The sequence below is a fragment of the Strix aluco genome, chromosome 3, assembly GCF_031877795.1.
Source record: "Strix aluco isolate bStrAlu1 chromosome 3, bStrAlu1.hap1, whole genome shotgun sequence".
Classification (NCBI taxonomy): domain Eukaryota; kingdom Metazoa; phylum Chordata; class Aves; order Strigiformes; family Strigidae; genus Strix; species Strix aluco.
The window spans coordinates 109,889,106-110,033,284 of NC_133933.1; the positions used below are offsets into that span (position 1 = coordinate 109,889,106).

The 144,179-nt window shown below is 38.3% G+C and overlaps 1 protein-coding gene across 1 annotated transcript; it reads right to left on the bottom strand.

Moving 5' to 3' along the window:
• Positions 1-321: 321 nt before the first annotated feature.
• Positions 322-84,946, bottom strand: DLGAP2 (DLG associated protein 2). Its single transcript, XM_074820797.1, has 10 exons — positions 83,930-84,946; positions 67,895-68,106; positions 53,437-53,584; positions 49,614-49,833; positions 30,368-30,717; positions 17,859-17,944; positions 16,166-16,581; positions 7,741-7,832; positions 3,157-3,309; positions 322-831 (listed from the first exon to the last, which is right to left on the bottom strand). Exons 1-10 carry the CDS (start codon positions 84,929-84,931, stop codon positions 613-615), a joined length of 2,898 nt encoding a protein of 965 aa, XP_074676898.1. The 5' UTR covers positions 84,932-84,946; the 3' UTR covers positions 322-612.
• Between the last annotated feature and the right edge of the window lie 59,233 nt (positions 84,947-144,179).

Here is a 144,179-nt window from a genome sequence, read left to right on the forward strand (position 1 = left end):
TAGTGGCTGGATATCCCTGTTCATCTCCAGAAACTTGACATGACATGAGAGGCCTAATGTTATTTTGCAGTAACAAAGATGAGAAGAGTGGCAGAGCACATGGGTAAATATGTTAGCTGGGTTCTAGGAAAAGAAACTGGAGGTCAGAGAGATAAATGGGTTCTTTCTTTCCTGCTCTTTACATTTGTAGCACCTTCTACTTGGATTAGCTAATGCCTCTAGTGAATGGTGAGATGCACCCATTTATAGTTTGTTATTCTTATCCCTAATTATCACACATTTTATAAAAATATAAATAACAAAAAAGTAAGCTGGGTTCCATCTCAAGAGGTGTTTCTTGTTGTCCTCTGAGAATATATTGGATAAGTCAGGTCTCGACAAGCCCTATCCATTGTAGCTGATTGTAAGTCAGACAATAAATACAAAAAGAAGTCGTTCTTGCGGTGAGCTCAGCAAATTCTGAGGAAATCAAAAGCATTCCACTGTGCTTATGGCACAAAGAACACAACAGCAAGGGCATATTTAGTGGAGAGAATGAGACAAAAATTACCAGGTAAGTGACAAACTGTACAAGCATTTTGTTTAAAAAAGGAACTCTGCAGCATTCTGTCTTTAAAGCCGGGTTTGAGCCTCTGGTATATATATCTCGATGCTGTCTGCACGCTCTGTGGCTGAATTCTGCCGGAAAGAGGCTGCTCTCTTGGCAGCCATTAGCCGTCTTCTAGCTTCTTGTCGCTGTCTGTCGGGTAGGTCCAGAGATTTTTCTCTTGTGATAGGGAATTTTCCTTTTGGGGGCTTCTTTGGTACAGGAGGAGGAACCTTTCTTTCTTCCTGCAATAGGGTATTAAAACTGAGGGTGAACTGTGTGTGGAAGGTACCATTAGCAGAGCATGCAAATCGAAGACATGAAATGCAAAATACTGGTTACATACATCAAGCATGCTCAATTTGTGCTCTCCAGTCAGCTGACTAATGGATTACATGAACAGCTATCCACACTAGGGACACTGACAAAACCCTGTTGTTCCAGCAACCATTACAAATTCTGTAGTCCTATGCCTTAAAAAAGTCTACGCTTCCTTCTACTGTCCTTGCAGGTATCCTGCACATGCAAGCTGCGTACCTCACTTTCATATTAATTTGTTTAATTTTAGTTGACACATTATTACATTCATTATAAACAGGAACACACACTGGCTCTCCAATAAGAATTCAGCGCATCTGTGTAGTCTGATCAAGTGAAAAGACTGTCTAAGATTAGCAGGACAGGATTTTTAATTAAATTAATCGTACCGACTTTAGCCTCAGCTGGATATGAGATAGCAGCTGTGTATATATGTCTATTAGTTTAGTCTCCTCCATGAAATGCTAAATGGAAACATGCAAGCACCAGCCAGAGAGAGAACATAGGGCTAATTGTTCCGCTTGCCAGCCTGGACCATTTTAAAGAAAATTATATTGAAGAATTATCAAATTATAAAGTGAGAGTCAGTAGATTTTTGTACCAAAGTAGCTGTAAATTGCTCTCCAGGTTTTAAATCAAGAATTGTTTTGAAGTATGAAATTGATATTTTACTCCATTTAGAGTCTGTGAAATAACATATAAGGGCCTTAAAAAGATAATGTAGAATCATGGAATCATACAACAGTGTAGGTTGGAAGGGGCCTCTGGAGGTGATCTTGTACAACCACCATTCAAAGCTCACTTGAAATTAGATGAAACTTTGAAGTTAAAGCAGGTTTTTCAACATCATATTTAATACTGGACTGAATCTCCCCAAAGACAGAGACTCCACAACTTCATATTAATAGTATTATGATCAGTCTTTCTGATTTCTCACTTCGGAAAGTAATAGTAATAGTCCAGAGTATGGGCTGTTCCTTATGGAGAACACAGTTAATTTGATGCACAGCAGGATTCAAATAATATAAAAATTGAATTGATGCACCTATGGTTTACAGACTTTTAATTGTTTGGTCTTTTTTTAAAAAACAAATTCTGAGTCTACTACCAAAATGCATTAGCCAAGACTAAATAACTAAGGTTATTTAAGAACATAGTTCTACGTTCTCAATTCAACAGGAACAGTGCAGCAGCCTAAGCTGCTGTTCCCCATGACAACCAGCTCTTCCAGTCTTTATTTTCTCTATTTCCTGTTTTCAGCCAGGAACATAAGGGCTCCATTCCTGTTGTCCCATCTTTTTTTTTTTTTTTTTAACTTTTAGTTATTTCTCTCTTAGGAACATCACTGTTGCTGTCACTATAATAATTTCTTACTTCCAGTTGTCACTAGTAAGCAAGAGTTGCAAACTCACCATCCACCAACCAGTTGGCTGAAAATTAAAATCCAAGAGGAGCATGAAGAAATGAAAGAGTTGTCAAAATGCCTCCTAATTCCTCCCAAACCAAACAAGTATTCACCTGAGGCCAACAGTACTGACTCACACCAAATGCTGTCTTCATCTGACTGATACAATAATCAGCAAGGACAGTGAGGTAATTAAAGTGAGGGATGGAGCTCTATCAATGGGAAAGGCAGTTTTAGAATTACACTGCTTTTGTGGGCAATTTGCCACCTTTGGTTTGTAAGCATCGTGGCTGGGGTGCCTCCCAGGTGGTGGACTTGCAGGGCAGAGGTGCAGGCAGTTTGCCAGAAGTACTCTTTGTCCCCCAGACTTTTGTGGGCCAAGCTTTAGTCTGACCTGCACTATGATTCGCCACATGCTTTTATCTCACTCTTGTTCTAGTATCAGTTGTGTTGTGTGGGCAGGATTAAACACTGTAGTGCTCAGGTTTGAGCTGCCCCAAATGTAGCAGAGTGCTGAGTTTACCTTGACTGAATTCATGGGCTCAGTCTGAATTAATCAGAACATATTTCAGTTCTAGCCTCTAGAATGTGAATCCAAATAATTTGAACAAAAGTGTTTCAGAGTGGACTAACTTAGCAAAATCCATTTTATTTGTTATACAATTCAGCTCAACATTGTTAAAAAGAAAAAACACACATCTGATGAAGATTTCTGCGTATAAATTGGGCCATGCCAATTAGATACTTTCTAGGGTTAGAAACCTATCGAGTTTCACTATTGTATTTAACACAAGGCGACTGCAGGACTACAACGGGGAGTAAATGGTATTGTCCATGGTCTGCTTACCTTCCTTTCAGGTGATTCTATTATTTTCCATTCATTGAGTTTCAACTGGTGCAGTTCATCAAACTTCATGCTGACGTCTTCAATTGAGAGCTGCAATAAGTCCCAGAAACCTGCTAGGTCCTGGGAAGTTGGTCTCGGCATGGCACTCGGGTCCTGTCATGAACAAAGGAGAGAATATGAATAGACTAGGAGGCTTTAAATAACGTGCTTTGAGGTGGGAAAGGCAGCACGCCAGATTACATTGCTGCAGTGCTGCTAAGGCTATGCGTGCTTTACAGCTGGGAGCTGTGACTGGAAAGTTTTGCCTCCTACACAACCCAAACATGAATGAGTTGGATGTCATACGCGAGCCTTCCTGAATCTGTGTGGCATGAGAAGTTCCTTAGCATCACATGCTGTGCTGACCTGCATTTCTATAAAGAAACAAACAGCCTCTGCCTGATGTTATTAAAGGGAAGGAGAATATAGTTCATATTCTAGCCAGCTTGAAGTCTTTATGGTTAATAATTACATTCACGATAGCTGATTAGAAGGCAAAACAACATCACTAATATGTTGTCAACTTATGCTGAATTTGATGTTTACGTTGTTTTGCATTTTCAAATGTATACATAAGGTATACACTTTTGATGGGGATAGTAGGATTTTGTTCTCCAGGGAGTCGAATCACACTCAGAAACTAGGAAAGCACTACTCCCAGGTACTCAATTAAGTGGTGCTATGTGCACAGGACTTAATGGAGCAAACATTGGTGGTACCAATTATTAAGATGACCCTCCATTTGACTATTCATCTGATGTCAGTGCTGGATACAACTTACGTTAGAAGGTGGTATGCAGACTCTTAACCCTATACTCTATGAGCATTGGTACTAGTTCAAGAAGACAGCTTTGTCACCGCAATGAAACTGGGCTTAATTGGTAAACAACTCTGTGAAGATGATGGAGAAAGGTCTCTTCCCTTCCAGGGCAGGAGGAAGCCATTAAAATGGTCTACAGAATGGAGCTGGAAGAGGTGTAGTCAAAACCAGGCCAAAGGGACTCTGGATCTCCCCCTTCCTTGGCAAAAGCTGTAATGACTAGTTTACTATGTTAGAAACACTGGTATTGTTTCTGAAGAAAGGCTTTGTGCCCCATTTTTACAAATCTAGTGGACAAAGGCATTTTAGATATTAAACACATCCCCACATAGTTGCCTAAAATCTGGGACATAAGTCAGCATTTCTATTTAATTCGTCCCTTGAATTGCACATTTCTAGGGGTCTTAAACTAGGAATTGCTACTCAAACTTGGGTTTGCAGATGCCACTATGGGAGCTGAATGTGAGAGCTGGGCATGACAACATGCAGTGTCACCCATACCTAAACCCCTTTGGGAATCTGGACCAAGAACCAGCCTAAAAGTCTATCCACTTGGAAGTTTTCTTCACTAGAAGAAAGTCTCCTTTTCATAGGGAGCTTTGGGGACTTAACAGAACCGGCCGTATAGATTATAACAGACTTCTGGGAATCATGATACAAGCCCAGATTAGTGTTCACTGAAAACTACTTGACCAGGTAGATCCCAATTTATTTCAAACCAATTTATGTCAGTGGTATTAGTTACTCTACAGAGATCAAAATCTCAGGCTTCAGGAACCAACTCCTTGTGTGAAATTTGTCAGGACAGTCCCAGAGCAATATATCTTATATTGCAATCTCTTCTCTCCAGCCTGGTCTCCTCAGTCCCTCTCCCCAGTTTCTCTGGGGAGAAGAGAAACTGTTCCCTCTAAACAGCCATAAATTGATGCTACTCATTGAAATGCCACTGCCCACTGAATCAAGGCTAATTGCTCTTCTGTACCTTTGTGCACCCCATCGGTCATCGTGTTTGGGAAGATGGCAGCCTTCAGTGCGGCTGCTTTCAGCGGAGTGTGCGGTGCATTGGCTGGACACAAGAGGGCTGCCTCCCGCTGCTATCACTTACAGATCCATAGTCCACAAATAAATGTTGGCACAAAGGATTGCTATTAGACCTAAGTTTTGAAAAGATTGGCTTAAACCTGTTTCTTCTCAGAAGCTGCTCATTTATTTGTATCTTATTTGGAATTCAGCTCTGCAGGCCTCCTGAAGGAAGCCTTAAAACATGCAAAAAGTACCTAGTCGGTGTTTGAGCTGCTCTGTTTTTGCCTGCAACCATGACATACTGAGCGATCATCTCACAAGCTGAGTAGGATCTATGCTGACTAGAGAGTATGGAGGAGGACACTTCAAAGAAAAAACAGGGTGTTGCAAGAGATAATGTGAATAATGCAGAAGGAAGTAGTTATTAATCAGTGATGGCTTTTTTCTAGCAGTTAGTGGGAACGGTACACTGTAGGAGATAGCCAGCCAGATTCTTAAAAAAAACTTCATTGAAGCTTATATTTTCATGAATTTATCCTAAGTGAGAGTCTTTGATAAGAGATCTCAACCCAGAGTATAATCAAATGTGTCCCTTAAAGTTCCCCCAACCCTTTAGAAAAGTCCATAGGAGATAGGTGAATTTCCTAGTTAAATTTCAGTTTAAGTATATTGCTCTTCCAAAACCCTTGCTGCATTTTGAATTGGCAGAAGTAAATGCCATTGTTCTTTGTCCTACATTTATGCTTATTGCTGTTGAACACTGTTAGAAAAACTGCCATGTGGTAGCCCTGTAAGTGCTATATGTTTTTGAGTGGGGGAACGCACTAACTGGCTGCTATCTGGCAGCATTCCCATGGGGCACCAAGATGCTGCCTTAAGAGCATATGGAAAGCCTGCTGTGGATATGCACTAAGTGACTATTTAGCAACAAACGCTATCGTTAGGCATAGGAAGAAAAGCCTCAAAACATGAATGAGGTAAAAGTCCAGTTCTGCAGTTGCTGCTTTCTGCAGAGTCCATTGCTGATTTAATGAAGCTGAAGAATATTCAGAGCCTAAGTCTTCAGGGTGGGATAAAGCTGCTGTTATGAAGTTCAAAGGTTTATTCTCCAAATAAGGAGAGAAATAAAATCTTGACAGTTTTTTTGGTCATGGTGTCTGCAAAGCTGCAGATTTCTCCTTGTGCTCCTATTGCTTTTGCAGTAATGAATTGTTCACACTTCCAAACAGCTGACGGCTGTGCTGAGCAGGAGCTGTGCTTGTTATTACAGTAATGCTCTCAAGCACAAGTGCTGGACCCGCTTGAGGATAAATGAAGTGGCTCTCCAAATCTTAGTTTGCATAGCTTAATCAATCAGGTAATGGAGAGCACTTTCAAATTTGCAGTGAGAAACTTTTAGACATTGATGATTTCCTCCTTTCACTACGAAACAAATGACTAGATAGGGAGTACACATGATGTATTTTATACTACAAATGTGGTCATCTCCTGCTTGCCTGACTTTGCATATTTCCTCTGTCATTCTGTAACAGCTATTAAAATTCTTGTTTTGACAGAGTCTTTGAAGTGGATAATTGGATTCTTTCCTAATGAGGACCATGTATCTTAGCATTTTCTATCAGAAGGTAGGACATTTTTGGCATGACTTTCTCAGTAATATTTGATTGCAGTTTCAGAAATTCTGGATGTTTAACTTTATGGATGGAAAGTAGCAAGTAGGTCTCTGCAGAATTAATGGCTTGCCTTAAAAACTTATGTGGCAAATACTAAAAAATAAAGAAATGTATCTAACCAGACATATAGGTCATGTCTGCTGTCATGCATGCAACCGAATTCATCACTTTTGATATATGAGGTGTAAGGGCAGTCGAAAGGTGAAAGTTACACTTGATTTTCGAGTGAGCCAAAGAAAGGTGTTCTACCACTAACTGTAGCTACAAGAATTATGTTCTTCTGTTGATTAGTACCATCTTGCCACAGCGTTTGTATCACTGATGGCTGCTGTCATATTAATGAAGATAACATTTAGAATTGAATTAGTCTATAATGAACTTCCAGAACAATAGCAGTAACTCTCATAGGTAATATATTGCATCTGTTCCTTTAGCCCTAGGACATCTTATATATAATTGGCAATGCAAATTATGAAACTCAATTTTAGGAACATTATGTATATTTCCATTTCCAAGAGCAGTCCTATTTTCAGGTAGGTAGAAAGCTGGATCACGTATTCTCCACTATTCTGCTATTTTACTATTCTCCACTTACTGTAATGTAAAAAATTTCTCCTTTCTTACCAGAAATATAGTTACTATTTTAGGGTATTACAAAAATAAGCCATAATATTATGTCTCAGAAAACTTGCATTTGTTCCCTTCTCGTTTTTTTTCTTTAATAAAGACAGAAAAAGAAGACAAAACACAGCCAGACTGAAATCACTGAAATTACATGTTTGCTTTGACAAAAAAATGTACTAACGCCATACTTAAGGATTAAGTTAAAAAGAAAAAGGAGCAGTAAGACAAAATGTGAGACTCAAAAATGACATTTCAGAATGCTACTCTTTGGGTACACTACACTTGTTTTTGTTGTTGCCTTTGAAGTAAAAATATTAAATTCTAAAATTTAAAGTTATGTTTTGTGGAATATCTATGGATCAATAGCCTCAACCTCTTCAGGAATGACCAGATATGGTGACTTACCAGATTTTGCTGACAAAGCCAATAAAATTGCTGGAATTTCTGAGACATGAGGAGCTGAGCGCTTCCAACAGCACTTCGGATCTTACCTAGGACTAAACATACAGACATGTTATTACCAATAGATGTCTTTCGGCAGTAAATGCAAAATTGAGCTCAAAAAATATGTAGCTGAAATTACTGTTTATTTTATAAGGGAAGTAAATATTTGGTTTTATTTCTTGTGATTATATACATAAAATATTTTTGAAAAAGATCGGGATATAGGAAAGCTCTGTGGCATCTTACCCTCTAGCAATAACAAATGATATATTAATAACTCAGAACAGCTAAGACTGTATTTGCCTAAGGAAGTAGAAAAAAAGAAAAGATCACAAACAGCTTCCTGAAGTGGACATACATACCTATGTTTTTGAGAACAATCTTAAATTTCAAACTAGATGATACTCCCCCCCCTCCCCCTTCACATTTGCTCATGTAAATTGAAAATTGTTGAAATAGCCTTGCCCCAAGAACCAGTTAGATGCCTGTTCCCTCTGATGTCAATGGGAGCTCTGCATGTACCTCACGTAGTATCTTCTGGTTCTGCAATTACAGATGACCACTCACTTGTGTGGATGATCCCTGGGTGAGCACTCTTTATCCTGCCTCTTCTGCGGTTAAGGTTAATACATTAAACTATAACATAAGATACTCCTACCATAAGGATGAGATCCTCAGAGGAATCATGTCTCTGAGACATGTCTTATCTCCCCATTAGGAGTTATAGGTTGCCTAACCAGGAAAATACAGAAAGTCCTAAGCACAGGAGCTTCAGACAAAGTGGGGCACAAGCGGGTGCTCCAGGACTTTGCTGAATTGTGATCAGCCCACATGTTTTATCGGGCTTTCCCCACTGTCAGTGCACTTGCCATTTACAGTGTGTATAAGCACTAGGGAAAGGGACCAAATTCATTTTACTTGACTTTGCTTCCAAGACTCATCTCTAAATCAAAATTTCTGCGTGCTCTATAATCAGTAATCTGAGCTCTTCAGCTCAGCCATGTTAAGCACTTATTTTTAGATGAACTGAATCTCTTCCTGGAGATGCCTATTTCTTTCTGTTGACAAATGCCTAAGGGGACTGGCTTATCCCTAGGAAACTAACTCCTGGACTCCCACATTTGCTGGGATAAATACCATACTTTGGTAGGTAGCAATACACTTTCCTACACCTCCTTCCTACACATCCTTTCTTACACTTCCTTTCCTCCACATCCATTTCTATGCTGAAAAAGCAACTCTTTAAAAAGCATTATAAGCTGCAGAAAATTGGTTTTATCCAAAGAACTTCCAGGTCTTTAAATAATGTTTATGGTAAAGATAGAGAGAGGTAGGGGCAGGGGTGAGACAGGAATGACTCTGACATTTTGAAATTAATTCTGAAGAAACAAAATTGATAATTCAAACAGGGTGCAGAGGGTGGAATTAAGCCACAATAGTACAGCAGAACTGATCTGCAGCCTGTGATATAGAAAACATTAAACTCTGGCAGGGCTTAATACTTTGTTGCTATTTAGAATAAGTATAGGAAGGGACTGAATGGCATGTGAAAACAGAATTATTTTGGTAGTAGGTATTACATTTTAATTCTGTTTTCTCCAGACAAGTGAAACATCTGCTTAACCACAAGTAGCAGCAAGAGATAATTTGGAAGTTTTAGACTCCAGTTCTGTGGAAGCTTACAAACTCTGTAACTTTAAAAGCATGCGTTAATATGTAGAGCTGTAGTTCTCAAACTCTATTCCATTTTCTGTTAGACAAACAGTACAGCTGCGCCACAACACTAAATTAAACAGCAATATGCATAATTCATCAGTCCTGTGTGGCACTCATTTGTGAAAGGGTTAAGTAGTTCAGGGCTGCATGAGTAATTCACTGGGGTTTTGTTTTTGTTTTGTTGGCCAAATGAAATAAAACATTTTAATTGGTTTGGGGTTTTTGATCACCAAACCCCTCACTTTCCTCTGTGGACTTATTGGCATATGGATAGTAATGTTTTGGGTGTTAAAACCTGAACAATCATACAAAAACCTAAATAAAAAAGAAATGTTTCATTTAATCTGAAACAAATTGCTTTAATTTGGTTTTCAGCATTTTTAATAAAGGCAAAGACTTAAGTGACAAACAGCCTGGTATCCTCCTTTTCCCTCAGTGCTCTGTAGCTCAGGACATAAGACAAACTCCCAGCATGGGGTCAGAGTCTTTTCTTTGCCAGGATAGGGAATTGTGCTGTAGCAGGTCCCTCACATCGCCTGTTCAATGCTATGTTCAACTATTCACTGGGCAGAAAGAGAATGAGGATGATTCTTTAGGCTGATGATCATAGTACCTGTCTCATAGTAAGTAAAGTTCAGTTTTAGTTTCCTCTGCTGAATTTTAGAGTTCATAGCTCAAATACATAGGCTGAGTAAGAGGCACTGGCTTTAGCCCTACTGCAGAAATGTAGATCTTGACAGACTATACATGACTGATATTTTCTAGTGAACCTCACAGTTACCCCAACCCTCATATTAAATAAACATTTGTTTTATCTTTGTTATCCTGAAGGATCATGTCAACAAGCATTGGTGATTTAAAGCCCAGTCAGACCAGACAAGACTTCAGCACTGGCAACACAGCATTTTGGTGTGATATACACATCCGTTGGGGGTGTAAGAAAGACAGTGGTTCTGGGCTACTTGCATGTGTCACTGAGTCACAGTGGTGAATACACATGTATAATTACAGCCCTACCATTTACTAAAGTTCTAACTCTATTTCTGTTTCAACAAGTAAATCAGACATAATAAAACATAGAAGTTTAAATCTCTCATATTCATGCTACTCTGCTGTGCTGTAATTAAATTAAAGTATTAAAACACTTCAACTCTTAATCTTTAGCACAATATTAATAGACAGCCAAAGCCTTGTTATTAATTTCATGCATTGGGGAATTATTCTGATGAGTGCAGATTGATTATCTCCATGAAAGAATGATGAATGTTAGAGACTGGAGAGATCGAGATGTTTGGTGATGCCTAGAAGATTTTGCTTGTAAATAAATGATGATAAAATCTACCAACACACATAAATATATGTAATTTCTTATAATTCATATACCTCCCTTCATTAAGATAATGTTATATTTACTTGAATATCACGAAAGAGTCACACAACCTTAATTCTGCTCCCTGAAGTGTATGAAGCACTCCATTTTTGTTGTGTGATCCTGTATGGCTTCTACTCTGACGACATACAAAACTCTGACCATGACTGCAGTAGGAGCAGAGTCAGGATTTATACCCTGAATAGAGATTGTGTAAATTGCCTGTGTACAACATGCATAATTAACACAATGGTGTCTTTTCCCCTGCAATAAACATATTACAAAATTGCAAGTAATATATATGTGTTGTATTGCTTGAGAAATGCTACAAAGTCTTGTAATTAAAAACGGTTTCATAGCACAAATATAGAGGGAGGAAAGTTAGATCTATATTGATGAAACAAAGGTTATAGTCAGATGCTGAAACTCTATTCTTGTCAGGTTAAAAGTTTTGCTCAGTTGTGCCACTATTGCATCAGCAGTGAGAAACTACTAACAATAAATCTGGTATTAATTACTGTTTATTTAAAAGATGCATATTAATTGAAATATTCATTCAATTTGATTGTTACTTTTTTTTTTTCTATATTTGTAAATAAATTGCTATACAAACAATCTGCGAAAATATGCCTGGAAAAAATATTGAAACTGGCATTTAGTTCATCCTCCTAACTCAAAGCAGGACATGATATTTGTCTAATCTCTAAACCTACAATTAGTAATCTTCAGAAATATATGTCTTTTTCACTATCAACTCAGCAGGTAGGTGTAATAATAAATGTATAATGTTCAGAGTGAGATGACATTTTAGGACAACACAGCTACCAGTTGGTAGTGCTCTGAATGGTAGACAGGGCAATGGGATCTTTGTGCACCAAGTGGGACTCACGGCAAATTTGCTTTTTACCTCAATGGAGCTGAGTTCAAAGAGGAGAAAATTTGAGCAGAACAATACAAATTCCAGGAGGAATTCTTAGATTCCACACTATGGGACTGTATTTTATTGACTTTAAAGACTGTTTCAGGGCAGTTAAGACATTCTGTAGTCATTCACAACACTCCAAATGTAAATTACAATATTTCCTGAAGGATAGGTTTGTGAAAAGCATTAGGAAATTATGTCAGTAATTTCTCTTTGGATAAAGGATAACCCATATTTGGTCAAACACCTAAAAAAGCTTTTATGGATGATTAATTGTTGAATATACTAAAATAAATTGGTTGCATTTTTTTTTTTCCCCAAAGTATGGGAGATTTAACTCTATGTTTTCTGTTACTATTCGGCCATGTTAGTAAAACCCTTGCAGTACTGTGGAAATATCAGCCAGAGGATTAGCAAGGAAAAATCCAACATCCATGGAATGAAGGGGTAGGGGAAGAGAAAAGTGATATTTTGAGCTCTCACTCTCTAATACCTTTTTTTTCATTAGAGAGCACTTTACTATGTAGCTATGCCAGCAGACCTCCTAACCACAATGCAGAAGATACCAGCAAAACAACCATCTGCTGGCATAGCTTATACTACAGCTAATTTTTTTGCACCTGTCTTAGGACTTCTATATGAGAGTAAACTCTTTGTGGCTGTTCTCCATTCGACTTGTGTATTGAAATATTTCAGTGGCCAAACATGTAGCATTCAGAAGCCCGGGATGTCTTCTGCTTCCCTCTGCCAGTCCTTGCCTACAAGCTGTGGGCAGGGACTGTGGCTCCCCACTGGGCTCGCCTACTCTCCCCCTCCCTGTGCCAGTCTCTCTGCTCCCATCACAGAGCTCACGGGCAGCACAGTCCTGGCCCTCCTAGTTTTCAATAGCTTTGTGACAACTGAGAGTGTTTTTCTTGTCATCACCTACACACCAGTCACAGCCAAACACAATTTTCAGGGTGTAAAACTGAAACTCCAGTCAGCACCCTTGAGAAACACATATTTTTGTTTGAAGGCACCCTGCTAGTGCAAATGATCAGATGACTTAACCTGGGAACAGTTACAGCCACATATATATATATATCTATATATGTTATAATAAACACTAAGAACACAGATAACTGCCCCCACAAACCATATGAACTTTACAGAGACTCCAAAACACAACTGATGGCAACTGACCAAATAAACAAATTCTGTGAAAAGAAAGAGAGGTTATTTTTGCTGCAATGATTATCTTCTCCTTTTCTAAGACCTGGTGAGTGAGGTTCTTAAAACAACATTATGGGAGAAAAGCTACGGTGAAAGAAAAAATCAATACAGCAATCAGACAGCAGTCTGTGATCTCAGGGCTATTGTGTAAATGCAGAAAATGAAGTTGTTTTCTAAAATGCAGTTCTATTTTAACTCTTCCCATGATTAAAACTAAATAGAAATGATCTGATAAAGACAGCCTTCTCCTATGAGATGCAAAGCTATATTTGGTCTTCAGGTACAATTAATATACCCAGGCTGAAAATGAATGATTCAACATTAACAATGACAGTTTGAATGTGCAAACTTTGCTGCAAAGTGTTTTGGGAATAGTAGCTCCTGCTCGAAGATGGAAAAACATATTTAGTTGCTTCTGGCTCCCCCATTTGCATGTATTTTCTTCAGGGAACTGCTAAATGCTTAAATATGTCAAGACACATTTCATATTGGGATATCATTAAACTTCAATACTTGTGGATACATACTTTTCAACCTCCATAGCTCAAACTGGGGATACAAAATATGTCAAAGACTCAACAGGAAAAAAATTATTCACACTAAAATTTTAAAATGCTATGAAGCTCATTCCCTCGGTGAAAGTAATTATTTGAGAAGTTCCTTTTACTTGATGTAAGCTATATTAGGTGAAGGGATACCATTTCAAATATAATGTAATTTGGAAATTATTTGAGGAAAATCTCTTGAAATGAGTCACACAAAATGAAAAATCAGAAGTCTGGGTGATACTTTTGACAATCAGCTGAAGACAAACATCTGATTTTGCATATGTATAGACCTATTCTATAATAATTTCTCTAACCTATTATGGAGGTCAAAATGTTCCCCCAAACACAAGTAATTAACCCATTTTGGTTGGTTTAAAAAGGGGATTTCAAGGGTCTGTTTTAGTTGTGTTTTAGTAACTCTATATCAGAGAATTGCTCTTTTTCTCTTACAGAGTAGAGTCACTCTGCAAACAGGGTAACATAAAATCCTGATATTCCATTTCATTTTCAGACTGAAATGTTCTAGGTTAAAGGGGTGTCACTAACTCCAAATATTAGTAAAAAAGGCTGAAGTCCAATTTGTTTTTATGTCCTCTGTACAATTTACTGAAAACTATCTTCCTAATTGCCATTTCCCCATTCAGCAAGGTGTTTCAGAGTATTTCTGGGGTGCAAGAGCATAGCTTCACATGGTGGGAGGGAGGCTGGTTCTGCACCTAGGAACAGATAGGCAGCTAAAATCAGCTCCTCCAAGTTTTCCTAACATAGTACACAGCTTCATATTCCAGAGAATAACACTGCTAATTCCCTATCTGTGTTTCTGAGTGAAGAAGGAGTACTGACGTGAGAGTGTTTCCACTGTTTATTTCATGTGGCTGCAGATTTGATTAGGGCTGTGCATGAGGAAGAGCTTGCAGAGAGAGGAGGTGGGAAAAGTCCACCCCTTGCCTGCAAAGTCCTCACTAGCCTCCTAGGGGAAGAGAGGGGCTAACTGCGTGTGTGTTTCTCCCCTTTGCTCCCTAATAATTTTACTCTTTCTAAGGAGATTAAAGTCTTGCTCTTTGAACTTCTGGTTCAGATTGTAAGCACTCATGTCCCCACATCTGTAACAGGCAACCTTGGAAGCAGGTGCTTTGGGATACTCAATGATGGCAGAGAAATGTCAGTATTCACCGGTGCAAAGATTTGGAGAACTGAAAAATAAGATGTATACAGTAAAATGAAGTATTAAAAAAATAACCATTAAGAAAGAAGGCTTGGAAATCCTCACACAGGCTAAGCAAAGCAAAATATTTTATTATTCGTACTTTAACAGCCCCTAGGAGAGTATTAAAGTCTTCACAGTATCAATGCAAAGGGAAAATTCTCAGCTCAGCTCTGCCATGATGAAAATAAGGACAAAAACCTACACTCCAGAAAGCACTGGAGGCTGAAGGAAGAAAAACAGCCTTATGCTCTCCCCCACCTCAAATCCTATGTTGTTACTTGGCAGACTTGTGCACAATAAAGTGAAGAAATATGACTGTAAAATAAAAAATGATGAGGTAAAAATGTAGACATCCTTTCTTTTGAAGAGGTCAGCTCAAGAAATAGAAATTGCCCTTTAGTTACCATGCAGGCCTAGCCCAAGACCTGAGGGTAGATCATAGCAAGAGCTCAGTGAGGGGGAAAGAAGATGATCAGAAAAGAGTTTTTGGAGGCGATGGTGAGATTCGTGAGAGTGCAGGAAAAGATGCTAGTAAAAAAACTCAGCATGAACTAATTTGTGATCTGAGAAAATCTCAGCTGAGACGATAATTCAGATTGCAGGGATTGAAATATTTCTAAAACTGAGCCTGAAGAACAAGGATAATTGACCTCAGAGGGAATCACGGGGAGCTGGCTACTGCGTGTTAGGACCACTTTGATATATTACTATCATTAGTGCTGTCTTGGATCTTGTTCCAAAATAGTCTACATTATTTTTCACTTTATCCCATCACTCCTTTCAAGGTGTCCACAAGATGTGAGAGAATAATAACGATTCTTGACAAAATTATAATAAGAAAATGCAGCTGAACTATCTAATAGTGCGTATGCCTGTGTAACTGCAGAAGTGCTTTAACTACTGTTCTTGCCTACTCCTTTCTGTTCTTCCAACAGACCCCTTATGATAGGCAGAAGTGCCTGTAAAGGAATGAAAACATTTTAAAAGTGACTATTCATCAATAAGAGGCAAATTCTCAGATTTCAGGAAAATAGCAAAAAATGTTCACGTAGGACCACCTTGTGTGCTCTGGCAAAGGGTCAAGCACTGGAGCCATAGAAGTGAGTGGGAAGACTGTGTCAGAGTTGGAGCTGTGGATGGAGCTATTGCACCATTTGAGCCGTTTCTAATACCAGACTTTGAACATGTGCCTGACTCTACAGTTGGGTCCTCAACTACTTCTACAAAACTTTACTCCGGAAAACTGGAGGTTGCACAGTCAGTTGCAGGACAGGGGTCTTCCATCTAATGGTTCTGTATAGTATCTTTGTTACTACAAAATGAGTAAGGATAAACTACAGACCACAACTTTATCCTAACCAATTTCTTATTTTAGCAGACATCTATAAGAAAAGATACTGAAATGTTCTTACTTTCTTCAGAAAGATCATTTTCTTCTGCTTCTCTTTCCATTTCTTTACACCATCCTTCCATTCTCTTAGTTTCAGTATGTAGCAACTTCATAAACCAAGATCCGTCCCGTCGACAAGGAGACATTCGACCAGTCTCTACTGTCTCAATGGCTGGCTCTAGCCAGGGTTCTGGTGGTGGAAGGTTTGAGGTGTCAACTGGGGTCCTATAATCTTCTCTGTAACTGAACAGTCCCTGTGTCCGTACAGTTCTCACTGCGCTGTATTGGGTGGGCGTGCTGGGCTCTGAGTGCTGCTGGAACGATGAACCAAACTGAAGTCCCTTGTCCTCCATGGTGATATGTCCTGGAAAACCCTCCAGTTCCAGGTCAGCCTGGACAGCTGCTGTTACACTGTTTGAGCGCTTGAATCGACCGTGTCTTGGTGAAGAGGGAAGAAAGAAAAGAGACTAAGACATATAAATACATATGTGATTATACAGAGGCACAGAATAATGTTTCAGTGAATGGATTTTGGCTTTCTCCTTGGACTTTATGTTAAATATTTTTTCTTTGTGCGTGACACACTAAAATAAGACAATGAGTAAAAACAGAGAGGAAAACCAAAATGCATAGTGGCATCATTGATCTGTGCAAAGATACAAAAGAAAATAATTTAAATTATCACTGGAAGCATATATTGATTTATTGTGATACTACAAAATACCATGTATCATTACTAAATGAACTGGAACTAACTAGCAGAACCACAAGGTTACATCTCCTGATAGAAGTCTGTAAAGTACATGTATAAAAAGAATTTAAATATTAAGAATTGTAATTAGACAAAATCTGAAAATTTCCTAAGTTAGGACTGTTGAGAATCCTCTAATAAAAGAAAAATAATAGCGGCAGGTTTAAGACTGTGGTATTTTTTGCTTGCCTCATAGGACAGCTATTAAATGTTGATTTTCTATTGTGATATGCCACCGAATAATGACATTTTAGAAAAGCTTTATGTTAAAAAGTTAGATAGAGAAGCAAACATTATTTGTGAAATCTTTTCACATCTGAGACTAAGAAGCAAACATTATTTGTGAAATCTTTTCACATCTGAGACTATTGTTTCAAATTACTTCTAGTCAATGATGGTAAAAGGTAATTAGCAGTCAGATACTGTCTGACAGCTGCCATGAAATGAGATAATGGTCCCAGTCCAGTACTTAACAGGCAGTGCCTGCCAGGGATAAACTGTGGGTTAGTACATGGGCCAGCAGTTTTACAAAGCTAGAGAAGGACTGAACAAGCATAAAAGCTGATTCTAGTTTAGGATAAAGGTACCATGGGTTACATCCTAACTGTTATATCACTCTGTGTGGATTGGGAAAGCCTGGATCAGTGTGAGGGGTCCTATCAAAGGAAGAGTATTCTAATATACAACTTTTTGAATTTGTTATGCCAACATATTATATTAATCCAGTACTTTAATTTAAAACTTTTACTACCTTCCCTCCAATTAAAAACTGGAAAGTTAACTAAATATTAAGCAACTGCTAAATAATCTCTAAAAATTTTACCGAATGACCAGCTTGCCTATAAGAAATTTGGCTTTGTGAATTATTTAGGGGCAGCACTTGCCAGATGTTTGTTATTGACTCTGTTTACAAATGTGTGTTGTGTTATAAAAGACTACAGATTTTTGTACATTCTTGAATTACCGTTTTTCATCTTCTACTTGTACTCCAACAGAGTGGTATTCCCGTAGGCCTCTGCTTTCAGTATCTGAATCAGTTGCTGTTTCCACCTAATTCAACACAAAAGATACATCTGCAGAGTGAGGACCAACAACTCAGCCCTATTTCTACCTGCACTTGTTCAAAATTAATTATATATTTCCTCTCTTAATGCTAAGAAACACCTAGAACAGTAAAATAAATTAAATAGGTATTCAGCCTGGTATAATAGTTTTGGTGCTGTGTTTTATAAAGCTTTGCAAGAGTACTTCTCTTCTTCTATGTAATTCCCTATTTCAAACCTAAGCAGATGCAATTACTCAGTTCAGCGGAAGCAGGGACTAAGCTTGGTCTGGAAGAGCTTTTTCTTAGAACGAGGAATCCAAATGATAGACTCTTTTTATATTATTATAAAACAGTCTCATTACAGTCCTTGATTTACAAAACAAAATAAAATCTCAAGTAGCCTGATAAATTTGCAAGTGATAAAAAGAAATGCTGCAATGAAATTTTATTGACAACTGCGTTGACAAATACAGAACCATTTAAATGACGTGAAGGATACAGCAGAATGCCATATCTTACCTTTTTTAATAACATGGTCCTGAAAATGCTATATCAAGCAACTAATTTATGCACTTTTTATAGTATTCCCATCTGAAATACACTTACTGAGATATATTCAGAGTAGAGTTTTCTTCATAACTGAGACCACATTACTTTTGCAAGTTTCTGTGGGATTTTATATAACACTCCCCACCACCATACCGCCCCCAAGTCTTTGACATAGACATAACGAGCGCTGCAGTATGCAAATTATACTGAATCGAGGGAGAGACAGGAAAAAAGAAAAAAAATAGAACTGACTTTTCATTTTGAATGACACTTTCATAAATAAAACAAAAATCAGCAACCAGTTTTTCAATTTGCATACTCCATGCATGAATTCAAAGAGTATATCTTATGATGAAGACAAGGTAACTTTTCCCTTTGCAGCAGTCACAGGCACCTCTGGAAGGAGCCCAATGGCCTTTGCAGCTGTATCTCAGCTGCAGAGTCCCAATCCCACCAGGTTTCTGGAAGGGGGAAGGAGGGTGGAAAGTGAATGTACATGTGGACTACTTGAAGAAGCCAGTTGCTGGTAACTTCTCATTCCATCTTCAAACTGTAGCTCCATGTACATTTGCATGGAAGGGAATTCCAGCCAATAATCAGTACACATTCATATTTACCTGGGTGTGGGTACTGAAGATGTTCTTGAAAACAACTAGTGCAGAAACCCTTTAGTAAATGTTAACAGCATGTTAATAACTGTACAGTGTAGTGTCAGGCACAGGTTTGCCAAAAGCTCAGTGTGGAAACTGTCAGGGAAAGACATATTTACCATCCATACCATTTATTCTGCATGAGGTCTAGGAGAAAGCGTGCGCTGCTGTCTGTTTCCACCTTGGCAATGCATGGAAGCTGTGTATGTTAACTTAGACAGGCAAAACATTGAGAGAACTAAGGTATCATATTTGGTAACAGTCTCCAGGATTTGGTGTTATCAATATAAAAAGAAAGATCCCTCTTGATGTTGACAGTGAAAAAAACCCTCAACCACAGAGGTAGGCATATTGGGGAAGAAAAAACAACACAAGAACCAACCAAAAAACAGGCAAGCTGGTTTCCTAGTTAAGGTGAGTCTTGGCTGCAACATGGTTGAGAAGCTTAAGTTGTACTTGGAGGGTCACCCTCTGCCGAAAGAACACTGCTATAAGTAGAACAGCCATAAGATCCAGTTTCTTAGCACAAGAGAGATCTGTCAGGATAGACACCATTATTTATAGCATAGAAGGGTTCAAAACAGTCTTAAATAATAAGTTCAAGTCTAATTGAGGGACTAGGCACTCACTTAACTCTTTCAGGGAATGTGAGAAAAGCTGCATATAAAACATCTTCATTAGTGACAGGTGAGCAGAAATGAATTAACTGGGCTAAGAATGAGATACTCATCTAGCTTGCTGAGGGGCAGTGGAGAGGGAAATTACACTTGCAGCCTTGACTACAGTGATGAGACCTCTGTCAAATATGCATAGACATGTTTTGAAGAATGAAGTCAACTTATTCTCAAAGGGACAGAAGACGGTAGGTAGTGAAGAAGAGCAGATAACACGAAATGTTTAGACTGTGGCTTTTGGGTACACCTGTATGAGTGCTAGCAGGAAGATGATGTCTAAGGTGGGGAAAAATTTTCTGGAGGAAGTTTTTTGATGTAGAAATCCATAGCAACATCTGGAGCAGTCAGGAAATCTCAACTGTTGTTAAGAGCTATGGTATTGGGCTTCATCCCCAAAGCAATCAGACTCAGTCTGAGTTAAAAGACATAATTTAGGAACTTGGTGAGTTTAAACTACAATAAATAATGTCATCAAAGGGCACATCTTCAATCAAGGATTTAGTCTCCTTCTGGAGATAAGAAGACTGGAAGATCTTTTTAAAGTTGCAGAGACCATGGCCTTCCAAGCCATATCTGATGCATCATGTAACACCTGTGAAAAAGCCAGAGAAATTATCTTGATCTCAGATGGAGTCACTATAAAGCACTTATTGGAGGAAGAGAGTGACAAAGGAGACTGTAATTTCTGTTATTAAAGAACAGTAAGTGCTTGGCAGTTTGAAAGGTGACACTGGAGGAATGCTTAAGACCATGATCTCAAAATCAAGATTTCTTCCTATGTTGAGAAGGTGCAGTGGTTATTAAAGTAGGTGGTAGTGATAGAGGAAATCTGATCTCCTGAGCATTTCCAGTCTATTGTCTTTGTAGTGAACAGGCAGAAGACAGGCAATTACCAAGGAATATTAGTGGATTTCATTATGGTCTTACAGATTTAACAAAGATAGTCAGATATCTGGTAGTGTTGATGTCAGGTTATGGGAACATTCAGTTTCATTCATTCTTCAGGAGGATGCATGAAAGTCTGAGCACTGTTTCCTAAATCATAGAAACAAACTTCTGACTGACAGAAGGCAGAGGATGAATCTTCTGCAAAATGAACACAGTGGAAGGTAACTATTTGAGCAGGCTCTAACTTCACAGCGTCCCAGTGATGAGGGTAATACCTCTCAGGGCAGTGACAGAGGGAACAGGGACTTCCTTTTATACCTCCTGCCTCAGAAGTTTGAAGTATAATCGATAAAACTGCCAACCTGGACATTTTGGACAATAAGTAGTAAGGGTGATTTTGAGCCTGCATCTCTCTCCTTATAGAAGCAGGACAAAATGTCAAAGTGCTATGACCAGTTAGTCAAAGGTTGGAGAAGAGACTGGGTCTTTGTGCACAGCCTCACGTGGCAATGCTTCTGACAAGGTCTAGTGGCAGTGTAAAGGAGAATCACAGTATAACTGATTGTGAATGGCAATCCCAAGGCATGGAAAAAGGCATTGACCCTGTCGGGGTTCTTAAGGCTTCTTTACACCAGGTAAGATGCTGATGGTATGATGAAGTCAGTATACCTGGATTGCTTTGGACCACAGCTAGGACTATGTTGGATGGCCAACATGGCTTCACTAAGGGCAAATCGTATCTGACAAATTTGGTGGTCTTCTGTGACAGAGTTACAGATAAGGGAAGGGTGACTGACTTCATCTACCTGGACTTGTGGAAAGCATTTGATACTGTCCCACATGACATCCTTGTCTCTAAAACAGAAAGACATGGATTTGATGGATGGACCACTCAGAGGATAAGGAATTGGCTGTATTGTTGCACTCAAAGAGTGCAACTCAATGTCTGAGTGGAGACCAGGAATGAGTGGTGTCCCTCAGGAGTCCACACTGGGACCAGTATTATTTAGCATCTTTCTTGGGGACATGGACAGTGGGACAGTGGGATTGAGTACACCCTCAGCAAGTTTGCAGATGACACTAAGCTGAGTGGTGTGGTAAGGGATGCCATCCAGAGGGATTCTCACAGGCTAGAGAGGTGGGCCTGTGCAAACCTCATGAAGTTCAACAAGGTCAAGTGCAAGGTCCTGCACATGGGTCAGGGCAATCCTAAGCACAAATGGCAATGAGTGGATTGAGAGCAGCCCTGTGGAGAAGGATCTGGGGATATTGGTGGATGGAAAACTGAATATGAGCCAGCAATTTGCACTCACAGCCCAGAAAACCAATCGGACCTGGGGCTGCATCAAGAGAACTGTGGCCAGCAGGTCAAGGGAGGGGATTCTCTGCCTTTATTCTGCTCTCATGAGACCCCACCTGCAGTACTGTGTTCAGCTCTGGGGCCCCCAATATAAGAAGGACATGGACCTGTTGGAGAGGGTCTAGAGGAGGCCATGAAGATGATCAGGGGCTGGAGCACCTCCCTTATGAGGACAGGCTGAGAGAGTTGGGGTTGTTCAGCCTGGAGAAGAGAAGGGTCTGGGGAGACTTTGTAGCAGCCTTCTAGTACATAAAGGGGGCCTACAGGAAAGATGGAGAAGGACTCTTTATCAGGGAGGGAAGTGATAGCGCAAGGAGTAACTGTTTTAAACTGAAAGAGGGTAGATTCAGGTTAGATACTAGGAAGAAATTCTTTACTGTGAGGATGGTGAGACACTGGAAAAGGTATTCCAGAGAAGTTGTGGATGCCCCCTCCCTGGAAGTGTCCCAGGCCAGGTTGGACGGGGCTTTGAGCAACCCGATCTAGTGGAAGGTGTCCCTGCCCATGGCAGGAGGGTTGGAACTAGATGATCTTTAAGGATGCTTCCAACCAAAACCATTCTATGATTCTATTCTATTCTTTGATTCTGTTGGACTGGGTCCAAGGAAAGGACCAACATCATTACTTCCATTTGTGGGATTGTTGATCAAGATCCTTGAAATTGTTTGGATGAACCACAGCTCCAGATGATGGTGTCAGTGTTGCAGGCTCAGGCTTCACAGCATTACAAGCCTGAAGGTTTGACAAGGGAAAAGAGGTTTGTGGGTGGCCAGGCTGAAGAAGCTGAACAGATGGGAACACAGGGTTCGTCAGGGCCTCCTGCTCACTCACATGACTCAGCATGGAGGGACAGACAATGTGTGCCAGACCAGACCTAAGCTGAAGCCAGACAAAAGAAACCAAGCTGACATCTCCCCATGTGTCAGTCTTTGTCTTCAGTTCCTTCTAAAGCGCTGCACTTCCTTCATAGACTGATATCCTGAGGATGACCATTTCTACATCCTATGCTCCTTGGGACCCACTGAATGAGTCCTGAGGGATGAAGTGGAGCCCAGGTTCCTGGACATGGAAATAGGCTTAGGAAGGTCGATGGTATCATCCTTGTGGGGCTAGCATACAGCTAGTAACACTGAAGAGGTGAGCAATGGTTAATGGACAGAGACTTTTGCCTTCCATGAGGATGTCTCTGCAGCTCAGACGTAGTGCTGTTGGAAACATGATGGTCTAAAGATATAAACAAGGGAAGGTCCCTACAGAGAACATCAATTTGGCCAATTGATGTTGCTGGAACAAAGCAGGCAGACTGGCAACACACAATTTTCTTCTGTATTGCATATCAAAAGCATATCTGTTTTTGCCAGCTACATTGTTTGGTTTAGTAACAGATAGCATGTCTTCTTTTGAACTCTGCTTCTGATGTGTGGAGGCATATTTCCCTTTTATATTTTAGATGGGCTGGTATTTTCCATTGATACAACAGAGCGAGAAAAAGTCTTTTTCATCTTCCTGTTTTCAAGTGCTTTCTTATTGGTATTTCACCTAGAAGTATATTCTGAATAATTTGCCCAATATACAATTGACACCTAGAATTTACAGACATAAATGAAGTAATCTGCTCTAAAATTTTATTCAAAACAAAATTATCAGAAAAATGATGGCTCAGGTATCAAAATAAAAATGACATTAGTTACCTCTAAATATAAACTCTTGCCAAATTATCCTTCCCTCCAGCTTGCCAAGGCTGACACTGACTAAATGACCTGATGATTGCTTTCATATTTTAATGCTTTCATTTCCTCACTGTGCCTTGTAACAGCAGGAGAATGCCAAATTTTTTGTGTGTGTGCGCAATGTAGGATTGCAAATATTGTAACAACCAACAAAAAAAATACATCTGGGAAATGGAGGTAAGTGCCAACACAAGTAAAATTGGGAAACAACAAAATAATTTGCACTTACAAAGAAACAAATGAACAAATAAATTGCATTTCTGAATGACAGATATTATAAAGACTCCTGCTAGAAGACAGCAGGAAACTCTTTAGGTTTAATCAGATTGGCCAGGCTAGATTCAAATGAGCAGAGGAGAAAAAGTAATGCATTTGGTTTGATTGTGTGGCTCCTGAAACTCAAATAAGTCTTAATAAATCTGTTGTTATTCTCCACGATTCATTTATGTTTTAATATTTGCATGGGTTCTAAAAGCCTTAATATTTGCAAACTGGCCCACAATCTCAGTAAAGCAAAATAATGTGACAAATTATGTCTATCTGGTTATGAGGGAATCTCACACAGAAGAGGAAAAAAGAAAATAGCCAGACACTGATCAAAAGCAGAAGAAAGGAGTAGATCTAATATAGCATGTCATCTTCCTCTCTCCTTGCAAATGAAGAACTAAAACTTCTTTAAAAATTTGGCACTTTATGCCATGAAAAATGTTGTCTAATGGGCTTACAGTATGCCCATGAGGCTTATAATATTAATAGTAAATGTAATGGAGCATTTTGAGATTATGTCTATCTTATTTGTCTTACCTTTCACAAAGGCATTACACTCTCCTCCATGTTTTTTTGCTGCCAATACAAGGAGCAGACAATACTATGAATCCTCTGTGATCAGTCACTGATGACTGATCCAGCTCAAATTTGAAAACTAAGTATCAGATACTGGCACTGGCTTGGTAATAAATGATCCACAAGTAAGTTATACTAACATAAAATTATTTGAATAGATGCAAATCATTAATGCAAATAACTTGCTTGTTATAATCAATCTTGGTTTGTTTATAGGCACTCATTCTAGAAAAAGATGCATGAACAGACTAAATTATTCTCTCAAAGTATTTAGTAAGCTTTTTTAGCTGATAATTATAACTACTTAAAAGGAACCTTTATTTCTCTGTTAAAGTATTATTCTGCTCTTAGACAGGAGCACTGAAATGTGACTGTGTTCAGTTTTGGGCCCTGCTATACAAAAAAGGTGTGGGCAGGCTGTTCAGGGTCCAGAGAAGGGCCACAGAGATGATCAAGGGACTGAGAAGCCTGTCGTATGAGGAAAGGCTGAGAGAACAGGGTTTATTCAGCCTTGAGAAGAGAAGGCTTAGGGGAAACCTCTTCACCATGTTCCAGTATTTAAAGGGTGGCTACAAAGAAGATGGAGACTCCCTTTTTACAAGGAGTCACAGGGAAAAGAGGAGTAATGGGTACAAGTTACTCCTGGGGAAATTCCGACTGAACACAAGAGGAAAATTTTTCACAATAACAATCAGCCATTGGAATAATCTCCCCAGGAAGTGGTGGATTCCCCAACATTGGACACTGTTAAGATTCAGCTGGACGGGGTGCTGGGCCACCTTGTCTAGACCATGCTTTTGCCAGAAAGCTTGGACCAGATGATCCCTGGGGTCCCTTCCAACCTGGTATTCTATGATTCTGTGATAACATTATGGTGTCCTAAAAATTCCAGTCTAACCTTCTATACATACTGTCTCTAAGGGAAACAGAACCTGGTGTCTTTTGGTTCTCTCTCATAAGCATCAGTAATAAGAGCCCTTCAGGCCACATTATCTCTCCCCATGCAACTTCACTGCCCTCAGTGCGTTTTCACTGCTGTAACCAATTTGTTCTATAATTAGAATTTAATAAACAATCTCTGATGATGCACAGGAAGGGAAATAATTCACCTTACCTCTCTTGCGTAGGCTTCTCAGTGATAACAAGAATGAAAAAAGGGAAGAAAACACTACATTTGACACTAGATCAGGAACATGTAATTGTGAATGCAGATAACCATTCTTAGGTACAGGGAGATCTCATTTGTATGCAGTGAGTAGGAAAAATACTTCAAATAAAACTACAGTACTAACTACTACTGCTTTCCTTAACTGACAGAATACTTTTATCAGCCAAAAACCATACACTCCTTCAAGATAATTTTTAGAAACCCACCAAAATAAACCTACACTTTCATGCTTGAGTTTCCAGCAGAACATCTGGACTACTCAAATATGTTGTGTGGCACAGTAAATGCTAATTACCACAAGAATATCCTACAATGGGTTGAAAACTTCTGCTGTTTTTTTAAGAAAGCACTTTTTGCTAAAAATGCATGCTAGAGTTTAGAAACAGGATTTGTGTTAAGTTACTATGAAATAGTAACAACAAGATAAGCTGTGGTTGCTCATAACTTTTTTGGTGCATTTAATGCTAAGTGGCAAATTGTTCTGAACCAACAAATATTCTGCAAGGCAGCAGTCTGTGTCTTCCCCACTTTGAATGTTTCATTATGTTAGATGGCACTTAAGAAAATGAGAAACAGTAATTTGTGAAAAGAGTAAAAAATTAGATGGCTTTAAAATAATCATAGCTTTGTTTTAACTACAATTCCAACTGCTAAGCTTTTTGATAACTGAGGATGCCAAAATGCAACTACTAGCTAAGTCTGTGAATTCTAACTCATCTCTCTCTATATATATATCTATATGTGTGTATATATATATATATGTATAGGTCAATTCCAACTCTAAAGGCCAGGTTATAGTGTCTGTACCATGGAGTTGTTATCAAAACTTTTACTGACTTCTACAGGCCAAGTAAGTATGCCATGTGGGTGCAAAATGCTTTGCCTTAAAGGGAAATTCCAGTTTGAGACTGCAGAGCTTTTTGAAAAAAAGTTTTTACCACACAATGTTAATAATTTCACTAAATACATATATAAATATTGTGCAGAAGATCCTCTTTTGACACAAAAAATTAGGCAGGCGAGTTATTGCACTAATCCTCCTGAATACAACTTCTGATTTACAAGAACGATTTGTTTAATGAAGATTCTGGAGATTAAAAAAAAACCCTAGATATTTTGAAGCATGGTCTCCTGATGATAAATGAAGATGACAGAATCCATTCTCTATGCTACAATTAGTGCTCATCTCCAAAAATACCATCATGAATCAGCCTCCACACTTAGAAGATTTGTTTCCATCTCATCTACTTCCGGGGTTTCTGTTCTTTTGAGAAGCCTTGATGTCTTTTAAATAAAGAAGAAACAAAGGACTGCATGTTTTGAAATACTTGAAATAAATAAGGAACAATTTCTTGACATATTTTCTCATATATTTTGCAATCTAAATGCTTTTAATATAAAATGATTTATAACTAGAGCAGTTTTTGAATGTTAATCATTAGCATATATACAAGGTTGTGCAAAAGAGCAAGTAAAATCCCTGAAAATATATTAGCAATAACTTTGTTCTTGACTTAGTGGTTATTTTACTCTAGACAATCTCTATGCTCCATTTGAATTCCAATACTTTCGTTAGTCTTCTGCTGTCATGATAGAAGACAGATATGAAGACTATAGCTACTAGTATTACTAGAGTTTTGTTCTTTTTTCTGTATATATATTCTTAAGAATGCTGACTAGATTTTTAATCCCAGAAGCAGTATTTTGCAATTCATTTGAATTCAGGAATCAACATTTTTTTCCAGTGCCTACTGACACGTCTGACAATTTTCCTCTTGATTTAGGTATGGCAGTGAAGAAAAAACAAAACCCAACAGCTATTTTCAGGAAAAGCTTTGTTTCTGAGGCTTTTTTTGTTCAAAATCCCCATCTGGGATACGGTTAACATACCATGAGATGGCTTACCATGTCTGTGCTGTTCTCTGTCCCTGCAGATGGGGTGCTACTGATCTTCATAGTAAGTCCAATGCTCCCCTAGGAGCTTGGACTCCCTGTACATGTGAATACCAATCTTACGGCACATGCCTAGTATGGCAGGACTTTTTAAAAGGACTTCTCTTCATTACATGTACACCACACAAATCATCTATACCTAAGACATGGGAGCCCTAGGCTGGGTCCACATGCAGAGGCATTGCTGGTCATTCTTTATCTTTGCACCTCTCTGATCCTGTATGAAGCTCCATTGGCAAGCATTCTAACACCAATGTGTTAAAGGAATGAAGCATTAAAAAATGCACAAATTAACCATCCTGATAGCAAATTAATTAATGCAAATAAATGCAAATCCAATGCATTACCCTGGCATGGCATGCTAATGAGAAAACAAGTCATTTAGTCAATCAAGGAAATATGCAAATAAAAACCATCGGTTTTTAAGGTGCTTTGATGCAGAAGTCTAAAAGAAATTAAATATTTCAACTGTATTTTGGGGGCATAAATTATTATTTATGTAGTTTGTAATAAGAATATTTTACCCTGTGTTTTTATTCCTTACAAACCTGGCAACAGACATACAACAAAATGCATTTTCTGCTTAGAAATGCTGCAGAAAGGTATTTTTCACACTAATGTGAAGTTTGAAACTTACTGCTGAAAAAAACCCAGACAACTATAATGTATTCTCAGGATACTGTGTTGAGGGTAATTTTGCAATTTTAACATTATCTAATGCCAAATGGTACAACCAAGCAGTTTGTACTTCCCAAAAGATAACAAACAGCTCATCCTTCTGAGACTCGCTGTTGCAAACAATATTTGCCTTTTTCAGTGTGTGCACCTGAGGACCAGTATTATGGGCCAAGCGTCAGAGGATAAGTTGCTACAGAAGATCTGCTGCCTCCATGGAAATCATTGCCCAGATGTTTTTTGCGGATTATAAGCATGTATTATTAAACACCACATACCAAGAAGGGTCAGAGCCCCGTGAAAAGTACTGGTCATCACCTGCAGTAAGAAACAGGATCAAGTGATGTAATCAAAGTTTCAGGATTAATTGCTGAAATACCAGGACTGACTGAAGCAAGACACCAACATTGTTAAATACCACTGTGCACAGCTGCTGTAAAGAAGAGATAAGAACAACACTAGATACTATTCCTTTCTGAAGAGTAAGTTTCAGGTTAGGGACTAGAAGGTACCAAAAATGACTTACTGCTTGTTTAAGATTTTCACTGTTATCTGCTAAGGCTCTTTTTTAGGATAATTTGTAAAACATTTGAAAAGTAGCCATCTGAATATTTTACTATTGTTGTTAAATTGCATCTAAAGAAGCAGAAGCCAATACTTTTATGTTGAGAAATGGATAAGCAACTTGCTGGCAGTCTAATACGTTGTGAAACAGCAAAATTATACCACACTAAGATGTTAAACAGTGAAGTTCAATCAATAGCTATGACATGCTTAACCCAAATACTTTTCTCTGATTGTGTTTGGACATTAATGGATGTGGAATTACTACTTTATAAAGAAAATAATATACTTCCTAGTAGATGGACAGTCACTCACTGGGCTTTGTTACATGGACTATTACCTGCTCAAGATCTATGTTGCTGTCTCCACAATACCTGTAACTATGCCAAAATACATGGCATTTTCTCTATAGCTGATCTGGCAAAAATAGAGATTTTTAAGCACAGAAGTGAGCCTAGTGATGTAAAAGGGAATATTCACATACTTAAAATTGTATATGTTTCTAAGTAACAGCAGAACAGACGCCTAAATTTTCCTCTACTCCTGTGTCTCAAAGGACTTTGCATTCTGTGCAAGTTCAACTTTCTGATTTTTATTACTACTTGGTACTTCCTCAAGATCTAAACCAATGACCATTGCTATCTATAGGGTTTTCCATTTAGTAGAAGAAATAGCGTTCAGAATTTGCATTTGGAATCATCTTATTTCATTCACCTGAAACAACACAACGTAACTGAGGTTTCCATAGCCTGACAGACATTTTGCCAGGTGAAATAAATATTCCATTTGGTGTACAAATGGAGGAAGGCTGAAAGACTGTGCTTATTAATGTTCTTTCATTACTTGCCATCTATAATTATGCTGTATCTACACCAGCACATTTCTTTATCTTCCTTGGTACCTTCTCCCCAGCACAACTGAAATTAAGGGTGGAGTGGGCTCTTTTTAGGTAGAATAACTTGAAGATCCAGCAGCATCACACATTTTCCAAGGTCAGAAGAGAAAGATAATGGAAAAAATACAGTCAAGCATTTTAAAGCTGGTGTAATTCTATAAAAAGGACTGTGAATTCATGGAGGGCAGGAGATGAACATGCTGTTCACCTGTAGCTCTGCAGTATAATTTTCATATCAAGTGTTAATGACAGGGAACCTCCCTAGAGATTTATTCATTCATTTTCTTCCAGGTACAGCATATTAGTTGAAGACTTTTCTGCACAGCCACATTGCCATGATGTGAATTACAATTAACGCTAAGCAGCCAGGGGTTGTTTGTTAGATTATTAGAGCCAGTGAAGCTGAATGAGTCATTCTATGCTATTTACAGAAAGAAGGCAAGCAATTCATCACAGAACAGATGTTAATGATAGGCTACCTGGATCCCTATAGAGGAACGTCGACTCTTAAGAAACTCCTCTGCTTTTGTCACTAAAATGGCCTTGTCACTGGTTCGTATCGAGGCGCTCTGGCTCTCAGAGGCATGGCGCTGCGCAGCCGCAGTTTCCAAGGCGAGATTCATGGCCTTGTTACTGTCCAAACTGTCGGTGGAGTTGTACATCCCTCGCCCATCCTGTGGCCATGGGGAAATCCTCTGAGTCCGGCTGTCGTGATACGCATCCTGGGTGGATTCTGTGCTGCTCTGTGCTGTGACTGAGATCAGTGGCTTGGAAGTGGTACGAGGGGGTACCGGTGGCGGTGTTTTTTTGTAACTTGTGTAAGTTACAGCTATGGAAAGAATTAAAAAAAAAAAAAAACCAAAACCAAAAAAAACCCCAAAAAAACAAAGAAGAAAAAGGAAAAGAAAAAACAAGATTAATCTGATGGAAACTTCACGACAGAAATCACCTTAACATTAAGATTATGCTACTTAAAAATGAAGACAGTGCAACATAGCACTCTTTGTGAACCTCATTATTAGTTGAAAGTGTCTCAGAGTCAGATGAATATCCCCAGCACCATTTTATTTCAACCAGGAAGCAAGGGGTGGAAACTGGAGTCCCAGATTACAGTGAAGATGAAAGAGAGTTAGTGAGGATTTGTGTGTGTTAAGACTTGTGCTGGGTAGGTACACACTGGGGCTTCTAAGGTCATTTCTGCTGTACTCGGTATTGATACAGTATATTAAGAAAGTAGCAACAACATACTGGAACAAAATATTATTCAGAAACTTCTACATTACAGTATGCCACACTTTAAAAATACTTGCAGTTGTACTGACTGGAATTAGGCAAGATTGTTTACTTACAGAAGAAGCATATGATTTAAAAATATCCACAATATGGTGAATAAAAGGAAATCCCAGGCATGCAAAAAATGTTACAATATGTGCAAAGCTACTAGACACTTGGACAACAAGCAAAAGCTACAAGTAATACCAAGTGAGTTTTGTCTATTATTCTGCAGTAAGCCTTAAATCCTTAGAACATACATCGAAGAGGGATATACCTAAATACAGAGAATATGGAAATATAGACATCAAAAAGGGTCTGAAACACTGGGAGAACTGGTTATGCATAAGCAGAACTAAGACTTTTATTCTGATGAGCAGAGCAGGTCTGAGGCTGGTTTAACATAGATGCTGTCTTGCAGCAAAAGGCTCAATAAAACATCCAAGAAAGCTCTACAGATGCAGAATTGTGCCAATACTGTTTCCTTACAAAATTTTAGAGATTTCATAGAGATAGATATTTAGTCATTAATATCACACAGCTGAATTTTCTAATTGCCTAAGCCCACTATACTTATTTGTTACTAATAAGATCATTTATGTTATGGAACAGTTTTTTCCCCAAAGCACATATAATCATAATTCATAAAATCTGCAACTGATACAAAAATGCATCATGATATAGCTTTCCCTATTCCTGTACAGGAAAATCAAGTCCAATTCATTTCTTGTATAATTTCAGGAAGATAAAGAAAATTATTATGTTTACCCATATCAATAATGCTGAAGTAGCATAATGTAACATGCAGAGACCAGGACAATGAATGACTTAAGTTTTGCCTTTTTCTGTTGTTAAATGTATTGGACATTGCAACAGTGACTCAGAAAACCTTGGGATTGGGGTTACTTGAGTCCAAAAAGGATTCTACAAGAGTTCCTCTTCCCATTATACAAATATGGGCCGATGAGCAATGCATCAGAAAGAGTGCCTCTCTTGTCATGATTTTTGATATGAAGCTATGTTGTAGCTCTCTGGAGAAAAGAGACCAGTTTAGGAATTTGATAATACCTGGGACTGCTGAGCCTGTATCACCAGGTTAGCCTGTGGGAAAAGTGAGACTAGAGAAGACTGCTTTTAAATTTTCTTTCTTGATAATCATAAATAAAAGGGTGATCATAAATAAAAGAGCACCAGGCAGAGCTAGGAATTGAAAACCTTCATTTGAAGCACGTTTTGAATTACTACTGACACTGCTCAGTTCTGGTACAGATTTAGAGAGTCTTGCTCTGAGCTAAATTGCTCTAACAGAGTGAAACACGTGAAAACATGCTCTTCAGATTCTGAGACTGTGTGCTTTTTTTGAAGTGCTGTCTTTTTGTCTTATCACCAATCTTATCTCCTGTCAGTTTTGTAACCAGCAGTTAAGAAGAAAGAAAAAACCAATATTTTTCAGATGCTTTAGGGAATACAGAAAGTTCATGAAAGAAGGGAGAGGCTGTAAAGCTTGGAAATTTAGACAGTGTCCTATGAGCTCAAGCAGTGGCTCTAAGGGATGTCCACTAAGAGAGCTGCCATAATACTGCTCCCCCACCTTCCCCCTGCAAACGTAGATGCAAGTGATCAAAGTGCTGGGAAACATTAGAAATAGAGACAATGGGGTGAACTAGGGTGAATGAAATCCATAACAGGAAGATATTTTTACCTATAACATAAGACAGGTCATCACTGTTATAACTAATTTACTGTCTTTAACTGTCTGTCTTCATGCAAATAATGAATAATGAAACATGGCAAATGTGATAGTGAAACATCACAAGCAAGTATGTCCCTACTACTCAGGCAGCAGATCACTTCTCCGTCTAATGCATATAAATGTTAAACTTCTGTTGCAACCCTTCATAGCTAACTTAATCTTCATTTACATTTCTAAAAAAGAAAAATTCTCCTTGTAGCAAAACCAAAATAGTCACTTGCTTTTTCTTTTTCTTTTTTTCCCCTAGGATTGAATATTTTATTCTGGAAATTTCTGATTGTTTTGGTGGAGTGACATGTCTTGAAGCCACTAAGTATTACAGTTACTGCAGTATTCTGGCAAGCATTTGATCACGAACACTAAACGGGAATTTAAAAACCCACAGATGTTCAATAAGGAGAAGAAATCAGGAGAAAGACTGAAAGTTTGTGAGAAACTGGCAACATATTTACAGTGGAATATGGCATGAAGAAATACGATTAATTTCTAAGGTACAGTCACAGAGATCAAATATTGAGCAGAAAAAAAAATCCATCTCTACACAGTTAATGAATACGTATTTGGAACAACAGTTTGAGAGCCACAGAGATCTGGGACTAGTTGGAGACTGTAACAAAGTCAGGTAAGAGGATGGAAGTGTGAATTTGCGAGGCAAATCTTGACACCAAATTCTATTTGCTTTAATCACTCAAGCAGTTCTAGTGAAGTAAATGGGATAGCTTAGATGAATAATGTGAGCAAGACTTGTCTTAGATAAACTTGGTATGTGTTGCTGATTTAAGAGATGACTACATAATAGATTAGGGGCTTGTTAAAGGGGAAAAGTAACCCTGTAATCCATAGTTTACTGTTCATGCTTTGTCTTAAGTCTCTAATAAATAAGTACTGGCTTAAGGTCTGATGCATGAAATTTTATGTCACTTTCAAGTTTTTTTTCTGTTAGTTGTTATGTCTATGAATGTTCCTGTTATCATCAGTATTGATGATAGGGCCAGTTCTTGGTCTAGCAGTCGTACATACCACATATTATATATGGGAGGAAACGTTTCCTTTTCCTAACAGAAAATTAACTTCCTTTTCGTTTATCATCCCCTTCTTATGCTGATGGACAGGAGCTCCTGACAGCTTTGCATCATTTGCTACTTTGCAAATTTTCTTGGCCTTAGTGGTCATTATTTCAAAGTAAGCAACATAAACCTCCTCAGCGCTGCTTCATGCCTTCCCCATTTTTTGGTCCACCATTCTACAAACTCCAGAGCTGTGGTGGGTTTTGCCATCTCTGCAGGGAGGGCTGGTGGTGGGCAGTGCAGCCCCTGGGCACCAAGCGCTGGCCAAAGAAAGTGCCTGAGTAACTGCATCCAGAGCACTGGTGTTGAAAGCTGAACTGGGAAAAAGGAGACTGGGATGGAGGATCCTTGTCTTCAGCCACAGCAGGACAGGCTGGGTGTCAGAGCCAGCACAACAGCTGGGGGCAAAGCACAGAGTGAGGACAGCGGGGTGCAAAAGCAGAGTGCCAGGAGGGCAGAGCTCTTGCAGTGCAACTTTAGACTGATCTAAAATGTGGACTTCAGCAGAAGCAGAGACATGCTTTGTGTTTTGACATATAAAATATCAATCCTGGATAATCTTCTGTTGTTTCTGTGGCTCACAGAAGATGACCAAAGATTTCTGATTTCTTTAGTTTTCTGAGTAGTTTTAGTGTGCATGTGCTGGGCAGTCCTGATATTTCTCTCACCAATTCTGCTGCTGAGAAGTGAGGCTCAGGCAAAGTAAACGCAACAGCCTTCTGCCATGCTGTTAATCAATTTGTAAAATCTATAGCTGCTCTTAAATGCAAAGAAAAGTAGATGGCACAAGAGGTAAATATATAATTTTAATTTTTAAACTAAACACAGAAGGAATTATGAAAAAGAAACTAAGATTTTCCTTTCAGTTGTATTCAAAGGCTATCTCAACATAGAAGAATTTATTTTTTGTCTTTCTTAATAAAGTGGGAAAAATATTTTTTTTGAGCTCATAAGATGCAGTCTATCTCCATCTTTTAGCTTATGATCATCAACCAAAAATGATAAAAATGGTAAAAAACTGTTCTAATTCTAAACTATTATGGGTATTTCAGACTTCCATTTGAATCAAAGTATTAACTGTTCAGGTACTTGCCTCGCCTCAACATAAACATGAGCAATTGGTTCCACTGTATTTTCCTTTAAGGAAGGACATTCTTAGAGAAATGGATTGAAAACACAAAAATGGCTTCTGTGCTGTTTCATAGTGGGCTAGACTAAACAATGATGAAAACCAGGTATAAATTGTTTAGGAGAAAGGATCAGGTAGCAATGCATTAATTTGTCACTCAGGCAGGAAAACGTTTAACACATCAATTTGTTTTTGTAAGGATCATTGCCTTTATATAAAGACTGTAGTGTACATTTACACCAACTCCAGTTATCTTCTCCTAGCACATACATGACTTACATTTGATACCTTAACTACCAGATGACCCTCACATATACAAAATTGCCTATCAGTGCTGAATTTGGCACAGAGATGGCTACAAGTGACCTGTTTTGTAAACAGCATTAATTTCTCCTATGTGCTTTGTGATCCCAGCCGGGAAGCACCGGTCAGAACCAGAGCATCAGGCATTATGGCAATACTGCAGAGTAACCAGGAAGACAATCCCAGCACTGGAGAACTGACAATTTGATGGTTTGGACACATACAAGAGAAATCCAAGGAAAGCTTCCTAATAATTCATAAGTAACAGGGTTTTTTTATTGAATTGATGTAACTGGAAGCAGAATATCCCTCTTAATCTACGCTGAATTTCATTAAACTTGCTTAAGGTTACTGTTGCTACAGCCATAGAAATAAGTCAGTCACTCTGCCCATATTTCAGTGCCAACACAGTTTGTACTAGAAATAAAATTACTAAAATAATTCAATTTAGATATAACTTCAGGTTATCCTTAGAGATTCACAGACACAAGGCAGGAGGAGAGACATGATATATTTGATGAAATATCAGTGGCCGTAGGTGACATACAGAACACCTTTCAAAAGACAGCCTTTTAATAAATCACTGCTATTGGTCCATTTGCAAGATAGAGTCACCTGAGGGGTTTTTACAAATCAATATAACCACTAAGCACTTAGTCAAAATAACATTATTTAGGCTGAGATCACAAAGTTAAATGGATGATGAATTTACATGAAAGCACCATCAATTAAAGGAAACGGTTGTCCCTTATGACACACGGCAGAAATAAACTGGATTTTCTGTTTTGTAAGGAGGTTTATTCTGAAGGAGGATAATTACTCTGCAGGGAGTATGGATCTGCCCTGGAGGCAGAGCTCCCAGGGGCATATTGCTGCAGGCAGACAGGGCTTCTCTGGGGAACCACAGCACAGAGAGAAACACTGTGCAGACACCCAGGCTGATGCTAGATCTTCTGCTTTGCACAGAGAAGGTGAATGCTAACCGTGAAACCATTTCAGAAGAGGAAAAAGAGACCTTCTCATAAAGAAAGGCCACATTTAAATCTAATCCTGTATGAAAAGGGTGCTCAGTTATTGGTATAGTCTGTTGACCATCATGAATACTGTTCTAGCCAAAGGTTTTTACAGTACCAGCTAACATGGCTGTCCTTGAAATGCACTTCACTATGCTCCATTATGGCCATCAGGACCTCTAAGCTACTCTTAAAATAAAAATGTTTGTGTGGATACATAACAGTTACTTCTCAAAACAAAGAATGATGAACATTAAGAGACTGTTAAGAAATCAAAGGAAAAAAAAAATCTCAGCTATTAAAAGAGTTTATTTCCCACAAAAAAAATGAAGTCTTTGATGATTTTTCTACCAAGCCATGGATGTCAAAAATAAGAATACAAGTCCTTATTTAAAAGAGAAGATGTTGGGACACATCTTTTTATATATGTGTCTTGCCAACTTCCATTATACACTGTTCTCCAATGTCAAACATAATTAAAAGGAGACTGTAGTGTCAAACAGGCCAGTTTAATTTTTATGAAGCAATTAGGCTTTTCCTAAAGTCAAATTCTGAAATGTTAGAAAGGGGTTTCATTCTTGGATCAGTAATACCTTTAAAGTTGAGTCATAACAAGATGATTTAGAAATGCTTAGTTTTGACACATGTAGCCTCTGGTTACTTAATTAATAAAAAGTAATCATCTAGAATGAGAGGAAAATGTTAAGGTAAATTACTCTGTTTCAATCCAAGTCTGACGTTTTTGATGTGTGCCATCAGTGGTCACCTCAAAGACCTACACAGGTGATTTGGGGGTCTACTTTCTCTTTTCAATGCTGGAGCAGTATGTGCTCAGGCTTTGCACAGAAAAAAAAAAAAAAAGTTTTGCTCCATTACCTGACCCTAGGCAGTGCTAACTGAATATAAATGCAAGTCTTTCAAAGTACTTCTCAAACACACCCACTTTGCACTTAAATTGAAACATCGGCTGTATGTGAATGCAGGACAGGTGGGGAAGACACATCACACCCTCATACAGTCCAGGGTTCTCCAGTCCTTTTCTTTGCAGCTCCCTGGGTAGGTTTACACCTTTGCTTGCTGTTCTGCTAGTGAAAGGTCCTATCATTTCTGAGGGCTTTCCATGTTCAAGAGTCTCTCCATTTGTGAGGTAATGAGAGCGTTTTTTTGAACTGTAAGGATATTCAAACCTTGCAAAAATAGTCATTAAAACTTACCAATGTCATACTGTTTTAAATTATTTAATTTTAATCGAATCTTGGATGGATTTCTCTCAAATATAATCAGAAAGATACTTTGGTTATTAACCTATCTTCCTGCTTCTTCCCTTTTCTCATTCAGCCCTTTACAATGAATCCTAGCAAGTAAAGAGACCAGGTAGTTTCTCAGTAGAGTGTCGTTCTGAGCTTGGATATCAGTGAAAAGAACCCTGTTTCTTGCTTTCCAGATTAAGTAGTAAAAAACAGTGATATATTCACAGTGATACTTTTGTGAGATATTTTCTTGGAAAGACTGCTTACACCCAGATGAGTTTTATCAGAACAGTTTATATGATGAGCTGCATTTTATTTAAACTAAATAACCCAAAGCATTGTCTGGATGGTAGGTATCTATAACTTCCTAACCTTTTTTCCATGATGGGTCATTTTACATGTATTATGTTTAGGTAAACCTGGATATTTCTTACACCCTAAAGTCAGATATTAATTGAGATGGTCTCATGTTGCCATAGTCCATGGGGGCAAAATGCTGCACTTATCCTATGCCAGTTTTTTAACTAGGGTCTTTTAGTAACAATGAATTATATCATACCTTCAAGACAGTATTTGAGAACTATATATGTCACCTCACATTAGTCACTTAAAAAACAGTCATCCAAGTCTAAGTTAGTTGTCTGATCTCTTTTAGCATTACTGGGAGAAAAATAAGTAATTCTGGGGCAACTCTCATCCATCTTAGATGCTTATTTTACCCAGAAATGAATCATTCTATGTAGGTGCCTACTTTTCTCCATCAACCATAAAGGGAACCAAGGACAACCAGCTCAGATCAGGACATCTAATTTTGAAATGCTTGAAGGGGTGAGATAAACTCTAGCCAAAAGCTCTGTCCCTGTGACAGCACTGGTAGAACTCTGGTATGCACTGGGACATAACCTCCCCTGTCTTCTGTAACCTGTGTTCATTGGAAAGGTGGGAGCTTCATCTCCTCTGCTCCACATCCCCTGTGAGCTGTCTGTTAAAGCAAGCCTGCGTGGAATTTGCCTGCATTCATGACTGAATCTTAATTTCCTGCTTCTTGATCCCTTCCGCTGCAGCTACTACATAGAAGCTAGTAATAGCTTGGCCCAAGGTTCCTTTGTAGCTCCACAGAGGTATTAAAAGCAAACCTTCTGTATTTCTGTAGTTTTAAATTGATTACAGTTTTAGGCACTGGACTAGAACGTGCTGTTAATCCCACTGAAGTTGTTGATATTGAAGTCAGTGGAATCAGACCAATTCACACGAACTCAGTATCTGGAACATTATCATAACATTACTGACATAAGCAAGATTTGTGCTTCTTATATATGACTTTTTAAAGAGTTTTTTAAAATAGCATGTCACTGAGACACTGCTGTCATATGAATCCCATATAAAATGCTATTTTTTAAGCAGCATCTGTTTTTGACATCTCTCTGCTAAACAGAATATATATAGCACTTGTGAAAAAAGACTGAAATCATTAACATGACACATAACCTCAATCAGAATTTAATGGGGTAAGGCAAAATTACTGGATGAGTTGTGTTTTTTTTCAAAGATCTGTGTGTGCATCAGGTTAGACTCAATATTCAGAGTAGATCCTTTTAGGCTTAAGTTTTGTACATCTATCTGATTTTGTACAGGAAATTAACAATTAAGTGGAAATGTGACCATTAAATTTGAAAAAAGCTGGAGTCTAAGTACACACTACAGTCTCCCAGGAGGAGAACAGTCTAAAAGGAATTACTGTAATCAAGTCATTCAGTGCATAAGTTGTTACCTCCATACTGAGGAAACTTAAGTCTGTAGGCAGCCCATGTTACATAAACGATAAAATCTGTTTTGACAGTGTAATTAATGTTAGTCTCAAAACAGAAATGCAAATCAAACAAGACATCAAGATCAGAAACTGTAAGGCTTTGCCAAAGTTAAAAGAGATGTGGGCAACACAAACCTCATGGATTGCTGATGGACTAGTTACAAAGGGTTCTATTTTAGATCAGTTAATTAGCAAGAAATTATAGCCAGCATCCTGTAGATGGCAAGGCAAAGTGCGGACAGCTGGTTTGCTCTTTTAAACAGTTCCTATGTGCCTCTAAAATACTGAAGTTGCATTAAAAAACACCATCTCAGTTTTTCAGTTGCAGGAAGGAAACATGTACCTTCAACTATATTTCATTTACAGAATGTATGTCCAGCTATTCAGGAATACAGATTGCATTTGTCACGTCATCAAAACAGTAAGAGACAAAGAGAAAAAAGAGCTCCAAAAGCTAAGAGTCATTCTTACTGGGCTACTCTTTTCACATTGAAAAAAAAAAAAGGAATTTTGAAAACATTTTTCAATAGAATCAAACCAATATTGCTGTACTTCTGTACTTAAAAAAAGAAATCTCTTCTTGACTTCCCACATACCCTTATCACTCAAGTCAAATAATTTCCATTAGCCTCCTAAACCCACTTACAGACATATTATGGAGGTTTATCATTGGTTTTATTTCTATATTTTCTGTTCTCATTTTTGCAGTAACTACGTGCAGCTTGTGATTTTCTTTAACTTACAGTAAGGAATTCCAAACTGAATAGCACAAGAAAAGTTTGCTCAGTAAATCTTAAGGAAGCGTTGCACAATGGAATCATTTTAACAGTGTATTATGACAATGGTCCTACATTAAAGAATTTAAATGATTGCAAGATATTTTAATTGAAGATAATTTAATGCCTTTAAATCTTTCTTTTAATCCACAGAGAGTGACAAGTCTGGACACAATCTCAGAGTGAACTTTTGAGATTGGCAACAATACAGGCAATAGTCAAAGCAAGAAATCACTTTACCCAAGATGCAGATGGAGTCAGTGTCAAAACCAGTGCTCAGAAAGCTACTTGCAGGCTGCTGGCCCTGTATTTAGGTGCAGCAAATGATGCTGCTGGTTTTTGAGCTCTCAACCCTCTAAATCAGTGAGAGCATGGGTCTCTCAGTTATCCTTGTTTTCAGTGGGACCAGGATTTAATCTTTGGTTTCAGCCTATAATGCAATTTGAATAGCCCTGACTTTTACCTCAGATCTATAAAAGTTAGCTAACTATACTATGCTATCATTGTAGACTACTTTTACAGGCAACAGAGAGAAATAGGGACATCCAGAGGACAACTTCTTTCATAACAGATACCAATCCTAAAGGAGATAAATCACATTCCATTGACTGTAATAGGATGTTAATGTGACTGCCTTTGACAGCCACATTTTAGATATGTGTATTAGATGAGATGAATTTTTATGATTGAAATGTTTATGGTTTTTTTGATTGGGGGAAGGAGACAAAGAGCGTAAATATATGTATTTTTCTGGACACAGAACTATTCCAAAAGGTAAAGAAATGCATATAAAAATCATGACTCTGATATGTCCTTGATATTCTGTCCTCAGCCTCAGAAAGCCAAGTGGTGGGTTACTCACTTCAAACTCAATACCTTCCCTAACCTTGTTTGGATGTCTTCTAGTTGCCCTTGAGTAGTAATGAGCTGATTGGATTGCTCTGATATTTGTGGATTCCAGTGTGTATATTTTAAATGACTATATTTGACTATATTAACTGAGATTAAACCTTGGCCTTACAGTGAGTACAGAGTTTGTTGGTAAGTATCGGGCTCTATTAGGTGAGTGTGAGACACCTCAGTGTAGGTAGGGGTTTGTTGACTATTGTTGCACAATAGGTTCCATACACTGTATTCAGTCTGAGTCAAACTCACCTAAACATAGGTATCTAAGACCTTTTTAGAGGTACTAGGCTTTCTTGCCTAGCCTACAGCTGCTTGTCCAGAAGGATGCAATTCTCTCACAGATCCCATGTGGATGTCTCAAATGTCTCAAACAGTACCAGCCAATTGTCTTTGAACTAATCTGAATTTATTGCATGGGAACATAGACAACTAGTTTGCACAACAGCATCTATGTTTAGATGACTTGATCTGGACGCAATCCCCACACCATTCAACTAAACTGTCTGGCCAAAGGCTAATTCTGTCTGGTCACGCCCTAGAAATGTCACCAATTTTAGTATCTTTATTTTCTCTGATCCTCTGAAAAAATTCTTTCAAGTACATTTTAAGTATCAGGTTTACCAGTTGCCTTTCTAGGGTAGACCTGAGTCTGAATAAAATTCCTGACACAGAAATGGAGACTTCGGTACAAGCTTATGTTGATGAAACTCCATTTCAGGGAAGTGAAAATAGAGGATGGGAGTTGCTGAGAAGCCAGCAGAGATGTGCAAGCATCCCAAGAGGTTTTTTTTTTATATTAACAAAACAGAATTTGCCAGAAATAAAACTAAAGGTAACTATAAAAGTTTTTCTCCTACTTCTGTGCCTCTCCACTGAAATACAGATACTGTTTTATTTAGTGAAGAACCTGCTTTGTCTCTACCTTCAGATTCTTGTGTTATTGGGAAGGATTTGGGTAGCAGCTGCCCGCTAGCATTCTCTTCTCCTGGAAAAGGCAATTTTGCAGGTTAGACATAACATCCTTCAGGAGAATTACATTTGTAAGTGGCGAGCATTAATAAAAATGTCCTCACTGTGAGGCAGAACAGTAGCGAAAGCACCTGAACTTGCCTCCCTAAATGCCTGATAATACATTTTTGGAAATAGCTTTACTAGCCAATGGACATTCTAGAAGCGGAAGGGTCCCTATGGCAGCAAGACCTGACGTGCTGTAAAGGAATTTATTGTCATTTTGAAGTGCAGCTCTCTTTCTTCACACATACTCTCCTGGTCCCTGTGCCTCTGCTGGGACCCACAGGAATTCCCCTGTGGCTGCACACACAGTTTTCTGGGAGAATTTTCTTATTGTAAAGAAGTTTGAGCAGAACACAGCTCACATCCCTGTTGTGCCGAAAACGTAACAAAGTTAAGGGCTAATTTGTCAACAAGCAAAATTGGGTCAACTTCAAGAGAGTTATGCTTAGTCACATTAACTAAGCCCTGATGGATGAAATATTACACACGAACTAATAAAAACTAGTGTCAGAATGCAATCAAAATGATGTCTGTACACCCAGCACAGCAAGCATTGTAATTCCAGTGCATGTGTCACCATTATGGCTCGTGACATATATGCCTTTAACAAAATCCAGGATTGAATACATGCAGAGCTTCTGAGAAGACTCCTTAGAGGTTTTTTTATTCACAGAGGAACACAGAAGGAGAAGCACAGACAGGAGAGGGGTCGTATCTTCTTTTTTACTAAAGGTACAAGGAAGCATGATGAACTGGTGCTTCCAGGCTCACCCACCCAAGTGCAAGCTTCCCCCAGTTGCACAGACCCACCTGAGGACAAAACACTCTGGCAACCTCAAGCTAAATAGCTGTGCTGAGAATTACTTCTGCCACTGTTAGCTTCTATCATGTCAGGAAGACTTCAGACACTGAGCAGTGAATCACCTTCCTTGCATGATTTTTTCTTATACATTCTTTTTTTTTTTTTTTTTTTTCCCCACTGTATGATATCATACAGAAAACAGAGCTGAGAAAACTCTGTGAAAACTGATCCCACAGAACAGCTTTGAAGCCAAGTTCTGCCAGGGGAGGGAACAGGGGTGTCCTTTTTAATAAAGAAAGAACCAGCTGTCAGGTAAACCTAATAGGTTACGGAGGAATTATGTTAAGCACAGAACAGGAGGAGCAAGGGAGAAACACTCATTACACATTTTTTAAACTAACCATAGATGGAAGGCTGTGACTTCACTTTTTATCTTTGCCTCTGCAGATCATGTATACCAAGGAGAATGAAAATTATGAAAAGCTCCTGGCTACTGCTCCAACTGTTTTCATGCCTCATCAGCCTGAAGAGGCCAGGCAACCAAGCAGTCCTTGATTAGCACAGTCTTACTCCATCTCAGGGAATCCCAGACTTATGAACAGTTGCAATGGCCCTTTGGCCATCCTCTGTTCAACTCCTTGAACTGAAGGGTTTGTGTCACCTTCATCCCAGTGACTCCCTGGGCCACTTCCACCATGTAGAGCTGCTATTAAACAGCAGTGTCAGCATAGCAGCAGAGCTTCAATATATTTAAAAGAATTAAAGACTAATTATTCCCCCCAGATACACCCAGAGCAATGAAAATGATGTGTGCGTATCCAAGTGTAGAACTGGCTTCGTCATTTGTTAGTATAAGATTAATTCTCACAGTATAGGCACACAAGTTGGCACAGCATCAAAGTATTAATTCAGGATCCCCAAGTGCTCCCACAGATAGATGGTATGTTTCCTGCAGAGAGTTAGAGTGCCAGATAATTCCATGGAGCCCCAACAGTAATTAAGCAAAGTCAATAGGCAAATTATAATTGAGAAAACAGCCTTCTATATCTTATTTGGATTTAAGGTTTTGTGGTTTTAAACATACCTGTTGTGGATACCGGTGCTAGCTATTATTTAGCAATGGGTACCAGTAAAAACCTCTAAGACCCAGCATTTATTTCTATAGAGAGAACAGAAATTGTGGAGATGTCATTTCATGCATATGTTTTCCCCCATTAGGCTTGGTTTTCCTAGCCATAATGTGTTGGATTAAGAAGATCCAAGCAGCGACTTGGATGAAGTATCTCATTCTTGAGGAAATAAAAGAAAATCATGCATTTATTGATCTTTTAGGAACTGAGGAGTGTGTTTTTCCAATTTTTATATTTATATACATTAATAAAATCCCCTCTGAGACTTTTCCAGGATGAACAGTCCCAGCTCTCTTATCCTTTCTTCATGCCACAGATGCTTGAGACCCTCTGTTTTCTTAGCGACCCTTCACTGAACTCCACTAGCTCCACATGTAGTAGTATGACAGCTTTTGCCCGCCCTTGGTATCCTCATATCTTTAAAAAAACCCAGAAAACCAAAAAGAATAAATACTGTCATTAGTGTTGAGATAGCAACAAGAGAATCAGTCCTTTTTGGGTCTGCAGGGGTATTTGTGCTATGGAACTTCTTGATGAAATACCGTATCCTCATGTCTTTATGTTTGTAGGTACATGACCATGCAATCTATTTACTGGCAATGAGAGATTTGTGGCTAAATATCAAACATGTGGTCTAAAAATTCAACCTACGTAGCCACTTATTTAAAAATTGGAAAGCTGAAAATAGCTTTAAGTCAGGAGAAAGGAAACCTGCAATTCCTCAGGCATCTGAGTAATCGTATGAGCTGTAATTGAAAACTCCCTCATGCAATGTGACCTTGTTTGAATTAATTGGTTTTGGAATTAGTGCTCAATAGTTCAGTAAATGTGGAATTCTCTGAAGTTTACTCATTGCCAAGCAGAGGCTACTGGCTGAGAAAAGTAAAATGGACAAAAGACAGTTCCCTACTTCTCATATTTTCCAGTGGACTCTTTAGTAAACATGAATTTAGTAGAGCTACCTACTATGAATTAGATCAAAGGAAGAGCATATACAACTGATCTGACAGGTTTGCATTATGCCACATTTTCTAGAAAAATGAAGTCATAGTAGTGCACTGGACAATTAAGGCTAGTAACTATACCCCGTGAAATCAGCAGTGCTTTATGCTAAGTTTCTCTCAAGATCGTCTGGAAATCCCTGAAGTGGGAGAAGTGATCTTGGACTACACTTAACATAGGACAGAAATCCAGGTGTCTTTATGTACCGTGACCCAATTCCCATTGTGCTGAAGTCCATAACTAGGTGTATCTTTTCTGTCATTAATTAATTCATCAAAAAATACAGTTCTAGCAAAAAAAACTTGAGTTAGAGGAAAATATGAACTAGTTTTAAGAAACTGAAAATGATGGTCCCTTTTATTCATCAGCCTAAAAGCTGAAGAACTTAATTGAGGCCAGTCACTCAGTGCTTGTTGCTGGAGAAGGATTTTGTACCTCTGACTGGAGTGTTTCAGTTCCTCCTTATAGGATATTTAGTCTTTACTGCTTTAGCTGTTTCAATTTGCCTATAAAAGCAATATTCACTGAGCAGATATCCCACCTGATGGGTGAGTGTCCTGAGCAGCGGGCTAGAGCGGCTGTGTCTCTCTCAATAAAGGTGAAAGGGTTTTATGCAATCTCTATGTACAATGTAATGCCATCAGAAGAAACTGAGTGTGCCCCCCGCCATCTGAACAGATGATAAACTGGTGTTCAGGTTATCCTGGATGGCCAAATGTGCAAATACCAAATTACTCTCTGTCTCAGAGAACAGACTTTAACATGTTCTTCTGCTTCATAACAGACCATCCTAACTGCTATCTCCAGTACCATTGCAATACAGTAAATATTTCTGCATTCACAGTAAACCCAAACAACAGCAGCAGGAAAAAAAACCGTGAGAAAACATCCTGAAATATTCTATAATAAGTTAGTCTATGAAGTAAGTCATATACAGGAGTCTCTCTACATATAGGACATGTAACAAAAATAAGTTGACCTTCTCAGGCAAAGAGGAAACAAGGGAGAGAGTGATTAATATCTTCCAGACCTCCTTGGTTATGTTTTCATAGTACAATCCAGTGTTGTACCAGGGTATTTGAGTTACTTTTCAGTAAAACAACTTGGGTATTGCAGGAGGGATATTACTGTGGCACTGCTCCCAGCCTAATGCACCTTGTTTCCCAACAGCCAGGGCTCTGTGCACTGAGCTGCTGGTGACACAACTCCAGTGATACCTCAGGTAGCTCACGTACCTCCCCGCAGCACTCTGCTACGCTACCCAGATGTTACCAGGAAGGAGCCTTCGAAGCTGACAGCTTAGCATATATATGTGCAGATATAGTTAATCAATAGGGAACCAAGCTGGTACAACACGGAAAAGTGACCCAGGTTTTATGAACTCTTCCTGAGAAGTGAAGCATTGCTTGCAAGAGTAGCAAAGACGTAAGGCAGTAGTAGTTAGAATGACTACTGCACTCTGTGACTTCCCATTCAGGAAATTATATGTTGTCAGTGATGGAGGGACAAGGTGGGAGGCGGCAGCAGCTGGAGCTGTATTTTCTCAGCTGTGCATCTGACAGCTGCGACTGGATACAGTTCAGAGACAGAAAGCATATGCTGTCATTCAGGGCTTTTAACAAGAATATTTTTTACGGGGTTCATTATCTCTTTACAAAATGAAACAGGATGGCTAGAAATGCCCTAACCACAATGAAATATGGGTCACACGGAGTCCAGGTCTAGCTTACAGAGAGACAGCAATGCTGGCTGCCTCCTCTGCACTGTCACTTGTCTCATTCATTTACACCTGGGGCAACAGGCAGTGCCCTATGTCTTGTCACACAGCCTCCATCAGAGGTGAAGAAGACTGGTTCCACAAATTAAACTATGTGGGTCCGTGAAAAAGTTATGTGTTAATTAGTACCATAGATATTACCATTGGGCTTTCTCTATAAAGTTGTATGCATTTAAGAAGAGCTAGTTACTGATCATTCTTTTTCCATCTATTAGAAAACCCTGCTAACAGAGTCCATTAATATTGTCCCACATAATATTTACTATAGTTACAACCTTCCTACCTTCTGAAAGCTGTTAATGCATCTAGGAACATTTTAAGAAACTGCATGTTGTAAATATATATTCCACACTTTTGTAATTGAATTAATAGATCAAATATTACATTTTTTATTTTAGATTTACATTTTTAGTTACATGAATTAATTTTTAGCTAAGCCTGTGTGTTATGATTTAATTGCTTTACAACATCGATAAGAGGCAATCATGACCTATATCACTAAAATTTCAAGTAATAATTAAATTGCAATGCCTGTTAATTTTCTAAGAAATTGCCTTAGTTTCTTTGCCAAGAAGAGTTTGTTACATTAGAAGCAAAAAAGGAATTAATGTAATGTAATTTTCCTAAGAATTCAAAAGACTGAATTGGAACTGAAGGCTGATGTGAAACGTCGACCTTTTTGACATTTATTTGAATGAAGTCCATAAAAACGTCAAATATCTGCCAACACCATTTTCGCATTTCAGGCAACAGCTTCTACGATTTTCAGAGAGGGCTAGAGAAGTAAGACTTTTTTTTTTTTTTCTCAATTATAGTAATGATAGGAAATGAAGCACCTCCCTCCAAAGTGACAGGGTCTGAAGAGAGAAATATGGAAGAGTTACCCCTAGGGTTTTAAAAAGGAGAACTTATTTGGCAACTGAAATTTTCAGTTAATAGTTAATCACATAATCCTTATTCTTGTTGTAAATCAGATAAATATTTCTAATTTTAATATTTATCTTATATAGAAGCTAAGGACAAACTTGCTCAGTGGTACAGGGATAATATTTTGAATACAGAACCACACTCAGAACTGTATACAGTCCATAGGCTTGGAAAGAGTTTTGGTTCAGGAAAACATCTCAAATAATCTTTTTTCTCCATGAAGTCAATATCACCTCACCACAACAAAGCAGTAAGATTATATATTTGAATAAGAAAATCTATTTGATAAATAATTTCTGAGGTGAGGGAGAAGCCATGTGTGAAAGAAAGGTTTTCAAACCCACAGTATTTAACCAGCAGACTGCTAATCAATGCAAAACATTTTTCATAAGTATGAAAACACTGGGATGCAAACATATTTACTCCCTAATCTGGTTATTTTCTCAAACATATTCTATTATTCAGCTTTGTTGCTCTAGAGAAAATAAATTCCTTTCAGTGAGAATTTTGGGCTTATCTAGCATATAAACTCAAGACAGCTTAGGTTAAAACCAATAAACTTGGTAACCAAAGTAATTCTGAAAGTATTCCAATTCAGTACCTGGAGTCAGATACCAAAGTAGACATTTAGTTGTTTCTTTTGCCATGGAAGGTTTCTTCATAACACTCATACAGTACTATATGACAAAGATGAAAATTAGTCTCTGCGGTAGCAATAAAATCTTATTTTATATTATGATAGCACCTCTATTAAACATAGGACAGAAACATCCCTAGAGGTGGCATTGCAAACCAGTTTCTGGTTTTACACAAAGTTATATATAGTAGTTAAAATACTATGCTTAAGATAAAATAAAATTTTGTGCTACTTCTGGAATGCAAATTCATCTTATTCAACCTCAGCTTACTTCATTTCTAAGCTCCCACTGTTCTGTTATACAACAGATGTGTCAAGCAAATAACTAAAAAAGTATTTTTGCATGATACATTCTGAGCTCTGCGTTTTTATATGGGTGGCCTGCACTTCAATTTGATAGTACATGGCAAGGACAATATCATAATTAGGAACTGAAATTAACATATTTGGAATCATGAAAGTGAATTTGGATCACTTAACAAAGAATATGTATTTGTTATCGATTTCATTTTAGTTATTTAACTTCTATCTGTGCAATCTTTTCTCTATACTAAAAACTAATATTCTAAAATGAATAAAGCCATAATCTTTGCTAAGTGATTAATAAGAGAAAAGAAAGTTGCCAGAAGAATGTTGAAAGATCCTAAATGTGAATGGTATAACAATGCATGCTAATGGTTACTGATGGGTAATAGCAGATGTGTGAAGCTTGCCATAATGTTTATGATTCAGATTCAAATATTTAAAATCTTGCTTCTCTTTTTCTTTTTCTACTTTAAGGACCTAAATTAAAATCAGTGCAGCTGATCTTGTTTAGAAGATCAGTTACCTGATAAATAAGAATACCTAAATGTCTAACAATATCTAAATTATACCATTTACACTTGCATTTTTATATTTGTGCCTGGATAACTGTATGTATGGGAAATGGGGGTCAAAAATCCAGGTCCATTATATTATGCTTGCAGGATTCTCCCTAGAAGGAGCTTATTCCAAGCTGTAGCCACAATGGGACAGTATTGCAAACCTAAGAATACTGGTATCAAATATTATCACTACACAGGGAAATTGTTTCCAGTGTCAAACGTCCTTTTACAAAACAAGATGACATATTTTTACATACAGAACAATGGAAGGGTCAGTGTAGATTTGCTTACCTGTGGTTGACCTGATAGTTGAGGTGATGTTGGAAGATGCCATCGCAGGTATACATTCATCATCTTGGGAATAGCCTGCCTGAATGGCACGCAAGTAACTGTGGCTTCTTGTTCGGAAACATCCAGGGAGGTCAAGGGCATCCATTGCCTGAGCTTCAACTTCACTAAACACTGATTCACACACCGATTCAAATTGCCCATTAACCTCTGCTTCACTCATCTGAATAAACAACAACAATGCATTTGATTTTTGACTTGCTTTTTTGTGATCATCACGGCCTCAACATCTCAAATGGACACCTGTACATTGATGAAGAACTGTTTTAGCAAATAGTTAAAATGTAGTAATCCCTTCTGATCACATTCACATTTTTAAACTTACATCAGCTGTTTATATGTATATAGTAAGTATATTACACATGCCATACAATTAATTTTACATTTAATGTCTTTTGGCATATTCAGAGGATTGTAAATACATGATTTAATGGTAACTAACAAGATCACTCTGCATTGATAGAAATCCATGTTCTGCCAGGATAGGAGAACAGAAATAATCTATACTAATATTAGCCCTCGAAAGGTAAGGGTGGATTGCCTGGGTTCCTAACTTGTCAGCAAAGTCCACTTATGTGGACATTTAGCTGTGTGTCAGGTTGTTATCTTCCTCTCACTATAAAGGGGCTCAAGCAAGTATCTCATACTTGAAGATATGTAAGTTCAGAGGAGGTGACGCTTCTGAAAGGTTTGAGAAATATTACATCAAGAGTTGTGTCCCATGAAGCATGTGAAAGGATCTTTGAAATAATAGAGTGAAAAGTGGTCAGATGAGAAAGTAATCTTGGACCACCTTTAGCTGAGAAGGGCCCTAAACCAAACTCATTTCCTGGTTAATTGGGTCAGCCATTCAACTACTGTGGAAAAACAAGATGCAGCCACTACTGCTGTCTTTTCTTCAGCAGCATTATTTTAAGTCTGATACTTCTGCCATGAGGTGTGCTGAGAAGCCCTGCCTGTCAGAGCACCCTAGATGTGCCTACCTGTGTCACCTCCAAGGATGTCCCTTTGGGGGATTTCAGCACCACCCTCCAGCTTCCTGCAGGGTTTGAGCAGTAGCCAGCATCTACCTGCTGACCCTGCCCTGCAGGTTGGGCATGATGTAAAACTGTACATTTTTAGGTAGGTTTCATAATAAACAGGGTTTAGTCAGGCTGGTCAGGCTTAGGGAACCTCTCGGTAGGGAACTGTGTATTCCAGTTTTGAAGATGAGTGCCTGAATTCTACCTACATCATTTTTAACAGGTTCTCTGAAGTCAGCCCTACCTGTAAATGTACCTGAATAATTCAAAATTATGTTTATCCAAAATCACATAGGAAGTTGACACTGGACAGACAAATGCATGGCCTCCTGTTATGTACTCCTGATGATAATTTTTTTAAAAAGAGAGTGCTAGAAATCAGAAACAGTATAAATACCAAGTTAAATTTGTTGCGTCACTAAACAGCATGTCCAGTTGATATTACTTTTTCTATACAGCTGCTAAGTGCATTTTTCTTTCTTACTGTTTCTAGTACATTATTCATTATGGAAACATAATGAGTGCAAATGTTTCAAATGTTTTAGGATTTTGATTAAGTAAATGGAATTTTCATATGGAACTTCTAATTATAATAACCGATATTTAAATTTCATATAAGACATTTTTTCTACTAAATCTCTTCTGAAAGGAATTACATTACGCTTCACAAAATTTGCTTCTAATAAAGTTAAGTAGACTAATGCAATCTGGAAAATATTTTTAAAAAATCTCACTCTGAAATATTTTGCGTACATCATTGATCAGGAAATTTATGGTAATGTAGTCCATAAACACTTTAAATCCTAACCACTTCTTTTAAACTAAGGTCACTGCCAATAGAAGAATAAAAGTTTTAAAACTTAAATTTAAAATATAAACCATGGAACCCAGCATCTTTCTTCACCCTTCGTCAAGAGTGAAAAAGGAAGGATCTCACAAAAAAAAAAAGGTATTAAAAATACCACGAATCATACAAACTGCTATTATGTAGATGGGACGAGAAGATGATGGTTTCATCGAAAAAGAACAGGAAACAGCAAAGGTTCAAAACTTGTTATTTTAATACATTTACTTTGTGTAGTATCAATTAAATGCATTTACTACTGGTCTGGAAACAGCTGGACTGTGTGGTAGGAAGCATGTGGTTGACACAAAATGAACACAGGTTAGTGAATACTGGAAAAGAAAGTAAGGAACTATATCCAGCAGGTTTAGTTAATCTGGCCAATTGAGCAATCTACCTGTACGTGAAATCTCTTGTGGACATCTTTCCAGGTAATGCACATTTGAATGAAGAATTTTAACCACTGCTGAAACCAATTAGTCATTATGGACAGCTCAGTGAACACCTCTGTGCACAAGTATGGTCAAAGAGGCAGAATAGTTCTATATTATAGCATTGTTAGGTGACAGCCAACAGCACTTGCTTTGAATGCAGAATCTAATTCTTGTGAAACTTTCTCAGAACCAGAGTGTAATAAAAATAGAAAATAACCAAACCAGGATAATGAACACCAAGGCATGAGAATGATGAGGACAGGTTTTACAAGGGAGCTATGAAAAATAATGAAAGGTTTGGAAAATGACTGACTGTCTGTTTCTAATTCTGATGTGTGCTATACAAGATTATACTTAGGTTTATCCCACGTAAATTAAGGAATTTGACTGAAGGGCATTAGTCAGGTGACTGGTGCCTTCTAACTCTCTACAGTCAGTGGAGACTGACAAGTATTTCCAGAAGGCTCTAAGCCCACTTGGGATGTGCATTGTCCTGGAAGAAACTCTTTCACTCCATTAACTACAGAGGAAGCTTTAGTTGTTGCCTCAGTTAAAAGCCTCAAGTTAGATGAGTTGAATCCAGGCCTGAATAGCCATGCAATGCAAATTGAATGTGGATGAATATAAAATTTCTTAAAAAAGATTTTTTTCACTAACCATTGTGCATAATTAGCTACTATACCCTTAGGTGCCTCACTAAATGGTCAAAGAAAAATAAAGTAACACATGTCTGAGAAGAGGTCAGGGCCCACCTGTCATGAAGCAACAGAGGGAAGAAATGTCAGGATCAATGAACATTAGAAACATTAGAAAAATTAGAAAATTTTATGTAAGTCCTCTGCTAAACAGAACATGTGCATACTTCATAAGGCTGCTTGCACTTCAGGCCTGATTCAGGTCTCACTAACATGAATTAGTACTAACTAAGCAACATAAAAACATCAGGGTGGAAAAACGTCTCTTTTCAGAAGTCCCCGTACATAGAATAATTGATGGGACTTATTCTCTCACCCAAGAAGAGTGAGAGATTGAGTTTAGAGATGAATCACTGCTCCTTTGGAGCATAATTATTTCAATCTATATCTTAATCTGACAACCCACATTTAGTGAAATCAGAGTAGATATTTTCAGAGGATGAGTATTGTAGGAGTGTGCCCCTTATGCTCAGTCTGAATCTTCTTAACATTTAAATATTTAATATAGATGAAAAATGAAAATACCAGTATTTATATTTTTAATGAAAAATAAATGGAAAATATTATGCGTGACAGTGTTCCTTTGTTTCTAGCAGTCAGTATTTTTCTTGAAATTTTGAACAAGGATTACATTCCTTAGAACTGAATTACTTTGACAATTCACATCCTCAGTTTGATATTAATTAAAAAAAACCCCTAAAACCATTCACTAGTAACAACTCTCGCATCTGTGATTAACCTATAAGAAAAGTTATAACAAGAATTTCCCACCTGACTAACACAGCTGGCCTGACTGAGCGTGCTCACTGCTCTCATATAGCTCTGATTCCTTGAGCGAAACTTTGGGGAATTGTAGTTTGCAGAGGGATCCAGGTTGTGACCCCCAGGCACGTCACTTGCAGTTTGAAGGTAGCTCTGACTACAAAGGAAAGAGGAAGAAAAAAGGAAAGGGTGTAAAACTACAGATGGAATCAATTAGGACACTAAAACCAGTAATTTTTATGAGACTCACAAATCCATTCCCCAGGGTCCAGATGTCTCTCTGTATAAAGTATCATAGATCTGTTGTAGTCACATGCCTTATCACAAGCAGAGAATCTGTCTGCAGTTCTGCTACCTAGATGATATGAAATTTTAAGTCTTTACTGTATTTAAACATCATCAACCCTCCTGGCTATTAATGTTGAACTTTACTAAAAGAGAATGTCTAGGTCAACAGGAACAAGAATCAGAGCTAAAGCACAAACCAAAGTAACTAAAAATCTTTCTTCATAGATAAAATCTGCTACTTGTCATCTGGTTTTCATCAGGGTGTTAGGCATCAAGAGACCTTTTATCTTCAAAGGATTGGTATATTTTTACAAAAGATCAAAATATCCCATGTTCAGCTAAAAAAATAGATTAATAAGGTACTCAGAGCAACTGCACAAAGCTCTAGAAATGTTTTTTTTACAGCACTTCTCCCAGTTTGGAGGACTGGGACCTTAACACCACACTGAGCCCCTTACAGTATGCTTTCACTACAAGAGTATATTAGTCTTCATGTTTTATGTTAAATATATTGATTATCTATCATTCCAGGAAAATAAATAAGCCTAAGAACAATACTTTGTTTAAAATACAAAATTTAAAAAAAAAAAAAAAAAAAATTAGTTGCAAACAAGGTTTACCAGAGCTCTCAGAACCTCTAAAAATCAGATTTTAGAAGTCATGTGACACTTATCCCTAGACATCAGTGCATAAATTAATATTTCAGAAAATGTTTTGTTTCAGGTAGTAAACAGGCAGTTCTTATAGTCATTCCTTAAAGGTAGCTATAACAAAAATGTAGTTTCTGGAAACAATAGATTTGTGCCAGTTGAACATCTGTCAATATTGGCAATACAGTTATTTCAAACTGAGCTGGCAGAGTTACTCAGCCCAGCTGTGGCTGTCACACATGCCCAGGCTGTTGGGAATTTCCCTGTGAAGGGGGAAGCTTCCTTTCTGGAAGGACCAGACCACTCAGTGGATGAGAAAGCCACAGGTTCAACTTCTGGTGCAAAATAAGGCACAAACCAGGATCTTCTTTCTTAGTCTGTATTTATCAAAGATTGAGTGTCACCATAGGTTGGTGCTTGAGGAAGGATCCAGCCTTCCTCACTAAGTGGATGCAACCTGAGTTTGGGCTGGATGCAATCCCTGAGGAGCACTTGGGAAGGAATCTCAGACCTTTTATAGTGGCTCTGATTAGAGCAGCAAATAGTGTTGAGGTCCATCTCCCTGGGTGTCCATGTCGTTTGATGTTGGACATGTGATGACCCAGGGTCCCTTCACAATCACCAGCTGCAAGAGCAGATGAGATTTATGGATCCACTCAACCTTATACTTGGGAGATCTGTTCCCAAGCACTTCCACATGTTCTCCCTGACTTGGCCATCTCAGAGTCAACATAGACATAGCTTTGCTTCCTCAGAGCATCTGCCAATGGCTGGGTTATCTGCTCCTCTAAGGCAGGCTGCCACCTTCTTCTTCAATAAAAAAGGACAAGCTTTGTTTTCATCTTGGTGAAAGACAGGCATTTTTTTGAGTTCTTAAGAAATTTCCCCAGAGAAAAAACATTTTTTCTTCCTGCCTTTATTCAGTGCCTTCTATGGAATACATCTGTAACCTCACAGCAGAGGTAAACTATGTAGAAACTATGCTATAGCTGCTAAAACCAAAATTAAAATGTATGAGATTGATGTAGGCATGTGATCTGAGGTTAATTAAGTCATTACAAAGTGATTTGCAGATTAAGATAGCTGTCTGATAGTGAGTCTAATTTGGTTTTAGATGATGAAAACAAGAACTGTAGCAGCATTTTTTTGTTCCCATAGGTATGAAGACAAATAGATTAGGTAAAGGGGTGTAGAACCTCCCTATCTATATTTAGTTGCTGGATGTAACTAAACCTCCTTTCTTCTATAGGCAGCAGGCTGATAACTGTTACCTGCTTTGTGTCATTCTGATTCTTTGCATATGCTTTACTAAATCTGTCTGGTATTGTTAATTTGGTATTTTTCAAAAGAGTTAGATGAGTCCCATCTGGACCTTCTACTTGTCATCAGGTGGCAAAATCTGGGATTCTGAGTTCAGAAACGGTTTGTGAAAGAGACATTTGAGGTTTCTTCATTAAAACATGGGCCACATTAAGAAAAGATAGAAGCAATAGAATTAAATTATAAATTATAAATTATTTTATAAACTACTTAAGAATTAATTAATTAAAACTGGCTCCTAATAACTGTCTCTTTTGCTAAGTAATGCTCAACAACCTAGTATTTCATTATGCACACAGTGGTTCCCTGTGAGGTATTGCTATCATTAAATATAATCAACAATTTCTAGAGCAATAATTTCTTAGGGAAAGAAGTCCAGTATTCCCTGGTACTGCTAAGCAGCTGAGTTTTGATAGACAAATTTGGACATTACCTGATAGTTAAATAATCTTTCATTTATCAGAGGAGAGCAATTGATTCATAAGACTGTAGCAAAATAAAAGAAATGTTACATATATTAGGCTGTAAAATCAATTTCACATCCATTTGATTAATACTTGGAAATTTTTCTGATAAAAAGAAATGATTAGTTTTCATTTCTAAGATATACATTCAAAGTTATCTTCTAGGATAAATGTGTCAATGGGTGGTAAAAAAGATGACCTTGGTATAAACATGATCCAGAACCAAAATGCCATAGATCCAAAAGTTACAAGGAAAAGTTGCTCTCAAATGTCATTATCTGTTGCTCAAGGAACTTTTGTGCTTGTCAACACTACAAAACACACACCACATGTGACATTGATAAATGCTGGCTTTTTAATGACAACCACTCTATCTAGCAGCTTAGAAACAAAATTTGTGACCTTCATTTCCAAAACACTACAATTTTATCACTTTGATAAAAGAAAATAATTTTTATTTTATGCTCTGTAATAGATGATCTTATATCTCAGCTGATCACTGAAGAAGGGCAAGACAAGCATGAGCACATAAGATGGTTTGACAGTTCATCTCCAGGACCACAGAACAAATACACACATTGACATCAAGGAGGTTTGGTATTATGGAAAAGGTACTATGGAGGAAGAGGATGAGACTAATAGGAAAAATTAAACTGGCATGTCAGTTCTCTGCATTTGCTTTTCCAAAGAGTGGAAATCATAGGAATGGATTCCCCTTTAAAAGTGTTTTTGCCCTCAGGTGTTGCTTTCCATTTTCCATTGGCTTCAGAGGAAGTCCAGGGCAGCTAGGAAGAGGTCTTAAATTTAAGAAGTATCTTAGCTGCAAGCAAGGCTGAAAGCCTAGAGAAACTTTTGGGTATAAGACAGTCCCATGTAATGACCTTGCAGCTTTTGAGAACTTCTACTCTAAAAGCAAAGCTTTAGGACTCCCAGTGAAGATAGCTAAATTTGCAACAGCACTTTCAGCGCTCAGCAGATTGCATGAGTGTATTCAGGGAGCACAAAATACTGTATTATAACCACATAAAGTGAGCTACAGCACAGCATGCTTATCTGGGACAGTATATCTGATAGCATATCCAATAACATATCTGGGATAGCATGTCACACTGATAGACAGTGAATGGGAAAGAGGTTAGGCTGCATATTCCATCAGCAAAAAATAGATATAGAATAAGGGAAAAGGCATCAGTTCAAAAAAGAGTTCCTGTTTAGCAGTTTCTAAGAGTCTTGCATCACAGCCTTTCTTTTCTTGCATTTCCCTAGTCTGCAGAAACTCAGACCTCTGTATCCAAACCTCATATGCCCTGCTGTTCCTATCTGAAAGCTGTCCCTTCCTCCAGCCCTAGAACTCTCATTTACCAAAACCCCGAAGTACAGCTCTCCTTCATTCTTGACCAGTTCAGATCCTAATCCTTACTGCTCCGTAGAATCCTCTTAATTCCCAGCTTACAGTTGTCCTGCTCAAGATCTTCCAAAACATCATCACAGAAGCCAGCATTGGGCCACTTATCCTACTTCTTTTCTTTGCAGATTTCAAAAGTACCTTTAACACCTCTACCTGTCAGCAGAGTCCAGCTCACCCCTGCTACAGCCATCTAACCCTACTCCCTCACTGGGGACACTGGCTTCCACAAAAGCACAAACTCTTCTCCTGTACAAACTAATGGTTCTTGCCCACATCTCACCAAGAATGAATTTAGGAACAGAATGGTGGAAAATAACTGCTGGAAAATACCCGTTACTTTAGCCCTACAAGCAACAAAATGCACTAAAAAACCAAACCAAACCAAAAAAGGATGATTTTTTTACTCTTTTGACTCCAGAAAACAAATTTCCTTCTGTGTTTTGCCATGTCTTGTAACTGTCCTTAATAGGACTCAGTACAGTAAAAACGTAGGAAGAAGTTCAAGTGTATTAGATAATGTTTGTCAAGAGATTTCCAGAGATTGAAGAGCACAGCTACATCTTCTTATCTTTTCCCAATTATGCCATTGTAACAGAAGACTTGTAAAGATATTCAGAACATGTTTTAATGAAAGGAACAATCACGTAAACTAATCCAATAGCTGCAATCAAGCATTAACTAATGATAAGGGAAGGATTTATTTCCTCATCTTTAGACATCCATTTCTCAGGCATCTATTTAGGCATCTATTTCCTCCTCTATTAACTGTATTTTTAAAAGCAGTAAGATGCTTACTTTACTTTATAGACAGTAAATAGCTAACTTTGGGGTTTTTTTCCTGCATTGCATTGTTTTATATAACTTTTGGAAAGTTTATATGACCATGGCTAGTGTCTGAAGCAGCCCAACGACTTCAGCGTAGAGTGCTGGGGGCTCTGAGGCATTCCTGCTGTGGTCTGTACCATACAGCTTACACCATTGACTTGAACTATATCACTTTTTGCAGCACTCAGCCCAAGCTTTGTCATCACTGAGTTCAGATGCTTATGAACACCCAGGATGGTTTGTGGTGTGTTTCCTGAAGTCTCTTGTCATTGCTGTATGACAAGTATTACTGTAAGCTAGAATTACAACACTCAGTACTGTATCGTGACTTATGCAACCATTGCATGTTTTGCAGAAGACAAATCTTTTTGCCATTTGGTGAAAAGGTATATATGATAGTAAAACAACATGTTTTCACTTTTTAGGACACCTTGAAATGCCAGATTTAGAGGCTGACATGGTTTTACAGCTTATGGCTAAGCCAGGGTCAAAACAAAACAAAGAAGCCTCCTAAATTATCCCTACAAATTCAGACTCCTGAGCAGCAGTACTTGACAGTCAAGACAACCCTAGTGGGAACATGGGGTGTATGAGTCCTAAGAAAGGGATCTCTATCACGCTGCTTTTTTTTGCCTTTTTTTTTTTTACTGTCAGTATTTTATTTTCTAATAAGTGATTGATATTATATACTTTGTCATAAACCTTTGCTCAAAAAAGTATGAACATGATGCCAACAATGCAGCAAATGTCGTACACTTGCCAAGGTCATTTCTTGATCTACTCACATTCAAAATAGTGATCACTCCCCAGAGTACCTGTTCTCTGTCAGATGTTCAGCCACCAGTGCACCCTGGGTTAAGAAGGTACCAAAAGTGAATTAAAATCTTCCTAGGCCTCTAAAAGTTGCAGCAAGAAAGTCACCTCCTGACTCTGAATGGGTCTATCAGGTTTAGTAAGAGCATCAGATATAAAGAAAGTCCATTTTCCATCAAATTAATTTCTGGAATAGTAATATTCTAAAATCGTACTTTTTTATTTCCATGATCATTCCCGCATTTGTGCAAAAATCTGAGAATGAATGGGAACATTGAAGAAAGTACAATCACTTCTGTTTAAATCAGTATATGTAATTCAGAAGTATCATTCTGGGACAAAGAGATAAAATTTGTAAAAGAATTCATCTTGAGCACCTAAAAGGGAGGTGCATTAGGATTAGCAAGGTAGCATAAGTTATCAAAACCTATTTTACGGAGAGATTTGCATTTCAATGGATATTCATTTATCTATCTGGATCTATCTTAACTATGTCTTTGTAGGTACATGAAATAACTCATCGACCAGAATCTAATGATTAAGCTTAGCTAGCAATGTCATTGTATAGCAGCTGCAAGTCATACTGTCTCCGTGAATCCCTGCTGAAGTCAATAGAGCTCTGCAAAGGGGCACAGATGTGCCTGCATGCAGGGGAACATTGGGGAACTTAGAATATAGACTATGTCTGATTCTCCCTTCAAAATAGCACAACTGAAAGTACACATAAATCTGGTGAATTTATCTGTAGTGAAGAATTTCTTTTCTAATCTTTGCCAGACTAGAGCTTCTCTTTGATCAGTGATAGATATGAGACTTTGGGCCAAATTAAACTTTTAAGAAGCCTATATTTTTCACCATTGACCCATAGCCTTTTTTTAAAAAGGTGCCTGAAAGATATTGAACATATGATTTATTACAGAAATACGTTAGGAAAGAGGTGGAGACTGCCGTTTCTGTCCTTATGAAATGCCTACTAATCACTGGTAGGAGAGAACCTTTCTTGTTGGTAAGTATTTAGGGATTTTGTACAACATGAACCAGAAGAGAATGAGAGGAAATCATCCAGAATAGTTAAACAGTCTGGTGGCTTGATCACTGCTTGCAAAGATACAGAGAATGTAGGCTCAATCAAGCCTGTACTCCAAATCACGCAGAATGTGCATGCAATAAAAAAAGTCTGATGTGGGAAATCTAAACTCAGAGCTATTGTTTGTAAGAGGTGACAGATGTGCACACATAGCTAATCCTAAAAGCCTTGTTCCAATATCCTATTTTGAGTAGCCCTGGAGAGTAGGCCACAAACTGGTCAGCAACAACAAAACTCAGGCAGATGTTATGGCAAAAACTGAGAGGCATTTAAAGCATCATGTATCAGTTCAGGAAATGGATCTAAGGATCTAGGCAGAACTCAAATATTGGTTGTATGTTCCTGAATCCCTTTATGGAACTGAAATATTCATCATTTTCTTCAGGAAGCTATCTGACTTTTGTTTTCTTTTATTTGGTTTTGGTATATATACATGTACACATGCAAAAAAACATAACTAGGCAGAACAAATGTAGACTACAGACCATCAGGACTCACTAAAGCATCAGAACATGAGCTTAATTTAAACATACAAGTAAGTCCATTAGAGACAATAGGTCTTAAGCAAATAAGTGACCTTTTCATGCTGAAGTTGAAGACATTAATGAGACTATGTAAATTCTGTGGAAAAAATAAGAGTTGAATTGGAAGAAGTGAAAATATATACAAGATTTCTGCTTTTTAACCAAAAGCATCTTAATTTTCAAATCATTGCCTGAAAAAGTGTTTCTACACACATACTTTATAGTCTCATTTAGTTTTTATTAAAAGCTAAACAAATGAGAAAGGCAGGTCTTGATCCTTTTCAGATTAAAAGTAAAACTAACATTTGTTGAAAGCAGGAATGAATAAGCACTAGAAACCAGAAACATATTTTCTTTCGGATCTCAGTATTTGTAAGACTGGCCTGAATCTTACTGCATTTTCACTGCCATCTATCACATAATTGCATCTTTCTGACAAAAGCCTGTTTTATTCCTAGGGAGACTCTGCACTTTATTCAGAGCCTTGGGATCCACCTTTCCATCACTAATCCAGGGTAATACATTTCAGCCCTACAACAAAAAGTTGGTATTCACTACAATGAGGCAGGAGATTTGGGCTCAATTACTGCCTGGGTTTCACACTATGCTGCTTCTAAGAGAACAAGGTGCCTAACACTGCTTAAGAGCATTTCCTATTATTCTGCAAAGGAAGAAAGGATGGGCACCATCTTCTGACCCCATAAAAGATACTTCCTAGGTAGCCAGATGACTAGCTGCCCTTCATCAGCATTCCCTCTTAACCCTGTGGACTAATCTAACCCAGATCTTACTGACTGCAGCAGAGAACACTACCACTGTGCCAGTGGCCCACTGATTGCATTATTAGTTGATAAGGCTTTGTAATTAGACCTCAAACTCTCCTCAGTAAATCTCCAATTTCACCCCTCAGAGACTCTGAGTAGATGTTACTACACTATAGGGCCTCAGAAAGCTACTAATGAAGTGTGTAATGAGGCTTTTTAGAGTCAGAAGATTGAGGAAAAAACAAAGATAAATAAAAAGCATATAAAAGATGAGGGTTACTTTTCTAGTGATTTTCCCCATCTTTTTTATTGAAAATATTTCTTGGGAATGGCTTCAAAACGATTCCTAATTTAAAATGCGGAAGAAGAGTTAATGGTAAATTGAAGTTTACCATTAAATATTAACAGAGGCTTGCATCACTGGTGTGCAGCAATGGATAGCATTGAAATAGGACATTAATTTCTCTAGCAAGGATGCTCTGCTTAAACTCTTAATCAATTATGTTTTTGCAGCACACCCACTCCTCCACATGTGCACGCTTACCTACAGCCTGCATTATCAAAACTTCTTTTTGTACTACCTGCTCACATGCCTTCCTGTCTGCTTACCCATCAGCTTAAGGTATCTGGACTATCAGCTGCCACAGTAAAGTCTGCCATTAAAGGTTCACAAAACAAAAGTACACATTGCTGTCACTGATTTTGTTTTGTTGTAGTTTAACCTATTTCATCTTCATTTTTGCAGCATCTAGTTTCCCAAGAGTCACTTCAGAGCATAATGGAAAACTTCAGCACAGCACGACTATTCATTTGCGTGAGTGATACCAGTTTGATCTTCAAATAGAATGTGTTAACTTTCGGCTAAATGCTATTGTTATCCCTTTTCACTAAATGGTTAGACAGTTTTCAGAGTCTTCTGCAATACTTTAAAAAGGAGATACTGAAAATGGAACTTGCTATTTCTACAGTGCTATCCTGTTCATTATATAATCAGTATATTAAGTACTCTTTTCCTGAAAACAAGAAGCACCAAATAACCAGAATATTATCTTCAGTAATAAAAATGCTTTTCCATCACATTGTCCTCTTTTCAGCTTTTCTTTCTGGATCCCAGTGTCTCTGATGCTTCCATCTATTGGCTTTACTTGTTTTTGTCACAGAGAAATGACATGTACTAGGTTGGAAGGACACCGTTACAAATCACATGGCTCGGTCTTTCTCCCAGGATTGCACAAAACTTATTTAGGACAGATGTTCCCTTTGTTTCAGCTACTGGTTCCATAAACTGTTCAGCTATTTTGACCTTTACTGTAAATGAAAATACCTAGCAGCATGTCTACCTTCTACAAGCTACCTTCTGCAAACTACCTTCTAACACAGTTTAACTCCATCCCCAGCAGCATCACAGCACAGCAGAGAAAAGTGGACTGAATTGGAAGGGCTTGCATTTCACCTCCAGAAGACCTATATTTGTTCATAGAATACCAAAACTGACATCTGAAAAATTTCGTATGTCTAATCAGAATGCCAAATAAAAAATAATTTTTTTCTCCTGGGACTACTGGGAGTCAAGATAATTTCCACAATAAATGGGATTGCTGGCACTGTTCCAAGAAAGCAAAAAGTTGGAAAGGAAGCAAATTCAAGTATGTGTCCTATCTCCACCACAGCAAGCCTTATTGCATTATATTTCACTCAAATGCAATTTCATAAAAATAATAAATTATACTGGCCTTCAACTTGATGTTATAGGACTAAGTAGTGCAACATACTATTTAGTTTGAAACAGCATTCACAATGAAATAATTGAAATGAATTTATCTTCAGTCAGTAATGTAGATATTTAGGCGCATTTAATTTTTGAGAAATACAGCAAAACTTCAGTTCACTTAGGCTACAGCTATACTCAGAAACAAGCTAGGTCTGTTACCTGACCCTTTGGCCAACTGACTTGTATGCTTAAACTTCCTTATCCTATAGGGAGGGCAGATGCATCCAACAGGGTTAGTCCCTGAAGCATGCCTGGGCACTATCTAGAGGAGAGCCAGGTGGCCTAGGCAGAGAGCAGGCTGAGGATCATCCTGGCTGTACTGGCAGTTTGACAGAGGTGGTGATCAGATGATGGTGGTTGGGTATATGCCCTGCTTCTGCTGTCTGCGCAAACCAGCAGTGGCAGACCCTGCACTTCTTTTTTATTCCCGCTCAGAGTAAAATATAGTCCTTTCCAAGAGTAACTTAAAAGAAATTATTTCAGAATTTTAATGCTTCTTTTAAATCAGTTACATTTACCTATTTGTATGTTGTTAAATAAAATCATTTATTCAGATACAAATATGAATTTTTATTGTTTATGAATTTTTAATGTTCAATTTGCTGAATCTTTGAGCAACACAAACCGACAAAATATGGGATTACTTCTGTCAAGGTAGAAACAGAATTTAAATGGAAAAGAACTCCTTGCAAAGATGCCTGATAAAACTTAGAGGAGAAACATGCACACAGAAGTCTGTTGAAGGTTAAGTAAAGGCTTTTCTAATTTTCATTTTATCCTATTCAGGATAGCGATAGCAAACTAGGTTTATTCTTATAAAATCCACCTACATATGTTTTGCAGCCAATGCATGTTTTTACACCGCCAAAATTATAAATATTCAGTTTTTATTACAGGATTACTGGTGCTCTGTCAAACCTCAGTTCTGAGCTCTTCTGTCACCCAAGCAGAGGACTAAGAGAGTATAAGCCCCATTTTATTTCTGTGCATTAGCTCCCTCCTTCCTGATAAACAAGCTAAAAAGCCAGCTAATGCAGCTGACATCTTGAATTATGTAATTTCTCATAATACATACCAGAAATGCTATTCAGCCCTGCTATACATGCAGGAATGCTGTTCCAAACATTGGCTTCTGGCTCAGCAGCACGATCAGTGGTACAAAGAGTACTCGGCATGCAGTGGGGATTACTGAGCTGTGCCAGAGGAGGAAGGAAGACTCTATAACCATCATCCCTTGCTACAACCTTCATAGAAATCACAGACATAGAAGGTAACCACAGTGACAGGGAGATGGAGACATACTGGGAGAAGATGGCTTGTGGTGAAAACCCAGGTTTAGGATCAGCGCTTTGTATTCCTGTCAGACAAGAAATTTTCTGTCTGCTTTAAGACTGCTGAAATTCACAGATTTTTGCAAGAAAGACATACAAGAACCAGAATAGTTGTCACATTTCTGCCTGAAGTTCACTAGAAAAAAAAGTGTGTATGTTAGGCTGGCAGATTCAAGGTGCTGCCCCTCAGTTTAAGGGAAAACCGAGGATTTAAAAGATATCTGTCAGCAGCAGCCTGGCTGCTCAATTATTCCTAGTGCAGTGTTTGTGACAAATTCTCAACAGAGCCCTTAATAATATTTCACAGTATTACAAAAAGCTTCCTCCTTTTCCGACTCCAGTTCATGGTAACTATGCCATTAAATCCTTTGGGACCATGAACAGGCACAGCTGTCAATCCTAGAATACTGCATCAGCATCACACTCATGTTTTAATCAATTATATTTTGAGCAGTGTATTTTCAATACATGGAAAACTGACAGAAGACACAACATTTAGTACTGGCCTACTAATAACCACCTGCCTTCAGGATTTAACAGATCAGAAAGATTTTTTTTCTTGAAACATATTCTTTGTTTGAATACGTATGTATGTCTCGGTGCTGTCTGGATCTCTTTATAAGCTGTAGGTGTCTAGGGCAGGCACTGAGACCTGCTGCTCACAGGAAAATTTGTGCTGTTATCTACATTCACTTGTGGGAGGCTGTCCTGTTTTCAGCTGGGATAAAGTTAATTTTTGTTGAGCTGGGAAGGGGCACAGCTGGAGTTCCAGACCTGGATTGGCTATCAGAGTATTCCATATCATGTGGCATTATGCTCAGTATATAAGGAGGCAGGTTCTCTCTCGCTTCTGTGTTTGTGATGGTGGGATCTTCATTATTTCGGGATTGCTGGACTGGAGTGGGCTGGGTATCACTTGGTGGTTAGTGAGCAAGCGCATTGTACTTTACCTATTTGTACTTCCTATTATTGTTATTGTTTTGTTTTATTACCATCACTAAACTGGTTTTTATCTCAACCTACAGGTCTCCTTTTGACCCTTCCCTATTTCCTGGGCTGGAGGCGGGGAGAGTGAGCAACCAGCTGCGTGGTGTTTGGCTGCCAGCCAAGTTCAAATCATGACAGAGGACCAACCATAGCTGAAAACATAAAACAGAATAGTATATATTTTATTTGGTACTTGAAAAGTTAGAACTGTCTCTGAGAAAATATTTAAGTCTGTGGTACTACAATGGATATGACATACCCTCCAAAACAGGATGACTGCATCCAAACTGCCTTCTGTGAATGATCCCTGGCCTATACCAATGACCAGAACTTGGCTAGGCAGTGGCTGGAACAGTGCTAATAGACCCAGGCAACAAGTCTGCAAGGGACCACTCCACAACCTTGTCAGTGTACATGGTCAGGTTTCTGTACTCAGGTCTGTGTTCTGGAAATGTTTAATTTACCATCAGGAAGACATCTGGTTGATGTGTGGAAGTCTGACAAAGTCACCTGTCTCCTCTTTTCCTGTTGCCTCCAGAAGGGTCATTCTTAGTAAGCCACAGACATTAGATCACTCTCCCTTAGCACATCTTATCCCACAAGGATAATTGCCCTTTTGCAACACCCACAGCTTTCAGATCCATTTATGAGAAAATACAAGACTAAAGAATTCGCAACACATGTCTCCAACATGGCTCAGAAATTATGGGCTTCTCATCCTGAAAGGTTTCTGCTCCCACTGACACATGCTCACAAGCTGAAAATTAACCACCTTTTTTGTTTTCTGTGGACTTTCAAAATTTGAACTGAACCAATTGATGCAGCCAGCATGCCTCAAACCCAAAATTCAGCACAGATACAATGACTGAGGATATAAAAAATTCAAATGTTACTTCCAACCACTGTCATTAAGAGCTCATAATTTCGTCTTTGGAAATCAGCCAGGTACAGGTTTGCCAGCAATACTTACATTACAGACCATGTTTTCATCATTGAAACTAATATTCTAGCAAGTCCTTCAGATTCACGTTCAGAATTTGTCTCAGTTACCTAAACATAGGTCTCTGGCACTCTTTGAGATGCCATTAGGTATCCTGCCTGGATTTTAGTTGCCAATCGAGAGCAGAGACCTGTCAGTCTTGTTTCATGGTATCTCAGAAGCCTTACAGCAGCTTATGGTACAGACTCCTTTGTGCATCTGAATTGAGCCTACAGAGATGCATGAGTAAGCTATACAAAACTACAGAGTTGTAAAATGTTCTCTTCAATAATAGTGAAAGTTGATGGTTTTCTTCCAGATTGCAAGCTAAATAATTCAATTTAATTAAACCAAAAAGATTTTTGCCTAAGGTTTTTGTTTTATTTTATGAAAAGGTGAGTCACTTTGGTATACTATGCATGGTATTACCTACAGAACAATAAACAACTTTTGATCAAAGGTTGCACTCTTAATTTCTTCATTTTATGCATTTCTTCCAGGCAAAAAGATCAATTTTCTATGCCGTGAGAAACACCCAGTCACATTAATTGAAGCTTCAGATTTGAAATCAGGTACCACTCTGAAACTGTCTTCAGGAGTATACTTAGAGTTTAGTTATAAAATGATTGAGAGGATAAAATGGAGAGAAAAATAAAGATCTATTTGAAAACCTATATAACTGCATATTTTCTTACAGTTTTAAAATTTGCTTTAGTTATTTAATAGATCATATTGTAGGTAGTATGAATGAAAAAAACCCTCAGTCAAACAAAATCCTCCACAATGTGTTTAAATACACAGCTGATACACAAAGCATTGTACCGATAAAGAAGGTGTGAGATGCCCAATATATGATACAATTATATATTTGTTATTATACCTAGTATAGAATATATTTTCTATTTCAGAGAAAGCAATGAAATAACAAAGACTTATAATATAAAACAATCCTTCTAGAGAAGAAATATTCAGAATTTTAAAATTTTGATAAAAATATAGCTATATTTCTTTCAGTAAATATAACAAACTCTTTCTGAAGTAGCAGATTTATTATATGAATGGAGGAAGATGGCAGTTTTTCATCCAGTAATCACAAGAAACTGGCTAATTTAAAACAAAGACTCAAAAGTTAGCTTTTTAACTACAGTATCATATTTTCTCATGGATACTAACCACTATCAGTAAGACACAAAGAAAAATTACCCAAGTCATGGCAACTTTCAAAAAGGTGTATAACATGGTATAGTGAAACTTACTTTTGATGATCTCCCAGTGGTCTCTGTCCAATGGATTTTAATAGCGACTCTGGTCGTACTGTTAATTTTGGTGATGTCTTGGGGCTAGTATCAGAGTCTCCACTTTCTTCATCTCCCATGGCCTTAATATAGCTCCCACTTCTCATTCTTCTGCAGGGGATCTCTTCATCTTTCCCACCAGCTGGGTATCCTCCCCATTCATCCTGAGGTACCTAATGGAGACCATAAAACACACACATGAAATGTGCATTTATTTTTCATATACTTAAATACTTCCTTCAATTTTTCATTTTACAAAGACAAGTAATGAATTTTTTATTCTTCAGAAACAGATCACTTAGAAAGACATTTCTAAGGTTCCCAAATGATTTGGCAATTTAATTCCAACTTCAAGATTGGAAATTTTCCATTTATAAATGTTGGAACCTAAGGAACAATCAAGTCATGGTTTGTGAGCTGAGCTGCAATATTTATTTGTAGACATGCTTTAAATTGCAGGAAGGAGCTTAGCTCAACCTCTTAAAAGTTTACACACAGGTTTCCAGCTGATAAACAGTAAGTTGATCAGGTGTCTCAGACCTAAAACTCAATGAAAACTGAGCACTTTAAAGTCTTTTACCAATTCTCCTTATACGGGCCTTTGGCTGCTTTTCAGGAAGGTGGATGAAGTATTTAAATTAAACTAAGCTGTAATTTTGGCATAAATGGATAGGATTCTGATTTAGGGCAAACTTTTGTGAAAAAAAAATGTGGCAATTTGACGTTTTTCTTAGTTAGAAACTGAAAAATAATTCATAGAGATTCTAAAATATCAGGAACATAGCCAGTTAATTATTAATACATTTTGTTGAAGCTGCTTTCATGCAGTTGATGTGGTTTTTCAAATAATAAGAGTGGTAGTCAGATAATCCACAGCTGGTGGATGGATAGCTCTCTGCACCACAAATTGGAGAGAATTGAGCAGGAATATTCCAATCCAAAGTGAAATCGGCCTTCTTTTAAGATTTATGGTTAAATTCAGCAAGACTGTCTCTGCCAGTATTGCTCATTCTTTGCTTTTTGTTTAATCTTCCAAGGTGCTGAGTCCTCTGGTCCTAATCCAGAAACACACTTAAGCATTTGCTTAACTTGAAGTATATAAGCAACTCTCTGAAATCCATTATAATGACTCATGGTTAAAAAGAAGGATGTGACAGAGTACACTAGTGGACCAGGACTGATGTACTTGGCAGCATCAAATCCTTGATCAACATAATGACTTCATATATATTAAACAGTGCAATGACATTATTTACCAATATACTATAAATCTGAAATTCCAGTTAAACATATACTGAGGACTTTCTGCAAACCAGGATGTCTAATAAAGACTTTCAAGTCATATCTGAGACCTTCTACAGACAGTTCACTGCAGAGCTGAAGAAAATGCTCCCATTGGTTCGAGCAGTCTTGGAGATCAGATTTAAATAAGATCTGCCTGTCATCTTTACTGCCCTTTCAGGGTACATGAATTAGCCACACACCAAGTGAATGGACCTAGAGCTTTGAGTCCCAAAAAGGATTTAAGGAGGAAATGCAGTTTTAAAAGAGGGTGAACAAGTAAAGATAGAGATATTAAATTAAAGAAGCAAGATCAGGAGAGAAAAAAAGAGAGACTGAAGATGAAGTCAGATAAGAAGAGATGAAACAGATCACACAGATCCCCAGTGGGATGGCGAAGAGAAAATAAGGTGCAGGGGTTGAGACAAGGACAGGGAGGGCTTATGCACTAATTATGGTCAAGGAAAAAAAGACATCTATTTAATTTGAACACCACCACCACTACTAATTTACCAATCAAACAGAGTAGGACCATATCTTAAAAACACCTTCCCCCCTGCCCTGCCCTTCTTCCTGGGCTCAGCTTTACTCCTGATTTCTCTACCTCCTTCCCCTGAGAGGTGCAGGGGGATGGGGAATGGGAGTTGTGGTCAGTTCATCACCCATTGTTTCTACCGCTCCTTCCTCCTCAGGGCAGGGACTCCTTACACTCCTCCCCTGCTCCAGCATGGGGTCACTCTCATGGGAGACAGTCCTCCATGAACTTCTCCAACATGAGTCCTTCTCACAGGCTGCAGCTCTTCACAAACTGCTCTAGCGTGGGTCCTTCCCGTGGGCTGCAGTCCTCCCAGCAACAGACTGCTCCAGTGCGGGTTTCTCTCAGTCCTGGCCTTCTTCGGGCAGAGCCACCTGCTCCAGGGGTGACATCCATGGGCTGCAGGGGCACAGCCAGCCCTCTCCCCACGGGCTGCAGGGGAGTCTCTGCTCCAGTGCACTTCCCCCCCCTCCTTCTTCACTCACCTTGTTGTCTGCATAGGTATTTCTCTCACATCTCACTCCTCTCCTTACTGCAGGTTTTCCCCTTCTTAAATATGTTATCACAGAGGCACAGCCACCATTGCTAATTGGCCCAGCCTTGGTGCAAAGGTGGGTCTGACTTGGAGCTGGGGGAGCTTTGAAAAAGCTTCTCACCAGATCCACCTCTGTAGCCCACTGCCCTGCTACCAAACCCCCACCACACACACACAAATGCAACACACATGGGCCCACTGCAAACTATACTGTTCAATTTTCTGTACTAAAGCTGAATTATTATGTTCAGTCTTAATATTATTTTTTCAAAAACTCATAACTTTTTCATAGAATAATTATTTTGGTTTGAAATCACTTCATTTTAGCTCAAAGATAATTAGATAGAAAGTTTAAAAATACATTGATCAATAACACTTTACTTACTCAAATGCAAAAAATTATTAGTTTCTCAACTTTCTTTTATCTGAAATTCTATGTTCAAATAACTAGATAAGGACTGGATTTAAATGAGTAAACATAGGCTTATTTGTTGATTGAAGTTGGAATCTTACTTTAAAAGATAGGAATGACTGATTTTTTACATTAAAGTATCTAAAAAATTAAGTTTCTTCACTGTGATAAGGAGCTTCATGAGGACAAATCTTACAGTTATGTGCCTTACTATTTTTGTTGATTACATTTCTTTTGCTTTCTGAATTCATAAGTTAAATGAATTCACATAAAAGCTAAAAACTGAAGAGGCCCTGCTCCATTTGTGCTTGTGATGTACAAAATACACCAAGAATTCCTTTCTAATCAGAGTAACTCATTGACTATCACAGAAGCATTTATGGTTGAAAAACATATTCACAATTAAAATATGTCATTTTTTACCCTTCAGCCATTCAAAGGAGCAGAATACAATGAACACAGGGAAAATGTTTCTGGAGCCTGGCAAGCAAATTTGGCAATGTGTTCTCTTAGGTTACACGCAGAGTGTAGGAAAACAGCTGGAGTCCTTTTGCTGTCTTCAAAGACCAACGAAAGGGCCCTTAACAATGTTTTTCCTCATGGACTGAGAATAAAAGCAAAATTTGAGTCACAGTTTAGCTTGGTTCATCATTTACTTTAGCTGAAAGGTTAAATACTTGGAAAAATCTTTCCAAATCCAGGCCATCTCAGACCCCAACATAGCTTTAAAGAAAAGCAGAAGAATTATAATAATGCAGGAAAGATTTTTATTTTGAAATATTAACAAAAATATTTAACAGCATGCGTGAGGGTCATTAAATGCATATTTTCTAAAACATGAAAAGGGCTTTGCAGCTTGCAGAAATGCTTTCTTACAATAGTTACCAGCCCCTGAAATTCCCATCTGCAGGGCTTGCAGCTGCTAATTGGGAATAATTACCCTAATTAACTACTTGCATATAGTGATGAGTGCTGATATTTATAACGTCTAAAAAGGCCTTCCTCCTGTTCTAGATGTTAACATGAATCTTTGTATATGCAGTTTCTATCCACATAGGAATTAGACTGCATATTACCATATGAATTTCCTTTTGTAAGAACAACGAGCTGACAAGGTCTAGATCTTTTAATTTAATTCTGTCACTGGCTGCTGATTTGGTTGTAACTATTACAGAGAATGATGAGTCTCTTTCATAAATTTCATGCACTGTTGCTGTGAGGAGCACAACCAAGTTCAGGAAATTTGGGATCTTTTAATGGTTCTGCTACTGATTCATTGTGATATCTGATATTAGTCACTTAGGGCCAATTTTATTAGAGCACCTGGTACCTAAAACTTAATACATTTTATGAAGCCAATCCTGAGAGTGAACTCCAGAACCTTAGGTAGGACCCTAAATTCCCCATAAAAGGCATTTAGGAGAGTTAGCTCCTTCAGAGTAGCATCCAAAAGGAACCAAAATGTCCCTTTAGTTAGCAACCAAAATGCAAAACATGAAGAAAATCTTGAATGCTTCTCCTTTCGTGGGTTTATTGTATTTGATTACAGGCAGCAGAAAAGCCCTTCTGTCATTTCCATTCACAGTTTAAAACCATCTTCTGAAGAACAAATTCAGATTTTTTTTTTTTTCAAAGAACTAAGCAGCCTTATTCTTTCCTTCCATGACAAAACGGCTGTGGAACGGGGACGTGTTACTGCCCACCAATCAATAATGGTTGGGGTGCTCAGGAAGGAGAAGACTTAGGGCTGATAAATAAGCTTGCATACTCTCCTCATCTTTTTGTAACACATGGTCTTTTCATGAAACACTCACAGATTGCCTGGGGAGAGCTGGTTAGAAGAGAAGGACTTCATGTAAAAGACAGGGTGCGTTGCAGCCTTGTGATCCAGGCACTTACCTGGAATGAGGGAGCTTGGTTATACTTAGTTATACTGGACTTCAGCAGTAAGTCTGTAACCTGATTCTCAGATTGCACAGATTCTGCATGTAAACAACAGCATGTTGTCAGGGAAAACAGGGATGAGTTCACCAAAATTCTGGAACAAACTAGGAATCATGGAATTGCTGAGGTTGGAAGGGACTCTGGAGGTCTCTAGTCCAGCCTCCTGCTCAAAGCATGGTCAGGCACAGCAGGTTGCCCAGGATGGTGCCCGGCTGGATTTTGAATGTTTCCAAAGATGGAGACTCCACAACCTCTCTAGGCAACCTGTTCCAATGTTTGACCACACTCAGGGGCAAAAAGTTTTTCATTATATCTAATCAGAGATAGGTAATCTAGGCTCTCATTTAGGAACTAGTGCTAGCAGTGTGAATACCCAACCTTGTATCTAAGAAATACTTATGTCAAAACTTGAAGAACCAATGAAATATTAATTCTGGACTTTGACCACTGTTAATTCAAGTTTTTTTTATTTCAGTTTAGGATTTAGCTAAAGAAGTCAAACTGTCAACAGCCACTGGCATTTCAAAAAAGATCTGTTCCTCTTGTTCCACCCACTTCTATGACATTTGCTCCCAGCTCCCAGAATTTTAAAGGTGACCTACCACTAAACTGCTGATCTGCTTAAAATTTGGCATATCACTTTACTATCTAAAATGAAACACTTCTAAATACATGGCTTCAGCTGAGGGAGCTGACTATCACTTCTTCATATTTCTTATTCTCAAAGGTTAAAATAAGGATTACCTACCTCATAGGAGTCCTGTGAAATTTAATTAGCATGCAGATGTAAAATCCACTGAAATATTCATTATGACCTAAATCTTATTTTAGTAATATAAACTTCACATTTTACTAGAAGCAGAAGCTGTCTGTGCATGAAATTAGACTATAGATGACATGAAGAAAGGTAAGATATGAAACACTATGTAGTAGGTATGTAATTTTTGTAATTTTATGCTTTCTCAGCCTGGTCAAGAAGATGACACGTCCCTCCCCAAAAAAGAAGGTCACAATCTGATATGTAGGTAAGAGATTTTCTCTTAAATCATGCCTTCTTCAAGGAGCCTCAGAAAAACAGCCTTTGTGCATAGCTGCAAGTAGATGAAAGTAGATGACAATCTTGCAAGACAGACAGAAATGCTTTTTAGTTTGATAGAAAGTCTCATTGATATTATAATGGGAGGTGGGAGCTGGACCTCCTGTGTATTCAAAAATTTTGCTGAAGAAGGAACACTGACCAATTACTAGAATTTTCTTCTGAAGTTAATGACAGTAATGACATTTACCTGTTTACTGGCTGTGGACTCTAGACCCTATTGGTTTAGCTTTTTGCAGGAGGGAAGAGTGCAGTATCTGAAAATAAAACTTTGTTTTCTCAGTAGCTAACCTTGTGTCTGCACCTCAACACCATTCTCAGTGCTCATTTTTTAACTAGTTTTTTCTCTGTTTTTTTTTTTTTTTTTTTTTTTAATGTGCTGATTCATTGTTCAAAGAATATGAATTATACATTGAAGCCATTCAAAAATATCTACAAAATATGCCAGGGATGACTCCTCACCACTAGCATTGCCAGTCCTTGTAATTAGCTTTAATTTTCACATGCCACCCCCTACTCCCTGAACTCCTTGACAGCTCAAAAGCACAGAGAATTCTTGCAGCATTCCCCAAAAGTCTGTCCATCAAGGCAGGAGCTAATCTGAGAAAGGAAGAGACATCTTAGCCTTGCCAGCCATTCTCTCCAGGCTATGAACAGTCATATTATCACAGAAAGAGAAAGAAAATTACATAGATTGCAAACAATATATGTTTTACATTGGATTGAAAACAACTTGAAACAACTGGACACCCATGCAGATCACAGAACACAAGCATAATATTCCAGCTGGGAGATGTTCGAATAGGCAGACCAGTACCAGCATTATTTACTGCCTGATTTTAGTTTTTCACATGTAGTTCCAAGCAAAGCTGCACTGACTGATCCTTGATTGAAAGAAGATTTCTGTTTGGTGTACTCAGGATTGCTTAGTCACCACTTCTGTATTTTCTAAAGAACAGTGTTCTTTTAATTTAAATTATAATTTATAACTCATATCTCAACAGTGATGAACTCAAAAAAAAGAACCAGCACTATGTTTCCTAACTGGGTCTCCAGCAACAATATGAATTGCAATCTGAGGATGGTTAAATACTGTAAATAGTGTTGTGAGGACTGTGGCTTTGTTTATACTGTTTGGATGAATGTGGGCCAAATGCCTACCTCATGACCTGCTGTGCTCATATTGCTGGCAAAGACCCTTGCAGTTCAGCCACCTCCAAATCATCTGCTATGTTGCCGGATCTCTCTGGGACCCTCTGGACTTTGTGCTGTTTTGACATGGTGGAGCAAGGTGCAGTCAGAGGGCAGTGGTGGGCTTGTCCACACTATAAGTGATTTTAGCCTGCTAAGCCTGGAGTTCACTGAGATCTTGTGCCAGAACTTTGATATGAGATGAGCTTGGACTGAAGGGAGGGCCTTGCCTGGACTTAAATGAGAACCTAGATATATATATCTCATATATATGTATCTCAGTCTAAGACACAAACCCAGTAGGGATTCAACCAAGAAACCTGAGTTCCAGCTGGCTGCATATTTCCTTTTGTAAGTGACCCAGGATGCTGCTTCATGGTCAGCTTAAGCCACTTTAAAATTATACTACCTTCAACTTAAGTGGGGCAGGTTTTCCTTAAGCAATATCCAGCTTTTCAAGCAGTGCTAGTAATGGTAAAGTGACTTAGAGTTCTGCCTGGCCTCGGTTTTGGGGCCACTCCTGTTTAACATCTTTATTGATGATCTAGATGAGGGGATCGAGTGCACCCTCAGTAAGTTTGCAGATGACACCAAGTTGGGTTGGAGTGTTGATCTGCTCGAGGGTAGGGAGGCTCTGCAGAGAGACCTGGACAGGCTGGAGCGATGGGCTAAGGCCAACTGTAGGAGTTTCAATAAGGCCAAATGCCGGGTGCTGCACTTGGGCCACAACAACCCCCAGCAGCGCTACAGGCTTGGGGAGGAGTGGCTGGAGAGCTGCCAGTCAGAGAGGGACCTGGGGGTGCTGATTGACAGCCGGCTGAACATGAGCCAGCAGTGTGCCCAGGTGGCCAAGAAGGCCAATGGCATCCTGGCTTGTATCAGAAATAGCGTGGCCAGCAGGGACAGGGAAGTGATCTTACCCCTGTACTCGGCACTGGTAAGGCCGCACCTTGATTATTGTGTTCAGTTTTGGGCCCCTCACTACAAAAAGGACATTGAATGACTCGAGCGTGTCCAGAGAAGGGCAACGAAGCTGGTGAAGGGTCTGGAGCACATGTCGTACGAGGAGTGTCTGAGGGAACTGGGGTTGTTTAGTCTGGAGAAGAGGAGGCTGAGGGGAGACCTCATCGCCCTCTACAACTACCTGAAAGGAGGTTGCAGAGAGCTGGGGATGAGTCTCTTCAACCAAGTAACAAGTGATAGGACAAGAGGGAATGGCCTCAAGTTGTGCCAGGGAAGGTTTAGACTGGATATTAGGAAGCATTTCTTTACAGAACGGGTTGTTAGGCGTTGGAATGGGCTGCCCAGGGCAGTGGTGGAGTCCCCATCCCTGGAGGTGTTTAAGAGTCGGGTTGACATAGCGCTGAGGGATATGGTGTATTTGGGAACTGTCAGTGCTAGGTTAACGGTCGGGCTGGATGACCTTCAAGGTCCTTTCCAACCTAGACGATTCTGTGATTCTGTGATTCTGTATGACCCTCATAATAAAGTTAAATAAAGGTAAGTTTTCAGCTGCCTGGAGGTCAGCTGGCCTGCAGCACTCCACACCCATGCTATTGAGCAATCATTGAAAGAAATCTTTCCCCCAAGGAACCATAATATCAGCAACTGAAACTAACTACAAGTTTTCCTGACAGATATTTTTGGGAGAGGTAGACTGAACTGCCTGAAAAACAATGGAGCCCAGGTTTTTGTGACTGATGAAGTTGTGGGAGACAAGACTCTGAGTGCGTGAGGCATGCGTTCCTGCTCACAGAAGGTCACCTGCTTCCCTGTGGCCTTGCTGTATCACGTCTAACACTCCCACAGGCAGCTGGGGCTCTGTGCAGCACAGCGCAGGCGTTGCAGTGCCTTACTATTCCGTCCTTTTCTAGCCACTTTCAGAAATGGGAAAATAAAGTATCATCAGACCCTTCAGCCCAGACCCTCAACATTGCATGACCTATTAGCCAAAATCACCTGTAGGTCCCTCTGGAAATATCTTTGCCTTTGCCACTGCAGACACTAAGGAAAATTCAGAGTTGTGACCTGTGTGAGTGGAGCAAGACCCCACAGACATGGTCACAAAAGTATAGAGTAAGGAAGAAGAGGTGCTCCAAACGTACTTAAAATGCACACAGTACCTCTAAAACCACAGAGACTGCAGATGTATCAAGGACTCCGTTGTTGCAGAGCTATTATAATGCTAGACAGGGCAGCTGTCCCAGAGCTGACCCAAAAGGTGGCCTGTAGTAAACAGTGTCTTATTTAATCTAAGCAGGAAATGATATCACCTTTTTTTTCCTATTTATTATAGGGCTACTACTGAAAAAAACTGCATGACTTTAAAAAAAATGATTTTAAAAGCTATATAAAATATATATATACACATTTGCTTTTCATCCATTTTTCTCATTTTAACTAATGATTGACAGATGACTCCAATAATTTAGCTTACAGAACGAAATGAGTAATTTTTTTTCCTGTCTAGTTACTAGGTAATGCTTAACTATCTGCACACTTTTCAAAAGACCAGTTCTCCTTACCAAAAGTACCAGGGACCTTGTCCATCTAGACATTCAGCCATTTAAACACACCTGCAACTCCACTTTAAAAGACAACCTTTAAGCACAGCCCTGTAAAATGGCCAAAACCAGATGGAAAAAAACATAAATCAAAGCAAAATTTATGAATTCTTCATCATTTTTTACAGTCACCTCCTTGTAGGAAAAATGGTATAAACTGCTCAGGACAGGAGCCGGGTGTGCCCTAGGCAGCAAGCCTGCAGCATAGGAGAGAGTGCGGTCATTACAGCCCCAAGTGCGTGTTCCTGGCTGTCTCATCAGATGGATGCAACTGGCCTGGGTCTATAAAATAATAAGTTACTCCTGGCTGAAAACTTCTTCAGACTCAGTGACACCTTTGGGTAACAACTGCAAAGGTCAGCCTTCAGCTTCGGTGAGGCAAACATTGAAAAACAATTTGGCAACATGCTGTACTAACATTATAAAGAAGGACAATTCCCCCTGATTAAAGGGCAGTGGGATCACAGCCTCCCTTTTCTGCTCCTAGCTTTGACATTTCTACAGTAATAGGGACTTGCTTTGGCAGCTTTAAGAAAATACTAACTCTGAAATTTCTACTCTTTTTTGGAAAAAACTTCAGCAATTCATTTCAGCCAATATAAGCATCCTAGTACATGGGCATGGAAGCAGCGTGCTGTTTAATCACTGATTAAAACAGTAATTCAAGATATCAGTAATCTGAGACAACTGTTTGGTCAGAGCTTTACACTATCATTTTTCTTTTTTTTTTTTTTTCTTCCTTCTTTTTCCCTTGGAAGGGGCATTTAAGAAGTATTCTGGGATTTGTGACACATGAAACTGTCAGCATGCTGTAAACACAGGGAAGTGTATTAAAACCTTTTTATTTAATACTCTTAAAATTGTAGTGCCATACTTCAGAGTTACGATGGGTAGAGAGAGCATTATAAGGAACAAGTATGAATGGTTGAGCTTGCTGCTCTGTATGGCAGGATTATACCTTACTGACCTGGCGAATAACTCCACAGAGTGGCCCCTGGTGCTGTACCAGATGTTGCAGGCTGACATTAACACTGCAAATGGACTGTGGGGCATTAACTGTCCCATCATTTCCCTTATTGTCTGGGCATTACAGGTCTCTTGCACATCTCCACTCCTGACTGGGAGGGCACAGGGCTAGCTGAGATGTCCATGTGGGACTGTAATGGGCCGTGGAAATCAGAACGGCACAGCATGTGTCCATGCTGATTTAGGGTGCAGGCTACCCTGCTACCCTACTATTGCTACTAGCTTTCCCTGCTGTGGAAACAACCCAGTTAATTCTTGAGTGGTGACTGGTCATAAATCATTGTGAAGGCAGTGTGGGTGGTAGTGATTTGGCTGCTAGTATCAAAACTCTGCTGGCTCTGGCTAACTCCACAGTATGCATCAGTTGGTAGAGTATTGGATATAGTTTCTGTAGTTCATATATGGGGTTTATGTCAAGCAAACAGATACAATCTAGTTTCACAAAGATGAAGTGGTGAGAAAGGTGCACTGAGTTCAAATCCATCCATCCTCGCAAACCAGAGTGCAAAGCAGTAGCATGCCTCTCGAGGGCAACAGTGTCATTTGTGGGAATCTGTCCTGTCCCCAAGAAGAGTTCCTGGAAAAGTGTAACTGAGGGCATAATGCCTGTTTATCCATTAGCTTGTCCTCAAATCTCTTCTCCATGTAGGCATAACTTAAACCAGCAGCCTTGTTGAAATTGCTGCTTTTTTCTTTTTCTCTTTTAAGAGATCAACTCTTGTGCTTTTCTTTCATTCTGTAGAGTACACAGCTGACATTATTACCCACATGCTTAGCAGTGCCACTGCTGTAACAGATGACGCTAGTACTTAAATGCACTAGGAAGTCAGGAGTGGGCTGAAACCATTTTTAGAACAACATGCTATTTTCTTTTTTAGTGCTGACTCATTCACTGTACCTTGTGGTATGTTTACCTTGATTGCTTGCTGCTTCGCAGGCTGTTCAATGGCTGCGGGAGGAATACTAATCAGTGACACGTAGCACTGTGCTCCAGAACTTCAGTGATGGTGAGTGCTTTGCTCTTGCCTGTCTTTTGGCTTTATTGTAGGAATTCTCTTTAACTAGCATTCACAGGTATTTCAGTCCTGGAAACTGTAAGCAACACTTCTGTATTCATCATTTTAGCACAGCTATCTAGTTCGTATCCATTTTTCCTGTTGAAAATCTTTGCTCCTCACTAGTACACATATCAGAGTGACATTAATCAAAGTCATTGCACTGTATACATGTTGAACTTAATTAGCCAAAACAGCTGATGAAGACAGAAGAGATTTCACAACTCATTTATCTTTTTCTTAACATATTTTATATTAAAATTAAAATGACATGGAAAACAGTAGCAGCTGCTATAACTAAAACTATACAAAAATGCACTTTACTGCATGTGTGATGTACTTAGGCTATTCTGTGTGCTGAGTGAGATGACAGAAGTGTTTGGTGCCCAGAAAGGCATTTGTAGCTCAATTTGTCTGCACTCAAAACAGAAATTAAAGGCCCATACATAAAAACTGTTGCTAATCATTCACAAGAATCTGATAAATGCTATTAGTGTATAGTTACAAATGGCTGCTCTCTGCTCTTGTCGTGCTAGTTGACCATCTGGTTAACTTTACAGCTAAGATGATTTAACAATGAGCCGGAGGCCAAAAGGGCTTCCCACCCTTCCCCTCTCCCTTCTCTCTGCATGTACCCACCACCTCCACTGTATCAGGAGTGATGCAAATCTGATCCAAGCTTTAGATGGGAAAAATAACCACTATTTTATACAGCTTTATTTCTACTAATTTAGTTCTTTGAAAGTGTCCACTTTAGGGCTAGATGACCACTCATGCTGGAAGAGGGCACATTGACCGAATCACCTCTAACAAGAGCACACTCTCTGTCTGAGAAGATCCCCCAGATTCAAGGACTGTTTGTGGAGGAGCAGGGAATGTGATACTCTAAGAAAGGAGCCAGAGACCAAGCTTGGAGATTTACCAGGTTAAAGAAATACCTGTTTTTAACTCTAGGACACGACTTAAGTATATAATGTGCAGATGCCTTCAAAACCTCCTTTCTCATCTCCTGTTTTCAGGTATCTGTGAATTTGGTAAAATCTCCCTTCTTAGAAAGAAATTTCCTTTGTTCACTCTTCAGAGTTTCAGTTTTAAGGAAAAAGCAGCTCAGTAATTACTATGGAACACAAAATTGAAGCCCCAAAACACAACACAGAAAACATGGTCTCAAGCAAAGGCTTAATACACTGCCATCATCTTCCAGTTTGGACTCTGTATACCAAAACTCTACAGTGGAAAACAGAAGTAGCAATATTTTATACAGGTGTCGAAAGAAAAAATAACAAGAAGGAGACCAGTAGATAGAAAAGTGAGCTGGGTACAGTGAATCCTCATATAAATAGGTGGCAGAATAAAAGCCACATATATATTACAAATTTATAATATTAATATATAACCATAGAAAATTTATTTATCTTATTCTGAGGTATCAGATCACTGAAGGACTATAATTTCACAGCTTTGTTTCAAAATGAATTAAAAAATATATAGCTGACATCACTTGGGAGAAAGGTTTTTCAATATCATGTGTTGTAATGCTATAAACACAGAGATCCCATGAAGGGCCTGGGGTTTTTCACTAATCTGTGCAGTTATGCACCTTAGGGAAATCTGCTGCTGCATAATCAACTTCATAATCCCTTGAATTCTCATTGCCAGATATTCTGGAGCAAAGCAGTAAAGTCTCCTGGCTAGGGAACCTGACATGTTTCTCCACCTTTCTCAGTTTCTGAACCTAATGGTTATTTTTACCCAATCATTATTTAGTGATGTTTCTTACACTGCCATAAGAAAAGTTAAATATCCCTCCTCAGTTTCACGGATAGAGTAATTGAAGTGTACAGCCATTAACAAATTACATTTCCTGGGTCAGAGAGAAAGTTCATGGCAGAGCTAATAATGGGACTTACATCTCTGGTCTTAATGATTACAGTGTGACAGCACAGCATCCCTCAAAGCAGAAGTTTCAAAACTAAACATTTAGTTATGACATTGACAGAATGGGGTCCCTTCAGTTTGTTTGCTGACCTTGGGCTAGTGAATAAACCAGCTACTCAGTCTGAAGGATATTTATGCTCTGAATAGCATATTCAGATTCTATAGAACATATATTTTATTTTAATATTTTGTAATGAGAATATTCCTGTTATAGAATTCCTGGTATTATTGCTTTGGACACAACTGTAGATTCTTTATGGTAGTAACAGAGCACTCGACTCTTAACAAATTTCCATTATAGGATCCCTAGGGCTATTATCCCATTTTTAAAGGGGCTTAAAAACAAAGATCACAGAGAAAGTCTCTGGTGCAGCAAAAATTTGAATTCCCATCTCCTAGTTTTTAAGCTGGATAAACCTGCCAGTCGATGAACCTACCTAATTACTGGATGAAAATTCCTTTCTGTAGTCATCCCAATTCACAAAAAGCATAAAACAATGACTGCAAAAAATGTGCTTTCCTGTTCCCTACGCTTGCCATGGAGCTTGATCTAAAGTTTAGTGATAATCAAGTTAGTTTGTGAACTCAGTGTTTCACATTCACTTGAGGATGCTGATATAAATTGGGAGTAAAGAGAAGGCCCATGAAAAAGTAAAAACTGGTGGCTTCTGCAAAGAAAAATGAGATGTAAAGAAGAAGAAACAATGAAACATGATGAGAAGGAAAGCACAAACCCCAGCAGAGATGTAGAGGAACCAGAGCTGTCTGTGTAGAGGTAGGAGTATGTCACAGTAAGGATAAAGCTAACGATACTTAAACCTCTCTGTAATATTGGAGATGTACACATGGGTTTAGAACACACAAGTGGAACTCTCTGCACAGGATGCACTTACAGTTCTGGCTCATTGAGATAGATTAAAAAATTCCAGGGAAGTGCAGGCTGTTTTACATACATGAGAACCCTACTTGGATATGATAAAATATCACACCTGCCAGTCTAAATTGGAATCCATTTGCACGGTAGTGCTATGAGGGTTGCAATTTATTTATTTTATTTTCTCTGCAATGAGGAACTTTCCCTCTTTCAGAGGGGAAGATTGATCCTGGATCTCTGCATATTTGTTTGAAAAGATCTGGCTCTTCAAGTGTGACTCATTAGTTTTGGACCTCTGTTGCTCAGAGGGGAGAGAGCTCTGCACAGAAGTACAATGGTTGTTGCTAGCCTGTGTTTGCTGGTTTCTGCAGATCCCACAGGAGCTAAAAATCTCTAGATACATAAATCTGGAGTGGAGATTTGCCCATGTTAATGTGAGAATCAGTTAAGTTCTGGAGAAAGAGAAGTTCCTTGAAAAGAAATAAAAGAGAAGGTACTCAGAACAATGCAGGCTTTGAAGGCTGTATATGGTAAAAATACCCAAGGAAATATTTGTATACTATGTTTTTTCAGTGGCAAAGCTAGCTGAAGAAGTCCTCTCCACTACTCCCTCCTTTCTGCTCTGCTCCCACTGCAGTTCTCTGTACATCCTGATGTGCTAATGTCACTTGTCATGGGACTGTGTTGGAGCTAGACCATGTAAATGATGTAAATGTCTAAAAAAAGTATGTTGGCAGCTATTTTTTAAACCCATATCACTTTAAGATCCAGATCATCATGCAGCATCATAAAAGGCTACGTTAGCATGACTGTGGGGTGGCAAATGGCAGCAAGCAGCAGGTATAAGAGTTTAAATGTAGGAAAAAGTGGGAGCTTCTTGGTTGCTGCTAGAGAAAACAAGTGTGAAGAACACAACCACAAATAGACTGAATGCCAGGCCTGAAATATTTATCTCCCTGAGGTACCCATGTAACTTTCAATAAGGATAGCTTATAGTATGGTCTCAAAAGAGACTCAGTTCAATATGACCTCGTGTGACCCAATCACTAAAAGGGAGTTTGTGAGTAATCATCATCAAGACAAAGCAATTGAGTACACCAGTAAATCCATTCTCCTGTTACTTACAAAAACCCGGAGAAAAGGAATAAAAGAACACAAAAATAGGATTCCACGCAGCTTGTTTTTAAAATCACTCATTCACAGATGTGTTTGAAACATTTTTTCTAGACCCCTGGCTGCTGGCAGAACTGCCCCTTTTTCAGTCTGATACATGGATTTTATCAAGATGTTCAGTGTGAACTCCAAAGATGAAAACACATCCACTGACCTTAAACTAATTTATATCACACCAGTTTTATAGTTTTTAATCTGTGCCCCATAAACAAAGAAAAAAACTAGAATTTTCTCATGTTCATGGAATATCTGCATTAGGTGATCCATACAGATATTCTTTGAGATATACCGACTACCCTTGTATTTTTACGATGGCTGTGGCATAAACTGATGTTTTTTTCATTACAAATCTTAAGAAAATCTTCCTCTTACCTGAAGGTAATGGCACGGCCTCAAGGAAGGTTTGATTTCCTGATGAACCAGAGGCTTATCTAAGTTCAGTGATGATTTGCGATAAGCTTCTTTAGCCTGACTTACTGTGAGTGTGGACCAAGAACTCCTTTTCATATATTTACCATCGGGGGTCATTGCTAGCCCTTCACAAGCCGAACACTTCACATCATTGTTACTTTTGGAAGTCTTCAATGAGAGATCCCCAAAATGCCCCTGGAGCGCCTCAGGATAGCAGTGGGATATATGATCTGCATGGTGCCTATTTACCACACTAGGGGTTCGGTAAGTGCTATCACTGTCCAAATTATCATCAGAGCTCCACCAGCTGCTCATTCCAGATTTATGCTTGCTTTCTGGTTTTCGCTCCTTACTTTTACTCCTTTTGCTATGCTTGGAATGGTGGCCATGATGATGGTCATCCCCTCGACTGTCTCCCTTTGTTCCATTAACATTGCCCTTGGATGATCCTTCCAGAGAATGAGATTTAGTAAAAAGTTTCTGGACTGAATGAACAAGATGGCGTATTCTTCCTGGGCTCTCACTGCGTTGTTCCGCAGCTGTTGAGGTCCTCTGGTACTGTAAAGTGTGAAACCCATCCCGGTGAAGAGGAAGTTGTTTCTCAAATTGGTCCAAAAGATTTGCAGGAATACGGTTAATCTTAGGGTTACCGTGAGACATGGCGCAGTCGTCTCTTGAGTCGTAATGTGAGCTGTAGTGCATTCTGGGGAAAGTGCTACTTGACATGTGATCGCCCATTACCATGGGCATCATCATGCATTCAGAATGAATGGAGCTGCGTGGTGAGCAACGATGGTGGTCCATCGGGCAACTCTCTGTGGGGCTGAGAAGATATGATTGCCTTGGCTCCTGCCCATGGTGGATATGGTCGTGGGTGTGTTCACAATCTTCAGGGGATGCTAAGCCACAAGTATGAGCTGAACATAACTGTGGTTGGTTGCGACTACCAGATAATCCTTTCATATTCCTCGGAGCAGGAGAGTATCTTTCTTCATTGAAGTGCTGAGAAGGCGACCATGAGTACTGCTGGTCTGTCAGGAGAACACATAAACCTATGTTATGTGTCTGATTAAAATATTAATTTGCAAAATCCAAGTATATTGCAAAACTAAACATTTTTTCTCTATGAGTTTGATGGAAACTCTCACCATTCATGGAATTTCATTCACCATTTTAAAACTGGTTAAAATTGCTCACTATGACCAAATTATGGGGTGAATGCAGTCTCCTTCTTGTTTGCAAAACTGTCTGCTAACAGTTCTAAATTTTATGAAGCTATTCATTATGCAAATTTACTCAAGTAGATTTAATGCATACATTCAATATTCAGTTTATTATTTGATATTTGGAATTCATATGTCAAGTTTTGTGTCTAGTCATTTGAGTTACATGTGCCTAGTTTCTATTTCTGTGATTTCTCAGTTGGATATCTTAACCTAAATGTATCCTTTCTCCATGGAGCCATTTCCATATCACAAACTGAACTTCATTTTCTTAAATGAATCTCAGTTTCAGGATCCCAAATTCACTGTTCATAAACATAAATAATAAACAGCAAAGAGAAAAGGAATATGAACGTGTTGAAATGAAGCTTAATTTTTGTATCACTAAACAGTTTATGAATAAGCATTTCATACTATTTGAAAATGTTATCCTTAGTCCAGAAGTATTATCGCTATTCCCATATATGTAAAGTCTTGTCTATTAAGCAGTTTTCCCTTTTTATGTCCAAATTAGAAAATATTTATTTAACAACTCTGTGTTTTTCCTGATAAAACAAATATCATTAGGTACAAGCTACAGGTTTTGATATACACAATTATTTGTTCCTATGGATCATGTGCTCCAAGTTGTGGTTATTAAACAAGCATGATTACTAAATAAAAGTAGCTTGTAAGCAAAGATTTTGATACTCAAGTCATTTTTTTTTCCTCTCATGCAATTTCTTGCAGCTGTCAAATGCTACAAACAGAAAATTAAAAAACCCAAAAATGCTTCAATTTGATTTTTGCATTCACTTTCCCTCTTTAATTTCAGCTTATTTAAGCAACATTTCAAAAGCAGACAAAGATATAGGATGCAAGATGATCCTTTAGAGGATCAGACAGATGCATAAGTGTTTATACAACCCACTTAGCACAGTCTGTCTGCAAATTTGCTCTAGAGAATCTAAATAATCTTGCACAGGTGCCTGATACAAGGATGTTGAAGGCCTCAACCAGAATGGAAGCCAGAGAATATGTACTCATTATATATAACAACATAACTGGACACTGGAGACCAACCTGTAGAGATAACGCAGTAGCCAACAGAACTTTGAGGGGTTTCTAAATATATGAAAAAACTACCCTAAATCATATTCCCACTGCTGTTGAAAACTCAATGCCTGGATATAGTCATGAAACAGATCAATACCCATATGTCTTTAATTTTATTCAATTAGTAAGTGTTACGTCATGATACCTTCAGTACAGAATGCAATTTGTTGCAAGTCTTTAGCATCAGCAATCTCATAACCTAAATGCTCTAAATTTCCTATAGTGGAAGATGCTTAGATAATTTTATTACATCCTAATTTCCTCAGAGCTCCGCATAATGTTTTAAAATGAATGTAACATTAAACTAATAATAAAATATTCTTCATCTTAGGCACAATCCTGCCACAATAAAGTCAAAGATGGATTTAAAGGTCTAAATGTCACCTCCAGACTGATGTGTGTGTGCATATCTCCCTTTTCTGCTTCTATTTTGTTTTTATGCCAGTTTCTTTTACTTTATTCTTGGTGATTTTCACATTAGAATAAAAACTTATTACTGTTGATTACTCAGTCTGTTGTACTATTTAGGTTATAATACCCTGCATAAATGTAGTTACAAAAAGGAAATATAACTCTTTCTCTGATATAACATAATTTTGATTATCCAATTAAAAGTACAGCTATACATAGACAAGGTAGTAAATTATAACAGTGCATTGGGATTCAGCCACATAAGTAGCGCCGTAATTAATGGTACTTAACCCAGTATAATACCAAATATTATCAGGGGAATAATAATGGTCCATGTGTTGAACTTAGTCTGTGCTTCCCATGAAGGGTTCCCAATGCACCTGACAGAGATTACTGCATTAGTTCTTACAGTCCCATGAGATGTTGAAGGCGCTGTTCTCCTTTTACAGAAAAGGAAACTGGAATACAGGCAACATTTTCCAAAGTGCTTGTGGAGTTGCTGATTTTCATTTTCACAGTGGTATGAGCCAGAGGGAGGTGGAAAGAGGCTCTTCCGTCAAACTGACAGCACGATGAGAGTCAACCCCGAGTCTTTTCGTCACAATCTTGCACATCTATGAATGAAGGTATCTCTTGCACTACATCTCGGCAATGCATTCGAGAAAAAAATGGAAGGGCATGGCAGAGATCCAGAACAAAAGCAGTTAGACAGGAATAAGAAACTCATTTAAATGAGTTTCCTAGCACAGAACTGGTAGTCCCTGGTGATTTCTTTAGGCCTGATGCAGCACCAAACATATCCCAGAAGGCTTCAAACATTTCATCTTCTTACATCCCTAGGAGTATGAGACATCATGATTTGATTGCACTGCAATGGATAATCTAACAACAGCTTTTCCATCCCTCATGACTTCTTATGATTCTAGCTCAGTGTAACTACAGAAGAATACAATTTTCTGTATGTTGCTTTCACAGTCTTATAGCAATTCATGTGCCTCATGGAATGTCTGAATTTTTTGGTTTGAAACACAGTAGTTAGAAACTGCTGTAGACATTTAATAAGCATAATCAAAATAACTAAAAAGTGAATTAAGAAGGGGGCATTTTCCAAAAGTAATTTTCCCCTCTTAAATCTGCCATAGAGAGTAACTGATACTAGATAAAATCCCAAATTACTTATATGTGAATCATCTAAATTTATCATTCCAATTAGGTTTGGGCTCTGCTTGGGACATCAAACGTGTTTCATGTCCTAGGCACCATTACTTCTTACCAACCATCTGAAAATCTTCAAGATTTTGCAGTATAAAATCTAAATTTATCAAGTTATCTGTGCTTTGTACTATTCAGTCAACTTTGTTCAGAAGACCAGTTTCAGGGCTCAAAGAAACAGTTGAGCTATGGCTGAATGATTTACTGTATGGTACCAGACCAGTGTAATTGACCATGTGCTAGCTCTTGGACTGCCAGAAATGCAAAGAAAAATGTGCTAGCTTAAAATTCAGTTAAGCTAACGTGCTTTTCTAGCATTTGCAAAGGGCTAAAAGTGACTCTACAGTCAATGTCCACAGCTCAGCTGATTCATAAAAATTCTTAAAGTTACAGTATTCATGTTTTATTCTCAATCCTTTAAAAAAAAATTAAGATTTTGGTATAACAAAATAATTCCAGATTTATCCAATAATGACAGGTTGGACTGGAATTTTAGTCTATGTCTTGAAGATAATGATATCTAGAATAAAATGCAAGCTTCTTTTTCTTTTTTTCTTCTTCTTTTTTTTTTTTTTTTTTTTTTTTAATAGCAGTTCCTATATTTTCTTAGGGTAATGAACCAATGAACCTAAAAATGTAAAAATAATTGAGCATACTGATGTCTAGTCCCTTAAAGAAATTGCCACCATCAGAACCAAAGAACAGAAGGGAGACAGAAAAGCAAATAAACGTAACCCAAAGCAGACAGAGGAATAGGAACAGAGAAAAAATATATTCTATGTGAGCACAGGAATGGTGTTTTTCTAGGCTTCATCAGAGCAAAATGGAATCTTTCCATTGTTTTGAATGGATAACCAGATAATACATAAAGACTGGAGGAGGGTTGGGGGGGGGGGGTGGGGGAGGGGGACGGACCTAGACCAAGACATAGGCTGTTACGTCAGAAAGAATCCAGTCATTCCAAAATCCTGAAAATCCCCTAAAGCTCTCCTTTTCAGAGACTATACAGATATAAGTCAACCTTTAACTTTGACAGGTGGAAGGATTTCTGCATGCCTTCCCGTCTATTTCAACACTTTCCATGTTATGCCATGACCTTCCCTGCTTTTTTCCCCTGTCTTTTCTTCTGGACTTTCTGATACCAAGCAGATGTTAGTTTGCCTGACTTCAGGGACTGGACACAACTTTTAGAGCATTCAAGCTTCTCCCTTGTGCCAGTATCAAGCGAAGAGACGTTCAAGGAATAAGAATCCTGGTTGAAATAATTAATTAGAATTAGTATTGATGTTCAAGGACAGAAGGGCTAAAAACCTCTAAGCAATGAAAAATAAGGGCTGTGCATTTCTAGAGTTCCTGGAACACTGCTCTTTGCTAAAAACAATCAATGTAAAAACACTGGAAACCTCTCTGACATTTAAAAGAAGTGCATGTCTCCACAAATCTTTTTGTACAAATCTTTTGGTGAGTTATGTATTGAAAGGAAGCTTTTGGAGCATAATAATAATTCCTGGAACTAATAAATGGTGCCTGATTTTTGCTTTTTAATTTTTTAAAAATTATTTATTTTTTGCAAAGCACTTCTTTTTCTCTTGAGAAATTAATTTAAATTGCTTTCACCTTGCAAGCCTATTGGCAAACTGCTTACCCATCTGAAACATTTGTGCTGTTTTCACTGGAGAAGAAACAGCTCTTTTGCATAGTGTAACCAGACTGATGCATTGCTGAATAGAGATACCGAATGTAGCTTTCAAAAAGATGTGGTATAGAAAAACCAGACTGATGCATTATGCTGTTTCACTCAGTTCAATTAGTGCTGCAATGTATTATGAAATAAATATACTCACAGTCTAACCTATAAGTAATACAAATATTAAATAATGTAAACCCAAGTGTATTAATCAAATAAGTGCATATTAAATATTAAAATGCATAAATAAAATATTTTAGCTGGAGATTTGTCTGCCCAAGGACTGCAGTAAGTAGCATTAATGAGCACTGTTTCCTCATTAACTTGTTATAGTATTCTTCTGTTTTATTCTAACCTTGAAAATGAGTATTTCCAGGGATTGAGAAGCGTGACTAACCTGCCAAGTGCCAGGAAGAAATTCTGGAGGTGCCTTAAACTGCTCTTCTAGTCTCATGAGATTTCCAATCTATTTATGTAGCACAACACTTTGTATAAAATTTACATAAAATTGCAAAGATTGGGTGACTACCAGATTTTAACCTCCAACTTTAGATTTACAATCATCTGACTTGTATTTTCCGTTACACAGAGTTGATGCATTTCCACTGCATGCAGTGCATTCACCTATCTGTGAATTCTTATCTAACATCTCAGGCTGCTTACTCGAAATATTGAACTTTGAGGGGTAGCATCCCCTCAAAAATAAGTATTATCAGCCCTATCAGAACTATTGCAACAAGGTACTTTATGTACTCAGTCTCCTTGCACAGTCAAATGAGAGAAGTAGGCAGTTCTGAGGACCTAAAGCCAAACACCAAAATGCCCAAGGCTGTCACACAAACACTAGTCGTGGGCTGCACGTGGATTCTTGTCTTGTTCTGACACTTAAGCCTGAAAATGAAATACCTCTCTATTCCAGATCCTGAGTGGTCCTTGTGGGAGGCACATACGCTGTGTTTATACTAGCAGACTAAACAGAGCTAGAGGATGTGATCAGTCTGTACAGTTAAACCGTTGCCGTCATAGTTTCATTCTATGTAAATAGGACTCTTCCAACAAATATATAGACATGATTTCAAGAACAACATGGGCCAAAGATTGTTACAAATATGCTGTCTGGATGTGGTTTTATTCTGGAGTGTGAGAAACTGGCATGATTCATCCCAGCCTTAAGTACATATCTAAAAAATGTCAGATGAATACCACCCTTCGTGTACATATTTATCTCTGCTGACTACAGCAAAAGCTGTGGGATGACAAGTTCCAATGCAGAAAACTACATCATAAATATATAAATGTAGGTGATCTGAGGCACATGTCTAATGCTAAAACATGGAAATGATTTGACAGCCCAAGCTAATAAGCAAGGGTAAGATGGTTTTTATAACCCCTGTGTTAGATAAAAATGGACATGCAAATGCTATTCCTAAAACAGCATCAGTGACCAGAACGTTCCAATTTGGAGGAAAGTCAGAAAACCCAAAGGGAGAAGTAGGGAGCACATGGAGTGCTTCCATTTATGCAGTATAGTCACAGTTTCGAGCACTGACACAGATGTCTGCAGGTGGAAAAAATATTTGATGGTACCCAATTGTATTGTTCAGCACAACTATTCTCTGACTTCAGCTCCATCCATCTTTCAAATACAGATTAGTAGACTGTCAACCCAACATCCCAAGAGATTTAATTCTGAGATAAATAAACATGATCAGAGAAAAGGGTACATACTAAAAGGAGTGCAGAATAACTGTCAATGAGCAAGAATGGGATCCTTCAGCTGGCGGAGTGGGAGGTGGGGGTATTGAATTTCAGGGGACACATAGTAAAATATACTGGGAGGAAGAAAAGCACAGAGAACTGCGATCACTGGAGAAAGCTGTGACCAGGGATGTGTTAAATAGGCTTACAACACTGACTGCTTGGCATGGAGAATAGGGCATTCCATATGTGAAAAAGGAGAAATGTGGAAACAGTGTTTGAGGAATTATGACATCCCACATCTTATGAGTGGAAGAATGGTCACTTGGACTGTATAGGGAGGATGAGAGGTACAGCACTGTGCCCATGCCATGACAAAGGACAGGACAGAAAACCATGAGAGGCAATATGGGATCTGCAAGAAGGTCCAGGGTTTGAAGTGGAGGGGTGCAGGGAGTCCTCAGGATGGTGCAAAATTAATTTCCATTGGCTTGAAGTGTATGATGTCCTAGTATTGAGTGGTATGTAGCACACAGACCTTCACAGTGCTTTGCAAGTTTGAAGTACATTGCCACTATTCACCTTTCCAACAGTGCTGTGACAGAAGTAAGCCCACAAAATGGTTTATGAGTAACATTTTTTCACAGAATCTGTATGAACAGTGAAGCTTTTCAAAAACATATAAAGTATAAGATTAGGTTGACCTAAACTAGCTAACATGTTAAACTTTCTTCTGGAGAAATACAGCTGTATCGAGTCATTCAGGGCTTCATTATGTGAATACCATTGAACAATCGGTTATAATGCTTTCAAATACAGACCAGAAAAGCTAGCCCAACACTGTTAAACTTTTGTTCCTTATTCTGCCTGGTTTTATGGACTTCTTTTCCTAAAGGAGAAAATTTTGCTGCTTGCAGTTACTAGGTCAAATACAGGAGACCATCAGTTTCCCTCAGTGTCATTAGAACTGCAGCAATTTTCTGAGCAATTAAAGAAAGCCGAAGTAATTGTGTCTCACAGGTCAAAGTTATACACAGGAATCTACACAACTCTAGAAGTAAAATGGAAATCCTTGTCACATTGGTGGCAGTGACGAATCTCCCGTTAACTTCACTGGAGTCAGGGTTAGTTCTAAACTAACTTGCTGAGAAAAGTTCTTGGTCAGTTTACCAGTGAAACCTGGTATCCCTGGGGGAGGATCACCTCTAATCAGGGCTGTATTTCACATAAAGCACAATTCATGCTGGACTGGAATAAATGTGTTAGAAGCTTGGAAGGGTCCCCAGTCAGGAAGACAATGGTATGGAAGGCTGAAACTGGTTGTATTGAAATATTGCCATTGATAGCACAGGGGCCAAGATTTAATCCCAAGGATTCAAACCACTTGGACCAACTATTCAGCTGAATGAAACTAGCAAATCTCCAAGGTTTTTTTTCTAATAAGAAATACTTATAATTGATTCTTAAATGAAAATCAAACAAAAGAAATAATGCTGATATTTATGAACTTCTTCCTTGAATGAATTATTTTTGCTTAGTATTTCTGGAACTCTTCTGAATATGTCCTTTATTTATGATGATATATCATGGAGGAAGTTTACCATCCTCTGTAATACTGAAGGAGCTGCAAGAACTAATGTTTCTATACCCAAGCAAAAATATTTCTTATACATTCCTCCTAACTTGCCTTTTATTATTTCTTTAAGACATGGATATATTTTAAAGATTTTTCTTATTTTATAGAGTGTTCTTCTGGGAAAGAAATAATCTAAGCATTAATTCTCAAAAGCATTGATTATTGCCACAGAACATATGACTGTACAATTTAAAATACCTTTTGATTTCAAAATACTCTTTACTTTTTTTTTTAAACTTTCAATACAGCTTTTAAATTGTCAGAACTGAAGAAAATGATTTGATTTTCTGTTTGCTTCAGCATCAGTTCTTTGCAGCCTTTTGATTCACCAAAAATTTCAGAATTTGAGCCTTGGTCTGACCCAAAACAATTATTTCTTTTACTTTTTGGACTTCATCATTATCTGCTCAGCTGTACACCCTTGGCACTACCTCTTGCTGCTTTGTCATTGTATTGTGAACTTTTCTGCTCAGCTCAACCCACTGAGATGGAGGAGGTCTCATCCTGATTTTCCTATGGGGTACAGGAAGAAACAGCAGCCTGGTGACAAGTTCTCTTTTAAACCTGTTGCCATAGTAACAGGCAGAAAAATCTCCCTCTTTCCATAACCTTCAGACTGGGAGTTTTTCAAATCAGGGTGCCATCTCTTTTCTGCCTGGCTGAGCTGTGTTTTGGGTCTGTTAGAAACACTGCAAATATTAGTTACCTTTTCCCACAACCATTAGCACCCAGATTTTCCATGTGGCAGTGTAGGGTCAAACTGCGAACCCTGCTCCTGAGATGAGGTGGTGGTGTAAGTACCCACACCCTTGGCAAGTTGGAGACAGGGCATCTTAATATGATGCTGTCTGATTATTTATGAAGAGAAATGACTTTGTAAAAAGGTTCTAAAAAACAAATGGAATTGCACAAGAAATTCACAATGAAAGGTGACAACTGAACTCACCAGTGAAAGCCTGGACTGTATTAGCAATATTTGGTGGTGTTTATCCTGCTGCACTACTTACGCTAGTCATATCCCCTTAGGAAGACAGACTGAATCAGTGACCTTCATGGCCAGCACCGTAAGAGACAGCCATGGTCATTGTACCTTCACGCTGGAAGTACCCCCACCACCCTGGTTGTGCCAATACAAATTGTCCTACCCTCAATGGAGCCTAAGCAGCCTATAATGAACATGGAGGCAAAGCATGGTGACTTTTTTCTGGGGAAATGGAAAGCACATAATTTAAGCTGCCCATCATGGGAATACATTTAAAAGGCTGCACATTTTATCCTTTTGAAAAAAGACAATACAGAGAAGACAGTGAAGAAGACAGGCATGGCAAAGCAGCCAGATGAGTCAGTCTTTCATCTCCATTGCAGCCGTCACCCTCTCTGTGGGAAAGTAAATGTTGCAGATCAATTATGCACCCAGGTGTTACAGAGGTCAGTGGGGCATGAGGGAGAGGAAGACAACCCTCCTGTGCTAACATCCCACATCCCAAATGTGGAACTTAAGCTGTTTGACTTTCTCCCCACTTCTTCCCTCTCTTTCTTTTCCTTGGAAAAGTCTTTTGTTCATTCCAGTGCAGACACTGGAATCAGTAGTCTAGATGTGGTCTAACAATGGGATGAAGCTTCCCAATTTGGAAAAATATATTTCCTCTGCAACTGAACTTAGAAGACTCCTTGGCTAGACAGCCCTGTCAGAATGCACAAATCATTTAGAACAAAAATATTTGCTTCTTAGCAAAGTAGCAAATGCATAAGCCCCTTTGTATTCTGTAGTAGAAATGGATGAATAATTCATAACAAATAAGCTATTTGATTAATCTTGCATTCTTACAAATATCTTCTCTTGTTTGTGAATTGACCTTAGGTCTAATGGGATTTTTGCAGAGTTATCTGGTATTATGAGGTGTTTAATTTTTAGAAGTAACTTCTGGTCTGCAGATTGTTAGTAAGCATTTGTTGCCAACAGCCTATAATTAAAATGCAGGATAGTTAGCATGTTTTTATATGATACTCAGGCCATATGATATGATTTTGTTCTGTGACAAAGTAATTCACAGAATAAGCTCTAATTAAACCATAACTAAATAAGCATAACTAAAAGGAATTTAAAGTTCAAAATTTATTTTCTGAAAAACATTCCTCATTATTCCATTAACATTTTCTGTGGCCTTGATCATCACATCAGTAAACTTCTACACTACAGTTTCTGGGTACAGGAAAAAGAAGGATTTGAAGTAGAACTGTTTAAAGGTATGATGGAATTTAAAAAAAAAAAAAAAAAAAAGGCTATTTTTTGCAGTATCTGTTCAGCTAGTACCGATAAGCAAATAAAACAGTGACACTGAGACATATTGGGGCATCTCATATTTAAAACCTCTTGTAAGTTTAAAAGACTTTTATATCTCCACATCAAACCACCTGTTTACATATATTTATTATATGGAAGAAAGATAGTCCTGTGGTTAGAGGATTAACTTGGGAAATCTGCAGTCAAGATTTCCTGTCCAGCCATGAATTTTTGTATGATCCAGGGTAAGGCCATGGGAAGTGATGACAGTGGCCACAGAGAGTCTTGACCTTGCCTCACTAGGTTAAAGTTAACCTTTGTGGATATCTCTTGTATACTCCCTACTGCAGTTTCCCACAGCCCAAGAATAAAAGTAACTTCTGTACCTCAGGTTAGTGTCAGAAAGCAGGGAAACATTCAGTCTCTGGGATAATGCCCATCTAAGAATTTAAAATAAAGTGTTTGTTACTGTGCCTACTAATTAGTGGTGTCACTGTAGCAGTTTATTCTGTGTGGCCAAGCACTGTGTCTGACTGAAGCCCCACCAGCTCCAGTCAATGTCTGCAGCTGTTTAACCATCCCTAGATGCTCTGGGGGAAGGTTGGCTGAGGCATGGATCTGGCACAGAGGAAAGCCAAACCCTTGTCTGTCCTTGGGAAAAATTTCCTGTCATGCCTGTTATATGAAGCTAAACTCCATGAAAAGTGCAAAGTGTTCAGATGCTGACTGCACTGAGGAAGGAAGGCTGGATCATTAGGTAGAAAGACAGACAGACTGGAAAGTCATTCCTTTATTTATTTTTTTTTTTCAAGAACGGCTATATCTTTTCTTCCTTTCAACACATAAGGTCATAAAAATGTGATCATGCAATCAACAGTGATTGAATAACCATGAGTTACTATCTGACACTTGAACCATACCAATTAATCAAAAGCATGACTGCAACAACTATGAAATAAAAATACATTTATGTAACCTGCCTTTAAACTCCCTTACAGTTTACTTTGCAATTGGGGCAGGCTAAGAGCATTGTTAGTAACTGCAACCTGTTTCATACGTTTTAACCTTTTTCTTAACATCAACTCAATATCCTTTCCTGAAGAGAGAACAGTAATTTACTGAAACAAAAAGCCTTTAGTGTGAGTTCTCTTTCTTTGCTTAGCATCAGAAGCTAAGAAAACTTGTGTAAAATAAATGTTTAGATACCTATAAAAAGGAGTTAAAATATTTTTTCAATAATCTATTTTTCTCTATTTTGTTCATGTACTATCTATTAAAATCTATATTTAAGGAAAAGTTCATCCCATCTTCCCTGTTCACGTTTCTTTTACTATTTGAATGACATTTAAACATGGCACATTTTCCATATGTTTCTTGTTTAGATTGCACTATTGTTTTTTGACACCCAAAGCAAATGCTGCTTTACCCTTTACATGCCTAAAGTAAATAAGACTCTGAGAAGTTTCCAGATGCATAGAAAAGAGTAGTTTCATAAAATGTTTATCGTCTAACACATTAACATTGTTCAGATTTTATAACCACCAGCCAGAAGAAAGCTTGGGATTGAAAGAACTCCAGTTTCCATGAGACTTAGAGCGAGCTGCTTGAGATCACGCATGTCAGATCTCTTGCTCCTACCACCATGCCCTGCTACCTTTATCAGGTTGCTTATTTGAGATATTCCTAGTGAAAAGAATAGGAATTTTTGGTGTGAGTGTGAATCCTGTAACCATGACAATACTTATCACCCTGAAATCTCTTAACAAATAAATGCTAACAGAAAAGCTATGAAATATTGTTCTTGAGAACAGACTATGAATGCTTGGGTAAGCTTTTTTTTAAGGAATCCATTGCATTTCTGCCTGTTTTAACTAATGAAGTCTTTTATAGAATCAATAATGTAAAAGAGCTGAGATCAGTCCCACCCCTTGATACCTTTTCCCAATTAAGGCAGTGGATCATTGTATTAATAATATTATTTAGTGACTATTCAGCATTTTCACTCTGGTGAGATACTGTGCAAACATTAATTAATCTCCACCAAAGTCCTGAAACCTCACTGGGAAATATTAAACCCATTTTACAAATAAGGGCCTGGAGCCAGAGATTTTTCAGTACCAGAGAGATTGTAACTTGAAGCTTCTTGGGACAGTGAGCAGGTACGAGGGTCTAGAATAATGAATGGCCCTGCAGTTAAAGCTACCTTAAGGAATATCATTTCTACTCTGCCTTGACTTGGGGCAATCATTTTGCTTTTCAAGGAAAGACCTTTCTGTGTTTTTTTCAGGAATGAATATCTCTATCAGTGCTTCAGACTGAGGCTATTCATACAAAATAATTACACAGTCGTGGGATGGGGAGAGAGAGAGAGAGCCCATTTCCATAGCCCAGTGATTAGAGTATCCACCCAGATCCAGATTTCTCTCCAATTAATATTTAACTTTATACACATGCAACAGCAAGAAAAAGAGGAGTCTGAAAAAGATCTAATAGTTTGTAGCTTTCTCACTAATGTTATGTTGAGTTCATGGATTTGAACTCAAATCTTCAAGTAACGGAACACAACACTGGGGGACAGACAGATAGATATGTCCCAGCTGTCTGTAGAAATGTTAATCACTACAACAGCTGTAACTATAGAGCTTGTCTACTCTGAACTTAACTGACTATCCCAAAACTTTTATAAAAGTCTTCCCAATTTCCATCTTCCATAGTATGCTCCTTCTTGTTTTACAGTGATTCTCTCTAAGGGAGAATGGGACATCATATGTTTTTACATTACTGATGGTAGCCAGTCCACATATTTTGGCCATCTCCAGTTTGGCAACTAAGTCAGGAGGACAGGATTTCCTTCTGAAAATACTCAAGACATCCACCTCTCTCCATTCATTACCTAATGATCTTTGTTACTTACTTTCAGAGGATGCTAATAGGGACCCAAAATTTAGGACCAAGGGCAGATCTTTCCTCGCTTTTAGCATGTTTGTTTGGTTGGTTGGTTTTTTTTGGTCCTCTGGTCATAAAGAGCTGAATTTTTTGAAAGCAGCTTAGTTTCTTTGTAGTCTGGTTGCAATTTTACTCTTGTTTTTTACTTTCCTGTTTTTAGTCTGTTGACTAATTCCCCATCTTCTTCCTAATCAGGATGCTGGATGATTGATCGGTTTAGCGCATCTTTGTGTTAATCTTTGATTACCTCTTTCATATGAGGGTCCTTACTCCTGTAGATACCTGACATTTAATGCTATTGATTTATACATCTGGCTTCAGAAATCCTGCAGTTCTTTCTCAACCAAATGGGAAGGAAAACAGTTTTCTTACAGTTACTTCTAGGGCATGATTCATCTCACCCTAAGTTAAGCTTCTAAAGTAGGCCAAGTCTGCTATGTCCTAGAAAAGTCTATCACTCTTCATTGACTCTAAAGGAAGTTCAGATATCTACAGTTTAGACATCTACATCTGAATTACTTTCCAACCGTTAGATGAGATGAATTCTACCTCAGGGCATCTGAACTCCTTCCTGTGTGCTGTGAAATGGGGCAGCAGGGAGAAAAAAGCCCAAATGTCCAAGAAGATGTGCTCATTCCATGACTCCTCCATAGGATTCACTTGTGAGATTCCTAGGGAGCCTCATGTTTAACCATAACTCCTCTCTTACACTATTTTAATTAAGGCAGAAACTGCCTGAAGGCTCTTCAATCTCTTCCTTAACACATCCTTCCATCTGATCTTTGGAATGTATCCCATAGCTTTTTTCACTTGTTTTTTAATATTAAAAAAGTCCAATAATACACATATTTTTACACTAAATGTTTATGGAACTCCCTAACTTGAGTGTAACTCAGTGGCAACACTACTTGTTTTAGAAAATCCTGTTCTAAGAGATTATTTAAACATAATGACATCCCCTGCCTGAAATCATGCTCCTTGTTCAAATTGTTTGGGTTTGTTCCTTAATATAGCAACTATGATTTATCCTCCTATCAGTGTGCAACAATAAGGTCAGGGTAAGACTTTATAATATTCTTGTCAAATACAAAAATATCCTAATAACACAAAATAAACTGTTGTAATGTATTAACATAAGCATATGCATAAAAGGAGGAAAATTACTGTTACACTAACTTCTGAAATGTAAGTATACTCACTTTGAATAAAGGGAGCTTTAACTAGCAAACACACAGAAACCACTTTCCATATTTCTCTTCCAAAAATAACCACATAGAGTAATTGCATATAAATCAAAATTTTGATGGATTTCACATAAAACAGTGGCAATCTGAATACGAAATTCCAGGAACAGAAACTCAATTGTGCAATCTAAAAGGTATAAATCTGGCTACACTGAAGCCAGTGGGACATTTTACTATTAGCTTTGTGAGGCAGATATCAAGATTTCACTCATGGGATCTATGAGTTTCTGATTTCTTCTTGCTTCTGTTATTTTTTTAAATTTAAACGATAACATCAAAAACTCTTTCTGCAATTATTATGTTTTCTAAGGGGTAAGACAAAAAGAAAAAGACAAAAGAAGGAAAGTTGATAATTTCTTTGAACAACTTCTTTTGAATTCTTGGTTGCCTGGATGTTACCCAAATCTGATGTTTTTCTGCTTTTAATTCTCTAACCTTATATAGTAGGTGAGAAATTCCCAGAAGGATTGGACTGAGAGGTTTTTGGCCACTCTCATTAACATGGTCTGGTGCCATGCCTACTGTGGACTTTCTGGCTGGAGAAAGGCTGTACCACAGAGCAGCCTACTGCCTCCTCACCCCCATGGCTGCACCCAGCCTCTGGATGTACAAGCAGTACAAGTTATCTGAGAGATCATATATGTACCTAGCTCCTCCTCTGGCGTCCCTGGAAAACTGAAGCCCGACTTGAGCAGATCGCCACCCTCTTCTTCTGAAAAGACAGAAACAAAGTAGCTATTTAATAACTCTGATATTTTTGTATACCCAGACATAAACTCTCCACTAGTTTTTAAATCCACTCGGTGATACTTATTACCATTCAGTATCTCTGATACTGTGAAGCTGTGGAGATGAAATTATCTGCAGTATCTATTCCTCTTTGCCAGTTGTTCTAGTGTTCTTCTATATTTTTTGTTTTAATTTTGCCAGACGTTTTCACATCACTAGTGTCATAATATTCATAAATGCTTTTTTATAACACCTTTTGCATTCTTCTTTTCATCCTTGCTTAGCTGCATTGAATTCTACAGCCTTTTAGCTTTAATGTATTCATTCCAGGAAGAATCATTATTGTCAGTCTTCCAGTGGTACCTTTAGCACTTCCCACTTCTGATGATAATAATGCCACTCATGATTCTCAGGCCACTTTCTTTACATTTTATTCACAGCCATTTCAATTCTGCAATTCTGAACTCTGATAATGCTGTGATGGTGACTTTCTCCTATCAATAACATTTACTTTTGTGCCAGAGACAACTTCTGTAATTCTGGAAAAGTACTTAAGCTCAGATGATATGTCTATGTTGTGTGAATTCAGTGACATATGCAGAAACCTGCTGAATGGCCCGAGTGCAGCCTTTAGCTACCCTGCCTACATCACTTTCAGAATTGCAGCTTGTTGCCTCCGCATTGCGCTATTGTTATGCTGTCATACAAATTAACTTGGACACGGCATGTAGCTCAGATATTTCTAACATGGAGCTGCATATGGAAAACTGTGTCAGTAACACTTCCTTAAGGTACAAGATTGGCTGGAGAATACATATATTAGGATACAAAATATCACAGCAATGTGTTTCATGCAAGTACACAATACTATCTTTAATTTTTTTTTTTTAATGTTTTTGCCCTATTATCCATATTTGCTGGTGTCTCAGTTGAGTGGAAGTTGAGTATAGGTAGTCTTCCACTGCACTCTTTCTTACCATCTGTGCCTGTTACAAGCACAGTCACCTCAAAAGAACAGCAAAAGAATGGAGTACTCCATAGCCTCTCACTATACGTTCAACCAACAATACTTCAGAGAAAGACAAAATCAGGTATTGCAGACCATGTTTCTGTAGTGTATGACCAAGGACTGATGACTTTTAAAGAACTCACATCAGTTAATGTTCCTCATGTTCTCAGGCAGACATTCCTGTAAGTTTGAACCAACTCAGACTTTTCTCAAGAGTACCTCAATCCCTGTATCAGACCAGCTGGGGTTTTTTTGTGGTTCAGCTTACAACAGGCACACTGTTTTGCCTGTTTCAATGCTCCATTTAACAATGCATTTTGTATATTTCTTGGCTTGGTTGCACCTTTTATTTGTATTATGAATTTTTCCCAATTATGTCACAGCAAGCAAAATGAGTGAATATACTCATGTGGATACTCTCAAACAATTGTTCCTGGTTTTGACAATTCATGAGGTTAAGAATATACAACTGATAACAATGGGTAGCATAGCACAGGTACCGCATAGAAAATAAGTCCTGAGGATGTTAAGAATGTTGAATAATCTGAGCTGTCAAATAAACATCTTGTTTATAAACTCAATTGTTAAATAAACTCACTCTGCTAAAATACAGCCTACTAGAGATCTCATTAAGTGACGGATAAAAAGTCATACACAATTTAAAAAATGACTGGCATATGAATTTAAATTAAATTTCATTTGGAGAGGTAATGGACAAGTCTAATTAAATAAAAGCACAAATTAGGCAGTTTCCATGGAGACTTTGCTCACATGATCTGCCTATATTGTATAACTCATATGCCTGTCCTCTAATTTCGCTGCACAGGAGTAAGGAATCAAATGAAAGTTATAACGAGAATACTCTGACGAATCCTTTACATTCATGCAAGAAACTAGGAGATCTTACTGTTAACTTCATAATAAAGAAGCTTTATATTGAAACAGTAGTTTTGTGTTTTTGCAAAAAGCTATTAATTTATTCCAAAGTTATATCATGTACATATTTTCAGAAACACTTATAGAATGATCCAAAGAAAATAAAATGCATAACATTATTTCTCCCTTGCAAGAAGATGGCATCATTCTCACAAACTCTGCCCAAAATGAGACTAAAATTTTAGGGGTAGACTAAACTAGCCTAAACATTTATGGGTTTGGCATGATTGAGAAAAAAAAGAAGAAAATAAATTTCCTTTTCAAAATGAAAGGGAAAGGTTATGCAATGGGATCCATAGGTCAGATTCTGACTGGAATTCCTGTGCAAATTTGGACAATTCAGCTAATCTCTTTCTGCCTCAATTATCCAGGAGAATTAGGATTAGAATTAATTTATTTCTTGTAGCTATACTATATGAATATAGTTTTTAGCGTCAGTGAGGTTGTTGTCTAGAAGAGCCTAGAGAGAGCACAAAAAAGTTAGAATTTTCATCCCGCAAAAAAGCTGTAATCTGTTTTGAATAGAGTCAATTGCAAATGTTTCAAAGGAACTTAGAATTCCTTTGTGATTCCCTTAGGTTTATGAATCTGCATGAAGGATATGAGCAGCTCTTAGTGATTAGTTTACTTCCTAAGCAGGAGGACTTCTTATTTCTTTATATTTTATGAATATACCTGGTCACTTCACTAATTCATTGCTTAGACTGTCTTTTCAAAAAGCTACTGTCAGTTCCTTCAGCCCTTGAAGAGATTCAATTTTTGTGTTCTACATTTATGAAGCATAAATTAATCTAAAGTCTCAGTGGCTCTTGCAGTATTATAAAGACAATCTTTGTGTGAGGTTGAACTGTACTTCGAAATCATATTATTCCTTCAGCAACAGACATACATGGTCTTTGTTTATTCAGTTTATATTTTTCCTAGAAATTACCGTTTTTATTATTGACCATAGAAAGGAAAAGCATATTCTTCATTCATGAGCACAGCAGCAACCTTCATATCTCATGATAATGAAGTCAGGCAGATTATCACAGAATTCTTGTGCATGCCAGTGTCATAAACTGCATGCATTCATTTTATGTTATTCACCTCCTCTATCTCATAGATCCATAGTATTTCAGCTCGCCCTTTACTCAAGATGGGCCTACTGGTAGAATGTTCTGCACCAATGGACATAGAGGAAAATGGTAGTCTTAGCATGGAATATTTTGATTGGCAATGAATTACAAACAAAAAGATTTTGAAAATATGATCATTTACAATTTAAGGTTTTAAACAATGCATAGAACACAGTCCACACACAAGGGACACGATTATCATTTAAAATCACTTCTCAATATACATATAAACTACTGCATCACAGACTAGTCTAAATAGAAAGCAAAAACCTGCCTCTGAAACTGAAACTAAAAAATAGTGGGAGAAGTCTTCACTCTCAACAGGGCTCAAAATAGTGACAAAAAATGATAGGCTTTAAAAGTGCAGAGATGTCTGCTTCTGTGAAAGCTGAATGCATAGTGAAATGATGCTGTGATCTGCATAAATAGGAGAGCACAAACTGTCATTTACATCTACACTCATTTTCTTTTCTAAAAATGTGATGGATTTGTCATGGATTCCAGTGCAACACTGCACAGACGACACTCAAGACTGTGAGAGGTACCTTTCACAGTTGAAGTTCTCCAGACTTAAGCTTGGAAACACCAGGAGACATTGCTGAGCTGGAACCAGCTTGACAGATCCAGATGGCTCATTCAACCCTGAGGCTACTACATGTACTGTGGGAAATTATATGGGCTAGCACCAGAGATCAAGCTGGCATGATATAGCTTTTGTCCTCAGAACAGGCTGGATGTCTGTCAGGAGTGCGCCCCGGCTTTTGATGTTCCTTACCCTGCTAAGGAGACATTACCTAATTACCTAAGCGCTGGTTGACATGGGCCAAATCTGGGCAAGGGCATGCGCTGTGGTAGGGGTGATTGCTGCCATTGCTCAGGCATGTGGTGTGTTCCTGATGAGTTACAAGTAGAGGAAGCCTTAGCTTCTTCTGCTCAGTTTTCTCTGTCTAGAGAATAGGTTACAGTCCAATGTAAATTCAAAGTAAAACTGCTGAAGGCCACAGAATTACATTGGTGTAAAACTTGAGTAAAGGAGATGCAGCTAATCTCTTGGGAGCCAATTCTGAATCATGCCTGAGCTGCCATTTGGTACTGGATTGTGGGGCAGTAGGATGTTACTTTGTGTTCTGGGTCAGGGAAGTGAGGTTTCTGTACGAGCTAACGGACACATGCTCTCTTCTATCCTGTTCCTGTCTGCCTGTGCTCTAAGAGAGCACTTGCTCAGTCACTACACAGAAACTATCTGATATCGCTGCTTTTCCTCAGTTTGATAAGCACTTTACCCATCCTTCAAATTTTATCATTTCAGTTTTAACCTCTTGATCTACTCTCTGAGCCTGATCTATCAGTTTAAATTCTTTTTTCTCACCTGTAAAGTCTTGCACCAAGATATGCCTCTATGTTGGCCCTCATATTTTACGCACTCATTCTGCCCTTAATAACCAGGCATGATGTTTCCATCTCCTAAGCATACTCTTTCCATAACCTATCCATCCACAAAATAGGCCCCATTCTCAGTGGACTTGTTGCTCACATACTTTAAAAGGCTTACATCAGCAAGATTTACAATCAATTAACTGTCTTCTCCATCACAATACAAGAGTAAGACTGAACTACATCTGATATTGAACTTCTCAGTTCATTGGATTTTAATTTATTTATTATTGGCTTGCTCTAGACCTCCCACTGATTTTTTTCTACATGTGCTTTTCTTTCAGCCTGTAAACTCCCTATGGTAGCTGTTGTTCTTTTAGTTCTCTCTTATATAGCACCTGGCATATTAACTCTGACAACAGACGAAAGAAAACACAGGCCCTAAAATGTCTGGATTAAACAGCAGGTGCAACTTCATTTGATCACATAATTACAGAGCATAAAATGTGTCCAGAGTATGAATACAGGTCTCTCACCACATCACTCCATGATCTGAGAAAACCAAATCACCTTTTCCAGACTAGAGATACTTAGAGATCTAGAAGAGATATCTCCTGTACCTCCAAGTCCACTAGACTGCTATCCAATTAAACCATCTCTTGAAGGTGGCCTTTGACCCTAGCCAAATATATTTCCAGTTTGCTACAGGGTGTGTATCACCGAGAACTGTCATTAGGCTGATCCTGACCTAAGGGAAATGACCAAATGCGTGCATGACTGGGTGCTGTTATGGACCCCTCACCCCTCCTGGGAGACAGCTAACTGGCTTGGTTTGGACCTTTCCCAAGTGGCCAAAATCACTTGTGGCAAACCTATTCCTTTTCTCACCTGATCTCTAAGATGTTACACCCAATCAATATTACAACATCTATGTAGTAAATTAGGCATGGCGAAGGCCCATTCTTTGGCCATGACGCCAACTGGCGTGGTCTAGCATATCTTCAAGAACAGGCTGGCTCCATACAAACTGTTTGGGAATTGTTCCTTGCCCATGCTAACTCCCTAGTCAAGCCTTAAAATTACCTGGGACAGTAAAAATTAGTTGGCCAAGCTTAAAACTAAGACAGGGACCTCTCAAACCAACATTATAAATACTCAGATTCCTATTTGTTGGGCCTTTGTCCTGGAGCTGTTTAATTTACTACTACAGATGTAGCCTAGGTGGCAGTATTGTCAAATACAATATTCTTGTGCATTGTTATTGTCTTGTGTATTGTTGATAGCATGCTGGTAAGCAACAAATACACAGAAGCACAGCAGGTCTGGGAAAACTCTGATTGAAGTAAAAATTAAAGATGATAGTAGGAGATTTAAGGTTATTGAGGTTTCCTTTGCAAGAGGCCTGTGTGAAAAGTATTAACAGTAAGAGGAAGTCATTCTTTAATTAAGTTGCTTTTGTTTTTCTCATCTCACCCTCTCTTTTTTTTTGTTCTTATTTTTTCTCACACATGCACATAAAAGTGTTCCTGATGGATCTGGCAAAGATCTGTTCATCCCAGTATGCTGGCTTCAGCACTGGCCCAAAATGGATGCTGCGGAAAACAGGGCAAATACATAGATAGCCTAGAATACCTTTCCAACTTCCCGCAATCAGCACTTAAGGGACTTCCTGAGTTGGAAGTTTAATCTAGACCATCGTTTTTAATAGCCAGCAATGGATTTATCCTCTATGGATTCATCTAATCTTCTCTGAGCCCATTTATACTGATAGCCTCTACTGCATCCTGTGCCAATGCACCTCACAATTTAATTATGTTTTATTTGAAAAAGAATTTCCTTTTTGTTTGTTTATCAGGATGCCTGATAATTTTATTAGGTGCCCCTAGTTCTTTGGTTGTGAAAAATAATGGATCATCGATCCCTATTCACTATGTCCATTTCATTTATAATTGTGTGGACATTTACCATATCCCTGCCTCAGTCCTCTCTTTTCCAAACCCAGGAATCAATTGGTTTAGTATTTTATTATGGCACAGCCATTCTAAATCTTCCATCATCCTTTTCACTCTTCTCTATACATTTTTGTTACTCTGCTATGCCATTTACAGACACAGCAGCCAGAAATTCAAACAGCTTTATGGTATGGTTTTTTCTAGTGGCATGATATGGTTCTCTGCCTTTTTTTTCTGTTTTTTTTAAAAATAATTTCATCTGCCCATTTCATAACTCAGAGAATTCATTATTCATATTAAGTTGTGCCCAAGAGAGACAATTTGTTTGGCTTTCTAAACACAAACACATTTCTCTTTTATATTACTCTAATAAATATTGAAGAATCCCAGCATTTTACTTAAGTCAGGTCACTACTAAGACTGCTAAAACCAATCAATCACCCTCCCCACCCCATGAAGAGCAGGACTGAGGAATTCCTGATCTCTTGCTCTCATTCAGCCTGTCTACTTTTATATAGCATAACTCCAGGTAGCAGGACTGTGAAACCAGGCTTCAGCTATCAAAGAGTGTAGCCAGGCACACAGCCTATTAAATCAAGGAGAGGAAACTGGCTGCATCCCTCAAGTCCTATCTTGGAAAAAGTGTAAAATGGAATATATTGCAGGGGGTCACAGAAACTGTCAGGGGTCATCTTGGTCTTGGCAGCACCAACTGCTGCCTCCTAGGTTTTGGCAACTGAAAATCATCCACAAAACACAAGTTGCCTTAGCAGTATTGTGGTGATCACCCTGAAAGGCTTTGGTTCCCCACAGCAGCCTTTTCTGAGCCAGTCAGGGTTGTTTTGCTCCTTGGAAACCTTTCTGAAATGCCTTATCCCTTTCACCCCAGAGATCTACAAGTTCCTCTTCCCCGCCCCTCTTCAAGCAATAAATGCAAAAAGGTGCTGGATAATGCTGTGGAGTGTTAAAGCAGATTCATTTTTCAGTCATTCTAGAATTTAAATGACTAATTCAGTTAAATAACTCAATCTCTCCTTATCAAAATTAACAAATGACTGCAAGCAAAAAGAGCGAGCCAGTGATAACACATTGTGTTCAGACACAGCTCCATGTGATCGTGCACTTCAAACAGCCTAGAAAATACCTAAAAGCCCTTTCTTCCTCAATTTTTCACAGCTGAATGACTGTGTCAAGCTCCTGAATGAGCCATTTACCTTTTATTGCTTTTCAGGATCTGTGAGAGGAATCCCAAATCTTCTATATTAAAAAGTGGGAATATTAAAGAATATATTAGCTAATTATTGTGAGTAATGACCCTTATTCTGTGAGCCCAAGACTTCTGGATACCCCAGAAAAACCTTTAGCTCTCCGTCCTACAGCTCTTCAGAATCCATCCTTTTTCCTCCCCCCAGGTAAAATGCAACAACTGCCTTTTGTATGCATTCATCTTCCACCTGCTGTGACAGCTCTTGGAAGGACTTGCAGCTGCCTCCACAGTGGACACTTGAGGAGGTCCAAGAAGTGTATCTTGGGCCTTAGCAGAGAGTAAATAGAAAATGCAAGACAGGAACACAGAATGATTTTGCACAGCTGCAAAGGCTTAACTGTGGTGCCAGAGAAGTAAAATACTTACTGACTCTATTAAAATACCTGCAGAAATTATATGAAAACATACTTAAAAGAGACCAAAGTGAGGAAGAATGCCAGGACAAAGTGTAGGACGAAGTGCAGTAGTGAGAGAGGAGTATACAAGTCAGAAAACTTGGCTTACACCTTTCCTAGAATACACAAAAAATGTCCCTGGATTTCCCTGGCTTGTGAAGAGAAAACGCAGGATGTTTGTCTTACTGGATGGGTATAGATATTTAATGATGTTTCTATCTATCTATCTATCTATCTATCTATCTATCTATCTATCTATCTCACATATACATGGAAAATGGAACAGACGTTTAGGAAAAATAAACTAGATAAAATTAGTCTTTTCAATATATTTAAAATGCTCTTTGATGAAAAGCATTTCTTTAAGACTCTCCTTAAAAATGACTGAGATTGCTAATGTTAAACTATGTTTGACAGAACATGGGTTTTGTAACCTTTCCATTTTCAGGTTACAAATAAGATATGCTCACACTATATTTACTCTATGATTTGGTAAAAACCACAATCTGATCTACAACAATTACTACTAGCGGGTCATGGTATTCTGTTATTACAGCTTTGTTTTATGGTAGGGCGAAAGGTTTGAGCACTGTCCCCATCTTTCAAATGTTCAATAAATAAGATCTTTTAACATTAGAGAACAACTGCATTTGTTACACTGATCTACTACCATGGTAGGAGACATTCAGCATGAAAAACCTTTGACTCCACTGGGCTGTGAGGGCAAAGTCAGCAGTTCCCTTGAAAACTGAAATTAGCTATTAGTAGCTGCAGCCATGAAAACCTTCAATAAGGCCTTTTGACATTAGGTGATGAAGCTCTATATTACCCGAGATGGGATGCATATGGGTTTTTCTGTACGTGAAAGGCTGAAAGGAGAGCAGAGGGAGGACCCAAATATATTAATTCCTACACAAGTCAATTTTGGTGAGGATTTCTGTGAACACTGAAATGCTGGGGTGGTATGACTGATAGGTGATGGGATTTTTTTTATTTAGTAAATATGATTACATAAAATATAATATGTAGCTTCCTTTTGGCAATTTAAGCAGATATGGAATGCCAGTACATTTTAAATGAGCCATTTTTCCCTCTCAAAAATATCAATAACCACAATAAGGTTTCTTCCTAGAAAGAATCACAAGTCTGGAGCAGCTGTAGTAGGCAAAGTCTGATGCCTCAGTTCTTTGTCCTATGCTTTCATCATCCTGTGGATACTGCAGTAGTTATGCTTAGTGGCTCAGATCCATCTCTCAGACCTAATGTATTTTCCAGTGATTGGTCATTAGTTCCTACAGTCCCCCTCACCCCCCTCTCCCCATGCACTTGCAATGCAAGTCTTGCTTTCTCATCTGCTTCCTTTCATCTTTCTCATCTTTAACCTGTTCCTTTGTCCCATATCTCTCTTTTTTCATCTCCTTCAGAGATCTGTTTTATTTTTTTCTTCTTTTTCCTTTTAACCCTCCCCCACAAGTCTCTCCTTTCTTTTCTTCCTCCTCTTCATCCTACGTCAGCCATAATACTATTGAGGTGCAAGTAACGTCACAGGTTAAAGCCCACCTGAAGATTTTATGCATGCATGTGTACTCCCAACTGTATGCTCTACTGAGGTATTTATACCACAAGGTCTTTAATGAAGGACTGCAAGTAATTAGAATGAGCAAAGACTCTTTTTTCCCTTCCCACAGCAATTTTCAACTACAAAGTAAAAAAATTCCAACTTAGAATTGATTTAAGATTAATAAAATTGTTAAGTGTGAATCTAAAATGAAAGAAACTTCTACACTTTCAAAATAATTCCATACAGTTTTGACCTTTGTCACAAGTTAAAAGAGATCTGAAGCAACACATGTTCAAGCTGGAAAAATAAGACTTCTAAAAATGTCAAAACAGGGTGCTGCAGCAATTGAAAAACTTTGCTTTCCCCCTGCATTTTTACTTAATGAAGGAATTTGTTTGGAAGTGACCCATAAACAGCTTCAGCTTCAGGAAGGTTGTGTTTTACAAATAAAAGACTTCTGCCAGCTACCTCACCACAGAGAGCTTTCTCACTAATGCATTTGTTTAGCACGCTGCACAGTGGGTGCAACCCTCCTCAGGTCCTCTCTGGTTGCTCTAGAAACCATGTAATGTATAGCACATATTTCTGTGACTGCTTAGGATACACAGAGACACTGACATGTTACATTTCAAAACCACTTACACCGGGGCTGAGGTAGACCTTTCTGTTTGTTGGTTGTGACATTCGACTGCAATCTGTGCAGCTATTGGGTTATTTGGACTTTCCCCATGACACAAACAGAAATGAAGGTGAGGGAGAACCAATTATGTGGCCAGTGAAATCAGAAAGCCAAATAATAAGGTTTCTATTGCGGGGTGGGCAGAATCAATATTTAGGATGTTGCAAAAAGGTGTGCAGATTCTTGGCCAGTTCCTAATCCTAAAGTTTGCCAGATTGATCTCACCAGAAGAGATGAATTTTTTCTTTCCCAAGCATAGGCTTTTCACTGAAGCACCCTGGAGCGTGGGCACCCTTGTCTTCAACTGTTAATGGAGAGGAGACAGACAGCTCTGGACTGATTGCTGTCCAGGCCACCTCCCCAGGGACTGAGGGGAGTGCTGGGTGGCTGGGCTCTTCACCTCCATTCCTCAGTTGAGGGCTTAAAGCAAAATGACATTAAGCCAGATTGTCACGATTAGTCAAAAAGGAATTGATAAACTGAACACAAATATTTGCTCTCTCAGCAAAGATGATATTTGTTCAGGTCACTTCACTATCTGCATTTATGTTTGTAGCTGCTACACTGGGAGGGGGACAACTGAAATTTCTTCCACATTTAGGTGTTGCTAACCCTATTTGAGCGACACAAGTAAAACAGTTTCCAGAACTTGTTCACTAGTAGAATTTCTCATTGAGGTCTGTACATGGACAAATACCCATGCAGAGCCAAAGTCACTGACATTATGCATGAGGGCTCTTTCTACTCCTGTATCTGCAATACACTAAAGGTACTTTGGGCATATGTCAACCCCGTCTTTTTCTGCCCTGGCAACAATGCATCGTCAGGATTCCATCCAGCTTGTTCTTTAGAGGAACTCACACAGCTGACAAATTCAACCAAGACAGTGTTTAATAATAATGTCTTAGATATCTGATCAAATTTTGATGGTTTAATGTGCTTAAGCATATCAGCTCTGCTTGGTGTAACTATCCATCTGCCTGCAAGGTAAGTCAAATTAGTTAAGCCATAGCCTGGGGGTAAAAGTACCTGGAATTAGTTCATATGTGCTAATAGTATAATGGTGTAAACAAGTTCAGTTACCAAGGCTTAGAAGACACATGATCACTTGCTAAGCTACAGCAACCCAGTGGTATGGCAGGATCCTCACTTTGATCTGGTAATCACAGACACAAAATATACACAGAACTAACACATCATTGAATTTACAGTTACATTTGAGCAGTATCATTGGCTGAACACAGTATTTTTCAATTGTAATCTGTTTTTTGTATAATCCTACTTTATGGACATCCATAAACATTTGCTGTTTGCTGGGATGTTACACATAGTCATGCAGTATTTCAACCATGGCTGCATTTTCAGGAGAAGGAAGAGAAAGGCTTGTATAAGAGTCTTCAAGCTCACATTACAAATGGAAAACAAATTATTACTGTTGGGCCCATTTTGCTTCTCCATATCTTTGTTTATTCAAGGCCATAAATAGGGCCACCAGAAAGGTCAGAGAGCTGCAAATGGAATATTGAAATTTTAATTTCTGAAGCACTGCTCAAATCAAGCCCAGGCTGGTAGTGACAAACTCATTGGCTGAAAATGAATTAGTGAATTCTGTCAATTCCCAGAGGAGAGTTGTCCATCACTACAAAACTTTCACCTCTCCTTTGTTGTCTTAGAATGAAAGGGCAACCAGAATAAAATAAACTGTCAGCTTCTCACCCCATCAGAGTCAAGTCACATCAGCAAGACAGTGCTGGGAATCTTGCCTCCACGTACCCATTATTCACCCATGCAATTGGATATGGTTCCTACACTGTCATTTCGATCTCTTAAGGACATTTGTGAGTGTTTCAAACTGCAAAGCTGGTTTTGTTCTATAGAAATCCATGAGTAAGGCCTCCACATTTTTAGCAATTTGGTCTCCCAGTAATGGGATTTAAAATGAGTTTAAATCAGTGCTTAATTTCTGCTCTTTCAGGACAATGGCAGTGATTACTAGTAATGTTTAACTTCCAGTTCCATTTTTTTAATGCAGCTGTAATGCTGTCTGCATTTGACTGCTGTTTTAATGATTACTAATGACTTTATTTTGAAAGTAATATAACTTTTTGTATTCATTCTCCAGACTCTGAGCAAAAGCTAATTTGAGTTGAATTATGCAATCTGTTAATACAAGACCTTCAGGTGGTTAAACTATTTTGGGTCAAACCAAAGGAAAATGGCAAAGGCACTGAAAACACACCATGTATTTACACATGGCAGGAAGAACATGACTGTGTGAAAGTAGCAGCTAAAACTAAATAGAGCACAAAGATATCACCGTGATAAGCAGCATATATCAGTGAGTTTCTATACATCAGTTTCTAGCACTGAAAGCATTTAACGGGTTAAAGTTGACTGCTGCACCCTCAGTTCTTAAGTGAAATTATCTCCCACAGGACGTAAGTGCTGATGATCCCCTATGGGAGCACCGATGGCTTATGCTCTGTGCTGTATGCATGACTGCAGTTTCTTATTCAAATCATAACCTCTGAGCATGCCTTATTGCATGCATCCCATCCTTCTGGATTTCCTGAGGAATTTTTACATGATTTAATCCCTAATGGATAAGTCATGTATTGTCTTTGTTGTTTGGGGGGTTTTGTTGTTATTGGTTTATTTTTTTTTCCTATTCTTAGAAAATATCAACTCATTGAGACCGAAGTTTTTTTGCAGGAATGTATCAATTTTGATGAAGGTTTTCTCTTCCAGTCAAAAAGAGAAGGAAATCTGCCTTAGAAGAACTTGCTAATTTTGACACTGATTCAGCCTAGGAGAAGCAGCTGTCAGCTGTTACTTTATCTGGGTCAGGTTTGGGGTTAGAAAGCAAGTCCCTCACACTCTGATCAAGTGCTTCAAGTATCTTGATGTTCTGGCCTTGATCTTTCCTAGTTTCTTCTGTTGGAGCTATTTAAATTAATTTAAATGAGTAAATATTTGTTAAGATGGAGGGAGGCTGGTACTGCATGCCAAAAGTCAAGTAATGTCAAGTGGAATTGAAAAAGAAGAATGTGTTTGGGTTTCTCATATTGCCACCATGGGCGATACCCCTCTTCAGTCTTTCATTTAAAAAAGAAAAAATAAAAATTAAAAAGCAAAGTTTCCATTTCTGCTGGGTCTGGCTGGGGTGGAGCTAACTTTCTTCATGCCAGCCCATACAGAGGAGGAGAAGGAAAGGGGGACGTTAGTGATTATGGCATTTGTCTTCCCAAGTAATCATTATAAGTGCTGAATCCCCTTCCCAGGCAGTGGCTGGACACCTGCCTGCTGATGGGAAGCAGCAAATGAATTACTCTGTTTTGTTTGCTTGCACATGCAGCTCTTGCTTTCCCTGTTAAACTGTCATTATCTTGGCCCATGAGTCTTCTTGCTTTCCTTCTATTTTCTCCCTGTCCCATGGGAGAGGGGAGTGAGCAAGGAGCTGTGTGGATGTTTCACTGCTGGCTGGGGTCAGCCCACCGCAGAGTTTTGTTGCAGTTCTGAAAACTGTGATCCCAACAAGTCTTGTGATAGTGAAAAATTGTTTTCTGTTCAGACCAGTACAAAGCAGATGTTCAGTCCTCCAAATAAGACCAGTACCTGTTTGAACATCCTCTGCACTTACTTTGAAATTATCATCATTTACACCACTCAAATACCAAAATATTAGGATATTATTTTACAGCTCGTTTCATGAAAGGGAAGGAGAAGGGGTCTTTTCTCCATGGAACTTCATCTAAAGTTTTCAGATTTATAGATAAAAGGGGAATTACCAGTGACTAAAACTTGCCACGTTTTAAAGAAATGCAACAGAACACATTTTGGTGGAATGCTTTCACTGGTACAAAAAGACACTGAATGTTATACTCAAATCCACTTTTTTTTTTTTTTTTTCTCCCCAGAATTTTACTGCAACATCTAGGTAGTGAAGGCAGGGCCTCCTATGCTATAAAGCTCACTTCTGTAGTTTTCCATCTCACACATGCTCATTAACGGCTTACGTCCATCTTCAGCCCTCTGTTCTCACATACATACACACACTTGCTCAATATCATATGCTTTTCTATTAAGAATGATTACAGCACGTGTAACTTTAATCTGGTTGGAAATCAACAGTTGCTAAGCAATAGCAACTCAGGCTTCAGACACCAAAAATATACACAGGGTCCTGGTAAAACCTTCACTGAAGCCTGAGCAGCAGCAGCTTTGTTGCCATCAGTACTGGAGCTAACTACATCAACTAATCTGCAGAACTAATTAAAGGAAATCACACTTGATGGCAGTATAAATATGTCCATGGATAATGTTGTGCAGGACAGCATGACAGGGCTTGTTTTGCCATTCGCTAAGTTATGCTACTGGTGTTCTGGACACACGAAACCAGACCCAAGTAGACCCAGGAGCCTCTAAAACATCCTCAGCTGTTTTCCTTTGTTTGGTTTCTCACTTGGCAACATCTCTCTTCTTCTCAAAACTCGAATTAAAAGTTGTAAATAATGAGTAAAACTTCATTAAAAGAACTCCCAAACACAGAAATAACATGATACCTCTAAATCACTGCTCAGTCTGCATGTTTTAGTCATTTCTTCTGTTACTTGCGTATTTTGAGATTATGAATTATAAATACTAGTCTTCTAAGTTTACAGCACCTCTGTATGTGTGCATTGATCAGCTCATGGTTTTCTGATGTTACAATGCTAGATTTAACATATAAGTAATGAAAGAACTAATTAATATTAGACTTATTCTACTAGTAATTTCAATGTTTCAGTCTGTAGTTTATGAAAAATGCTGTAGATTTTTTATTTTGATGTTTATATTATGTAGTGCGTAATAAATTCTCTGAAAGAGTCTCTGCGAATCTTTCACAAGTAGCCACTGCTGCTTCTCTTGGTTGTTTCCACTCTTATTGCCTTTCTTCTATCCATTTGACCATAATTAGGAGGAATACAATACATATATAGAATGGAAAACCATGGAAAATCAGGCTGAAAAATAAAACTTCCTTACATCATGATTCATTGGATCATCAGACATAATTTTACAGGTATGGTGGTAGAAACCTACTGCCTTCCTGCCAAGCGCAAACTGGAAAAACCTCTAGCCAGCATACTAAGCAGGAGCATCACATTTATAACAGATTACTGGAATCCTTCCTGTCTGAAATGTTGAAGACATCCCATTGTAGGAGTATATATGTGACACTGACAGCCTCCGTGATCCTAAGAGCCTTTCCCACAACTAGTCCAAACATTTTTAGCCAAGAATATATTCCTCCTATTGTTGATAACTCACATTAAGAAGTTATATATATTTGCTTAATCTTCTCCATTTTCCATAGACATGAAGTCAAAAAATAGGGGGGTAACCTTTCAGAAGATAATTGGAAGGATCTTTCATCGTCCTAATTACATGTCTAGCTTACTTCCATTGCTGGGATTTCACTGCATGTACCATTTCACTGACTTCCTTCTTAGATTTTAGTTTTGTTTTGTTTTTGTTTTTTTTTTTTTAAAACATGTATCATTTTTATTATGGCTCCAGATTCTTCTTGGTGGTTCCTTTATGAAGTTAACTTTCTTTTCAATACATGCCCACAACTCACCTCTACATAAAATACTAGGCCCTATAATAGCCTTGTATGTCTCAAGCTTTGCTCTTCTCAGTATTTCAAAGCTATCAATTATCTGCTGAGAAAAGCAACAGGCATTCTTACTTTGTACTTGTGCTGTGTCTTAATTAATTTCCTCATTAAACAGTAACTAATTAACATTCCCAGGCATTTAAACTGCATTTTTTATATCAGAGATTATTTATCTAAACATGTTCAAGATTTTCTCATTAGCTATCAACACTGCATTGTTTCTCTCCATTAATCTTACATCTATTTCATCGTTCTGAGTCTCCTATAACATGATGTATTGATATACCCCAAAATTCAGTATGTTTATTACAACAGTTGCTTATGCACATACCACTGGAGAGAAAAATGTTGATACCAAAAAAATTAAACAGAATATTATTTTGTCTGGATTTGTTGAAATGGGCAAAAGGCCAACATTTGTTTGAAAAGTATTTAACAAGTACAGCATATGAGGTAAAAAAGCTCATGACCAGATAAAAATGAAGTAGTTCACACCAATCAAGCACTTGTATAAAGCCAAGCCTTCATGGTAAAACCGAAAAGAAATCTTGCTAACACCAATGCTGCTCAGGAAAATATCCAGCATTTTCTGGCTCCTGTTCACTGAAGTCAAGATGTTTTATGAAGATGTTTTGATCCCAACAAAGCTTCACCAGAACTCAGCAGGGGAAACAAATTCATTTTCCCTTGGATCCCTCCTTAGGAGTGTGGCTGCAGCCCAGAGACCCAGCCAGGCAGCATTTTCAGCTCTGACACAGGCTCACCATGGGAACTACCCAATCCGATAGAATTCTTCTGGCTGAAGAATTTAAAATTTGGGGGGTTTTATGTTGAAATAAAGTTAAACAGAATTTCAGCTTTTACGTGTCTAAAAAATGTATTGTGTTGGGGAAAAAAAAAAAAAAAAAAAAAAAAAGAAGGAGAAAAAGCCCCCCCTGAAAAAAACAGCAGAGTTTTTCTGAAAGGAAATAGAAAAAAAATATTCCTAGAAAAAGAAGGTGGAGAATAGTGCCAAATACAACTGAGCATGTCTTTTTAAAGGAACTGGAATAAATCTAAGAACCAAAGAAGCGTTAAACAATTTTTACATATTAGTCAACAGAATCTGATGACTGATAACAGTGCTTGTTGTAAGATACCAGTTTACCTCTTAAAATAATAATATCCCTGGACCACAGAATAATGTAATGGTGTCCATCTCCCACCCCCAAGTCAAGAACTAGATGCAAATGGACAGTCAGGTATCTAGGACATGAAAGAAGTATGTGCAACTGAATCTAGTCTGATCTAAGGAATGGAGGGTCTTATTTTCGTGTTCCATTTTATTTGTCTAGATGACTAAAGACTAGATATTACCCTTCTCCCTTAATTATTAAAAGTCTAACTGAAGACAATTGGAAAGACTTTCCAACTCAATAATCAGTTAAAAAACTGAAGGTAAAAGGTAACTTTAAAAAAAGTTACAGAAAAGTGGGGTTTTTTTTCCCAATATTTTTAAGTTCAAGGTATCTTTTAGTATCAATATTCTACATGGTATACAAAATAACATTTTTGGCCAAAACGAACCTGTCATTTTTTCAATTGACAATGGCTTCTGCTAGCTTAATGTGAATTTTAGTGGCTCTGTGTGGGTTACAAAGTTGCAGTAGGTGGTGCTACCATCTGCTTTTTGTTTTTCTGCTTTTAATCATTAGAAATAAAAATAGAATTTAGTTTACTACATGACTGAAGTCCTGAGACTTCTGTCTTCAGATATGCCAATTGTCTTTTTTTTGTCTCGGCAAAGTCAACCTTGTGATAAAAACAAAACAAAGCCCAGAAGACAGCTTTTGAAAACAAAAATTTGCTTAAATTGTTTTCCAAGTAACTAAGTCAATGGAAGAATATACTATAGAGATAATATTACGCATTAGAAATGACTCACCAGACAAATAATAGGTCTTTTCTATTGCTGCTTTCTTAGATCTCAGAGTATTTTTCAGAGTACCCCTTAATGTGAGTCACTACTTATTTGGGGCCTATTTCTGCTATAACAAAATGTTTACGTTCAACTTTCCATCATTGTGCATCAAAATTAAAACCTAAATGAGATGAAATGTGGTCAATTTACAAACCTTTTTGATTCATCTCCCTTTTCATTTCTTCATTTTAGTACTCTCTTTTCCCTACTATTCTGGTATTCCTATTGATAAGTCCTCTTCATGATTCATACAGGCTGCACCATACTAAAAAAACTGGAACACATTTTTGCTTTCTGACATTACTCTGTTTGCAGTGCATACCATATACCTTCTCTCTCTGCGTCTTCTATATGGAGAATGACATGTTTGTAACAGGGAGCTGATTTTCTGCATCTGTAGTTTAGTGCAAAAGGGACAAGATGCCAGACTTAGGGTGTTACCTTTCTACAGATAAAAACAACAAGGACAAGGCAAGTTACAAAGCCTTAAAGGCAAAATAAAAAAAGGTTAATCATGCTCTGTAAGGTAAAGAAATATGTGAAGGGAAATCCAAGAGAAGGAGAACAGTGCTTTAGTTACTAGAAGAGAACCTCATGATAAAAGATCTCTTCCTTCATGGTGAGGGGTTCCTTTATTCCTAAAAACAAATATGAGTTGATGACAATGATCAAAATGCAAGGAAAGGATGGACAGGAGTTAAACACAGCATTGACTGAAAGTCTGAAATGATTAAAAATTATGAAGGTTGAAGTTAGATATGGCTGAGCAACCAGAAAGCTGCAAAACATGTTTTTCAGGTTTTACCCAGACCATAGGCTAAAGATAGGCCACCTGGAAGTTGCAGAAAAAACTACATACCAATTCCCATTGCAAAGATTTTACTTTTACAGACCTGGTTTTGAGCAGGCAAAAAAACCACACCTATAAGTGTGAAGAATTAATGAAAGGAAAAACAATAAGTAGGAATTGTGCAACATTGCTCTTGTAAGTTAATGTCAGTGGGGCCAAGGGGTTGAATAGCAATAGGACACAGTTTGCTGAAATAAATGGCAAGGTTAAGAATAAAGTTATATTTTTACCTCAGCTATTCTCTGAAGATCAGTGCTGTCCTTTCTGCTGCTAGACCATAATGGAAAATTTGACCTTTCAGCATCCTTTTCCCTAAATTTCTTGTGATAAATATTTCATTTTAATACACAAAACTGAGTTCAATATCCTATTCTCAATTTTCAAGAGACAGGTTAGTACCACTGGCCATGCTTTCCAGTGCATGTTGAGGCTTTCATGTCCTCATCTTCCAAAGAGAGATGAATCAAAATTTGCAATAGCAGTTAACTTACTGAAAAAAAATGAAAGAAAAAAAGAAAAAAGAATGGTGAAGTGGCAGCATCTGGGCAAATGAGGGAAGGCTGTGAATCAGGAACTCGTGGGTCCTAATTACTGGTTTTGCTGCTGGTTTGATTTGAAACCTTGGGCAAGTGACAGCTTCTGCTTCAGCTACTCAATCTCTGTAACATGAAATACAGCTGTACTCTTCAAAAACAGCTTGTGAGTTTCTATTTCTGAGTTTATTCAGGCCTTCCCTGCCAAAGTGGCTGTGATGTGCCCACTGAAAGCAGTGCTGAGATGGAGTGGAGTGAAGTGGAGTGGAGTGGAGTGGAGTGGAGTGGAGTGGAGTGGAGTGGAGTGGAGTGGAGTGGAGTGGAGTGGAGTGGACAACACTTGTGCAAGGGCTGTGTGTCCATCCATCTGTTCTTGTATCGCTGCTCGCTGCCTGTGCTGCAACCAGGGCAGCAGCTGCTCCTACAGATGGAGACAGTTCATGCCCTTACACCTCCCCTGATCTCTGCCTGCCCCTCTCTGGCTTGTAAACTCATAAATATAATGATTGCAAATGTGATGGTTATAAAATATAATACAAAGCAATTATTAGTTAGTGAACTGTTTCCATATTCCTGTCCTAGATCCTAAAACACACACTCTAGGCATCTTAGCACTGTGACAGCCTATTCAAAACCAGCAGGGACAGAAATTTAAATGCTGTTAAATTATTTCAGATACAGAATTTTATTTTGCCCATATGATGCTATTTATAGATCAGAATAGCTAGATGGAGAATTTCAAACATACAGGAGGAGATGCCTCCAGTAATAAAGACATTGCAATGTAAAGACTAGATTCAGCATGCAGACACCAAAATCTGTTGGTAGTTGCAATACTTCAGCAATACTTGGAGAAAAAGAAGTCATGTGTGAAACAAACAAAAGAGTGAAATAAAGGAAACAATCTGCTTTTCATCTGAATTGAAGTAATTTTAAGAGAAGTTGGTAACACAAGTATTAAAAAAAAATGTTGTTTACCTAATCTATATTTTACTACAAAAGCCAGTTGTTTTCCTTTGACTAGGCTATCTGCATAGGATCATTTGAGTTTAATTTTTTCTTTTATGTGATGTCAAAATTTCAGTTTGCACTGAAGTTGCTGATATTTGGCACACTTAAAGCTAACTGTATTATTCCTACAGTAAAAATAATGGCAAGAAATATGACTAGAGAATGCATTCAAATACAGTACAAAAATACATGTGCTACCTGTAAAAGTCAGTAGGCACGGTACTATAGAATAACAATCTCATATTTCACTGTCCTGTGAGACAGATCTTTTGGGACGCAGGTTGGAAAATAGGCAAACATAAATTTATTGAGTTAGCTTCTATTTCCACGTAAGAATCACTCACATTTAGACTGTATTTAATATAATTATTATGCATGCTTTTGTTAGTCCTACACTATGGTACCATCCTGCCCAAGGTAATATCTAAATTCTGTTTCCATGGCACCATTTACCTTCCCATGCCGCTTGCTCTGTGTGCATTACTAGAAAATCCTGAGAAATGTTGTATCATTGTACCAATACTGAGTTATCATCAGAAGCTGTGGGAAGGTGGAAACAAAGCAATGTGAACCTTATTTCTTGATTTCTTGGATCAGTTTTTGTTTGTGGGGTTTTATTCTTCATCTGTAATCAAATTGCTACATTTCATTCACAGCACTGTAATGCTCTTCCAGTGCAGCTGTATCATGCTGGATTCAAAGGAAAAGGCTGCAAGTTATATGGATGAGAAGTACTATCTACAAGCTATAAGTACACTAATAAATTAAGTAACGCCCAGGAACATTCCCAGGCTCTGGTGTGTAGTCAGATATATGGATAACTTGTTAGACTGGTTTGGGACATGTTTTTTTGCCTGTGCCACCTAGCAAAACCAAAAAGTCCTAAAGTGTTTCCAGCAGTGGTGTGGGATCAGAATCTTGCAGGGAGATGAGCAGATCTCTGCTCTTCCCAATGGACACTTGACATGCAAGCATCCATGTGCACAGACAAGGTTTGGAGGTTGACAGATTTACGAACAAGAGGTAGGTCAGATCATGACGCGTGGTTCACTGCTCAGCACCATTCTTGGGCATGTTTAGTTTACTTACATAGATGAGGCTACAATATGCAGCCCATGCTGGAATGCTGAGGGCAGTAAATGGCTCTGACAGCCATCTGACTATATTATATAAAGGCGTAAAACTTCAAAACATCTGGCTATAATTTGTTATTCTTTTGTAGGATATAATGGATGAGATTTAATTCCTTACTTACTACACACTTAATGAAGGTGTTTACATGTGTGCTAGGCATACTCAAAGACTTAGTCAATACAGTCAACAGTCTGCACTGTGAGCTGAGGCTCCACTGATGAGACCTTCACTGATTATAATGGGAACTTAGACATCTAGTTCACCCGTAGACACCTGTATTTCACATTTTAATCTTGAACTGAGTTTTGCCCGACACATTTGTGCTTGTCTGCATTACCTAAGCTCATTCTAAACATACGGACACTAGAGAAACAAAGTAATTTTCTTGATTTCAAAATTTTAAGTGAAGCTAAAGAACTGAATGATAAATCAAGAAAGCACAGTTTTAATTTTGACATGAAATCTCTTTCCTTCTCCTCTGCTCTAGCATCTTGGCTAACTTTAAGGCCAGGCAGCTTCAGTGCATAGCTCAGCTGAGCTGTGTCTCTCATTTAAAACTGGGACTGGAGAATATTCCAGCTCTCATCAATGTACAGGAACAAGAGCATGAGGAAAGCAGGTCCCTCTAGCATGCAAATGGATGGAGCACCCACAACAGAGAGCTGGGAAGTACTCCAAATACTTGGTGGATACCCTCTATGTGTCTCACTCTCCTCTCTCCATTTTGGTGAGGATGGAAACTGTTGTTTCTCTTTTTCATCCCTTTAATTTCAAATTCCTTCATGGTTGCTACAAAGGTAGCGAGTAATACAGAACTCATTCACTGACAGTAGCCACGAAGAACTTGGAGTTCTTCCCTTTCCTCTTCTCCATTTCTTCTGTCCTCCTTTCCATCCTATCCACATCTTCTCCAGACTTTCTATTTGGGGGAATTTATTTCTGATGCATCATTTTATTTAATACATGATAATTGCATCATGTTTTTTGTAAACAATCCTAAAATTGAGAAATGGTAGATTGGTTTTAACGTCTTAATTCTTATGGTTAGGAACTATTCCTGCTGGAGATACCAAAGCCCAAGTTATTCATAATATACAAATGCTTTTTTTTTTTTTTAAATAACTAATTGTAATGATTTTTCATAACAAATAATTTTTTTTAATTCAATCTGTGAAAGCTAGCTACTTGTTACTATTAAACTGCTAAAATGATCTTAGACATATTTCTTTGATGATTATCACCCCAAGCACTTAAAAGATTTATATATGAGAAGCATGTGTTTCATCAGTAAAACCAGATGACTTAATATTTTTAACAAAGGCCCAACTTACATCAACTGATTTTTATTTCCCTTGAATTGCAAGTTAATTTATTACTCAAATGATTTTGTAATTCCTAAAATGATATTATTACAAATGCCTGAGTGTGACTGGGCAAATAGTGGCATCCTGATCTATTTATAATACTTTTCAAATGTATTGTAATGTGTGATCTCTATAGGCTATGTAGCAATTAAAAAAAATGACAAAAAAATAAAATATTCCCAGTGCACACTCTTCCAGTTACTCTACCAGTAAATGGTCTAGAGGGTTAGCATATTCATAAATACATATATTTTATGCAATTTAGTGACAGGAGTACACATTTATCACATTGACAGTTTCCCTCATTATATATAATGCCTTCAGCCATTTATGCTTTCTATAATGAGAATCCTGGCCATTTTATTACATTTGGCACAAAGCACTTAGATAATATTCAGAGCCTGGAGAACAACATAAGATAAATACCATTAATAGTGTAGCTCTTCCCCACGCCACATATAAGAACTCAGCTGTGCTACAGCTGTTATGAAACTACTGCTAAAGAAATCAAGCAGCAATCCTTCTCCCCTCCCAACCTTCATTTATTAGATTTTCTTTTTACTTTTCACCAGAAAATAATGTTTTGGCATGTGAAAAACATTATTAACATGGAGATAAAGGCAATCTGTACTAAATTACATAGTGTTCCAAAATGCATCCTCCAATTTTTTCTCTTGGTTTTCCTGCTTGCCGTTTCTTCTTTAATAGAAATATAAGACTGAAAGCTGTGGAGATGAAAAGGGTCTCAGAAAGTTTCTGTGTGATAGTGTCCTTTTCTACAGGCATTAATTACTATCTGTTTCATCTTTGTGCACAACTGTATATACACTTATATTACTCTTGTGAAGTTCAAATTTGCTCATAATTGGCAATGTTCTGAAAAGAAATATGGTTCACATAATTTTTCTGGCACTAGTATAGATGTGAGATACCAGAAATTAAGCAATTATTTTGACAAAGACTTCCTATTTCAAACTTAGATAACTCACTTTCAGGGCTAGATTTACAAGGGAATCTAGACTCTCAAATCTGGTCTGACTGCATACGTATATAATATAAATGCCGCCTATCTATCTAAGCAGGATCTCTCCATCTTTCTACCTAAGTAAGAGTCCAAAGATTTATAATTCAGATCCACACTATGTTACTATCTCTAATGTTCCCTCAGAACCAAACATTTTGTCGCTAATTTTGTTCTTCTTGAACATACTGTACTAGGTAGTGAGTAGGAAGCATCTAAACCCCCTCAGGAGACACAAAATAGGCATTTTTTCACCTATTTAATCTACTCCCCCAAACTCTATTTCTAATGTTCTGCACTGAGCAGCCCTCTCAAGATATCTATAAAATTTCCTATCTTAATACTTAAATGCATTAAATATTACCCAACAATTATTGTTCAATGAACCAAGAAATAAATAATGATTACAATAATACTTCTCTCTAATATGTACCTCTCTCTTCATCGGTACATCAGTACCATCAGATTTCTTGATGGAATAGTTGGTGTCATTATTCACATTTTATGAATTGGGAAATGGCAAATAAGGGGTTTTTGCCACAAGTCATGCCACAGGCTACTTTAATAACTAGGTCTCCTGAATCTCTGGTTAATGTACTATTCCGATAAGCTATGAACACAAAAGAACTGTTAAAGACAGAAGCAATGAGCCAGTTGCTCTTCACAGACTAATAAACAGTCTCTAGTTATTTCTCTGTTTCAACAGACAAATCATTCAAAGGGATTTACTCTTGCTCTTTTATGCCAAGTGGAAACCTGACATTTGGGATGCTTTCCATTGAGATGAAAATGAAGCAGAGGGAAACTCAGTTAAGGTAAATCAATATCCCAAATCCCTTTCACGTCCCACCTGAGACACACACCATTCAGGGTTTTATAGGAAAACTAGAGGAGACAGTTGGGCTCAAGAAGTGGCTGTGTCTCACTCGCATTTCCACCACATCAGTTTGGCTCATTCAATGTCTGAATATTTCTTTATAAGCAGATATGCATTCACTTGTCCATTCTGCATAGCTTATGTTTGTAAGATATGAAAAGCAATTAGCATGGTGATGAGTCTGAGCTAAGAAGCTTGTTGCAAGGGAGGGTATATCAGCTTAGGATCAGCTTGCTGTTAGCCACATTCAAATAGCTTTCATTTGTCCTGCAACAGGACAGAGCAATCTTGTGTCTATCCAGAAAACAGTCTTTTAGACCCAGAACCAACAACTGGCTCCCTCAGCTTCACATAAAGTTGCAGTCAGCAACAGCTCCTCCAAGCTGGTGTTTCCAGATGTTTTGCTGCAGCTGCAAAACACTGAGCACAGGGTACAAATAAACAGGTGTATTGAGTAAGCCACACAAAGCTGTAGTCTACTATGGCTACTCTGCAGCCAGTACTTACAAAACTAGCTTAAAGGTGGCTCAGGATATGTACGTGATTTGCAGAGACATTAGAATAGTATAGATATACAAAGTAAGTCTCATTCTGAACATTATCTGGATACAGCATCCAAATGACTACTTCAATATGTCACTTCGAATTTTGATAAGGTGATTAGTCTTGGCTGACTACTTCAAAGAGTAACTATCCTTTGAAGTGATTTTGAGCTTTTACACATATCTCTGTAATACACCCATTACAGCCATTTCCAGGAACCATATGAGGATAACATACATAAACTGTGTCTTGAAGGCTCAAATCCACCTTTGGACATAAAATACAGCTCTTGCTGAAGTCAATGAGTTGCATATGGTCCTCACACTAACCAAAGGAAAAGTTTCCACACCTTGAGACTGATATTGCACACATCTCTAAAGCTCCACCCTGATTATGTGTTATCTATTTTCTGTCCCCCCAAGAAATTACGTTAGAAAAACTTTCAAGAATTATGCTATAGCACAGAGCTCTCATAGCCAGCCTGTAAAATATACAGCCCAAATGAACCTGAAGCAGCACAGCTTTCTAAAATATCTGTATTAAGAATGATAATTGTACCTGATTACATGTAGAAAAGTGTCATACAGCTATGACCTGAAACTATGTTTGAATAACCCTCAGTGATAATAGGAAGACATGCAGGTACTGCCTTCAACTGTTCCTTCTTCTTTTCCAAGCAGGCTGCCACTTTACCTGAATCTTTAGGAGTCCCAAGAGCAGCAGATCATCTAGCAGAGCATCTCCCACACAAGGCATGGTAGAAGAGCAAAGCTGTTCAATGTTTGTCAATAGGAAATGGGCTATAGAGAATTTGAAGCTATGAAGATGTTTCTCTGAACTGAAAAAAGAAAAATTCCAAAGCAGCTGCGGGACAATGGCATCAGTAAAGTGATGTTTCTGACTACTGTCCTCATGACCCCTTTTTTTCCCCTTTCCTCCCCCCATTCTCCCAATCATACATGCACATATTTACACTCCCTTAATAAATTCAATTGACTAAATCCACCAAATTTTGTATATTCAGTAGAAAAAAAATGACCTATTTGTTTCTGAACAATTAATCAGGAAGTCTAGCTAGCCAGCCTCTTCTTACTCATAAATAATATTTTTAAAATGAGGCTTGGGCCTTAATTATAATCTTAATTGAAGAAAAATCAAGACATTTAAAAATTTTTCATGAGGAAGATGAGATGTAAACATTGCTATTAAAGAGCAGCCAAAAGGCAAATGATCAGATGCCCCACTTGGTGCCCATACACTGCTTGCTTTGATGCAGGGACTTGACTCTACATCTCTCAATGACAGCTGAGTACCCTAACCACCAGGATAATGTTATTTTCTCTCCAGTTGAAGGTGTTCCATCTTGTTTAAATAATTAAGTATCCAGTGACCCAGAAGAGTGTGTCTCTAATCCAGTGACTAGGGCATTCGCCTGGCAAATTGACCCGTTGATCTGATAAGTAAGTGTTCTGCAAAGACATTTGTAGTCAATTCATTCCTAACAAAAAAGGAGAAAGTTAGTTTTTTTCTTCATCCCTGCATTAATTCTCTCAATAGTCACCTATGTTCTGATCCAGCACCGGTTGCTGGTTGCCACAGCACTAGTGAGTTACCAATTCTTTATGTAGCACATTCGCAAAGTGTAACAAAATATTTGCCTAAAAAAAAAATGGGCCTAACATTTTATATATAACATTAAATTGATTTAAAATTATTACTTCTGAAAATCTTATGTTTGCGTTTGAAAATGGGCTAAGGAAGGGTGCATATATATACAGTTGCAAAGTGCACACTTTATACACTTATGTACACTTGCTCGGTGTACACTTATAAAGTCTGTATATACAGTTCCCATCTCTCACATGGTATCAAGTATGAAAAAGTAATCTAGAGGAGTATGTAGAATGCTTTAGCAGAGAAACCCATTAGACCTGGAGGGCCTCCATATGGTGGAGTTGCGGGTCACAAAATTTGTGCTCTGCTCCTGCAGGAGGTACCACTTTTTTAAATCCCTTTATGAACTTTATCAAGCAGGAGAAATATCAGAAACACTATAAGAATGACATCTCTGCAGTAAGACAAAAAGTTTGCTAGGGGACTGCCAACCTGTTCCCAGCCAAATCAATGCACTGAATGGAAAGCAAACCTGGCTGTTACAGATGCTCACTCTGCCAGCTCCATTTAAATGTCTCTGCTCAAAGTGCAAAACTGTAAAAAAAGCACAGCCCACATTTATGCCATCATGATGTCTAACTGTTCCCAACATTTTTATCTGAAAACTCATAAAGAGGATTGGGGCAGGCATGTAAATAGTATTCCAATTTTCTCCATGGGATTAAACTGTTAGTACACTTGTTGGGATGGGCTGAAGCCTTCTCAACTGGCCTCTCATCAGGCAACAATCAGCCATGTTTTGAGGCCCTTTCTCCACGGCATTTTGGATAACGCTGTCCTGAGAGGAGACAGTTTAGCCACTTACTGAGGCCCATTTTACTTACTAAAATGGATTCAGTGAAAAAGGTTAAGTAGGTACAACTGACAACTTTTGCAGTGCTGAATACAGTTCAGGAATTTGTATCACTTGTTGCCAACAGCCTGCTATTATTATTACCTAGCTATTGTACCTTGGTTTCAAGTGCAGCTACATATGTGTTTGGGAAGAACTGCTTCAGTGACCTGGTGCTGACAGATCTGGAAAGACTCAGGGCAGACTGCCCTTTCTCCTGCCTCCCTGCCCACAAGACCTGCAGCAGGGCAAGGCTGTCTCATGAGGCCACTGCTGGGAAGAAGGGTCTGTCTGCATCATCTGGGCTTTAGTTCTCCCATTAGTCACCCATCTCTTGCTTCCCATGCTACAGCGAGGACAAACTAGAACACACTACAGAACATACTGAAGCAAATTTAAAAAATGCATCCCTAAAAAGTCTAGACAAAGTCCACGCCTGACAGCCTGGACAAATTTTATAAACCTCTCCCTATAATTTTTCCCTGTGCTGGCTGCTGGCTTATTTTCCTATGTGCAGTTGTTCGGGAAGTGGCATGAGGCTCAAGCAATGCAGCGGTTGCCATGGAGAGAAGCTCAATTTTGCACTTTATTTATTTAATTTATTTCTGAATGGCAGTGTGCTGCAGTATGTAAAATCTGCATGACTTGGTAGCACACCGGATGCCATGAACCTGGGGCTGTATTTAAGCATAGCCTGTCTTTTGAAAAGCACAGTAAAAAGCTGAGCCTCATTTACAGCTGATTCTATTTCTTTTCAGGGATTGGAATTTCCTGGAGACTCAAGTCTGAACTGTCCACTGAAGCAGAATTAACACTTACCTCAATTAAATCACAATTTTTTTACCTGATACAAAGACACCTTATGTCAGTGCTGTTAAATATGCAATTTCAATGAGACTTTTGGGAGTGAGTGGAGCGTGGTCTTTTAATCCCTGTTTTATTTGTTTATATAGCAACTAGAATCACATAGAATCCTTCCTGCCTTCATGAAAAGGACAGAATTTGCAGCGCAATATTTACATACTACGCAATGAAAGATGCTACTGAATTTATCCTTCAGTATTACAGCCCATCTTGTAATGCTAAAATGATACAGGAGAAACATACAAATATGTGAAGGTCACTTTCTTTTTAGACTCACTAAATCTAATGACACGAAAGCAGTGTGCAAATGTTAGTTAAAAGAATGTGTATGGGACAGTGAATCTCTTTGTCCCTCTTTCACCCCCTCCCCCCAAGTTTTTGAAGCTTTTATAATGGGCATTGTTTGAAACTAAAACCCACAGGAAGAGTGAGTCTTTATTTGTACCTCTGTCATTAAACAAAAAGGGTAGAAAGACTAAGTAATTTTTTTTAATTATATGGATTGTGAGTGAGCTGAGGACATGGACATGGGAGGTAGACATTGATCTGTCTGGATATTATAATTCGCACACTTTTATGTAGCAAACAAATGCAGCTTTTCTATATCTGTTCCTTCATGAAAATAAATTAAAACATTTACAGGAATATAGTACACTGGGTGTAAGTAGAGATCTTAAAACTCTGCTTGTATCATTTGGCAGACTCAACTACTGTACCTTATCCAGTGCTCTGTGCACTCCCTGCTGCCTGGGAAAACAGGCAGGCAAAACAGCCATAGAACCTCTGCAGGCTGAACACTTTGTCTTTATTCTTATTTTCCACCCATTATATACCGCCAAGTTGCTTAGACAGTGCTAGCTATCTTTTAATTGATTTGGTAGGTATTATACAGTTTAGTCATACGCACTGATGATTAATTAAGCCAGCTCATATCTGTATTTAAATTCAAATCTAAGGAACAATATTAAATTTTGTCCTTCTTTACAAGATGAAACAGAGGGATAGTCAAAGGATAAAATAACAGAAAAAGATCCTTTTCTTAGCTATAAAGGGATGGAAATTAATAGATTGGGTGTGATTGATTGGCGACTCTGCACTATGAGAGTTCTCTAACCATCCACACGCTTGAACTGTATTATAGAATTAATTTCAAAGTAATACCTTTCATTAGCACAATGTATGTGCATTATGTTAAAGAAGTAATATCAAACCTTCATTGTTATGAGATCCTTACCTAAGAAGGTCATATAGCCTATTGTCCTTGTGTGTAGGAGTAGGCCAATAATTCAGCACTAGAAAAGTTAACACTGAACTTTCCAGAAATTTGCATGGGAGTCTTACAGGACTGATGTAAGCATATATCAGAGAAAAGTCCCTGAAAGAGTTAGTCAACGAAATGTCAGTTGTAACGATATTGGAGACTGTGAAAAGAAAGAAACCCACTTAATGCGTATGAATGTTTTATTATACTGTATGTCACTTGGTGTGACCTAGATTTTAGAAATCACATATGAGATTCAGGATGGACATCAGTAAAATCAGCTGCTAAGAGAGGTCTAGAAATTATCCAGCGTCGTCTGCTCTTCACTGGTAGCTTCTTGATTGGTCAGAAAATTCCCTTCATGGTAATATGGTAATGTTTTTGAAATGTTACTGCTGGAGAACTAGACTTCTGGATCCTTCCTGAGATCTACCACCATCTGAAAATCACAGGCCAGGCAGTTGATTTCTTTTTGAATTTCCACTAGGGCTTGATCTTTTAGAGACACTCATGATAACACACTTTGACAGCACGGGGTGCGGCACAAAGCTCTGTCGGGAAACAGGCATGAATCCTAATCCTCAGCAACTGGGAGCTTGTTGTCAGCATCACATGCTCTTTCCATTCCCCCTCTGAATCCCCCAACACATGCCGTTCTCTGATCGCCTCTCGCTCCAGAGGCAGGCACAGAGAACTGGAGGGTGACACCCACCATCTGTGAAGCGGAGCTGGCCGGTCTCCTGACGGGGACTGCCATTTAAGAGTCTGTCCCTACATTCAGTGGCATGCAGGATATTGATAGTAAAAATCACCACCCCATGAAACAGCCCCAGCTTCAGTTTTCATTATTTACTTTAACCTTTCAGAAGTACAGCCTAACATTTGATTTCTCTATGCTATGCATACAAAGCCCAGTAGTGTGTAAGCAGCTGCAAAACACAGTTAACTGGTTGAAATTGCAAACAGGAGGTTTCTAGACTTTCTCTGTACAAGTTGCTACAGCAGGTGACATGTCAGCTTAAAAGAACATCAGTAGACTTGAACAGATTTATTTTTTTAAGGGTTTTTTTTCCTTCTCCCTGATAGCAATGGCATCCACCTGGGCCTTTTAGAAGTAGACTCTCTTGCTGAAGTCTGTGCTGTTACAGACTAGCAACTTGAAAAGGGTTAAATACATTAGCCACTCTATTCAAGAAAGGAACAGGAGTGAAAAATGCAACTCTTTAGACCAACCTATCCCCTGGGCAAAACACTTCTATAAATCATTAAGGAAAAAAGGGTCTACTTCTCAGAGGATGACAGACAGAAAAAAAACCCCCAAACTCCAACTAATATTTATTTGCCAAACAAATCCAAGTGAGTTCTTTGAAAGGGTGACCAAGGAAATAGATGATAGGAAGGTGATAAAAACAATCTGTCTGTATTTCACCCAGGCATTTGATAAACTGTCACATCAGAAATTGGTGGGGAAATAAGAAGACAGGAACAAGTACTATATTGACATCATTGATTGAAAGCTGGCTGTCAGCCCAAACCAGAAAATGTTAAGTATTTAAGGTAACTAGTTATAAGGTGGAGAGGCAGAGGTCCTGACGCTGTCATGTCCCAACATCTGGGTTCATTGTGAGATTTTTTTACTACATTTTACATATGATTTCTTAGGATTTATTTCAAAGGAATTAAAAAAAATAGATGAAGGGAAACCTTAGAAAGGAGGACTTGTAATTTCTATGACTGTTACTGCAATCTAGACTCCACATATGTATTTATTTTCTCCTTTTATTTTTATTTAATAGCATTATTCTTCCTCACACTGCAGAAGTAATTCTCTCTGAAGACTATATAAAGAGACTAGAAAAAGGAGAAAAAAATCTATCTTTTCTATGCAGCAAAAATAAAAAACAACTTATTGAAAATTATTTTTATGACTTAGGATCAGGACCATGCTGCACAAAACACGCAGGAGGACAAACAGTAAATTCTCTTTCACTGAAGTAAATGGAAAACCCACACATTGGTCTTAATAAAACACACACAAGCAGATTTTATTCCTGCTCCATACCCAAAGATGTCCTAAACTAAAGCCCGGGTAGTGGGGAAACTCTGGCATGTCTGGACAGTAAGCTGAAATCCAAAGTGCAATGTTAACACAAATATAAAAAATTCAGGACAAACTTGGGATTTGTTCCAACTTGAAACAAAGAAATTAAGTGAAGAAGCATGAGACTGTTGAGATTCAAACCAAAGGAGACGTTTCTACAAAATCTCTTTCACTTCACTCTTTGCATGTGATTGTCCATTTAATTCTGTGCAACTGCAGCATTTCAGTTTTTAAGAGATGTTCATAATCCAGGATCAGATCTTGTATGACCTGTCAGTTTTTTAATAACATATCTTCAATTTACGTTCAGACTTCAAGTATAATGGGAAATCTAAAAAGATTAAAGCAATTGTGACTGTCTAAAGCAAAGAAGTGCACTTGCCTAAAACAAACATCTTCACTTTTTTCCTATCTTAATAATACATGTATAAAGCATATTAAGAACTACAAAACACAAACATGTCACACTTCTTTCTCTACTGCAGAGGTTGAAGTAACTGATGGCTCATGAATAACAGTTTCAAAAGCTGTGTGAGGATACACTTCCCACTACCTCAGCAGTACAAAGAGCTTTAATCTAATCTCAAGATGATAGCTTCACAGAGGTATTACTTGAACATAAAAATCTAATCAATGTCGTAAAAGACCCATGTACAATGTAGTTTTTTAATGTATGTTTGTACAACTGAAAAAATGGTGGCTGGGAAAGTTATATATTTCATGTTCATGATACAGAAATTTCCAAATTTGGTCTAGCTCAATATACAGAAGTCATTAGACTATGTAAAATGTGTTTTTTTCTCCTCTCTTACTTTTTCCCCCACTGAACATGAAGGGGAGTCATGTGGAACTACTGCAGTCTAAACAGATATTATCAGCGGCCACACAAATGCTATTCCTATTTAAAAACAAAGGAATAACTGTGATAACTCTCCCATGGTAAAATTGGCAATGTTGGGCAGGTAATGGTACTGATTATATTCCTTGCGTGTTTTGTACTACTGATATTCAGTTTGCCTTTTCTGACTGGCAGCAAAGAGAAAGGAGGGAGGCAGCTCTTTCTCATGACCATATAGTGCCCTCATCATCAGCTCATGACAGTCCTGACTGATAGCCAAGCTGCTGTGTGTAAACGATCATAAATTTCCTCAACTCAGTGCAGTTACAATGACTTACATATAATGCAGAATTTCTCCTAGAAAGTACCTCCCATCATCCCTCAGCCGTGACAGTGCTTCTTAGTGGGAACAATTTCAAACAATAAAGAAAGAACAACTGCAACTTTTGAAAAATCAAGGTAATACCAGAAATAAAGCAGATTATATTATTGGCCTGCTCTTTCCATGTGTGCTTATGATACCTTAGAATAAGAATATCAAAGTGTACAAACAAGTAGCTTTTAAGTCATAATAATATGAAACATCAGAGTTATTCAGCTTGCTGTCTGGTGCAGAAAGCTGGATGGAGTTGACCAAATGAATACAAGAATTCAGCTCAAATTATTACAAAACCTCTTTCAGAGAAATTACTCTTTTGACTTTTCATTCAGGTACTTCACCTTCCTGTACAAAGTGCATGAGTCTCATTGTTAATGAAAGGCTTTATGAAAGATAATTAAAAGTAACAACGTAAAAAAAAGCCTAAGCAAATATTAGACCTGATGAAAAATTTGAAGTACTTTAATTTTAAATAATGTTTGTCTTTTTTAAAAAAAGGTGGCTGAGTCATTTTATTCCCATGGCCCATCAAAATATTTCTTTTGTGGTTTTTTTTTACCAAAGTCTTTCCATCATTAGCTTCTGGTTTGGGTTTATATATATTTTAGGGTGATTCCAGCTAGAACATATCTTCTGAAATTTGAATGCTAATCCTAAAAGAAAGAATATAAATCCTTCTCCAAAATAGAGCAGGGCTTTAAGAGCAGGATAATATTGGCCTTAACATATAAAGGTAAGTGCTCATACGTGACTCAAAATTTCCAGAACCATCTCTAATTGTATATTACTTGAAAAGCCTCAAATTTCTAGGGGAATGCATACAAGCACATATTTTTAAAAATGCAGATAACAATGTTTTTATAGATTCTTTATGAAAGAGATTATCCTATAGGACTGAAATTTGCTGTGAGCAAGTTTCAAATTTGATGAGAAAAGGAAAAATCATTCTCCAAAACAGCTAAGGTAGCCACAGGGCAAAACTGTTGTTCTTGAATATTTCTCAAAGTACCAGAGCTTATATTTGTGTGCATGTATTTATATTTCTTCGGTATTTTTCACTATAATATCTCAATACTAATACAATATCAACTCTCTCTGCACTAAGGGATGGGTAGATGTTTCAGGACAAGGACCCAAATCTAGCTTGATGCATTTTATAATGCATATTTTAAATATCCCATGTGTTTCTAAAATTCTTTTGAGTATCTTGTTTGGGATCCTGGCCTAAAGCATTACTGCCTCACCCCCATCTGAATTCTCTTTGTGATGAGTAGTATCAGGAATATTTGTAGTGAAATCTTGTAAATTTAATAAAGCAGGATAAGGTTTAAACTACAGTTATTCGTACTTAAGATGCTTCCTTAATACTTTACTCTGCTGCTGTTCTCACCAGTGCCTCAGTAATGTAAGTACATTTGTTTAACATCAATTTGGGAGTTCACTGAGTCTTGTTTAAAACCTAGAAACATTGATGGGACTTTTTAAATTGATTTTAGCACTCTTGGATGGGGCCTGTAGAAATTTAGCCATATAATACTGCTTCTAGAAATAATCGCTTATCAGTCCATCTGGAACAGTACTCAAATGCAGAATAAGATAATATCTGTGTCTAAACTACCCAATTCCAAAGACACTTTCAATTGAAGTGGAAACAGCTGCATAGCTAGAGACATCCTAGTATACTGACTAAATACTAATCATGTACTAGAAACATACTGTTTTCAGTGAGAATAACACAAATGCAATGTATTAATATTCATGAATATCACATGTAATATTAGTATAATTAACCCCAATTCATATATCCATAGTCACGGGTTTGGATAGGTGGACTACCCATTCTTATGGTGGATGGAAAATCAGCTGGCCAGCTGGATTTGCAGTGTTCAAAAAGTTCAGTCGGTGGCTGGATACTAGTGGCATCTCCAGAGGTTAAAACTGGGGTCAGTACTGTTTAACACCTTTCATTAATGTCTGGATGAGGGGACAGAGCCCACCATCAGCAATAGTATCAGTTAAGGGAAAAGGTCAGTATGTTGGAGGTTAGGACTGCTATTCAGAAGGACCCAACAGGCTAGAGAAACAGGCTGATAAACTCATGGATGTTCAAGACAGATGCCAAATCCTGCACCCAGCATGTAATAACCTCTTGCCATAGCTGAGGTTGGTGGCGAATCACAAGGCAGCTTTGCAGAAAAGGACTTGGGGTTCCTAGCGGATACCAAGTTGGATGTGACTTAACAGGGCACCCTTGACGGCTGTCAAACATTGTAGCAGGTTTTCTAGAAAGGCTGCAGATGTCTCCACCCTTGAAGATGTTCAGAACTTGACTCTACAAAGCCCTGAGCAATTCCAGGTTGGCATTGCTTTGAGTGGGACCTGGACCAGATGTTCTACAGAGATCCCTTACAATTTATATTATTTTGTGATTCTAGATTTTAACAACCTGCTCATAAAAATACGGAATACTACACATTTATACTGAAGATTACAAAAATATTAGTTCTGTTGCACACTACATCGACCTTTCGACATCTTTTATGAGTGAATAGAGTTGTACTTGAGTATCCTTGCATATCATAATATCCAGTTCAGTTTTCATTTCAGAGAAATAAAATGGCATATTTGTCATTCTTAACACAAGAAACAGTTTTGCAAGTCTGACACTGCAACAATGAAAGTACAGCATGCTCATAAGCCATTTTCTAGCTAACAAGATATTTGCTAGTGTCTGTTTTATACGATTTAGTGACTACCCTCCACACAGAGATAGCACACAATTCATAGCATATGCTCTTTGCTCAGTGTGTTTAATAAATAGATTGCCTTCTGTTCATTTGATAACACAAATTTACTTGTCTTAAAAAATGACTTTGTATACCCTAAGAAAATATAACCTTGTACAACTGGATTTAGTCTATAAAACATGGCATTTTTTTTGACAGTAGCATGCAATTAAAGGGCATATCTCTGAGTGTATACGACTACCTGGAACATAAAAGTTTACTGTACTCCTTTCCTCTGCTAACTGACCGGTTTTCCAGTGTATCTGTCCATGAAACTCTGCTTACCATGTTTTCCTTAAAACTGCTTTTTAACACCCCATGGGTTTTTATTACTTGCAGACTAAATATGTGGCTGTGCTTTAGTTAACCTGAAGACTTTGAAGAGAAATGAAACTCTACCGTGCAGTAGCTTGGAGGCAGCAAAGTTCTTTGCTATGGAGATATAATGTGTGCCTGTGTTTGTGTCACAGCATCTGTATAAATATCAAGCTTGTTCTCAGCTGTATGTTGACAGTTTTCTGGCTCTGTATGGTATTCCTTCTGTCTGTCACTATATTCTAGGTGTCATCTTTCCTGTACTGCCTAATGGTTTCCCTTTGCTTTGTCTCCTTTTGCCATTCTGATTTGCAACAAAAACCAACAAATTAATGTAAGCTATTAAACGACACAACGAATGTGGCTTCATACTGTCTTCATTTTTGTTTATAGCTGCTGTTGTTTTACCATCACTTGTTCTAATTGTCCTTCACATGATAAAAAATGAGTCTTGATACCTGCTAGGTATCAAGATGATCCTTTAGTACCAATATCTACCAATTCAGTACAGTACCACCACCCAGCAATCGAATTTCAGACATTATCTGTATCCAAATAAAATCAATAAAAATAAATACCAGCTTTTCTCCTAAATCATAGGATTGAAAGCAGCCATTCTCTGAAGAGGTGTTACTGAAGCCCTCTACTACTGAAGCATTCTCCGAAGCTATTAATTCTCTGAGCTCTCCTACTTTGGATGACAGTTTTTCTTTAATAAAACTCTATATTAAAAAGCCAAATAAATTGAGCTTTAATTCAGCTGCAGTGGTGTTTTTCCTTGATTCTGAGGAATTATAATGTCTCTGCTGAGAAATGAAATACTGAGATGAAATTTCACACAGCCATATTGATAACCATTCTTCAGTGGCCTTCCTTATTTCAATTAGATTTCAAAGGCACAACAGCAACAAAGTGCTGGCTCTGCATATTCTAAGTAGGATATATTTCACTGTACAGATTTTGCAAGTTGATGGGACATTAGGGTTAGTTTATTTGCAATACAGAGTTCTGAATTTCTCTCTTTACAGAGTTTATTTTTGCTACACCAGTCATTCAAAAACATCTCATTCACCTGATGATGGTACATAAGGCAACACAATTTCATTGAGATCACAGCTTTTCCCTCTGAGCACATGTCCAAATTTTGAGGCACATAAAGACTCCAAAGGCAAAAATAACCTAACACATTTGAACATTCAGTTTCTATGGAGACAAATAAAAGTGAAATGTCTAATGTGAGTTCTTATTCAGCCTGATGTCTTACAGATTAGAAGCACTTCACTAAGCATTAGTGACAGATATTATTCCATAAATAGATAAATAAAATAATAAAAAAGAACCACCCAAAATCCCAAATCCCATGTTTCTAATATGCACTTGTGTATTCTAGTTGTGTAAGAATTACTGCTGGCAGTCAGTTCCTGTTCTTCTATTCCCACCCCGTATTATGGCCTTAATGATATACTTGGGGTATAGTTTGTGTCATTTTCAATAGCAAAATCTTTTTGTTGAAACATAAGAAAACTAAAAGCTCAGGACTTCAAGGCTTCTAGCCCTCACTCCAAAGGTTTAGAGAATAATAGCTATAGAGTTAACTGCTACAGTTGCCTGATGCTGCTAGGTCAAAATAATGAATGTTACATGAACTGTCTGACCTTTTAAACCAGGATCAGCAAAAAAAGGCCTGAAAAGCACAGCATCCTGATTAGAGCCATAGAAGTACTTGTGAGACTTCTCTCAGGCAGCTGGATACAGAGCCCACTTTTAAAAAGAGCATTTTAAGTGGCACTCTAGTCAGTTTTAAAGATCATATTTGAAGAAGTGCTGTTCACAATTATCATCAGCTTTAATGGTGTTTTCTGAATCCTGTGCTTCTACAAGGCTTATTAGTTAGTCCAATGTCTTGGTCAGCTCTTCCTTCACACAGACTGCAGGTAAAATACAACATGAGATTATCAGTACTGAAGGCCTCTGTAAAACTTTTTGCAAAAATGCAGGCTCCAATGATTATGTCTGAGCCAGCTTCTACACAATAGCCATGTAAGTTGTCATTAGCACAGCACTGGGCTTCATCTCTGTTTCCAGAAGGGCTTTATTAGCTCCATACAATATCACACTAATTATGGCTACATGCTTTTTTGTCCTGAAACTTGCTCACAAATGACCAACTCAGAGCCTGAGCAGAATTCATGCATGACTAAAGACACAGACATACAGAAGAAACATGAAACAGTGTGGGAGGCAGCCTCAGCCACCTTAAGTTGACCTGACTTAATACTGTTAAGCTTATTTATGTACCCGAGGATCTGCCATGTGTTGGAAAGGACCACGTATCTCAGCTAAAATTTATTATGCACAAAGATCACAAAAAGCATGAAATAGCAGGGTAAAGCTGGGTCCAATGGACAGAAGTCCCGTTGCCTGCTGAACCAATGCCAGCACAGAGGCGAGCAGGAGCCACATCATAAGTTCCCAAACAGGGGGTAACAGCGGCAAGGTCCCTGGTGCCTGCTGCAGGCAGCCTGCGAGGTCTGCCTCAGTTCACCCCCAGCTTGCGTGGCTGCCATGCCTCGTGGAACCAACCTGAACTGTTCCTCCAGAGAGTCCTCTTTCACCTGGGTTTCCTGTGTTCACTATCACACTGTGTGTGTCTCAGCCCCCTTGGCTGTCAACGAGTGTCCCTAATAACACTTCAGACAGTGGATTCTCACTTAGCAAAGCCTACATTTTTCCAGCTGAGGATTTGCTATGCTGCAGACTCACCCAAGGAATTTCTGTACAGACTAATCCCTGTCTTTAAATAGTATAGATGCATACCCATGTCCCTGTGTTACAAAGATTTACCACTCAAATAAATACTACTTTCAGGATATCTCTACTCCACATTCCACAGCATGATTGATACTAGTTGTCTGCAACTGCAATTTCACTACATATTTTGGTAGTCTTATTTATATGTCTTATTTGTACTCTTAGTATAGAATGTTAAGAAGATCTGACTTGTGCAAGCAGATTGTCCAGTGGTCTGGCAGTTGGCAGCTTCCCCACTGACTAACTCTGAACTCAAGGGCCGTTTTAAAAGAGGAAAAGAATTCCTAGAGATCATTTGTGAAAATCAGAAAATAAGTAGAGAAATGCACAATAGTGTCCCCACCGAGGCAGAAGCCAGCCATGACACTGGAGCTGGCAGAAGCCAAGTGCCCAGCTGGCACATGGGTATTAGCTGGGCAATGCTCACATAGTTGCAGGGTAGCAACAGCATTGCTACTACATGTGTGGTTCTGTGGGACAGTAAAAAAACACTGGGAAGAGGGGGATGAAAAGTCAGACAGTGAACACAGTTCATGAAAATTCAGACAGTGAATACAATTCATGGGAAATTAGACTTCAGCCATTTGCTTAAATAGGAACTAATTTTGTACATGTTATCCTGCTCATCAGTCATGCTAATTAATTAATACTTGCCTGTATACTTAATACATTACCAATTCTCATGAAGAGTAACTGATGGAAAAATCATTCTACTTATCATTCACTAAAACCCCCCAAAAGAGATTTATGTTACTAGACTAGAATTTTACCAAAATACCAACATCCAAGTACTTTAGAAGCACTACTTTCTGAACTTTTCTTACATGCTTATTTGACTCAACAGGAGCAATATTCAACCGCCTAAATGAATCTTAGCAAAAAGTGTTGAGTCCATATATAGTCAATGTGGCAATAAAGTGCTATTGGGTGAATAGGGTGCTATTCATCTAATCCTAAAACAGACATCTTAAATAGGTCAGATGAATCATATCCTGAAAGTATTTGCTTCTCTCCATTTACTGTAAAGTGAGTCTGGGGTAACTAGCTTTAACATAGAATGTCACCTTAGAAATTCAAATGTGGAATCAGATACTTAATGTACAACTAAACCATGTCAAAGTTCCTATTGTGAAATTCCTTAAAAAAAAAAAAAAAAAAAAGAAACAAGCAAATTTCATTAAACCCCAGCTGAATTTCTTGCTCTGTATCTTCAATACAGCAAAACAACCCCCTGAACAGTTAGGCTAACATAAGAGGCATACACACTAATCACTACTTGGAAGTAGAGTTCTTCTCTGCTGTCTCCTCTTCCAAATTGAGTTCTTCTGTAAGCCCCAAATTTGGCAGCTAATAGCACAACCTTCCACACTGGTCCATGACATACTGGCAAGAAATACCCATAGCCCTTGCCTTTCCTGGTCCTTTGCATTTCTTGCACCTGAACCTTATCAGTTTTAACCCAGTTCATTTTGCCCCAGCTGAACAAGCTGAATAGTTGTCTAGGATTACTTAGCAAGACTTGAAATTGTCTTTTAGGAAAGAAGAAGTGAAATTGTAAGCAAAACAAATATGACAATCAGTTCTAGACTGTAGCTGCTAACAGTAGTCTCTAGTACCTGTGCTGACTATTTCTTACCCTGAACCATTACAGGAAGTGACTCATGCATGTAGGGACACTAACTCACACAGGGAAGCCTTACACCATAATGCCTGATGAGTCTATGGACCCCGGTTTGATTAACTGTGTGACATATGCCACAGCATGCCCCTGAGACCTGACCCACAGATCATCTGGAGCAGTAGCTGCTCAGCGTGGGCTGAGCCTCCTGTATTACTGAATAACTTGAAGCTTGGAGGCCATGGCACAAAAGGTGGGAAGGCCACTGTGCTCCCATTTCTCACACACTCACACGTGCAGGTTGCAGTGAGGCTCACACCTGCAAACTCAGAAGTGAGAGCCTCCAGCATCCACAGTCCTGCTGCAGGGCTGCTGCTGCCTAACATATGGAAAGCAGCTTCCAGAGCTGACCTACTTGCTCCAAGGGAGGCTCTGTGAAGAGCCCCAGCTACTTACTTTCATGCCAAAGGCTGATAATGAAAACAGAGGCAAACTAGCAACGTAATTTTTAGGGATTTTGAACTTAGTATCAGGGTTTGAGAACAATAAGAGTTGCCGTAACAATCCAGAAGAAGGTTGTACCAAGACTGGTCTGAAGCCTCTACAGATTCATAAAACTTCTATTTTTCACGCTTTCTAGAAATATTAAGAACATACAGGTTATCATTAAAACAGTTTAAGATAGTAATAGCCTAATCTTGTCCTAACATACCTAAAACCTTATCTAGCATTCTTTGCATATCCCGTACTGATGGGAAAATAGATTAGACTTCATCTATGTAACTATAAAGACATACCTCAAATCTTTTAGCATACTTGTATTTTAAGAAAAATAATATTCTATGCTGTGCAAATAGACTAAGATTTTGGTATCCATTTGAGAAAACTTTTGTTTACAAAATGTACTTTCATCTCAATAAACAAAAAAAGATGCCTTTAAAGACATAAAAATCTTGAAACATTCACATCATCATCTCCCTAACTCTTATTGCAGACATGCCTCCCATTGCATAACATATTGTGTTGGAGAGGTTTGCAAAAGGTCATGCAAACTGTATGCAATATTTTAAAGACTAAGCACTAAAATATAGAAGAGGTCAAGAAAACACAGACAAGCTATGATCTTAAAGAGTAAAATAAAAACACAGTATGTAACTTGTTGGAATTTAGGAGGAGTGAATAGTGTAACAATTATTCAAAGCATGAAGTTCACTAATATCATTAAAATGTGTGACAATCAAGAAACACACCTATAATCCACATTGGCAGAATTCAGTGCATCAAGAAAATCCTGACCTGGGAGTCCTGCCACTTTCTTAATTGGAAAAGTAACTGGGATTGTTTTAAAGAATTAAATTTATTCCTCATCTTAAGTGATAACGGTGGATAACAGAAAAATCAGACAGAGCAGAAAGACTGCAGAAATGACTGGAAAATAGATGCAGTTGCAGAAAAGTTCCTGGTGATAAAACTTATTTAATGGAAAGGAATCAGATCATGCAAGGAAAGTTGTTTATGAGACCATGCAACAAGGGCTTTAAAAGATTTCCTTTTAAAAATACATCAGGGTATTCTGAGATAGATCTTGATTATATATCCAGAAACTCCGTAGGTACTAGAGAGTGAGGATGAATAGGGTTATCCTCCTGGCGCATGGGGGAGAGAAAATAGCAGAGCAGTGCATCCATTTCTCAGTCACCGTAAAGTGTCTTGGCTCAATTAACTTCAAAAGTGCTACAATAATGTATAGCAGGGGAAGAACAGCCCCACAGTTTTGTGCAGGCCCTAACAGGGAAAAATTGGCTATCTAATGGCCACAGAAAAAACTAATACAATAGTCAGAATGAGATAATATCTCTGTACAAGTACAGACTGTTGCTCAGGATTATCTGTCTGGGCTCTGTTTACATGTTGTGCTAGTTTTGGCTGGGACAGAGTTAATTTTCTTCACAGTAGCTAGTATGGGGCTATGTTTTCGATTTGTGCTGAAAACAGCCTTGATAACACAGGGATGTTTTAGTTACTGCTGAGCAGTGCTTACAGAGTCAAGGCCTCTTCTGCTTTTCACACCACCTCACCAGTGAGTGGGCTGGGGGTGCACAAGAAGTTGGGAGGGGACACAGCCAGGACAGCTGACCCCAGCTGACCAGAGGGATGTCCCAGACCATATGATGTCATGCTCAGCATATAAAGCTGGGGGAAGAAGGAAGGCTGGCACGTTTGAAGTGATGGTGTTTTGTCTTCCCAAGTAACTGTTATGTGTGATGGAGCCCTGCTGTCCTGGAGATGGCTGAACACCTGCCTGCAGATGGGAAGTGGTGAATGAATTCCATGTTTTGCTTTGCTTGCATGCAGCTTTTGCTTTACTTATTAAACTCAACCCATGAGTTTTCTCACTTTCACTCTTCCGATTCTCTCCCCCATCCCACTGCAGGAGAGTGAGTAAGCAGCTGGGTGGGGCTTAGTTGCTGACTGGGGTTAAACCACGACATATGTAAATAAGTTGATGGCTTATGTAAATAAGTTGTGATGGCTTGGACCATCATACTGGCCTTGAGGCAGGCTGATTCCTCACAGCTCTTGCTTGTACTGCTGAAATCACTTTACCCCCTCTTCCACTTCCACAAATAAGATGCCTGCATCAAAACTGTCAACTGTCTTTTGGGAAAGATGCATGGCCAACCTTAGTTCTTAAATCATGCCCAGGCACAAGCACCAGGAGTGTGCTGGCACTTAACTACGTGGATGGCCACATGCCAGTGAGGCGACTCAGACTCCAGCCCACTTCAGTTTACTATGGCAGACGCAGTCACAGGCACTGTACAGTATGGTTCACTGAACTGGTGCATACGGGATTCAGATCAGATGTGTACAAAAGGAATGACCCAGTCCTACAATAGGAGAGGTTGGATAACTACACCTCCAAGGAGGAAATGAAGATTTAATCAAAGAAAAGAGAAAGGAAAACTAATTTTTATTACTACTTCTCTTTCCTGCTGGTACAGTAACAAAAGATCCTAGCAATGACCCACAAAATGCTTAATGTCACACTGTGCATGTTTTGTGTCAGAGGATGCCTCGCTTGCCCAAGGAATGCACTTGTTATGGGATTTCTTTGAGATGAAGACGATACAAGTGAATCTAGAAGACAAATTATCAAGGCAAATGGAAACTGAAGAGTTTAAAGAAGATAAACACTCTGTCTAGTGAAGTTATTCCACATTATAAAATGACTGAAAAAAGTATCTTTTCTAAGGGGAAAATGTTTCCTATATGTCCTGGTTTGAGTGAGTAGTGGGGTTTTTTTGGTAGCAGGGGAGGGGG

Bases quoted from the DNA above. Each gene is read 5' to 3' on its own strand.
- DLGAP2 (XM_074820797.1), bottom strand. From the start codon at position 84,931: ATGAAAGGATTATCTGGTAGTCGCAACCAACCACAGTTATGTTCAGCT. The intron at 7,833-16,165 runs GTAAGAACATTT...CTGTATGTTTAG, and splicing joins AAATGATCTTTCTGAAGAAA to TCCTAGGTAAGATCCGAAGT. The intron at 832-3,156 runs GTAAGCAGACCA...ACCCTATTGCAG, and splicing joins TAGAATCACCTGAAAGGAAG to GAAGAAAGAAAGGTTCCTCC.